At 40.2% G+C, this 144,179-nt stretch overlaps 2 protein-coding genes and 1 long non-coding RNA gene across 6 annotated transcripts in view; 2 read left to right on the top strand and 1 right to left on the bottom strand.

Annotated features, from left to right (window-relative positions):
• rmdn3 (regulator of microtubule dynamics 3) overlaps nt 1–52,011 on the top strand; it is a 132,710-nt gene extending 80,699 nt beyond the window's left edge. The window contains exons 9-13 of one of the 3 annotated variants that reach the window (XM_039741331.1): nt 9,908–10,006; nt 14,891–14,944; nt 38,114–38,194; nt 47,942–47,962; nt 49,845–52,011. In XM_039741331.1, coding sequence (XP_039597265.1) covers nt 9,908–10,006; nt 14,891–14,944; nt 38,114–38,194; nt 47,942–47,962; nt 49,845–49,889 — 300 coding nt within the window. In that variant the 3' untranslated portion in view covers nt 49,890–52,011. Of the gene's footprint in view, nt 1–9,907; nt 10,007–14,890; nt 14,945–38,113; nt 38,195–44,452; nt 45,113–47,941; nt 47,963–49,844 lie in introns of those variants that run through there. The other 2 variants (XM_039741332.1, XM_039741333.1) reach the window with 2 other exon arrangements.
• A 27,889-nt stretch (nt 52,012–79,900) lies between these two features.
• LOC120518594 (cytochrome P450 1B1) lies at nt 79,901–82,432 on the bottom strand. The gene has a single exon (XM_039741467.1). The coding sequence runs from the start codon at nt 82,170–82,172 to the stop codon at nt 80,583–80,585; it is 1,590 nt and encodes a 529-aa protein (XP_039597401.1). The 5' UTR covers nt 82,173–82,432; the 3' UTR covers nt 79,901–80,582.
• A 209-nt stretch (nt 82,433–82,641) lies between these two features.
• LOC120518835 lies at nt 82,642–123,622 on the top strand. 2 transcript variants are annotated; one of them, XR_005631309.1, is made up of 3 exons: nt 82,642–82,722; nt 112,445–112,557; nt 123,502–123,622. It is a non-coding gene; the product is annotated as an uncharacterized LOC120518835 (long non-coding RNA). The 2 variants fall into 2 exon arrangements; XR_005631308.1 differs by having other exon boundaries at nt 112,442–112,557.
• Nucleotides 123,623–144,179: the final 20,557 nt, after the last annotated feature.

Here is a 144,179-nt window from a genome sequence, read left to right as displayed (position 1 = left end):
GACACCCCCAGGCTACAGTTGATGTGGAGGGAGTTCAGGTACCCCTTTTAGTAGCAGGAGACCCAGCCTATCCGCTACTGCATTGGCTCATCACAAGAAATAACGAGTCTCTTCATCAGACCATGCGAACCGCTCCGCTATTCTCGTTTTGATTGCACGTGATAAAAATGTATCATGTGACACATTTATTTGCGTTAAAGCCCTTTTTTTCCGACAAAAAATGTTTCCAATGTAGTTTTTGCGACATCTGAAGTATCGATATGGAATTTATGCGCTAAAGTTAAACGGAAAAATATTATGTCGACATGTACAACATTTTATCGATAATTAGCATTTCCATCAGCTAAATTTTGAAGTGCTAAATGTTTTTTCGCAAAAACTCCTTGGATGGAAACCTGGCTTGTGACTCTAGTGTAGTTTGGATGAGTGTTTTGCAGCTATAATAGAAATCCCTGTTACTCACATCTTTTTTGCAAATAAGGTTTCTAACTTCTGATCTGTCTGAAAGTACAATGGGATTTGTCTGAGTTGCATGTGTATGTGGGTGGCCTTGTTGGGGTGGCAAAAACTGAAAGACAGCCATCATTTTTCACTTGTATGTACAAAAAATTTAATAGAAGCTGAATACCCCAAATAAAGAAAGACAGGGCTTTTGGTGAAAGATAACACCTAGTTATTAAGAGGCCTTTCCTCCCAAAATAGATTTGAACAACATGTCTACAGCATAGCGGTTTTTATGATAATCACTGGGCTTTGTTCTTTTGGCTTTATACATCTGTTAGAAGTTGTACTCTAAATGCAGATAATCAGAGCCATCACAAAGTCTGCCACACAATCAGATTGTATTTCATATTATTCTAGACATTAAAAAGAGAAATACAGGAAGAGCAAGTTGTCTCTATTGTTGTTTTTGTTTTTTCAACTTTTTTCAGTTTGTTTCTAAAAATATCTGGTGGTTGGGTTTCTGAAAAACATTCACGCAAACCTAAATTGTTTATGAATGCCTTCTGTATGGTTTCTGAGCTGTCATGTCAATGGAAATCATTACAGAGTGGCTCATAATGACTGTTTGCTACTGATAAATCAGAATTGCACGCAGCATATCGGTGCAAGGTGGGAAAGGGGACTGACTGTTTTGACTGTGGAGATTCAAAATAATGAGATGTAAGCATTGTTTTGATTCTTGATTAGTGTGTGTCCTCATTTTCATGAAAAAAGTATTGGTTTACTTTTAGGTGTTCTTGGCATATTTTTGAGATTGAATGCTATCAGATCCTTCTTTAAATCTCAGTAATATGTCTAGGGAACTTGAGTGATTTAATTGTACTTAAAATGACTTCATACCAGCAGCTAGTGACCTCTGTTGAAAAAAAAAAAAACAAGTCTGAAGTGTGTCATTGTGATCTGTGGGGTTAATTCCGTAATACATGATTTCACTCAAAACTAAGGCCATAACTTGACATAGTTGAAAATATCCGAACTATGCAAAGCAAGCTGACAGAAAATATTACTGCCAGGTAAGCAACCAGATAGTGAGCTGGGAAGAGATAAGTGGTACGAACTTAGCTGTACCCCATGGTCTGATGGTCTGTTTATGGTTAACAGTTACTGTGTGCTATTTCCATTTATCTTGTCCAAGCAAAAGATTATTTCCCATGTTTGGCAAGTGCATGTTCTTATTTTGGGAACAAAGACTATTAGAAAAGTATAAAGCTTGGGCAACTGCACTGAACGTTACAGTTCACCTGCTGACAGATAGAAGACATCGCTTCTGTCTGTACCTTGGAACTGTGCCTCCCACACTCTCAAAGTGGCCAGAGCCGACTGCAGGAACCCCACGACTGCATCCCGCTTTCACCAGTTGCTGTTCTTCAAAAAAATCTATTATTGTGAGTTCCAGCCTATATTAAAAGTGCATCCTGTCTTTAGTGTTATTTTTTCTTTTTTTTTATCTTAGAATCACCACTGCATGGAAGGGTTTAAAGTTTTATTATACTTAGGGATGTACTCACTTTTGTTGCCAGTGTTTTAGACATTAATGGCTATGTATTTAGTTATTTTAAGGGTACTGCAAATTTACACTGTTATACAAGCTGTACCCTGACTGCTTTACATTGTACCAAAGTGTCATATCTTCAGTGTTGTCCCATGAAAAATATAATAAAATATTTACAAAAATGTGAGGGGTGTACTCACTTTTGTGAGATACTGTATGTGTGTGTGTATGTATATATATATATATATTGTGAACTGGAGGGCTGATCGCACCCCAAGAAGATACAGACGCCCCTGGGAAAATCACAACCCCTGAAACACAGACTACCCTCACATTACTCCTTATCCTTGCGCTATAACACGTAATACAAATCTCGCGCGGTACTCTGCCAACTTAAAAGCCTTGTGCAGCACCTGTCAGTTTTGGAATTGATTGTTTTGCTTTTATCTTTCTTTCTCTCTCTCTGACATACTCTGCTCCTAGCGGAACTGTCATCTCTGACTTGTCATGGAGCACGTTTAAGCTTTTGAAAAAAAGAAACAAATGTTTGTTTGCAGTGTTTGAATAAAATTCCTGTTTTCTACAACCACCTGTGTCTGTGCAAATCTGTGACCCAAGCCTGACTATATATATATATATATATATATATATATATATATATATATATATATATATATATATATATATATATGCTCTTTAATAAAACCCTTGTGTGCGTCCAGTGTCCGTGTGTGTGTGTCTTATGGTGAAGTGCGCATGCGCGGGGCCACACAGCACGTGTTCAGTCTCTTCCTGTGCAGAGAGAGAGACAGATACACACAGCACGAGTCACACACACAGGCGACAGACACACACACACAGACACAGAGGCGCGCGCTTAAGAGACACACACACACACACGCGTGCATTGTTGCAATGTTACTTTTCTTGGTTGTTTATTAAATTACAGATTTTTCAAATGTTCATTTTTTTCCCTGTGCTTAAAACTCATTCAAAAAAGAGTTTTTAGCGAGCGGGTCATAAGGCTATAGCGCAAATTCTTGCAGTGTTAGTTTTCTCTGTTGTTCAAGGTTTTCCCAGTGTTATTCAATGTTTTTACATTTAGTTTACTATTACGCTGTGCTTAATATGGAATAATTAACTATATTTGTGCTTAAAAACTTAAAAAAATATATATTTACATACAGTTCATACAGTATGAAACGGATTAATTGTATTTACATACAATCCTATGGGGGAAATTACTTCGGTTCACAACCAAATCGGGTTACAACCAGAGTTTTGGAACGAATTATGGTTGTGAACCGAGGTTCCACTGTATTACTGTCAGACAAAATTACAGGCATTTCACGGAAATACAAACCAGTATTACTGAGAGAGAAAATTAAAGGCACACAATACAGTAACATATATTACAGCCAAATACAAGGTCCCTTGCCATTTAATATAGACTGTTCATACAAATGTTTATGCACTACTGTTCTAGCCCCCATTATTTTAACGGGCTCAATGTCTAGTGTGTGTGTATATATATATATATATATATATATATACACGCACACTTTGTTTTGTTTAGTAAAAGCTGCAATCTCTAATGAACATATTTCCAGGGATTGTGTGCCCCCTACCAGATATTAACATTTTGCAATTGTATAGCCCAATTTTGGCTGATCTGGTGATTCCAGGTACTGTTTTAATATTTTTTAATGTTTAATGCTGGATGTAAACTTTTCCCTTCCAAATTTTGGAGTTCTTCTTCTTCATTGTTATGTACAAGATTGGAAATAATGGATTTAGTTGTCTGAAGCAGTTGTAGTTTGGTTTTATCCAAAAGAGTACATGGTTTGACATTCTCAAGTACGGTTCTCTTATACAATCTACAATTTTTTATATCCTGCAAGAATGGCAGGCTGTACAGGATATGAGCTAGCAAAATACTCCCAACTCACAGGAAAGTTAACTGGGACAAAACATGCAAAATTTTCCCCAGGGTACCAGAGGCCATGTAGTGCCACCAGGTGCCGGAATTCTCTACATGCAGAGCGAGAATGAGTAATGGGATTGAAGCCACAGAAAGTGGACAGAAGCTCATAGTTCCAGGTTGAGTAAAATGGGACCAGGCAGGAGGCCACTTGTTACTCTCCAGTCTTTAGATGTCATCACATTGCCCAAGACTGTGTCCATGTTGGTTTGTTAAGGCAGGCAGCTGAGGAACAGTTATGGTGAATTAGCAGTCTTATGGCAACAAGCAGCCACTAGATAGTTCTGGTATGGTGTCCTTATATTTCTAGTGGCACAGATTTCTGGGTTAGCCAATCCAAGAAGTAACCCAAAGCAGATTAAAAGCCAAGGGCATTTGTCTTGAGATATTAGTTGGAGCCATCCCTCCTTGACAGATAGAAGAGAGTCCAGGACTGGAGACACTGAGAGAAGGAAACTGGGGAGTAGAAGGCAAGTGCACAGACCACCCCACTTCTAGACACGAAATTCAAAGAAATTCAAAAAAGCACAGAAAGTTACATTGTTGTATGTCCTCTCTTGGATTCCTGCCCCTGTGTGTCACTAAAAAACATACTTTTATTGAGTTGTATGTCTGTAAAAATCCAATATTATGCAAAGTGAGCTTTATATTGAACTGAAAATACTGCAATTTCAGTCTACAAATTATTGGTCATGTTTGTGTGTGTGTGTGTATGTTTATTTACTTATTTATTTATGTAAAAGAAAATCTGTGATTAATTTGTGTTAACAAATAATGCTTAAAGGGAAACAGAATCCTCCAGTTCTTTTTTCCTGATTTCACTGACCAAAAAGCATATATTTATTTCATTGTTGGCAGTGAAATGTTGTAAAGGTCCAGCCTATATAGTCTGTCGACTTAATCACAACTTATTAAATTGTTACTTTAATTCTGACAGATTCTAAAAGTAACAGTAGATGTAGTTATCCCATTTCACCTACACACATTAGGAACATTTTAACTAGAGGATTGTGGAGTTTATCATTTATGTACATCCACCTTAATAAAAGGATAAGTGTCTGTGTGGTTGCTTTGTCTCTTGTCATTCCAACAGATGGTGCTTCACTTAACATTGCTTTTATGAATCCCATTCCAAATACCATATAACAGAGACATATGCATTTATGTATCATTCCAACAGATGGCACATCACTAACTTTTGCAGTAATAATGCAATAGTACATATGTTTGGTGGGCGCCATCTGTTTGAATGACAAATGCAGTCCATTTTATTACTACATGCACTACAAAATACATTCCAAAAGATGGTGCACTGCAAATGTTAACACTGACGTCTAAGTTGATTAGATTTCAATCCATCAACTAGTCAACTAGTAATATAATAAATCAATAAAATCAATGTGAAACAAAAAGTAAGTGAAATATCTACCAAACACATCAGTCTTTCCAATGATAAGAGCATTACTACAACTATGAGCACATTTTTCATGAAGCTAAAGCATCCACTCTGTGGAGTTCTAAGTGTTTGCCAGTTGCTTTGTTTTGTTGCATGTTGCTGTTTTGGAGTTAATACATAAAGTAAACTTAAACTTGAGGATGGAATTATTTGTTCAACTTGGAAAATAGCAGACTGTTAGTGTACTATCACTGCCTTAATTCAACAGTAATGTAAATCATCCACTCCACAGTCTGTATTCTTTCCTTTTGTCTGAATAACATGTAAATGGTCGCTAATTCTATAATTAAGTCCCTTTTGTGTTCTGATTATTAATGTTCTAGTGAATGGAGAGTGCCCACAGGGAGACCATCAGGGGAAGGGAAAAGTGTTGGGCTGGAGCCTGCCATGTAAAAGCAATAACAAGAAAAAACAACAACTGTGTTTTGGCTCTGAACCTCAGACAAAGGCAGCAAAGACCCTTGTGCATCTTCATGTCCAGAGAATGTCTGACCCAAAAGAAGCTGAGAATGAATAAAGCGTGTTGCAGTGTTAGGATTTGGTTTCTATTTTTCATATTTCCCTGGATTTATTTTGCATCTGTTTTAGAAATTCTTTTTTTCCCTTTAAGGTTTTCACTTTTGCTGATTTAGCTTTTTGCCCAGTATAACTTTATTCAAAACATATTTGAACATATTCATTTATTTTCACTTCTTTTTTTTTATCACAGTACCACCATTTTGTTGCTATAGCTTTGTTATGGTAATCGTGTCGGTCAGCAGCACAGCAGTATAAAGGATTACCACAAAATGGCTCATCCGAAGTTTGGACCACAGCACATTTCACGTGTTGAGCTTTGCTTTTGCTTTTTCTAGACTTCTTATTTTTCCTTTTCAACTACACTTCTTTTGTTTCTGAATTAGGCTTTGACAAAAGGTAGGACTGACTGACCTTTTGGTTATAGACTTAATCTTGATTTCTGTCTCATGTTTCATCTCTTGATCCTTATTGAAAAATAAATTCCTTGCCTTTCCCAGAAGGCAGATAATAACACAGAGGTTCATTGCACTTCTGAAAAGATGTCCATTCATCTAAACTGTACATTATTTTTTTCAGTCTAGTTTATAAATTCAGAACATTAAATAGATTCACAAACAAAATTAAAAGATCAAACACAAAATTCCTATATTACTACATTTAAGACTTCCAGTTCTGCTAATAACTAAAGTCTACACTGAAATACATTAGATAACACTACTTGGAGATAGAGTAGCAGAAAACATAACTCCAGTTTATGCAGATCGCATTGACAGCGAATTTCTGCCATAAATTCTGCAGGAAATGGCAAGTGAACCCGTCCCTTGACGTAATTCAGTGGTAGTGTCTTTAATTTTGGAGGAATTCAGTGTAGTTCACATCTCACATGGTGTTTGACAGTGATGATATTGATTATGCTGGCATAACCCTTTTTCTATACTGATCATTTCTCCAACATTTGTCATGTCTAGTGTTTTGAGGCTTTCCTGTGTTCAAAGTTTTAACTTAAAAGAGTTGGCTCACTTTAAGTTCAGATTTATCAGTTTGCTAAATGTTTGAAGTAATTATTTGTTACCTTGCTTGTAAAGCGAACTGCAGTAACCTCATCTATATATATAATTCACTAAGGCAAGACACCCATGGAAAGCAGCCGCCGACAAGTAAGACACCTATGGCGCGCACAGGGAGGAGCCACGCCCACCAACTCCAAGACCATTGGATACAACGACAACTCGCAGAGCCACGCCCACCAACTAGGGTGCGACAATACAGAAAGAACGGCGTCATTTATATCCATCTGTCGTAGAGGCCTCATGTACCTCCGAGCCACCTTGACTGTTCATAGAGGCATGTTTCTCGCGGAGGTGAATCGCCATATGCAGCGTGTAAAACGGTTTGCGAGGGGTATCCCATGGAATCCTTAAAACAATCCTTTACAACTGAGGTTAAAACACAATGAAGTAAGCAGTCTTTAAAAACCGAGTTTTCGGTTACGACGCACGACCGCGTGCACCATAGCAAACTGTTTTACACGTTACATACAGCAATTCGCATCCACGACAAACATGCGTCTTCTTCACTCATGGACAATTATATGTTGCTCTCTCCAGAGTTCCATCTTTTCATTCACTTTCTGTTGTATCCTCAAACCCTCCCTTTTTAGACAACTGTGTCTTTCCTGAAGTGTTCAACCATCAATAAATAATTATGCGGCGTTTGTTATGCCGCAGGTTCACTATTGTGTTGTATTTTGCTCTCTCCAGAGTTCCATCTTTTCATTCACTTACTGTTGTATTCTCACACCAACCCATTTTAGACATCCGTGTCTTTCCAGAAGTGTTTAGCATTCAATAAATAATTATGCATGAGATTGAGCGCGTGTCTACACGGCGCGGAGAGACGTGGGTAAGCCGTTGAACCCCATTCGGGCTGCAAACCGTGGAATTCCCACTAAGTGCGACTCATACGCTCCCACTGGTTGCGTCCCTACCCTTTGTGCACACTCCCCTCCCACCTTGCTACTACCGTGGTCGGGTGTTTTGGTGGATTATATTCAGAAAAGCAGCCAACGACTCAAGTGACGAGTTGGAGGTGGGCACATGAGTGGGCAGTACATACTGAACGAGAATTCAGGAGACTAGCATGACGGAGGGAGCTGAAAGGACATCCTTCTCCTCTCCTCCCGTTCCACACTCCGCGCTGTGCACCCCCATCCCTCCGTCTGGCAAGAGAAGGCGATTGCGTCCGCCAGTTTTCAGTCACGGACGATTGTGTGTTGGTTCGTTTCGTGCATTGTTACAATGTTGCTTTTCTTGCTGATTTATTACATTACCGATTTTTCAAATGTTAATTTTCTCCCTGTGCTTAAAAATCATTAAAAAACTGCCCTGATTATGCGGCGTATGGTACGCCGCGGGTTGGCTAGTTTGTAATATTTCATTTACATGTTTTCCAGCCTTTTTTTTTTTTGGAATGATTTTGAGTTGCTGAGAAAATCAGCAGTCCTAGTAGAGGTCTAGAGAGTAGTTGTTGTGATTTTTGAATGAATTAATCTTTCAGTCAAGGAGGAGTTGAAGTGAATCAGGAATAGTAAAGGGGAATTATAAAATACAGACAGTGAAATAGCAGATGCTCTAAACTTGCATTTTTCTGAGGTCTTCCCAAGTGAGGAAGTGGATAACCGCCCAGAGATAAATCGGACTACTAAGGAGTTTCTGAGTGATTTAGAAATTATAGAGGGAGAAGTGTAGCTCAGATTAAATAGGCTGAAATCAAACAAATCACCAGGAACAGATAATATTTACCCTCGAGTTCTTTAGGAGGTAAGTGAATACATATATATATCCTTGACACATATTTTAGGAAGTTACTGCACACTAGAAAATGGCAAATATCATCCCATTATATAAGCAGGGTGACAGGGCAGATCCAAGCAGCTATAGACCAGTAAGCTTAGCATGAATCACAGGAAAATTAATGGAAGGAATTATTAAGGATAAGAATGAGCAGCACATAGCAAGTACAGGAATTTTACTGAACAGTCAGCATGGGGTCAGAAGAGGGAGTTCCTGTTTTAATAACATGCTGGAATTCTCTGAGGAGACAACAAAAGGATATGATCAAAGTGGAGCTTATGATATTATGTATGTGGACTTTCAGAAAGCATTTGATAAGGTGCCACATGAGAGTTTGGGAATCAAACTCCTTGATATGTGGAGTACAAGTCACAGGAGATTCTGCTCAATCTTTATAACACACTGGTGAGGCCTCATCTTGAGTACTGTGTGCAGTTTTGGTCTCCAGACTACAAAACGGACCTAGCAGCGCTAGAAAAGGTCCAGAGAAGAGCAACTAGGCTGGTTCCAGGGCTACAGGGGTTGAATTATGAGGAAAGATTAAAAGAGCTGAGCCTTTACAGTTTAAGCAAAAGAAGTTTAAGAGGTGACATGATTGAAGTGTTTAAAATTATGAAGGGAATTAGTCCAGTGGATCGAGACTATTATTTTAAAATGAATTCATCAAGAACATGGGCGCACTTAAGAGTAAATTTCACACAAACATTAGAAAGTTTTTCTTTACAAAGAGAAGCACAGACACATGGAATAAGTGACCAAGTAGCATGATAGACAGTAAGACTTTAGGGAACTCAAAACTCCACTTGATGTTGTTTCAGGAGAATTAAGTGGATAGGACTGGCCAGCTTTGTTGGGCCGAATGACCAGTTCTTGTCTAGATTGTTCTAATGTTCTTTGCAGAGAAATAAGAGTGGCCAAAATCGTCAGGTACAAACCATAAAACAGAATTTAAGAATGTTCCTTGTGAATGACAAAACTGCAACATAAAACCAGAGATAAATGAAAATATTTTTGATTAGCAGTTTTATTCTGGATATTATAATGTCTTTTATGAGAGTGTTTTATGTAAAATTATTATTTTGATGCTGTGTCTACCTGCACAGGTGTCCAACTTGGGCTGGCTGGAGAGAAAGGCGGCAGCTGCCTTATATGAGAATCCTCCCAGTGCCACTGTCAGTGATGCATTGCAGGACTTCCTCAAGGTATTTTAACATAAAAGAAAAGATGCAAATTGAGAAATGTAAATGTGAGTGTATGAGAAAATGATTTAATTGTTATATGTGTTTTGTTTTGCTTTAATAACTCTTTCATTATGAGTCCAAAGTGCGATCCAGCAGTCATGAGAAGCCTATTTAATTAATTATTAATAAATGCTTCAAATTAAAAATGATGTTCTTTGCTCAATTTAGACATTGCTTATCATGGTTAGGTCATAGGATCAACTTTATGACTGACTAGTTGAAGTACCCGGAAAGGCCCAGATGTATTTGTATAATGAGTTCTGGTAAGAAACAAACAAAGTGGTTTTTTAAATGTTGACCCATTTGTCATTGCTATCTGTCCTATCCGTTATCTCCTCTACCTCTCCCTCACTCTCTGTGCTCTAATAAGTCTAGAATTTGTTGCTTTTGTGTATGATTGGATCCTGTGATTGCGGTAATTCCTTGTTGCAATGGAACCATGAACACTACTTCTTTTTACTGCCTTGTGTACTGTGGTTTATGAATTGATGTTGAATTCTTCATTAATTAACTGGTTAACTGAATCCATAACATGGCATGTAAGCTCAGCAAAACTACTGCTTTTTAGGGGGTTCCACTTATTGAACCCTTATTCAGGAGGAAATTTAATAAACTTAATAATTTCTTTATGTTCAGTTGGATTAATTATAACATAAATGCCAATTTAATTGAACATCCACTCAGCTGTTTTAGAGTAATGCATGGTTTTTGTGTTGTTAACCCTCCCAAAACAACTCCCTAATAAAAATCTTCAAAATTCCATGAAGCTTGTGTTTTAAATTGCCTGAACAATAATGAAAATAGGGCGGCTGCCTCAAAGTTAGTAAACCTGGGTTCACTTCCCGGGTCTTCCCTGCGTGGAGTTTGCATGTTCTCCCCGTGTCTGTGTGGGTTTCCTCCGGGTGCTCTGGGTTCCTCCCACAGTCCAAAGACATGCAGGTTAGGTGCATTGGCGACCCTAAAAATTGTTCCTAGAGTGTGCTTGATGTGTAGGTGTGTGTGCCCTGCGGTGGGCTGGCGCCCTGCCCTGGGTTTGTTTCCTGCCTTGAATCCTGTGTTGGCTGGGATTGGCTCCAGCAAATCCCCATGACCCTGTCTTAGTATATAGCGGGTTGAGTAATTGATGGATCGAATAATGTAAATACAGAATTTTCTGAAAGTAGTTATAGCTGTTTTGGCCCTCCATCCCCCTGCTGTCATTTCTATTGAGTCACTGATATAGAATGTAGTTTACATTGTAAGTAGAGCTAAACCTAAACTATATACCTAATTCATCACCATTGACTGAACTGTTTTGGTGTGATAACATGATTTTTCTTTTAATCATTTTATTGAATTTATTAAAATCAAATAACATCCCACACAAGCAAGTCAAATTTTACAAAACTAGGCTCGAATCAAATCACCCCCCACCCATGAAAGAAAGAACTAGGCCAACAGAGTGAAACTTTAATAGTAGGAAGCATGATTTTTGTTTTGCACTTTTCCATCCTTTTCCTCATTACAACTGCATTTCTCGATGGAACTTTTGAGAGGCTTTAACATCTCAGTTTTTAATTGTATCAACCGTAATAAGCATTCAAAATTTCAAGAACTTCAACTCAGCCTTGTTGGAGTGATACATTTTTTACCCACAGCCACCTTGTCCCCTTCCATTTCAGCCACCCTTCTCAGTAAAAATGTTGAAACTAGGGCTGGTCAAGTTAACACGTTATTATCGTGTTAATGCATTAATTAATTAATGACGACAATTATTTTATCGCGCATTAATGCAGTTTTTGTTATTATTATTTTGAAGGCCTCAGTCTCGCTAGCGATGAACTGAGATCAGTGATCTTGTTGTTACAGCGCTTTTCGATACACTTTTCCTAGAAGGAAAGTTAGCTTTGTTGATTTGACCTCGATTCCCTGCACGTGCATGAGTAGCGAAGAGCAAACAGCTTCTAAAATGGCATGTGGAGAGACACCAAAGTGAATGCTCAAAGCAAAACTTTTTCGTATTATCTCTGAATCGGACTCTGATTTTTCAGACTCCAATTTTGATGCAAGTGATCTGGAGATACAGGTCGAAAACGTAAGTGAGGTACTGACATCAGCTGATTGGTCCCCAGCTGATTGTGGTCCTGAACACGTTTGTGTAGCTAATGCACTGATGGCAGCGTTTGCCTGGGAGGACAGACACTTATGATGACAGGAAGTACAAACCATATTGTGTCTCACTGCAACTGCCACCCCGGCGCACCTGTCTCACAAAGACAGCCAGGCAGCCAGCACACTGTGCATTCCTGCTGGCCGTCGAGCCGCTGCTGCTGCAAACAGGCGCCAACAGACGTTTTATGTTGATTTATGTGTGAAACTATTGCATTGTGCACTTTTCAGAAAACTGAGTTTTTTGGAAAAAATATTAACCCTCAAAGAGTTGCTACTGTATATAGACTGTTTATGCTGCTCCCCGATAAAATGTTTCTGCTGTTATCTGTTCAGATGAAAAAGAAAACAGGTTTAGAACTTGCTATTACTCAGACGGTACCTGTTATAATATTGTGATTGTAGCTCTGGACTCTGAGGGTAACGTGTTTTTCTATAACAAACTAGATAAAACATTAATGCCCTGACAGTGGCAAATATTTTTGGTTTTATATTTGATTTGGTTACATGAGAAATTTACAATAAATATTTTAACTGCTACTATGTAAAGGGAATACTGTTCTTAAAAAGCACCTTATTTGTTTAAAGTGTTTGCAAACCAAATACACGCAAGTTAAACTGATGGCAACCAACACACAAAGTTTTGTGAAAATTAGTTCAGCTGGCAAGCAAACATGCAAGATGCAGTATTTGGGTTGAAATCTGGTCCTTTATGTGCAAAAAGATGACATTAACATTTATATGTTTTTGCTTAGCAGATAGTTTTATCCAAAGTGACTTACAAAACTGGACAACATAATCAAATAAACTTCAGTCTGGGGACTGTTTTTGAACAAGTTTTTACAGGACAAGGGTGCAGAATTGATAATCACAAGTGGAGATTTCAGAACAAAATATAAGCAAGTTACATTTCCTGGGTTATAAAACCTAACAGCTAATACCAGTTAGACAGAAATGCACCTAACAAGATGGTTTTCAAATGCATCTTAAGCACATTTAGGGAATCGGCATTCCGAGTGTAGGTGGGCAGCTTGTTCCACCATCTAAGAGCTACACATGAAAAGAGTCTGGACTGAGATTTAATACCGTACAGAAGTGAACTCACCACAGGGCATTCATCAGCAGACCTAAGTGATGAAGGGGGAGCATGGGACCTCACATGTGTCTTTCTATATTTAGGTGCTAACCACCTGCCCTGTACACAAGCATTAAGGATTTTAACTTGAATGAGAACCAGTTGTTGTGATCTGAAAAGTGGAGTGGCATGTGCCTGCCTCAGCTAGGTGAACAACAGATGTGCTGCTGCATTTTGAACAATCTGCAGTGGCTTGGTGACAATGCCCATACTCCTGCCAGCTAAGAGTTACAGCAGTCCTGACTTAACAGTACCAAAAGTAAGGCTGCATACTCTGTCAGATATGGCCTGATCTTGTGGATATTGTACAGAGTGAATGTGCAAGACCAAGGGACCATAGCAACATGGTCTCTGAACTGACAGCTGGTCAACTATTACCACCCAAAGGTTGTTTACTGACTCTGGGGGTGTTAGCAATAGTGAGTGAGACAGGTGCTGAATAGACAGAGAAGCTGGGATACCAAGAAGGTCTGTTTTTGCCAGGTTCAGCTGGAGCTGGCGTTCCTTCATCCAGGTTGCAATATCAGTGAGACACACAGAGATCCTAGCTGATACTGTGTGGTCATCTGCAGGGAACAAGAGGTGCCAAGAGATAAGAATAACCATGGGACTCGATGATAGAGGACATAAGAGGAGAGTGCAGAGCACCGATCCCAGGTGTATACCTTGATTACATTGAAAGCATGTTTCACCCTTAAATTCAGTCCAAACCAAGACACGTGGTAGGATCTGCCCAAGAGGTAGGAGTCAAGCTACCTTATTGCAGTCCCAGTGATGCCAAGGTCAGAGAGTGTGAAAATTAAGAATCTGGTGGTTGACCATGTTGAAGGCAAGGGCGAGATCTAGCAGGATGAGGGTAGAAGACATGTTAGTAGGTGTAACCTGCCATAATGCGTCGACATCAAGCCATCTCTGTTGAATGGCCCTTTTTGAAGTCTGACTGATTTATATCAAGCCATCTGTTCTATAGAAGAAAGGGAGAGACTTCATCATGCGGCCCGCAGCAGGGACCTTTGGTGCGAATAGGCGAGATTTAACTACAGGTGTCACTTAACGGGTAACACTTTTGCAATGGTAGATAAGCGAATCCCTGCATAGCGAAGATTTACTTTGTTGATTTTAGTTCTTATTGCCCCATTTTTTTGCCACACCTAAAGTAAAAAATGGAGTAAACAGTTTTGCCTAAATATAATCTGAAAATAACACTCAGTGCATCTAATAGCTTTCAGTTTTGCAGGGATTCTTATTTCTTTTTAAAGTGTATTTCCAGATTTGTGTACACATTTATCATTCATTATCTTTACATAAGAAGAAATATAATTCAAGGAAAGATTAAATTAATTTCAGTTAGGCTTTGCTGGATTTTGTTCAATTTGAAGTATGTTGAAACACTGAAGAGGTAACATTGGCATGAAATTTTGTTTATCCTTTGTCAAAAGTTCTTGATGCTGACCTGACGTAAACTGTTGTATTGCATTATAAATCCAGTTTCAGTAGTTAATTGAATATCAAAACATAATTGCAGTTGTTTATCTATAATATGCATGCATTTCCTGTTACAGGCAGAAGAGCTCAGTCCTGGTTTTTCAAAGTCTGCAAGGCTCTACATAGTAAAGGTAGGACTACAGTCTTTTCAGTATTTAAGTTCTTAAAACAGCTATCTTCTCTAGTGAATGGCAGTCAGCCATTTAGAGTCTCCTGTTTTTCACTCAGTACTTCGAACTATTAAATGATTACCAAATCATATTGCTCATTTTATGTCAAGTTCGCTTTAATTGTGTGACTCAATTTCTCTAATAAAAAAGGTATATACAGATATACATATATATACATATATATATATATATACATATATATACATATATATATACATATATACATATATATATATATATATATATATATATATATATATATACACACATACACTGTGTGCACAATTATTAGGCAAGTGAGTATTTTGACCATATCATCATTTTTAATGCGTATATTCCAACTCCAAGCTGTATTAACTTGAATGCTTATTGGATTTAAGCACGTCAGGTGATGTGTATTTGTGTAATGAGGGAGGGTGTGGCCTAAGGAGATCAACACCCTATATCAAGGTGTGCAGAATTATTAGGCAGCTAGTTTTCCTCAGGCAAAATGGGCCAAAAAAGAGATTTAACTGACTCTGAAAAGTCAAAAATTGTAAAAAGTCTTTCAGAGGGATGCAGCACTTTTGGAATTGCTAAGATATTGGTGTGTGATCACAGAACTATCAAACATTTTGTTGCAAATAGTCAACAGGGTCGCAAGAAACGTGTTGAGAACAAAAGACGCAAATTAGCTGCCAAAGATTTGAGAAGAATCAAACGTGAAGCTACCAGGAACCCATTATCCTCCAGTACTTTCATATTCCAGAGCTGCAACCTACCTGGAGTGCCCAGAAGTACAAGGTGTTCAGTGCTCAAAGACATGGCCAAGGTAAGGAGGGCTGAAACCCAACCACCACTGAACAAGAAACATAAGTTGAAACGTCAAAACTGGGCCAAGAAATATCTGAAGACAGATTTTTTTCAAAGGTTTTATGGACCGATGAGATGAGAGTGACTCTTGATGGACCAGATGGATGGACCTGTGGATCAGTAATGGCACAGAGCTCCACTCCAACGTGGAGGTGGGGTACTGGTATGAGCTGGTATTTTTAAAGATGAGCTAGTTGGACCTTTTGCATTGAAGATGAACTCAAAATCAACTCCCAAACCTACTGCCAGTTTTTCGAAGACACTTTCTTCAAACAGTGATACAGGAAAAAGACCATGATTTTTATGCAGGCCAATGCTCCATCACTTGCATCGAAGTTCTCCACTGCGTGGCCAGCCAGTAAAGGCCTTAAAGATGAAGGAATAATGACATGGCCCCCCTTCCTCATCTGACCTAAACCCTATCGAGAACTTGTGGGCACTTCTTAAACGCTATATTTACGGGGGAGAAAAACAATACACCTCTCTGAAGAGTGTCTGGGAGGCTGTAGTCACTGCTCCACAAAAGCTGATCATCAACAGATCAAGAAACTGACAGACTCCATGAATGGAAAGGCTTATGACTGTTATTGGAAAGAAGGGTGGCTATATTGGTCATTGATTGATTGATTTATTTTTTGAAATGTCAGAGATGTTTATTTGTAAATTTTGAGGTGTTTGTTTATTATTCTCACTATAACAGATGAAAATAAACAAGTGAGATGGGAAAATTTTCATTTTTCCTTTAGTTGCATAATAAATCTGCACACTAATAGTTGCCTAATAATTGTGCGCAGGTTTCAGGTTTATTAACATTTTGGATTGACTGATAGCACTGTGTTTGTTCCATATTAAAATTAATTCTCAAAAATACAACTTGCCTAATAATTCTGCACTCCCTGTATATATATATATATATATATATATATATATATATATATATATATATATATATATATATATATATACATATATATATATATATATATATATATACATATATATATATATATATACATATATATATACATATATATACATATATATATATATATATATATATATATATATATATATATATATATATATATATATACATATATATATATATATATATATATATATATATACACACACATATACTATGGGGTAGTATAGGCAAATAAATTGATTTTGTGAATATATAAAGTCGTCGTCAGAATATATAAAGTCAGTGCTGGAATATATAAAGTCAAAACCTGAATATATAAAGTCAGTGTCGGAATTTATAAAGTTATTCCTGATTATATAAAGTCAACATCGGAGTATATAAACTCACTCCTGAATATATAAAGTGAAAGTCAAAATCTATTGATTGAAACGACTCTGAACTGAACTAAGTTAACAAAAACGTATTCAGAAAAATAAATTAAAAAAACACTGTTCGGTTAATGTTTTGAAAATGATGCATGTGCCCTGCCCAGGATTGGTTCCTGCCTTGTGCCCAGTGTTGGCTGGGATTGTCTCCAGCAGACCCCGTGACCCTGTAGTCGGATTCAACGTGTTGGGAAATGGATGGATATTCCAGCGCTGACTTTGTATATTCCGATGCTGACTTTATATATAGAAGTTTTGACTTTATATATTGCAGCGCTTACTTTATATATTCAAGTTTTCACTTTATATATTCAGAAACAAGTATTGACTTTATATATACCGACGCTGACTTTATATATTAAAGTTTTGACTTTATTTATTCCGACAGTGACTTTATATAATCAAGTTTTGAATTTATATATTCGCGAATGATTTTTATATATACAAGTTTTGACTTTATATAGTTAAATGTAGTCATCATTACATAACTTTTTCTTTACCATAGAAATTTAAAGACTAAATTCAACTTCCATTCCTAACAAAGATATTTCTGGCGACTAAATAGAAGCTACTTATATCCAAATTCGAGCTATTGAGCTGTCGCCTGCCTGCTTGAATAAATCACCCTCGCTTCGCTCTAACTTTTTTACCGTTCATTTAATCATGGCTAGTGGCGGAAAAATTATAAAATGGAAGGAGGATTACACTGAGTATGGCTTTACCAAAACAATTATTGATGGTGAATCGATTATTTATGCAGCTTCAATTGGTGATCTGTTTTTCTGTGTTAACCTCATATTTTTTCATACTTCTCAAACCAAGGAGGTGCGAGAGTAAAATGAATCGGGAAGCGCTGATCAATGTAATCGGTTGTACCAGGAAATCATGCATTGACAGAAGTTCCCCTTTGCTTGTGATTAAATGCGTGATTTTTTAACGCGTTATGGAGCACATGCATCGAAGCTTCTCAGCTGTGCTTGTGCTAAGAAAAGGAAAGATTTTAAAAATAACGTAACACGATTTTCAATGTAACATTTTGTAAGTAGTGCCTGGAGGATTCAGTGTGGAGAAACTCTAGCCACAGCGTGTGTATTAACTTGTGGATTTTTCTGTGAGTATTTGGTGGCAGCGTCACAAAGTCGTAACACTGCGTTAGCTGCGGAGCGCAGCTCAGAGCGAAATGAGGTGAATGGGAGGGGAGATGATGACATCAATCCCCCACAAACACAGTCTCTCAGAATTTGCATAAGCACAGCCCCTCACCTGCAATTTTAACTTAGTTACAAAGTGATCAAAACTCTCGTTTATATCCTGTGTCCTCTTATTAAACTTGTTTCCTGCATTACCCGTGGGCATGACAAACGCCAGCGTTTTAAACTTTAGGTTTACACTGTGCTTTGTTTCCGAAGTAGCAGCACTCATGAAAATGGTTGTATATGTCACTCGCTCGCTTCTTATTGTTTCGCTGCCTTCTGAATTATATAATGCATGTTTTCTTTATCGCTTTTTGGAGCTCTTCCTGGTTTTCTACGCACTGCGTTGACAGTCAGTTCACGTGATTACATGGGAGGCGTGATGATGTCACACGAAACTCCGCCCCCACGGCTTTCGAGCTCAACTCCATTACAGTATATGTAGAAAAATAGCTTCCAGTTATGACCATTACGTACATAAATATATATGTACAGTGATCCCTCGCTATATTGCGCTTCGACTTTCGCGGCTTCACTCCATCGCGGATTTTAAATGTAAGCATATCTAAATAAACAGAGGCTGTTTGCCTAGAGGATACGGACGTTCCTCTAAAAAATGCCGCTTTATCGCGGTGCTTCGGCATACTTAAAAGCCCAAAAGCACGTATTGATTTTTTTATTGTTTGCTTTTCTCTCGCTCTCTCTCTCTGACATTCTCTGCTCCTGACACGCATTCCTTTGAAGAGAAGATATATTTGCATTCTTTTAATTGTGAGAAAGAACTGTCATCTCTGTCTTGTCATGGAGCACAGTTTAAACTTTTTACTAAAGGGTGTTATTTCATGTCTAGAAGGCTCTAATAATGTTAACAGTGTGGGAGAGTTTATGAGGGCTTAAAATATATAAAAATAACCATACAAACATATGGTTTCTACTTCGCAGATTTTCATCTATCGTGATCGCGATCGAGGAGGGATTACTGTGTGTGTGTATATATATATATATATATATATATATATATATATATGCAGTGCATCCGGAAAGTATTCACAGCGCATCACTTTTTCCACATTTTGTTATGCTACAGCCTTATTCCAAAATAGGTTAAATTCAATTTTTTCCTCAGAATTCTACACATAACACACCATAATGACAACATGAAAAAAGTTTAGTTGAGGGTTTTTGCAAATTTATTAAAAATTAAAAAATGGAGAAATCACATGTACATAAATATTCACAGCCTTTGCTCAATACTTTGTCGATGCACCTTTGTCAGCAATTACAGTCTCAAGTCTTTTTGAATATGATGCCACAAGCTTGGCACACCTATCCTTGGCCAGTTTCGCCCATTCCTCTTTGGAGCACCTCTCAAGCTCCATCTGGTTGGATGGGAAGAGTCAGTGCACAGCCATTTTAAGATCTCTCCAGAGATGTGCAATCAGATTCAAGTCTGGGCTCTGGCTGGGCCACTCAAGGACATTCACAGAGTTGTCCTGAAGCCACTCCTTTGATATCTTGGCTGTGTGCTTAGAGTCCTTGTCCTGCTGAAAGATGAACTGTTGCCTCAGTCTAAGGTCTGTAGCGCTCTGGAGCAGGTTTTCATCCAACAACAACATTTATTTATTTATATAGCACATTTTCATACAAAAAAATGTAGCTCAAAGTGCTTTACAAAATGGAGAATAGAAAAATAGAAGACACAGTAAAAAATAAAAATAAGTCAACATTAATTAACATAGAATAAGTAAGGTCCGATGGCCAGGGTGGACAGAAAAAACAAAACAAAAAAAAAATCCAGATGGCTGGAGAAAAAAAAAATAAAATCTGTAGGGATTCCAGACCATGAGACAGCCCAGTTTGTCTGGGCAATCTACCTAACATAAGTGAAACAGTCCTCTTTGTATTTAGGGTTCTCATGGAAGGACTTGATGATGATGGTCACGTAGACTTCTGGCTTTCAGTCCATCAATGTTGGAGCATCATGATGCTTTGAGTAGGTGGTGGTGACACAGGCTGCCACCACAAAGAAACCGGAAAAATAAACAGAAGAGAGAGTTGGGGTCAGTACGGATCCAGGATGTCTCTGTACATTGCTGTAGTCATCTTTCCCCTATACTGACTAGTCTCCCAGTTTCTGCTGCTGAAAAACATCCCCACAGCATGATGCTGCCACCACCATGCTTCACTGTAGGGATGGTATTGGCCCAGTGATGAGCAGTGCCTGGTTTCCTCCAAACGTGATGCCTGGCATTCACACCAAAGAGTTTAATCCTTGTCTCATCAGACCAGAGAATTTTGTTTCTCATGGTCTGAGAGTCCTTCAGGTGCCTTTTGGCAAACTCCAGGCGGGCAGCCATGTGCCTTTTACTAAGGAGTGGCTTCCGTCTGGCCACTCTACCTTACAGGCCTGATTGTTGGATTGCTGCAGAGATGGTTGTCATTCTGGAAGGTTCTTCTCTCTGCACAGAGGACCTCTGGAGCTCTGACAGAGTGACCATTGGGTTCTTGGTCACCTCCCTAACTAAGGCCCTTCTCCCCCGATTGCTCAGTTTAGATGGCCGGCCAGCTCTAGAAAGAGTCCTGGTGGTTTCGAACTTCTTCCACTTACGGATGATGGAGGCCACTGTGCTCATTGGGACCTTCAAAGCTGCAGAAATTTTTCTGTAACCTTCCCCAGATTTGTGCCTCGAGACAATCCTGTCTCGGAGGTCTACAGACAATTCCTTTGACTTCATGCTTGGTTTGTGCTCTGACATGAACTGTCAACTGTGGGACCTTATATAGACAGGTGTGTGCCTTTCCAAATCATGTCCAATCAACTGAATTTACCACAGGTGGACTCCAGTTAAGCTGCAGAAACATCTCAAGGATGATCAGGGGAAACAGGATGCACCTGAACTCAATTTTGAGCTTCACGACAAAGGCTGTGAATACATATGTACATGTGCTTTCTCAATTTTTTTATTTTTAATAAATTTGCAAAAATCTCAAGTAAACTTTTTTCACGTTGTCATTATGGGGTGTTGTGTGTAGAATTCTGAGGAAAAAATTAATTTAATCCATTTTGGAATTAGGCTGTAACATAACAAAATGTGGTGGAAAAAGTGATGTGCTGTGAATACTTTCCGGATGCACTGTGTGTGTGTATATATATATATATATATATATATATATATATATATATATATATATATATATACTAATAAAAGGCAAAGCCCTCACTCACTCACTGACTCATCACTAATTCTCCAACTTCCCGTGTAGGTAGAAGGCTGAAATTTGGCAGGCTTATTCCTTACAGCTTACTTACAAAAGTTGGGCAGGTTTCATTTTGAAATTCTATGCGTAAGGGTCATAACTGGAAGCTTTTTTTCTCCATATAATGTAAGTACGTAGAGAACAAGGAAGAACTCCAAACAGCTGATGAGCACAAAACGCCATTTCACAATTGAGAAGGCAGAAAACATTATGAAGCAAATGATGCATACAAGCATATTCATAAGTACAGCTACTGCAAGTGAAACAAAGCACGGCGTGAACCGTAAGTTTATATTAAATAGCAAAATACCCGCGCTTCGCAGCGGAGAAGTAGTGTGTTAAAGAAGCAATGAAAAGAAAAGGAAACATTTTGAAAGTAACGTAACCTGATTGTCAATGTAATTGTTTTGTCACTGTTGTGAATGATGAGTGTTGTTGTCATATATATATATGTATATATATATATATATATATATATATATATATATTTACACACACACACATAAACATATATATATATACATATCTATACATATACACATATATACATACATATATATCTACATATAAACACACACATATACATACATACACACACATATATACACACAAATACATATATATATATATATATATATACATACACACACACATATATAAACATATATATACATATACATACATATCTACATATATACACACACAGCTATTTCAGTATCAGTGCAATACGCTGTTTGTTAAAACGGTTGACTCCGCTCTTACGTGCAATAACAAATCAAATCATTCAGTTGTCTTTGCTCATATGTCATTTTAGAGCTGGACGCCTGGCATCTTTTTGGCCACAGGTTCGTTTCTGTTTGCTGTGAGGTTCTGTGTTGTGGAGATTCTCAGGATAGATTGCAGTTGCTCATCAGTGAGGCGACTCCTGTGTGCTGTTTTGTTAGTCTTTATCACTGAGAAGAGCTTCTCACACAGATATGTGCTACCAAACATGCACAAGGTTCGAGCCGCATGTAGACGGACTTTTTTTGTTCTTCAAAGTCACCAAAGCGCCGTGCAAACTCAGTGCGCAATAACTCTAGCCTTGCTGCGCTGCATTATGGGATCTGTAGTTTATTGTGTTACCAGCGCTTCATATACCGGGCTTTAATAACAATAATACAGTATATAAAATGATCTCGGGCGGATATAATTACGCCGGGCGGATGTGGCCCATGCCCTTGAGTTTGACACATATGGACTAAATAGAACTTGAAAAGATATATTTTTCAAATGTGATCGCGCAATTCAGATAGAGTTGACGCAAGACTACAGCCTGCATGCCTCAATGAGTCATCCTCCCTCGCTCTTACTTTTTACCGTTCATCTAATGAATACACTGAGTATGGCTTTACCAAAACAATCATTGATGGCGAATAAAGTATCCATTATTCGAGTATGTAGGCGGGATATATATATATATACATATATATATACCCGCGTATCGCAGGAGAAGTAGTGTGTTAAAAAGGTAGAAAAGAAAAGGGAACATTTTAAAAATATAACATAACATGACTGTCAATATACAGTATTTGTTTTGTGAGTGTTACTGAGTGTTGCTGTCATCAAGGATTTGATTATCATTATTTCTTTCAATCAGGTTCGTATTTGTAGGATGTGTTGTGTTCAAGTTACATTCCGTGTTTGTCAATCGTTGTAAAGATGACAGGTTTCATTCATCGATTCGTTTCTTACTGCATCAATAAACAGCTCGTCTTCTTCTTTATCTGAGACCTGACACACTGCATGCACGGGTTTTTACACTGTCTTCCTTTAGCGGGACATTGACTTTTTCCAACGTGTGCTTTGTTTCCGCAGTAGCTGGATTTATGAATATGCTTATATGTATCAGACGCTTCATATTTTTGCTGCCTTTTCAATTGTGTAATTCGGTTTTGTTCAGCTCTTTGGAACTGTTGCTTTTATCTGTGCACTGCGTCAGTTCACGTGAGCCGCTCGGTGTACATGCATCGAAGGTTCCCAGCTGTGCTGGTGCCATCTCGTGCTATGTCCATGGCTGTATTTAATGTTACCTTAGTCCTGGCACTTAAAACTTTCTCTCGCAGTTTAAGCTGAGTTTGTGTCAAACACCACCCTGACCATCTCATCTTCCTCTCCATAAGCACAGTCCTTCACCCGTGAATATTTACCCGTGGCAGTTTGCTATTGGATTGCCGCTGACGGACGGCCTTATATGGGCAGGCACTAAATTACAAACGCCAGCGCAGCCTGTCTATGAACTTAATTTAAAGTGTAGGTTTACATCGTGCTTTGTTTCCGAAGTAGCAGAACTCATGAATATGGTTGTATATGTCACTCGCTCGCTTCTTATTGTTTCGCTGCCTTCTCAATTATATAATGCATGTTTTCTTGAGCGCTTTTTTGAGGTCTTCCTGGTTTTCTATGTACTGCGTGATTACGTGGGAGGCGTGATGATGTCACACTAAACTCCACGGCGTTGAAGCTCATCTCCATTACAGTAAATGGAGAAAAACTGCTTCCAGTTATGACCATTACGCATAGAATTTCGATATAAAACCTGCCCAACTTTTGTAAGGAAGCTGTAAGGAATGAACCTGCCAAATTTCAGCCTTCCACCCACACGGGAAGTTGGAGAATTAGTGATGAGTCAGTGAGTGAGTGAGTGAGTGAGTGAGTGAGGGCTTTGCCTTTTATTAGTATAGATTAAGTTCATAGACAGACTGCCGCTGGTGTTTGTAATTTAGTGCCTGCCCATATAAGGCCGTCCATCAGCGGCAATCCAATACAAACACTGCCGGTAAATATTCACGGGTGAAGGACTGTGCTTATGCAGAGGAAGATGAGATGGTCAGGGTGGTGTTTGGCACAAACTCATTGAAACTGAGAGAGAAACTTTTAAGTGCCAGGTCTTAGCTGACATTACACGAGATGGCACCAGCACAGCTGGGAACCTTCGATGCAAGAACACCAAGCGGCTCACGTGAACTGACGCAGTGCACAGACAAAAAGCAACAGTTCCAAAAAATGCTGAACAAAAACCGAATTACACAATTGAGAAGGCAGCAAAAAAATATGAAGCGTCTGATACATACAATCATATTCATAAGTGCAGCTACTGCAGAAACAAAGCACACGGTGGAAAAACTGAATGTCCTGCTAAAGGAAGACAGTGTAAAAAAAAAAAAACCCGTGCATGCAGTTTGTCAGATAAAGAGGAAGACGAGCTGTTTATTGATGCAGTAAGAAACTAATCGATGAATGAAACCTTTTATCTTTACAACGATTGACAAACACGGAATGTAACTTGAACACAACACATCGTACAAATACGACCCTGATTGAAACAAATAATGATAATCAAATCCTTGATGACAGCAACATTCAATAACACTCACAAAACGATTACTGTATATTATGACAATCATGTTACGTTATTTTTAAAATGTTCCCTTTTCTTTTTCATAACTTCTACTTCTCCACTGCGATACGCGGGAATATATATAAATGTATATATATACCCCGATCTACATACTCGAATAATGGATACTTTATTCGCCATCAATGATTGTTTTGGTAAAGCCATACTCAGTGTATTCATTAGATGAACGGTAAAAAGTAAGAGTGAGGGGAGGATGACTCATTGAGGCATGCAGGCTGTAGTGCTGGCGTCAACTCTATCTGAATTGCGCGATCACATTTGAAAAAATATATCTTTTCAAGTTCTATTTAGTCCATATGTGTCAAACTCAAGGGCCGTGGGCCACATCCGGCCCGGCGTGTAATTATATCCGGCCCGCGAGATCATTTTATATACTGTATTATTGTTATTAATGGCCCGGGTATATGAAGCGCTGGTAACACAGTAAACTACAGATCCCATAATGCAGCGCTTCAGCTGCCTTGCCGAACACTTACCGCGTTAATCAAGTCTACCTTATGATGCTGCAAGTTATTGCGGCTAGAGTTATTGGCGCACTGAGTTTGCACGGCGCTTTGGTGACTTTGAAGAACAAAAAGTCCGTCTACATGCGGCTCAACCTTGTGCATGTTTGGTAGCACATATCTGTGTGAGAAGCTCTTCTCAGTGATAAAGACTAACAAAACAGCACACAGGAGTCGCCTCACTGATGAGCACCTGCAATCCATCCTGAGAATCTCCACAACACAGAACCTCACACCAAACAAACAAACTTGTGGCCAAAAAAAGATGCCAGGCGTCCAGCTCTAAAATGACATATGAGCAAAGACAACTGAATGATTTGATTTGTTATTGCACGTAAGAGCTGGAGTCAACCGTTTTAACAAACAGCGTATTGCACTGATAATGAAATAGCTGTGTGTGTATATATGTAGATATGTATGTATATGTATATATATGTTTATATATGTGTGTGTGTATGTATGTATGTGTGTGTATATATGTGTGTGTATATATGTAGATATATATATGTATGTATATATGTGTATATGTATAGATATGTATATATATATATGTTTATGTGTGTGTGTGTAAATATATATATATATATATATATATGACAACAACACTCATCACTCACAACAGTGACAAAACAATTACATTGACAATCAGGTTACGCTTATTTTCAAAATGTTTCCTTTTCTTTTCATTGCTTCTTTAACACTACTTCTCCCATGCTGGTATTTTGCTAGTGTATATATATATATATATATATATATATATGTATTTGTGTGTATATATGTGTGTGTATGTATGTATGTGTGTATGTATATGTATGTGTATATATGTAGATATATATATCTATGTATATATGTGTATATGTATAGATATGTATATATATATATGTTTATCTGTGTGCGTGTATATATATATATATATATATATATATATATATATATATATATATATATATATATATATGACAGCAACACTCATCACTCACAACAGTGACAAAACAATTACATTGACAATCATCTTACGTTATTTTCAAAATGTTTCCTTTTCTTTTTCATTGCTTCTTTAACACACTACTTCTCCGCTACGAAGTAAGCGGGTATTTTGCTAGTATACTAATAAAAGGCAAAGCCCTCACTGACTGACTCATCACTAATTCTCCAACTTCCCGTGTAGGTAAAAGGCTGAAATTTGGCCATCTCATTCCTTACAGCTTACTTACAAAAGGCAGGTTTCATTTCGAAATTCTACACATAATGGTCATAACGGTCGATAATGGTCGACAACGTCCGCCATATTGAACTTTCTTATTTATGGCTCCATCTTCACGAAATTTGGTAGGCGGCTTCCCTGCGCTAACCGAAACGATGTACGTACTTATTTTGATGGTATGACGCCACTGTCGGCCGCCATATTGAACTTTCCAACGTCACTAATTTTCCAACTTCCCATGTAGGTAGAAGGCTGACCCCATCTTCACGAAATTTGGTAGGTGGCTTCCCTGCGCTAACCAAAACTGATGTACGTACTTATTTCTGTGGTATGACGCCACTGTCGGCCGCCATATTGAATTTTCCAAACGTCTTTAATTCTCCAACTTCCCGTGTAGGTAGAAGGCTGAAATTTTGCAGGCTCATTCCTTACAGCTTACTTACAAAAGTTAAGCAGGCTTCATTTCGAAATTCTACGCGTAACGGTCAACAACGTCCGCCATGTTGAACTTTTTTATTTATGGCCCCATCTTCACGAAATTTGGTATGTGGCTTCCCTGCGCTAACCAAAACCAATGTATGTACTTATTTCAGTGGTATGATGCCACTGTCGGCCGTCATATTGAACTTTCCAACGTCACTAATTCTCCAACCTCCCGTGTATGTAGAAGGCTGAAATTTGGTACTTATTTCGGTAGTATGATGCCACTGTCGGCCGCTATATTGAAGTTTTCAATGGTCTTTGTTACTTATGGGCCCATCTTCAAGAAATTTGGTATGCGGGTTCCCACCGCTAACTGAATCCTACTTACGTACATATATACGTCCGTAGCCTGCAGCTCGGTCACCGTGTGAGGCGGCGTTGGGTCCCCATCACAACGCCTTCACGTTGTTGGCTGCCTGCCTATATAAGGCTGTCTGTCGCTCCAGTCTCTACATTCCCTTCCTTGCTTCGCCACGGGATTCACGTCTCCCTACTGATAACTACAGCCTTTTTATTTAATCCACGGCTTCTCCGCTGTTTTATTGTTCATTTATTATGATTATAGTTATTGTGTAGGTATTTTAGACTTACTTTACATTGTTCAGGTACCCATTTCCTTTATCATTCCAACCGTCCCGCATTAACATGTCTATCGAGGTGATCACCATCGATCAAAGAACTGTCATTTACCAAGTGGTTTCCATTCCCAGAGATGGCACCTACCTTTTCCATTCTCTTTGTTACATATTGCACGACCATATCAGGCTCACTCTTGATATCCGGAGGAACATTGTGTCTTATGTATTGAATGACTGGGACAGGTTCAAGGTGTGGACTGATGACGGTACAGGAGATAATTATACTACACAGGAGCACTATAAGAGTGAAATGCTTAAGCCCTTCACCTATGCATCTGCATGTGAGTTGATGGCTGCCGCTGAATTGTTCGGTTGTTGCTTTCAAGTGTACCGAAATGGCCAAATATTTTACACCTTTCAACAACCACCAATGCCTCTTAAACATCTTAGATTGACAGGTGACGATTTCAGTAGTGGAAACTTTGATGTTTATGAATGTTTAAACTCTCAAAAGCTGGATGTGAAGTTATTGATGAAACCGGTTGTATGCTTACAACGCTTGACAGATGCCGAATGTCACTTCAACACAAGTCCTGCAAATACTGTCGTAATTGGAACAAACCATGAAACTCAAAACGATTATGACAGCAGCAATCCAAGCTGTGAGATTTGAGACAAGATTGCTTTTCACAACTGTACGTTGCATGCTCAAGAGTAAGCTCGGCGCACAGCTTGGTCATATTACAACCGGAGGGCTGAACTGACAATGTGGTTTACAAGGAGATCCTTAACAACTAATTATTGGTATATTTTCCCTCAGTTTAAAAAGGTTTAATTTTCTTCTTAATAAATATTTTAAGGCAGTACTACGCCGCTGCAGAAGTATAGGTATTTTGCTAGTGTATATATATATATATATATATATATATATATATATATATATATATATATATATATATATATATATACACACACACACACACACAGTGGATTCTCGGTTCATGAACGTCTCGGAACACGTACAAATCGGTTTACGACCAAAACGTTCGGCAAACTTTTGCATCTGTTCACGACCACAGACTCAGTATACGAACAAGCCAGCGTTCCTTTCGGTTTGTGTGCGCCAATGATTTCCGCACGTGTTCAGTCTCTCCCTGTGCATTCCCCGTGCAGCGAAAGAGAGACAGACAGACAGACGCACGCGAGAGAGAGAGAGAGAGAGACACACACACACACACACACGCGAGAGAGAGAGGGAAACACACACACACACACGCACGAGAGAGAGAGACACACACACACACGAGAGAGAGAGACCACACTTATTTGACCACTAGTAAAAGATTAAAACTACAAAATGTCCAGTAATTGAGGATATGCCACATAAAAGGGAACTCTAATTATTAAGTTTGTTAAGTCTGGTCTGGTACTATAATGATTTTCATACAGATGTTTGTGGTCTCATTCATTGTTTAAAAAAAAATTGTGGGATCATTCATGGCGTGTCGATTCTTTGAAACTCTCTGATGAATGAGGGGGCTCGACTTATCTGTAGATAAGTGACAGCACAGACCCCCCTTGGCATGTCCGGAACACTGAAGAATTGCAAAATAACAACTTTACATGCAGTTAGTTTAAGTCATATGTTGCAAAGTTAACTTGCCGCAGTAAATGCCTGCAAGTGAATCACTATAAAATGTATTCATCCAAAGCTATATTAGTGACACTAGAAAATGTTATTGAAGCTTCCCAAACATCAGTGGTGCAATAGACTGCACCTATAAGCAGATAACAGCAGCTCCAAGCTGATTAGAGACTGAATATGTAAAATACACATCATTCATAGCATCAATGCTCAGGTGAAGTCCTTTTAAATGACAATGACATGAATAACCAAGCGTATTGCCTCATCCGATGAAGGCAAATCGATCAGCAGGAGTGACATAGGAACATCACACCCATAGCAGAAGCTGCAGTTTTCCTTTTGTTTGCTAAATGCACAATATGCACAATATACACTCACCTAAAGGATTATTAGGAACACCATACTAATACGGTGTTTGACCCCCTTTCGTCTTCAGAACTGCCTTAATTCTACGTGGCATTGATTCAACAAGGTGCTGAAAGCATTCTTTAGAAATGTTGGCCCATATTGATAGGATAGCATCTTGCAGTTGATGGAGATTTGTGGGATGCACATCCAGGGTACGAAGCTCCCATTCCACCACATCCCAAATATGCTCTATTGGGTTGAGATCTGGTGACTGTGGGGGCCATTTTAGTACAGTGAACTCATTGTCATGTTCAAGAAACCAATTTGAAATGATTCGGGCTTTGTGACATGGTGCATTATCCTGCTGGAAGTAGCCATCAGAGGATGGGTACATGGTGATCATGAAGGGATGGACATGGTCAGAAACAATGCTCAGGTAGCCCGTGGCATTTAAACAATGCCCAATTGGCACTAAGGGGCCTAAAGTGTGCCAAGAAAACATCCCCCACACCATTACACCACCACCACCACCAGCCTGCACAGTGGTAACAAGGCATAATGGATCCATGTTCTCATTCTGTTTACGCCAAATTCTGACTCTACCATTTGAATGTCTCAACAGAAATCGAGACTCATCAGACCAGGCAACATTTTTCCAGTCTTCAACTGTCCAATTTGGTGAGCTCGTGCAAATTGTAGCCTCTTTTTCCTATTTGTAGTGGAGATGAATGGTACCCGGTGGGGTCTTCTGCTGTTGTAGCCCATCCGCCTCAAGGTTGTGCGTGTTGTGGCTTCACAAATGCTTTGCTGCATACCTCGGTTGTAACGAGTGGTTATTTCAGTCAAAGTTGCTCTTCAATCAGCTTGAATCAGCCGGCCCATTCTCCTCTGACCTCTAGCATCAACAAGGCATTTTCGCCCACAGGACTGCCGCATACTGGATGTTTTTCCCTTTTCACACCATTCTTTGTAAACCCTAGAAATGGTTGTGCGTGAAAATCCCAGTAACTGAGCAGATTGTGAAATACTCAGACCGGCCCGTCTGGCACCAACAACCATGCCACGCTCAGAATTACTTAAATCACCTTTCTTTCCCATTCTGACATTCAGTTTGGAGTTCAGGAGATTGTCTTGACCAGGACCACACCCCTAAATGCATTGAAGCAACTGCCATGTGATTGGTTTATTAGATAATTGCATTAATGAGAAATTGAACAGGTGTTCCTAATAATCCTTTAGGTGAGTGTATATGCTTATAAATGTACTGTATATTCTAGTAATTTGTAACCATGTTCTTGTATTTAATTTTTAATTGCTGCCAAATGTGAGCATATCGCTGTTTCAAGTGTTTGAAGTATGTTATTCGCACAATACTTTTACATTTTTAATGTGAATAATGACATTAGCAAGAACTCTAAGAACTGAGGCCTTGGTCTGCTGTAGATTGCCTTGCAGCCTCTTTAGCTTTCTTAATAGCAGACACATTTCCTTTCTTTATAATTATTGAACAACTATTATTTCTTGATGAACTGCTGAAAAGACCACTATAGTGTTTTATAGAGCTTAAATAAAACTCTTAACTTTTCAAAGTTGTCCAATAATACACCAGTTTTACACTTAAAGTCGCATGTACTTAATGGCGACACTGCACCCTCCTCTGTGCTTTTTTTTGAGCCTTGTAGGTTTTATTAATAATTGGTTCTCGGGACTGCTTAAATCTTGCAAGTGCGTGCTTATCCATGGATTGTCCAAGCCCGTCTTGAATTGACGAGAAGCACCTTACGCTCACGGAACTGACTGAGCCTCAAAGTGAAAACAAGGCTTACTCAGACAAGCCTTGAATCCGTCAGTATGCTCCGTGGAATGCCCCCCTGGTGTTTTTGCCCTTATATTTACAACAGCAACATTTATTTATATACACACGTGGACAAAATTGTTGGTACCCTTCAGTCAATGAAAGAAAAACTCAAAATGGTCACAGAAATAACTTTAATCTGACAAAAGTAATAATAAATAAAAATTCTATGAAATTTATCCAATGAAAGTCAGATATTGATTTTCAACCATGCTTCAACAGAATTATTTAAAAAAATAAACAGGGGTTCAGAGGCCACAAGACCACCCTCTAGGCATTCTACCTAACATAAATGACCTCAATCAGTCCTGATTGTATTCAGGGTTCTCATGGAAGAATTTGATGATGATGATGATGGTCATGTGGACTTCAGGCCTTTAATCCATCAATGTAGGAATATCACGGTGCTTTGATTAGGTGGTGGTGGTGCAGATCGCCAGCACAGAAAACTGGAAAACGAACAGAAGAGAAAGTAGGGGTTAGTACGGATTTTGGAGCCAGCATGAATAATAATGATAATTAATTGAATATATAGAGCATCAGGATTAAACTAAGATGAAGCTATGAGAAAGCCAAGTTAAAGTAATGTGTTTTCAGCAGTGTTTTAAAGTGCTCCACTGAATTAGCCTGGCGAATTCCTATTGGCAAGCTATTCCAGATTTTAGGTGCATAACAGCAGATGCCTCACCACTTCTTTTAAGTTTAGCTCTTGGAATTCTAAGTAGACAAGCATTTGAAGATCTAAGGCTATGATCTGGAGTGTAAGGTGTGAGACATTCCGAAATATAAGATGGAGCGAGATTATTTAAGGCTTTGTAAACCATAAGCAGTATTTTCAAGTAATTTCTTAATGACACAGGTAACCAGTGTAGTGACATCAAAACTGGGGTGATGTGCTTGGATTTTCGTTTTTGTGTTAAGATTCTAGCAGCTGCATTCTGCACTAGTTGCAATCAATTGATGTCTTTTTTGGGTGGACCTGGGAGGAGTGCATTACAGTGATCTAGCCGACTGAAAACAAAAGCGTGAACTAATTTTTCAGCATCTTGCAATGTTATAAGAGGTCTAGCTTTTGGTGTATTTCTTAAGTGAAAAAATGATGTCCTAGTAATCTGATTAATATGTGATTTAAAATTAAGGTCAGAGTCAATAGTTACTCCTAAATTCTTTACCTCTGTCTTCACTTTTAATCCTAATGCATCAAGTTTATTTCCAATAACCTCATTATATCCATTATTGCCAAACACTAAAATTTCTGTTTTCTCTTTATTTAGTTTGAGAAAATTACTACTCATCCATTTGGAAACGCAAGTGAGACATTGTGTTAGTGAATCAAGAGTGCCTGAGTTGTCAGGTACTATTGATAAATACAGCTGTGTGTCATCGGCATAGCCGTGGTAGCTCACGTTATGCCCAAGATAATCTGACCTAATGGAAGCATATAAATCAAAAAGAGCAGTAGACCCAGGATAGAGCCTTGTGGAACACCATATAGAATATCATGTGTCTTTGAATTATAATTATCACAACTAACAAAGAATTTTCCACCCGCCAGGTAGGATTCAAACCAATTTAAGACACTGCCAGAGAGGCCCACCCACTGACTAATGCTATTGTGATCAGTGGTATCAAATGCAGCACACAGATCTAAGAGGATGAGAACAGATAAATGGCCTCTGTCTGCATTTACCCACAATTCATTTACTACTTTAACAAGTGCAGTTTCTATACTGTGATTTGTTGTGAAACCCGACTAAAACTTATCAAAAATAGCAGGTTTATTGAGGTGGTCATTTAGCTGCATAATGACTGCCTTCTCTAGAATTTTACTTAAGAAAGGCAGGTTAGAAATGGGTCTAAAATTTTCAAAAGCAGAGGAGTCAAGATTATTTTTCTTAAGCCAGGGGTTTAACTACAGCAGTCTTAAGACAGTCTGGGAAGACCCCCATATCTAATGACGAATTTACCATGTCAAGAATATTATCAATTAGCACACCGGATACTTCTTTGAAAAAATTTGTTGTTATTGGGTCAAGGACACAGGTGGATGGTCTCAGTTGAGAAATTATTTTATATAAATCAGGTAAATCTATCCTGGTGAAAAAATTTAATTTGTTTAGAATAGAATACTGGGGTTTAAGAAGATCAGTATTGGAGACATGTACTATATTATTTCTAATATCATTAATCTTTTGATTAAAGAATACAACAAAAGCCTCACAAGTTTCACTGGAGGTATTTTGGAGACATTTGTTTGAGTGACCTGGATTTAGCAGACGATCAATTGCAGAGAACAAGACTCTGGGATTACTAGCATTGGTATTTATAACTCTAGAGAAATAACACTGCCTCTCAAGACGGACTAGGGGAGGTTTGATGGTAAATCCACCCCCAGTGTGCAGTTTTGGAGCGCCTCCTGCAGGTCATAAGAAATACAACAAAGATTTGAACCCCAGCCAGGCTGAACAATAGGCTGACATCTAACACATAGTCTAAAGTCTACATGCTGGTGCAATGTACATTATGGTTCGTAAAGAGTACTCTGATTCATTGATAAAATAAAACTTGCTACGGAGCTTTCTTTACCATAAAAAAAGCACAGTGAAGCAGTTATAACTAATGTCCAGTACATTTTATGATTCTTTTAAATGATAAGTCTCTTAATGAATAAATAAACACATATGTTGTTTTCATTTTTTAAAATATCTGTAAATTATTCTTGGTAAAAAAAATATTAGTGGAAATTGTTGCAAAAAGACAATGATGTGCGAGTGCCATGGGGACAATATCAGGGAGTTAAATCACTGCATCACAGACAGCATTAACTTCTGTGTTGACACTACTGTACCCTCGGAAACTGTGTGCCCCTTTCCAAACAACAAACCCTAGATATCTAAGGAGCTGAAAAGTCTCCTGATTACGAAGAAGGGAGCTTTCAAATCTGGTGACAAAGAGGCTTTGAAGGGTACACGGACTACTGAAGAAACAGATGAATGAAGAGAAGGTTGCCTACAGACCTAAAACAGAAGACAAACTCACTCACTAACCTGAAAAATGTATGGCATGGACAACAATCCAGGGCTCAGGGGCTGAATGGGAATGTGGGCAATGATAATGCTCTGGTATAGACAAATCCTCCTCTGACCATCAGTATGGGCTGTCTATAGCTGATGACCTAATGAGAAGACAACTGAAGGGGCTGTACAAAGAAAAAGGCACAAAACCAGATGGAGTTAGTCCTTGAGTACTTAAGGCCAAGTTTTGGGGTATTCTGTGTTGCTTGTTCAGTATGGAGTAAGGGTCCAGACAGTGATTATGCTTTGAAAACATCCTGTACTGTTACACTTCCAAAGAAGGCATGCAGATGACTGAATGACTACAGACAGAATTTTGCAAGGCTGGTGCTGGACAATATGACAGATGGTTAGGGGACCTCATTAATGACAGGCTCATTGTTGTGTAACACAAAGGATTAATAGAAAAAATGGCAGAGCAGACTACTTTTTCTTAGTTGACTGCATTCCTTTAATGTGGGTAGTAACATCCTTTACATCTTCTGCAAATCTCTGATAGCTGGTGCCATTTTCTACACTGCAACATCACTTCAGGAGGGGCCCTTCATATAAATAAGTTATGGGATGCATTCTTAACCTGCTGTAGGTAGTGGAGGAGGAGCAAGTAAAGACAAAACTCATGAACAAGGGTGAACCTTGATTCTGTAACAAACTAGCATTGAGGACTTTTAGCTGCCAAATTATTCAACAGAAGTTTGTCAAGAAACATCTCTGGGACTCCTTCATACTGACAGCAATATGCCTTTATACTGCTTCACTGGGACTGCTTTATTATCAGTAGCAAAGTCAGAAACTTTTTCTTCTTTTTTTGTAATTCTTGAGTGTGTTTAAGTACCACTGAACACCAAAGGAGGATTATAGCGCTTGGACATCAGAAAAATAAATCCAATAGCAGTGTTGGGTGGGGGTGCCTATGTGGAGTACATCACTGAAGGAAAGCTGGTAGTGCAAAGGCAGAGGAACTGTGCATAAAGTAAAACATTCATCATGAACATGTGAAGCAATTGGTTAACTGATCATCAGGCCTTGGCTGAAGTATTGCCTGCTAGCTAGAGAGCGTTATCTTCAGAGACCTCAGAACATAAATTGCACTACAGGTGACTGCTGCAGTGAGTAACTGAACACAATGCTTTCTCCATAAACCATGAACTTTAGGGCAAAGCAATGCCTCCAAATCTAGAGATGACAGAACCCACAAAATATCTTTCTTTGTACTTGCAATCCCAGGCAATTAATGCATGTAAATGTAGAATTTAGTCAGAGGCCAGCAAATTATTTGATGTGTTATTTCAGGTGATTACTTTTACTTAATTTGAAGTTGGAGTTTGATTGCAATATTATAGGTACTATAAGAATTGGGGGCGATTTCCTTATTGGTGTATCAAGCACACTGCTAGAGCAGCAGAGAGGGTTTTAAAAATGGCCCATAATATGGAATTGTTTTGAAAAGAATCCCAGAACACTGCAACCGGCAAGAGCCTATTTTTCCCTGCTGAAAACTAATCAAACTGCAAACCTAGCAACATTCAAGATACTTGTGTGATGTTGGACAAAGGCTTTGAGGAGGAGAGAATTCCTTTAACGGTCAGAAATCTTGGAAGTTAAAACCCTTATTAGAACAGTATTGCCTCGGATGTTTTAAATCCATGTCAAAAATTGAAAGAAAAATTTCTTCTTGTATGAGGAGACATACCATATATACTCACGCACAAGTCAGGTCCTGAAACCCGAAAAATCGATCATAAAATCAGACCCCGATTTATATGCCCGTTCAAAAATGCGACACTTAATTTTTAAATTTTTTTTAACATCCTCTTTTCTCCTTCAATCTCACATCAGTTTCTCATTTGCATCGAATTTTGTTGCAGCAGCGCAGTTACCAATTTCTTTTGCTACTTCAACGACTTTTAATTTAAAACCATCTTCATATTTTCTTCTGATCAAACACTCCATTGTAGGTAAAGGATGCTGTTACAATAAAGGTGTATGAGGGTGTGAGATACAAAAAACACAAATCAATGCAAACACCGCTTCGGAATAGTTCGGGTATTACCGTGTGGTCACGTAGACACAATAGTGAGAGAGAGAGAGGTTAGGAGCACACACTGTTGCCGCTACCACATAGGAAAAAAAGGCCATGTGCTCCATGGTTACTGTCTCAGGTAGACATTAGCATATTGTAATCTTTTGGACCAATAGCGTGAGTTTTCCGCTTTCGACTTATATGACCGACTTTATAAAATACCAGAAATTGTACGGTAAAATCAAGTCCCAACTTATCCACGGGAGAACTTATCCACAAGTATATACGGTAATAATGCCCTTTTCTTTATTGTCTTTACTGTTCCCATCTTTACATGAATTTGTACATCTTCCATAATGCTGGAGGTATCAAAAAATTATATTTATATTCTTTTTTTACCCAAATGAGAAAAAAAGTTCATAAATTCAAAGTTACTGTATCTCTCCCTGCAGTGAGGAAATGTGCATGCCTGTTATTTAAAAGAGCAACAGATGAGATGACTCACAGGCAAATGTTTTACCAAGCTGCACACCGGACCTGATGTCTATTTGCTGCTTGCGATACATTCTCTCACTGAATGTTCTTTAAAATGAACTTATGCATCTTATTTACATTAGTGTAATAGTTTATGTTTTGTATTCACCTGATTAAGCTTTACTTACTAAACTGACTGATCTCCCAACCTTAGAAAATGAGATGGGCATTTCTGTAAGCTGATGCCAGAAAAGGTTAAGCACAATATATACCATAATGCAATTCATTTTTAAGACAAAAAGGTTTTGTTTAAATATTGTAGATTTTAGGCTATGCACACAAAGTTGTCTCATTTAAAATGTATAATAATTTGATTCAAATAACTGTTTTTGTGTCCACTGTACGGCATGTTTTCAGACATTACACTTTTCCTAAAAATGAATCAGATGTTCAGCCCACTATGCTAAAATTCAGCACAGTATAATTTTATTGTGGTAAGAGCACAGCTGGTATGATATATAAAAACTCCAATTTTCCAACATTCATGAAAGAATCTACCATCTGTGGAGATTAAAAAGTATGTAAAATTAGCAAGAAAGGAATGTGACCAGAAAGTTAAACTAATTACTAGGCTCCTGCCACATGTAATACATAGAAAATGTTAAGCATGATGGTCTGAAGGGTTGACACTCTGGACGGTGACTCAATGTCATTATCAAGCAATAGAAATTCTTCAAGCATCTGTTAAAGTACCATGTAAATAAAAATGTTGATGGAACTGAATGTACCCTCACCCCAACCCAACCGTTTATCTTATGTTCCTACAGTGTTACAGGGATTTGGAAAACGACACAGCTGCTTCACACTGGTTATGTTTAGCATCACAGATGACAACTGTTTCAAAAGAGGTGAGTAATGAAAACCGACCTTTTAATTGCCATCCATAACACACTATGAATGTTGGGTAAAGATGTCTTGATGGGATATGGCAGGTAGCATTTTCTTTAGTCAGAATTATTTGTTGAGTTTTTGAAGGGTGAATGCCAAAGGAAGGAAATAGCCATTGACAAAAGTGCCAGTCTGTTTTACGATACTGACACATACAAAGCCACACTCTTTGATGACTAATCAGTTCACTTGACATTTCACCCCACTACAGATACAGTTGTGCTTGAAAGTTTGTGTACCCTTTAGAATTTTCTATATTTCTGCATAAATATGACCTAAAACATCATCAGATTTTCACTCATGTCCTAAAAGTAGATAAAGAGAAACCAGTTAAACAAACGAGACAAAAATATTATACTTGGTCATTTATTTATTAAGGAAAATGATCGAATATTACATATTTGTGAGTGGAAAAAGTATGTGAACCTTTGCTTTCCGTATCTGGTGTGACCCCCTTTGCAGCAATTATTGCAACTAAACGTTTCCGGCAACTTTTGATCATTCCTGCACACCGGCTTGGAGGAATTTTAGCCCATTCCTCCATACAGAACAGCTTCAACTCTGGGATGTTGGTGGGTTTCCTCACATTAACTGCTTGCTTCAGGTCCTTCCACAACATTTCGATTGGATTAAGGTCAGGACTTTGACTTGGCCATTCCAAAACATTAACTTTATTCTTCTTTAACCATTCTTTGGTAGAACGACTTGTGAGCTTAGGGTCGTTGTCTTGCTGCATGACCCACCTTCTCTTGAGATTCAGTTCATGGACAGATGTCCTGACATTTTCCCTTAGAATTCTCTGATATAATTCAGAATTCATTGTTCCATCAATGAAGGCAAGCCGTCCTGGCCCAGATGCAGCAAAACAGGCCCAAACCATGATACTACCACCACCATGTTTCACAGATGGGATAAGGTTCTTATGCTGGAATGCAGTGTTTTCCTTTCTCCAAACATAACTTTTCATTTAAACCAAAAAGTTCTATTTTGGACTCACCCATCCACAAAACATTCTTCCAATAGCCTTCTGGTTTGTCCACGTGATCTTTAGCAAACTGCAGACGAGCAGCAATGTTTTTTGGAGAGCAGTGGCTTTCTCCTTGCAACCCTGCCATGCACACCATTGTTGTTCAGTGTTCTCCTGATGGTGGACTCATGAACATGAACATTAGCCAATGTGAGAGAGGCCTTCAGTTGCTTAGAAGTTACCCTGGGGTCCTTTGTGACCTCGCCGACTATTACACGCCTTGCTCTTGGAGTGATCTTTGTTGGTGACCACTCCTGGGGAGGGTAACAATAGTCTTGAATTTCCTCCATTTGTACACAATCTGTCTGACTGTGGATTGGTGGAGTCCAAACTCTTTAGAGATGGTTTTGTAACCTTTTCCAGCCTGATGAGCATCAACAACTCTTTTCTGAGGTCCTCAGAAATCTCCTTTGTTCGTGCCATGATACACTTCCACAAACGTGTTGTGAAGAGCAGACTTTGATAGATCCCTGTTCTTTAAATAACACAGGGTGCCCACTCACACCTGATTGCCATCCCATTGATTGAAAACACCTGACTCTAATTTCACCTTCAAACTAACTGCTAATCCTAGAGGTTCATATACTTTTGCCACTCAAAAATATGTAATATTTGATCATTTTCCTCAATAAATAAATGATCAAGTATAATGTTTTTGTCCCATTTGTTTAACTGGTTTCTCTTTATCTACTTTTAGGACTTGAGTGAAAATCTGATGATGTTTTAGGTCATATTTATGCAGAAATATAGAAAATTCTAAAGGGTTCACAAACTTTCAAGCACAACTGTAACTTGTGACAAAATTGCTACTACTAACTACAACACCTAGTGCTACTACTGCCCCTGGTGCCAGTCCTTCACAGGGTCTCTAGTCTGAGACACACTCACACAGGGTGACTTGGAATCGGCCTTCCAACTATCCTACATATTCATTGGGGATATTGGAGGAAAACTGAAAACTGCACAGAAGAACATCAACTAGATGCTACATCCTTCTGGGGACAGTGGCATTGTGTTTAATCATGCACAGTTATTTAAATGTAGTTTAGTGATGGGGCAGAGTGGTGACTCTGAGGCTAGGGATTTGCACCGGCAATCTTTGAATCCTGTGAAACGCCTGAAGTGATTCTACTCCATTAGGCCCTTGAGCAATTGCTCCGTCCTGGGTAAGACATTAATCTGCATTCAGCCCTGCAAGCAGGTCCTCCAACTTACCAGGAATACCTGGGGGTTGGTGGCAGGATTGACATTCCAGCCATTGATTGTAAAAAACCTCACACTCTTTAGTGTGGTGCTGCGTTGCATGGCTGCACTTGGATCTCAATCCAGATGGTCCATCGTGTGGTGGGTGCAGCAATGCCCTGTATTCAGCGCGTGCTTCCCACCTTAGTGATGGGGTAACTGTATATTAACCAGTATCACTTTTCTGTTGTCAAAGTTCAAATTAGTACAGTAGATTTCTGTTCTCACTTTTAACACACTTGACACATTGTATACCAATAAAACACAAAAAGTTTATTTTGGATCTTCTCTTTTTATTTTGATTCCTAGTACATAAATCGGGAAGAAAAATGACTAGAAAAACCCTTTGCTTCTGTTAGTTATTAATATTTTATATGTTAACCCACATTCAGTACAACACAATGTCTAAATTAAAATAACTATCATCTTCTTGTAGCTTAAAAAGTAGTGAGCTAGCTTTAGCCCACTTAGTGTATCATGCAGAAGTGTGTTTGTTAATTGTCTCCCTTACATTAAACAGGGCAAAATGGCTCATCATTGTGAATTTGAGTACAGAATTTAATGTTAAGACATGGACAATTTATAGATGTTGAGAACACCTATTTAGTTCTGAGCTTTCAGTAGTGCTGAATGGCTGGGAGCCTTTCTTATTATCAGTCACAGCTGTAAAGGAGTGATAAAATGCATAAAAAGAAAAAAAAAAAAACATTAGTAAACCCCAAGATGACCCATTAGCCTTTGGACACAGAACATTTGGGTTGGTTTCAAATGAAAACATGAATGTGCTTATTGTCTTTTCACATTAAGCTGAAGTCCTTTTCTCTAGGGTGAGAAAGATGTTCCGATGTCTATGGAAATATCACAATCTTAGCAGTTCATGTCCTTTAAGAGCTGACCACAAGATTGCTGAAATCACTGTTTCACATTAAACATTGGCTCGGGTTCTTTTGTAGGTTATTTAGAAAGCTCATGCTGAAGTCTTAAATACAGTACAGCAAGAATGTTGTAAAGGGACTGCAAATCAGAGAAAATTTCACCAACGTTTAATTGGGCTTTACTCTTGTACAAGAAGTAATGGGGACTACTTTATGATATTAAATATTCTGCACTCTGGTCTTGGTCTTAGAAGCGGTCTCTCCTGCTTCACTGTTTCAAGGCATTCTCCTTTTCTACATTTCCTTTGTAAGTGCAGTATTCTTTATGTGCCACCTTGGAATTTTTAATGGCAGTGTGAATTGCTGCCTCCCAGTTTCTGGGCTTGAAATCCCCCACCCTCTTTTGGAGTCTGTGTGATGGCTCAAAATCAAAATTTTACTACAGAAGCTCTAGTTCTCCTGATGCATCTCAAAGAAGTGTGGAATGAGTGAATGTGTGTGGGTGTGTTATAGGGCTTTATGAAGTACTGGTGTCTTCATCCAGGGTTGGTAGCTCGCTGCCTTGCAGCTGAAGGTGCCAGAACAGCCTCTTGTTGTCAAACCATGACTGGGACCGTGCTTGTTGAATAATTGGTGGGTGAATGTAGACTGACTAGCTTGAAATGCAAGTTTAGGACAACAGCATGACAGCCTTATGTAACCTTTACTAAATATTGGTACTCAATGGGTGCCATATTGGATTGGCCCTGTACTGGTAGATGATGATGATGGTGATCATCATAATCATCCCTGTCCATGTGCCTTAGGTTTGTAAAATTTCTGGTTGTATGTTTGTTGTGCTTCTTTTTTATAAGCAGTTACAAACTGCAGTCCTTTACTTGTTAGTGTTTTGGTATTTATGGGCTGCTCTTTGCAGGGAAGTATTTATTTAGATAACAATTTACTAAAGTACTTTACATTTCTGCGTTATTAAACACATGTAGGGAGAGGGAAGACTGGGTATCCAGGCCCGTTGCGACAAGGCAGGCAAACCAAGCAATTGCTTGGGGCCCCGAGCTGGCCTGGGGCCCCAAGACAACGACTGGTTAAGAATAAAATGCAGCGACAAACTGTGTGAGCGCCCCATTGATAGTGAATGCAGTAAAGTGCAATGACACTGTTATCGGGATCCCCCTCAAGGGGGCCCCCCTCGCTGACAGCAGCCAGCCAACCACGTGATCTCTGCTGCCGGCAAAATACAAAACTTCCTCGGCAGTCATGAAGCGGAATTATGCTTCAGGAAGCCAAAAAAGAAAGAAGAGAAAGGAAGAGGAGGATAAGAAAAAACAAGACAGTGGTAAGTGATAAATTACACACATAAAATAGCTCTACTTGTCTTGTACAAATGGTGCAATTTTGCAGCAGGTAGGCTAGCAGAAATATGTACAGTAATCCCTCGCTATATCGCGCTTTGACTTTCGCGGTTTCACTCTATCGCGGATTTTAAATGTAAGCACATCTAAATATATATCACAGATTTTTCGCTGGTTCAGATTTCTGCAGACAATGGGTCTTTTAATTTATGCTACGCTTCCTCAGTTTGTTTGCCCTGTTGATTTCATACAAGGGACGCTATTGGCGGATGGCTTAGAAGCTACCCAATCAGAGCATGTATTACATATTAACTAAAACTCCTCAATGCTATAAGATATACATCCCGCTTGGAGCTTGATTGTTTGCTTGTCTCTGCCTCTCTCTCACCCTCTCTGACATTCTCTGCGCCTGATGGGTGGGGCTGTTTGCACAGAGGCTGTTTGCTTAAAAGATACTGACGCTCCTCTAAAAAAAATGCCGCTTTATTGCGTTGCTCGGCATATTTAAAAGCACAAAAGCACACGTATTGATTTTTTGATTGTTGCTTTAATCTCGCTCTCTCTCTCTGACGTTCTCTGCGCCTGACGGAGGAGATGTGAGCAGAGGGGCTGTTTGCACAGAGGCTGTTTGCTTAGAAGATACTAACGCTCCTCTAAAAATGCCGCGGCAAACTTAAAAGCACAAGTATTGATTTTTTGATTGTTTGCTTTTCTTTGCGAGCGCTCTCTGTCTCTCTCCCTCTGAAATTCTCTGCTCCAGAAGAGAAGATCATCTATTTGCATTCTTTTAATTGTGAGAAAGAACTGTCATCTCTGTCTTGTCATGGAGGACAGTTTAAACTTTTGACTAAAGGGTGTTATTTCATGTCTAGAGGGCTCTAATAATGTTAACAGTGTGGGAGAGTTTATAAGGGCTTAAAATATATAAAAATAACTACACAAACATATGTTTTCTACTTCGCGGATTTTCGTCTATCGCGGGGGGTTCTGGAACGCAACCCCCGCGATCGAGGAGGGATTACTGTATGGCTATGCTGTGGTTCCTTTGCGTGCGTGCGGGGGGCCTCCATGTCCATTTTGCTTGGGGCCCCCAAATTCCTTCAAACGGCCCTGTGGGTATCTCTGCTCAAGCTGCTGTCCCCGCGACTCGATCTCAGATAAGCGGAAGAGGATGGATGGATGGATAAACACATGTACTATTTGTTTAGATTAAAAAAATGCAATATTGGGAAACAGAAAAACACACTGTCTATGTGATCTCAATAACTGCCAAATAATATAAAAAATACATGACACGTGTTTCGCCCTAATTGTGGCTCCTCAGCTGTATGCATCTTTGCTTCCCCTTACAGGGATCGAACCTCAGACATCAGTGCCTTAGGCGAAGCCTCAAATGTCGTGCCACAGTGTTGGTTCGATTGCTTGACAAAGTGAAGATTGGAGTATTGTTTGTTGGTCTGAATCGTAATGTGATTATTTGGATGGTTACCTATCAATTCACTCTTGTGGTTGTTCGGCCAGCTGGCAAATATCTGTCACATCCTCTCAATTTGCGAGAAGCAGATCATAGATATGTGACGCAGTAACTGCAAAATAACACAGATTGTTCTTAACATGTGTTTGACCCTTTTGGGACTCATCAGGTGTATACATCTATCTATCCATCCATCCATCCATCCATCCATTCATTCTGTGTGTTTTTTTTCCTCCCACATTCCCAAGACATGCAGAACTGGGTGACTGCTGTGGTGGACTGGCACCCTGTACAGAGGTGATTCTTACCTTGCGCCCCATACTGCCCAGATAAGTACTGTGCTACATTAAACAGATTTTAATCACACATATTATTTAAGGCTACATCCAAAAAAAAAAAAGAAACTAAACAACAAAAATAATACCAAAACCTCTTGGATAGACTGTTGAACATTCAAAATACAGCCTTAAGTATGAGAAGAGAAGTCTATTAGTGCAGATAGTGCTAAACCTAAATATTTAATTAGCAAAATATTAGGAACAGCACAGTGGGTTTGATATGATTAGGTTAGAAAAAGCTATTAGTTAGATGGGAGTGGTTTAAACTGTAGATGTCGTAGTTTTTAGTAGCTCCTTTTACAAATCAAAAGACGATAATGGAGATGTGTGAAGGAATTTAAGGTGGCCCAGGATTATGAGTTTTTTCGTGGGCTTTAGAGATTCTAGTGTTAAATGTTTATTTCGAATTTTCACATAGACAGTATGGCTTCTTTCCTTATCTTTTGCTTTTTTTTTTTGGGTTGTTATTTACTTAAACTGTTTAAATGACAGAAGAAAATGCAGTGTCTTGGTATATGATGGAGCTTTTTTTAGTTAACACTAGAATTACCAGAGCCTACGAAAAACTCTTAAATCCGTCCCACCTTAAATCACTTCTTAAAACCGTTCTCACCTCTCCACCAGCGTCTTTTGTCATCTAAATGTACTGATAAAAATCAGGCTGCAAAGCAGCCGGCTATTCCATCCCCCCACCGACTTAGAACGTGCACAAACTTCTCCCAGCTCATGCCTTGATTGATTTTCAGGGAGTGAAGTGGAGTTTTAGAGTAGAAATAATAGATTGTTGTTTGGAACACATGCATTTCATGTCTGTTCCGTTTCGAAAGTAATCTGTGTAAACACATTGTTAAAACAGAAACGTTTTTTATATTCTAGTAGTAGATGACAAAATGTAGGCATAAACTATATAATGTATGAAGCCTGAAGTCCAAATATCGAAAGAAATATTTTCACAGAAGGTACAAATCTAACACAACAATTGCGCTTTTATTCAAAAACATAACTGCAGAAACAAAAAGCCGCCTTATCATGCGACTTTAAAAAATTGTTTATTATGACTTCCTCCGTGGCGCAATAGACTCATCTGCCAACTGGGAATCAAAAGGTCGCGAGTTCGATCCTGCACTTCTCCATTTTGAGAAGTAAACTTCTCTTAGTCTTACTATTTTAGAATAAAAACATACATTTGATTTCAGTCTGTAACGGCCAGTGTAATTTATGATACTTGTAAATGTTAGCTTTGTGTGTTTTTTTTTTTTAGTCAGTTTTATTATCTCGGCCGCGTTCACGAGCCCAAATACACCCCACCCCCGCATCTGATACTGCTGTTTTCACATAGACACGCTGTAACAGAGGTAAACTCAGCTCCCTTCTACATCGGACCAAGAATGCACATACTGTACCATTGCTTGCATACTAAAGTGTCAGCAGGCACTTTTCGTGGCATTACACACAGTTTTGCGCATGCCCTCTGCACACTACTTGTGACTTTAGGCTTTAGGAAGTAAGTAAATAAATAAAGGTAAATCGTGTCATAAAATGAATTCTTCAAAACGTCACATATATTTGTCTCTTTCTTTTTTTAAAATGTGCGTTGATCACCGCCAGCATGTTGTAGCATACAGCATCTGGCTACCTGCATGTTCTTGCGTGCACTGAATAAGAGACAAATATACAGTCTGACTGAGAGAATCAGACTGAAAAAAAGCAAACATTTCGAAATGCCATACTTTTACAGCTGATCGGACACTGTTTTCAAATAATATTGCATTTGTGCGATGATGTTTTCACATATATTGTCTCTTTCTTTCAGGTGTGTAATAGAAACCACAGCATAGAGAGAAATGCAATATTATTTGAAAATGAACAGCGTTATTTATTTGGCGCGAACATGCTCAAAAAATGCATGTGTAATGCCACAAAAAGTGCATGCAGACATGTCCATGCCAAAAAATAACATTTAACGTTTTGAAGAAATCATTTTATGACACGATTTACCTTTATTTATTTACTTACTTCCTAAAGTCACAAGTAGTGTGCAGAGGGTATGCGCAAAACTGTGTGTAATGCCACGAAAGTGCCTGCTGACACTTTAGTATGCAAGCAATGGTACAGTATGTGCATTCTTGCTCCGATGTAGAAGGGAGCTGAGTTTACGTCTGTTACAGTGTGTCTATGTGAAAACAGCAGTATCAGATGCGGGGGTGGTGTGTATTTGGGCTCGTGAACGCGGCCGAGATAATAAAACTGACTAAAAAAAAAAAACAAAGCTAACCTTTACAAGTATCATAAATTACACTGGCTGTTACAGACTGAAATCAAATGTATGTTTTTATTCTAAAATAGTAAGACTAAGAGCAGTTTACTTCTCAAAACGGAGAAGTGCAGGATCGAACTCGCGACCTTTTGATTTCCAGTCAGCAGCTGAGTCTATTGCGCCACAGAGGAAGTCATAATAAACAATTGTCAAAGATGCATGTTAAGGCGGCTTTTTGTTTCTGCAGTTATATTTTTGAATAAAACCGCAATTGTTGTGATAGATTTGTACCTTCTGTGAAAATATTTCTTTTGATATTTGGACTTCAGGCTTCATACATTATTTAGTTTATGCCTACATTTTGTCATCTACTACTAGAATATAAAAAACGTTTCTGTTTTAACAATGTGTTTACACAGATTACTGTCGAAATGGAACAGACATGAAATGCGTGTGTTCCAAACAACGATCTATTATTTCTACTCTAAAACTCCACTTCACTCCCAGAAAATCAATCAAGGCATGAGCTGGGAGAAGTTTGTGCACGTTCTAAGTCGGTGGGGGGATGGAATAGCCAGGTGCTTTGCAGCCTGATTTTTATCAGTACATTTAGATGACAAAAGACGCTGGTGGAGAGCTGTGAACGATTTTAAGAAGCGATTTAAGGTGGGACGGATTTAAGAGTTTTTTCGTAGGCTCTGGTAATTCTAGTGTTAAAGTACTAGTCTTTGTGAATTTTCTAACAGAGAGCTACTTTCATGACCGTGCTAGCTGCATGGAATTTGATTTGCTGAAGCTTGTAAAATAAAACAGTACAGACATCTACAGCAATTGACAGAGAGAACATGTTCTAGGCCTTTTTGCACAACTCTGTTCATTCTGTTATAGATAGACATCTTCTTCATTTGAATATCATTTGAATTACAAGTACATGGTGATGTTTATTTGCACGTCCTCACCTTAGTATTCATAAAATGTGAACTTTAAGTAATGCTGTACACAGTATAATATGTAACATTCAGTAAAGAAGACCAAAGTAAGATAAAACAGTGAGACAATGCTAAAGTACGAAGTGCAGAAATAAGTTATTGAAAGGTTAGTGTTAAATTATTTTAAATCTAATCTGAATTCTCTTTTTGTAGTATTGTTTTCCAAATCTACTGGTGAGTATACTTTTTGTAAGCAGTACTTGTAATAATAAAATAAAAATGATTCTTGTGTTTTTATAGTGGCATAGACCTTTACAATTAAAGTCAAGTTCAATGCTGTGGTTTCTGTTGGATTTAGCGCAGATGTTACATTGCCACACCACCCAGTGATAACACAAATCAGAATGCTTTAATGTAGTGTTACAAATTCAGAAATTCCCCTTACGCAGACTATATTTCGTAAGGAGACCTACAGTGCATCCGGAAAGTATTTACAATGCATCACTTTTTCTACATTTTGTTATGTTACAGCCTTATTCCAAAATAGATTAAATTCATTTTTTCCTCAGAATTCCACACACAACACCCCATAATGACAATGTGAAAAAAGTTTACTTGAGAGTTTTGCAAATTTATTAAAAATAAAAAAATTGAGAAAGCACATGTACATAAGTATTCACAGCCTTTGCCATGAAGCTCAAAACTGACCTCAGGTGCATCCTGTTTCCACTGATCATCCTTGAGATGTTTCTGCAGCTTAATTGGAGTCCACCTGTGGTAAATTCAGTTGCATGGACATGATTTGGAAAGGCACACACCTGTCTATATAATATCCCATAGTTGACAGTTCATGTCAGAGCACAAACCAAGCATGAAGTCAAAGGAATTGTCTGTAGACCTCTGAGACAGGATTGTCTCGAGGCACAAATCTGGGGAAGGTTACAGAAAAATTTCTGCAGCTTTGAAAGTCCCAATGAGCACAGTGGCTTCCATCATCCGTAAGTGGAAGAAGTTCAAAACTACCAGGACTCTTCCTAGAGCTGGCCGGCCATCTAAACTGAGCGATCGGGGGAGAAGGGCCTTAGTAATGGAGGTGACCTAGAACCCAATGGTCATTCTGTCAGAGCTCCAGAGGTTCTCTGTGGAGAGAGGAGAACCTTCCAGAAGGACAATCATCTCAGCAGCAATCCACCAATCAAGTCTGTATGGTAGAGTGGCCAGACGGAAGCCACTCCTTAGTAAAAGGCACATGGCAGCCCACCTGGAGTTTGCCAAAAGGCACCTGAAGGACTCTCAGACCATGAGAAACAAAATTCTCTGGTCTGATGAGACAAAGATTGAACTCTTTGGTGTGAATGCCAGGCATCACGTGTGGAGGAAACCAGGCACCGCTCATCACCAGGCCAATACCATCCCTACAGTGAAACATGTTGGTGGCAGCATCATGCTGTGGGGATGTTTTTCAGAGACGGGAACTGGGAGACTAGTCAGGATAAATGGAAAGATGACTGCAGCAATGTACAGAGACATCCTGGATGAAAACCTGCTCCAGAGCGTTCTTGACCTCAGATTGGGGGGATGGTTCATCTTTCAGCAGGACAACGACCCTAAGCACACAGCCAAGATATCAAAGGAGTGGCTTCAGGACAACTCTGTGAATGTCCTTGAGTGGCCCAGGCAGAGCCCAGACTTGAATCCGATTGGAAAAAAATGAATTTAATCCATTTTGGAATAAGGCTGTAACATAACAAAATGTGGAAAAAGTGATGCACTGTGAATACTTTCTGGATGCACTGTATTTAGAAGATGGAAGCACTCTGGTGACTGTTTCTATATGGCCGCAGTGGTGTTTGCCTCATCCAGGTAATCAGAATAATGTTGTCTAAAGTGTCTGCGGCAGGTAACGCATTGTACTGATGCTCTTTTGATTCTGGTGCAGTAGTCCATGTTTTAATATGGTGTGTTAAGTAGACATACCCCACAATTCACTAGGAAACAGGAGTTTGTAAATACATTGTTCATTACTTACTTTTGTGCAGTTAATGTTTCAAAAATGAGTATTACAGTGTTTTGCTATGTTGTTTAATGTATCTTGCATTTGTGATTTTATTTCTAGGATCGAAAACTGGAAGAAATGCTGCAAGGAGCTTGTGATAAGTGAATGTGCAATAACACAGGCACGTCAATATTGTGAGCAACTAGAATTCAGCCCGAGTCAAGAAGTTAGACTGTAACAATTAAGTGAGTTATGTGGAACACAAGAAGGAAGGAAGGAAGGAAACATTCCAATTACAAGCCCAGTGTTTTGAATAAAAATGTTGTCTCCTGAGGTTAATTCAATGACTTCACCTGTGAACTCTGTCAAGAATATTGTACATCAAACGCATGTACAAGCATTCTTACTGTCACTTTTAGTTTAATTGATTTTACAGTGTCTAGTATTTAAGTAAATTTGTTCTCCTGTATAACTGAATCATTTTATCTACAGTACCTATAAGAAATATTCAACCCTTGTAAGTTTTTACATTTTATTGAATCATGGTAGATTTAATTTGTTTTGTTTTGTGTTGTTGACACTGATCAGCAGGAAAAAGTCTCTTTAATGTTGGTGAAAACAAAGACCTCAGAAAAGAGGTCTAAACAAATTAAAACTCAAAATAAATGATCCCATAATTATTCAAGTCAGATGGCATTTGTGACAGCCTTTGCACATCTCCACACTGCCATTTGAGCCCCAGCTCTGTCAGGTTGTAAGAGGTCCAGCCACCGAGGACTGCGATCTGGACTCGGGCTTGACCTCTCCAGGTCATCATAATTCTTGTTTTTAAGCCATTCTTGTGCATCTTTGGCTTTATGCTTGGGGTCATTGTCTTACTTGTAAACAAATCTCCCATGGTGCAGGTTTCTTGTAAACCATGTCATGTTTTCCTCCAGGATTTCATTCATTTAGCCCATTACAAGCCTTCCAGGGCCTGTTGCAGGGAAGCCTCCCCACAGCACGATGCTGTCACCACAGTGTGGGTTTACCCACGTGCTATTTCATCTAATTGCCTGAAAGCTCATCTTTGGTCAAATTAGAAAATTGAATCTTCTTCCGGCCTTTGAGCAAACTCCAGACAGGATATCATGGACATTTTCAACAGCGGCTTTCTCTTTATGACTCTTTTATCACTAAAGGGGCGACTCTTGAAGCAGCTTTACAGTCTCGGCCACTATAGTTCTCATAGGTTTCTTGGTGGCCTCCATCACTACCCACCTTCTTCTTGCACAGTTACACAGTTTTCTGTCGATGACCTGTGTAGGATGAGAATGGGCATCCCAGCTGGGAAAGAGCATGGTTTTATTACCCAGATGGGAAGCCAGAGCAGAATAACAGATGGATTGGCTGGCTGGACAGAAAGATAACTTTGTATCCAGCCAGTATAAAACTATGGATGGGCCAGAAGAAGCCAGAACTTGGGAGCACTTCCATCCCCTGTTCCATCCTGGTTTGGCAGCCCAGTTGCGACACCCGCTGGGATGCTTGGCAGTTGGTGTCCAGAAGTGCAGCCCTGTCAGGGTCCCTGGGTGCTGATAGAGAGCGCTGTTGGAGGAGGACCTCCCTACTTACTTTATGGCGTGGAAGTGTTTCCAGAGAGACATGGCATTGCACCGGACACCTTCCTGGTTCCAGTTTAAAACAGAGACCACAGCCCCATGACTGACTCATTGACACTCAACAGGAGGAAGAATTTATTTTCTCTTGTGTATTGTGGCTAGTCTTTGGAATGATGATTATTGTAGAGGTGCTGTGATTAAATAAATAGATTTTATTTATCCTAAAAATGTGTTGGCATTACAATGCCTTGGGTTTGGGGCTTAGTGGTGCCCCCTGGTGGTTACAACTGCTATAGTCAAACTTACGGCTGTCCCACACTCTTTCTGTTTCTTCATGATTGATTTAATTGTATCATTAAATTGTATAATTTGATATTTTCTTGTCTCCATCCCCTGACTTGTGCTTTTCATGGAGTTGCTTGTTGTCTTCATTTTGTCTTCACCTTGTTGGTTAGGACACCATACTGACTTGGCTGGCCCTTCCACGTAAAATCAATAGAAACCCCAGACATGTGACCTTCATTGAACTGATGATGAGACTTCTAAAACAAATTGACTGCCCCAGTGATAATTTAGGTGTGTCACATTGAAGGGAGTGAATACTCACAAGATCATTTATTTTGTGTTTTATTTTTGGAATTCATTTAGACCACTTTACAGAGATTTGTTTTCACTTTGACATTAAATTGTCTTTTTCATTTGATCGCTGTTAAAAAAAAAAAAAGCTTTGTTAAATCTACTGTGATTTAATGTTGAATAGAATATGGGTAAAACATCCCAGGGGGTGAAGACCTTATATAGGCACTGTAGGCCAATGTCTCACCATCTGTCTTTGTGTGCAGTTCATCTTTGTGACTTAACATGCAACACTAGCAATGGGGTGAAGAACTTTTGGTAATATGTCTGTTGTAGACCTCTGAGAGGCTTTTGTTTATTTATTTATAGACATCGTAAGTACCGTATGTACTCACGTACAAGTCGGATCTTGAAACCCAAAAATCGATCATAAAATCAGACCTCGACTTATGCGCCTGTTCAAAAATGCGACACATTTTTATTTATTTTTTTTTTATATATCTTCTTGCCTCCTCCAATCTCACATCAGTTTCTCAGACACATCAAATTTTAATGCAGCAGTGCAGTTACCAATTTTTTTCGCCACTTTGAAGACATTTAATTTTAAACCAGCTTCCTATTTTCATACATAAGGGATGCTCTTATGATAAAGGTGTATGAGGGTGCAAGATACAAAAAAACACAAAACAGTGCAAACATCGCTTTGGAATAGTTCGGGTATTACCATGTGGTCACGTAGGCACAATACATAGAAAAAAAAGGTTGTGTGCTCCGTGGTTACTCTCTCAGGTGGGTGTTAGCATATCAGAATCTCTTGGACCAATAGCGGGAGTGTTCCACTTTCGACTTATATGACCAACATTATAAAATACTAGAAATTATACAGTAAAATCAAGCCCCGACTTATCTACGGGAAAACTTAAACGCGAGTACATACGGTAAATAATTTGTGAACAACATGTTTGAGCATCCTAGTACTGGATTATGTCTATCAAAATTGCTTGACAAGATTCATCTTTTAGTGCACTGCTTTTATTTCAATATTAAGTTTGTAAAAAAAAAAAAAAGTTGTATCCACAGGAAAAATGTACTTCCTATGTTTAATATTTAAAAAAAAACTGTTTTATGAAATATTTAATTGTAAAAAATGCAAAGTTTAAATTAAATACTGTTAATTTGTAAAGCTTGTTACTTATTGCTTGTTAAAGTTGCCCAAAGCTGAGAAGAAATTAACAGTGGTGACGCTTGTTTGACTGCATTTCCCACTGTGTAAGTAGTTAGGATATTTTGAAATAACATTGAATTTGCCCCAGTTGATTGACTAGTAAATTGTAGTACCGCCTGCCTCCGTGGCGCAATAGAATCAGCTGCCGACTGGGAATCAAAAGTTTGCGAGTTCGATCCTGCACCACTCTGTTTTGAGAAGTAAACTGCTCTTAGTCTGGGCGGCATGTTGGCGCAGTGGTAGCGCTGCTGCCTCGCAGTTAGGAGACCCGGGTTTGCTTCCCGGGTCCTCCCTGTGTGGAGTTTTCATGTTCTCCCCGTGTCTGCGTGGGTTTCCTCTGGGCGCTCCGGTTTCTTCCCACAGTCCAAAGACATGCAGGTTAGGTGGATTGGCGATTCTAAATTGGCCAAGTGTGTGCTTGGTGTGTGGGTGTGTTTGTGTGTGTCCTGCGGTGAATTGGCACCCTGCCCAGGATTGGTTCCTGCCTTGTGCCCTGTGTTGGCTGGGATTGGCTCCAGCAGACCTCCGGGACCCTGTGTTCGGATTCAGCGGGTTGGATAATGGATGGATGGATGGTGTTTACACAAATGATTTGTTATCTCTGTTTTTAAGCCATGGACACCAAGCATGTGAGGAAGCCTATGACAAACATGAGTTGTTTATTTCGAAAATCATCACAAAGCCCATGTGACGTGAAGTAAACGGCTGGGAGTCTGTGCCGTGAGACGGGTGTAAGCTAAGAACCAGAGGAGGTGGGCGCTTCCTAGTTTGTAGCTTTCTTCTCTTTATCTTTTGACTGTCTGTCCTTGAGACTTCTGAGTTCCTTCTAACTGTGTACAGTGCTTTTGCCTTATGCTTGTTTTTTTTAATATATTAAACCTGTTGTCTTTTATATTTTGAACTTCTTATTATGTATCCTTATCACATCATCTGATTCACGGCATGCTTTAACATTAATTGCTTTGCTCTAATGGCCACTGTGAAAGTCTTCATACAAAATAAGGATGGAATGACTGACAGCTCCATTCACTATTAACCTCTTAATATGTCGCTCTGAATAACCGTTCACTGATGTTATGTCAAGGTGTTTTCATACTCTTAGTCCATTTACTTTATTCAGAATTGGGGATGATTTGTTACTTTGCTTTAATTTCTGGCTAGTTTGGTTGTGTTTCTGTGTGAATCTGCACATTTACTCTCCAGTAGCCGCATTTCAATGTAATCTCAGTTCACTTTATCTCAAATCCCTTGCGTAAATATTTGTTAGCAATGTTCATTTTGGAATGTTTGGTTAACATGTACTGCAGAAAGTATGCCAAAGTTATAGTGCCTCTCTGATCAGATTGAGAGGACGTCACACTTGTGCATATCCTTTTCATGGTGTAAGATTTTTGATGGTCAGGTTTGATCGTCAGTTAGGCACATAGGGATGTGGGAGTACGCTGGCAATGCGAACAATTGTAGCATTTAAAAACAGAGGCTAAAGGCTAAACGAACTTGCTTCTTGCCTTATTTACACCAGCAATGAAATAACCTGGTCCATTTGGTACTATTGAAAAAAAATTATTTAATTTTTCACTGCTTTGAAGTTCAAAGCATGTCTCCCTATTAATATGACATGGCTTTTGTTAACAGAGATGCACAATCCCTAAGATGGCTAAACAGCATTGCTCGTTGCTGAATATGAATATGCAAACATTAAATTTGTGTTTTTTGAAAGGAAAGCTAATGTTCTTAAGCAAAATGTGGCAAACATTGTTAAAGTGCATCTATATATATATATATATATATATAATTCACTAAGGGCACGCAAGACACTGAGCACAAGCAAGACAAAAAGCCTGCCAACTCACAGAGCCCCGCCCGCCAACTGTAACCCTCCTCCTGCGTCCTCCCTCGTTCTCGAGGCATGCGCACTACTTGCTCATGTGCCCGCCCCCAACACGTCACCAAACACATCCTCACTCGCTTTGGTCTATGCTACAGTCCACATGCATCTGTGAGCCACGTTGACTGTTCACGTTGATAATCATGCGTATGCTACGCCGCGGGTTGGCTAGTATGTCATATTTTTGAATTGTTGTGATTAATTGATAGCAATTAACGTCATTCCAGATTATTTTTTATTTTGTTGAAGACTTTTTTTGCTGTAGTATTGGTTCAGGTCATGTCAGGTTGCTGAACATGCACTAGTACAGCATGGGATCCCAGTTGGTAACCCCCCAGGCAGGCACATGGTCCTGTCTCTCCTCTGGAAATGACAATCTATCTGTCATAGTTACGAGGGCATCCCCTTGGCCTGGTCCAGCCTCTCAGGTCCTGAACAGTGAGGGTCCTGCGAGCTGGATCACCCTCAGATAATCGAACCACTTAGTCGTAGTGCCGTAACTGACGCTCCCTAACAGTGTAGGTAAAGTGCCTCATCTGGGACTCAGTGAGCAACACAAAGTCAAACCAGCAGGACCCAAGGATTCTCAGAAGAGACACAGGAGGAGTCCAGTCTTCGTCTCACGTCACTGGATAGCGTCCATGTCTCACAAACATGAAGCACCAGGACTCTAAAAACTTGGACCTTCGTCCTTTTACAGAGATATCAGGAGCACCACACACCCCTTTCCAGCGACCTCATGACCCCCCATGCTCTCCCAATCTGTCTACTGACTTCATAGGAAGAGTCACCAGAGTCATGAATGTCACTGCCAAGGTAAGTAAACCTCTCGACGAGGTCGACACTCTCTCCGTAGACAGACACACTGCTGATGGCTGTGCTCAGGGGTTCATTAAAGGCCTGACTCTTGGTTTTTATCAGGACACTTGCAAGCCCAGACACTCAGAGTCCTCACTCAGTCTCTTGAGAGCCCCGATCAGAGCCTCCATTGACTCTACGAAGATCACAGCATCATCAGTAAAGTCAAGATCACTCAATCTTTCTTCACCAACAGATCTATGTCCCACAGTCGCTGGAGCCCATGATCTTGACAAACACCCAGTCCATGTAAGCATCGAACAGAGCAGGAGTAGAACACACTCCTGACAAACCCCAGAATCAAATGGGAAAAACACAGAGGCTTCACTCTGCAGAGTACTCGCAGTACCAGTGTACAGGCCAGCCATGAAATCCCACAACCTTGAGGGGAGCCTACAAAGTTGGAAGTTCCACAAGGCAGCTTGATCAACTGAGTTGAACGCTTTATGAAAATTGACAAAAGCTGCATAGAAATTCTGCCGATATTTGCGTTTGCACTCCATGAGAATCCTCGGTGCCAGGATGTTGTCGATGGTAGACTTCTTAGATGCAAAACCAGACTGCTCCAGTCTCTGGTAGGTGAGCAAGTGATCACAAGTCCTATTGAGGACGACCCTAGCAAAGACCTTAATAGGCACTGAGAGCAGTGTTAACACCCTGACGTTGCTGCAATCCAGGCGATCACCCTTCCCTTTCCAGAGAAAACAAATCAGTTTTTCCAGTCAGTTGGAATAACACCTGTTTCCCAAATGGAAGCAAAGATTGCTTGTAATGCCAGGAGGGCAGCTTTACCACCATCCTTGAGAAGTTCACCCCTGATACCACAGATCCCTGTGTTATTGAGTATCCTGAAATTTCAATGATATTGGTATTGAATTAAAACGCTCTGGTATAGTGGCGGCTCTTGTACAGGGTAAGACTGCAGACTGTGTTTTATTCCAAGTTTCTGTTGGTGCCCCTGCCCTGGGCAGTGCTGAGTTCCCCTACTTGTGTTTGTCCAGCACCGTTGAGCCCATCTCCACCAGTTTATACCCCGATTGTACAGTACAGGGGAGCACTGTAGGTTATGTTTCATTTAAAAATTGGGTTGGTGCCCCCACTGCAGGCAATGCTGGCTTACCCCCATTAGTAGAAATACATCAGATTGTTTTTATTTCAGGTGTCATCACTAAAGTGCTGCTTCGAAACAAAGAGACTTAAAAATGTAATTTGTGTTACAAGGATACCTTATATGCAAGTCTCTTCGTCTTTTCATTTTATCTCTTCAGACAGTCAGTTTGTGTAAAAGACAAAAAAGGCAACCACTTTGTAAATATGTGTCCACAGTGTAATGGATTGCAGATGATAAGTGCTCTGGAATTCCCTTGGTAAATTTTCTGTGGGAGAAAAGGAATCCGGGCATCCTGAACAACCCCATACCTCAAAGAGAGTAAAAAGCTTGTCTGTCAGACTTGATGTGTTAGTTGTTGGCTTCAATTGGCATAGAGGGCACTTGGAAATGAGAGAACTCTACCTTAATGGCAGGTCCACTGGGAGCATTTCCTGGTTTAGAAAAATACAAAAACATCTTTGTTTAGCCGAAAGAAGGCAATGTCCTCTGGGGCTTTGATATTGAAAAGCAGGTTCACCTGTGAGGTCACATTCTCACACCCTACGTGACCCCGGTCTTCAAGAGCACACATGCAAAGTCACGCAATCCGGCTGTGGGCCCAGTGTACTGCAGCTGGCTCTTCTCGCCTTTCGTAGTTTGCCTTGTCTATATATATATATATATATATCTGTATATATCTGTGTATATATGTATATATCTGTATATATATATATATATATATATACAGATATATATATATACAGATATATACATATATATACAGATATACAGATATATATATATATATATATACCTTTAGAATTTCTATATTTCTGCTTTAATATGACCTAAAACATCATCAGATTTTCACTCAAGTCCTAAAAGTAGATAAAGAGAAACCAGTTAAACAAATGAGACAAAAATATTATACTTGGTCATTTATTTATTATATTTATTATATTTACATATATATATATATATATATATATATATATATATATATATATATATATATAGTACAAGCCAAAAGTTTGGACACACCTCCTCATTCAATGTGTTTTCTTTATTTTCATGACCATTTATATTGATAGATTCTCACTGAAGGCATCAAAACTATGAATGAACACATGTGGAGTTATGTACTTAACAAAAAAAGGTGAAATAACTGAAAACATGTTTTATATTCTAGTTTCTTCAAAATAGTGAAAGACCGCAGAGTGAAGGCAAAGGGGCCAACAAGTGCTAAACACCTGTGGGAACTCCTTCAAGACTGTTGGAAAACCATTTCAGGTGACTACCTGTTGAAGCTTATCGAGAGAATGCCAAGAGTGTGCAAAGCAGTAATCGGAGCAAAGGGGGGCAATTTTGAAGGAACTAGAATATAAAACATGTTTTCAGTTATTTCACCTTTTTTTGTTAAGTACATAACTCCACATGTGTTCATTCATAGTTTTGATGCCTTCAATGAGAATCTACCAATGTAAATGGTCATGAAAATAAAGAAAACACATTGAATGAGGTGTGTCCAAACTTTTGGCCTGTACTGTATATATGTGTATATGTATATATATATATATACACACTCACCTAAAGGCTTATTTGGAACACCATACTAATACGGTGTTTGTCCCCCTTTCACCTTCAGAACTGCCTTAATTCTACGTGGCGTTGATTCAACAAGGTGCTGAAAGCATTCTTTAGAAATGTTGGCCCATATTGATAGGATAGCATCTTGCAGTTGATGGAGATTTGTGAGATGCACATCCAGGGCACGAAGCTCCCGTTCCACCACATCCCAAAGATGCTCTATTGGGTTGAGATCTGGTGACTGTGGGGGCCATTTTAGTACAGTGAACTCCATTGTCATGTTCAAGAAACCAATTTGAAATGATTCGAGCTTTGTGACATGGTGCATTATCCTGCTGGAAGTAGCCATCAGAGGATGGGTACATGGTGGTCATGAAGGGATGGACATGGTCAGAAACAATGCTCAGGTAGCCCGTGGCATTTAAACAATGCCCAATTGGCACTAAGGGGCCTAAAGTGTGCCAAGAAAACATCCCCCACACCATTACACCACCACCACCAGCCTGCACAGTGGTCACAAGGCATGATGGATCCATGTTCTTATTCTGTTTACGCCAAATTCTGACTCTACCATTTGAATGTCTCAACAGAAATCGAGACTCATCAGACCAGGCAACATTTTTCCAGTCTTCAACTGTCCAATTTTGGTGAGTTTGTGCAAATTGTAGCCTCTTTTTCCTATTTGTAGTGGAGATGAGTGGTACCCGGTGGGGTCTTCTGCTGTTGTAGCCCATCTGCCTCAAGGCTGTGTGTGTTGTGGCTTCACAAATGCTTTGCTGCATACCACGGTTGTAACGAGTGGTTATTTTAGTCAAAGTTGCTCTTCTATCAGCTTGAATCAGTCGGCCCATTCTCCTCTGACCTCTAGCATCAACAAGGCATTTTCGCCCACAGGACTGCCACATACTGGATGTTTTTCCCTTTTCACACCATTCGTTGTAAACCCTAGAAATGGTTGTGCGTGAAAATCCCTGTAACTGAGCAGATTGTGAAATACTCAGACCGGCCCGTCTGGCACCAACAACCATGCCACGCTCAGAATTACTTAAATCACCTTTCTTTCCCATTCTGACATTCAGTTTGGAGTTCAGGAGATTGTCTTGACCAGGACCACACCCCTAAATGCATTGAAGCAACTGCCTTGTGATTGGTTGAGTAGATAATTGCTTTTAATGAGAAATTGAACAGGTGTTCCTAATAATCCTTTAGGTGAGTGTATATATGTATGTGTGTGTGTGTATATATATATATGTGTATAATGTATGTGTATAATTCAATTTGCCAGGCCTTTTCTGTATGTCTGGGTGTTGGTTTTAAAAGCTGATTTATTTTTAATAAACATTTCTTAGAGAAACTGCATTTTGATAGTTTTTCTCTTGTTTTTTCACTGCGTAAGGTGTGAGTTTTTTTTATTTTTTATTTTTTAATAATGTAATTTGGGGTTTTGTTTTAAATTTGTAATAGCGAATATCATGCTGGGCTTATGAATGTAAGTGTGCTTCATAAAGAATAATTTGTATTGACATTGATATTTTTCTTTTTATGAACAAAGTGTGGCCAAGCAGCACACAATAGCACATTTCAGACAGTGGCTCCCCCGGGGGCTCCTTTTTCCTGCAAGTTTTCTTTTCCAGCCTGTTTCACTTTTAATTGCTGTCATCATTTCATTTGTTGGCTTTTCTCCCTTTGTTATTCTGTATTTGGAAACTTTTTGTGAAGATTTATAGTCTTTAAATAATCCTTAAATATTTGTATTTTTGTCACGTACTTCTTCTTCTTAGTTCACTTCTTTCCTCGTGGAGTCTGCATGCGTGGTTTTATCCCGATGCCGTCAGTTTGAAGAGGAGAGCAGACATGGGGGCAAAGCACATTAACCAGAGTGTGATAGCCACCCCTGTGCTCCTTCATAACCAGCATTCAGAGCATTCAAACAACAAATCAGAGCAAGATCTTCAAACAAGAGGTAAAGAAAACATATGCTGTTAAATCTATATACATATATATATGCACATATCTGCACACACACTGATCATCCACGATATCCACCTGCCTAATATTGTGTGCCTTCCCCTCGTGCCATCAAATCATCTCTGATCCAGCAAGGCATGGCCTCCACAAGACCTCTTAAGGTGTCCTGTGTTATCTGGCACCAAGACTACAGTAAGTCCTACAAGTTGCAAGGTGGGACCTCCATGGATCAGATGTGTTTTTCCAGCACATCCCACAGATACTCGATCAGATTGAGATCTGGAGAATTTGGAGGCCTAGTTGACACCTTGAATTCTTTGTCATGTAACATCTTTTACAGAGTGCAGAGCGCATTATCCTGCTAAAAGAGGCCACTGCCATCAGTGCATACCATTGCCATGATGGGATGAATGTGGTCTGTAACAATCTTTAGGTAGGTGGTACGTGTCAAAGTAAACTCCACATAAATGCCAGGACCCAAGGTTTACCAGCAGAACATTGCCCAGAGCATCACACTGCCTCAGCTGGCTTGCCTTCTTCTCATACATCCAGCTGCTATCGCTTTTCCAGATAAATGACAGATATGCATTTGAATATTCACATGATCTAAAAGAAAATGTGATTCATCAGACCAGCCCACTTTCTTCCATTGCTTCATTGTCCAATTCTGAGGTTCATATGCCCATTGTTGTTTTTTTTAGCGATGGACATTAGTCAGCCTGGCAACCCTGACCTTTGTGACTGTGCAGCAAACTGCGTGTTTTTGTCACATTTCTCTCATGACCAGCATTGCATTTTTTAGCAATATGTACTACAGTAGCTCTTCTGTGGGATCGGGCCAGACGGGCTCACCGTCACTCCCAATATGTATCAATGAGCCTTGGGCGCCAATGACCCTATCACCACTTCACTGGTTGTCCATCCTTAGATCACTTTTGGTTAGTACTAACCACAGCATACCAGCAACACACCACAAGACCTGCTGTTTTGGGGTCATCTAGTCACCGCAACTTGTTCCTGGTGAAACTCATTCAGATTCTTACACTTGCATATTTTTCCTGCTACCAACACGTCACCTACAAGAACTGACCGTTGAATTGCTGTCTTATATATCCCACCCCTTGGCAGTTGCCACTGGAACAAGACCATCAATGTTACTCACTTCACCTGTCATTGGTTTTAATGTTGTGTCTGATCAGTGTGTGTGTGTGCATGTATACTGTAATATATAGATTTATATTAAATCCAACATGTCTGTCCATATGTGTGTTTGCTTTTCATGAGAAAACTACTTGACGGTTTTAAATCTGTTTTTTGTCTATAATTTGCTTGAACATTCCAGTTGATTTTGTGACTCTCATTGCACTATGTATCATAGTTCGCTTGCTGTACGATTTATTTGCACGAATCTGAGAGACATGCAGTGGGTCGAGAGGAGAGGGGAGCGGGGACCTCCTCACTCGCACACCATCCTTGGGGTGTGTACCTTACCTCCACTTAGCTAGCACACGAAAGAACTTCTTAACGGATTTAGATCAGGTTTTATTCTACAATTTGCTTGATCTTGCGACTTCTCTCATCGCGCTAAGAATCATAGTTTGCTTGCAGGAGCAATATACTTACGCTAATCCGAGACAGAGGCTGTGGACCGAGGTGAGGGGGAGATGGGACTTCTGGAGTGGGGAGCCTAGCGGGGCCCTCCTCATTGTCCTGTTTCACTTCTACATGGGTGGTGCTGCGGGGCACGGCTAGTCTCTCTGTTATAAAAGATAATCTTGAGACGAGACGAGATTACTGGCAAGAGATTTTTTCAAGTCTTGCCCTCCTCTCAACCATTTCCGGTTAACGGCCCACATCCCTCTCACCTCTCATTCGTGTGAATGCTTTTGTCAGAAATGGAGTCCTTCTTCTGCAACAGGGTTATTTCAAAGGGGCTTTGGCCACCATGGTCGCCGGATCTGACACCACCAGACTTCTTCCTTTTGGGTCTGTTCAAAGGAAAAGTCTATCAGAACAACTGTGGCATCCAACATGAAATCGCTGCTATTCGCCCCCCGAAACGTATTGTTTTGGTTCAGATTGCATCATCCTAACGAGAGTTAAAACAGAATATTAAGGGCCTCTTTCGAGTGAATCTCCCTGTATTTTCATAAAATTGTTATTATGGTCAACTAATGTCCCTCAAACGAAAATACTGCATATTTATTTATTTTTTTAAAATGCATGCATGGTACAAATTTGAATAGGTAGTGACATCATGCATGCGTGTATATGCCATAAATGATTCACGTATGCGCAAAGTAGATTGGATAGTGCAATAAAGTGTGAGGTGGATTACCCTTGCAGCACTCATGAGCAGCACAGTTGGACAGGCAGTGAGTAGTGACATACCCATCCAATACTGCACAACTCTGTGATATCAGGATGGCCTTGCAAAGCATCATGGGGCTTTGCAAGAAAAAAAATAAAACAGAATGGTCTAAACTAACCACACAGTGAATTTTCAGGGAAAAATTTGTTGAACATGGTTACCGGTGAGCCCAGCAAATTCACTTGACAAAACACTTTGGTGAATTTCAACAATCAACACTACGTCTGACACGGGACCTGACTGACTGGTATGTGTGTACTTAGCATGTTAACCTCATTTAAAAGTGTCAAATCCATAGATGTGCATGTTTTTGAAATAACATTCATTGGTGCTTCCTGATTTACGTTTTCGATTGAGTGGGTCATTATTAATGAAACTGCTGCCTTAGCTTGTAGAATATGTGTTTTTAATGTCCCAATGCTTTTTCTTATCAGAGGTGGTGTTAGCAAGTGAAGATGCTAAAATTGTGGGACACCTTCTTGACGTCTTGATATTCTGTCCCAATCAGGCCCTGGTGAGTACCACAGAGTTGTACTGCAAAGGTGCTCTTGAAGTTCATTCTTTAGCCTTTGAGGAGGAGCTGAGTTGTGACGTATAGAAGTGCCTTAGTCAGTTTTGAAAAAGTCCAAATTAGCTTTAGCCACCCTAATATATAGCGTTAATAAGAAATGTAATGAATTACTCCATGAGGTAGAAGTACATAATAAAGGAGTCTATCTCTGTCAAAAATTTGAAATATTAACAATATCTGCTTCAATTTAAATATTTAAAGTGTAAAGATTCTGGATTGTAATAGAAATGTGTAATAGAGGTCCACAGAGGCCTTGATCCCTAGTAAAGGATCAAAAATAACGTTGAAATAGTCTAGCACAATACTCCACATGCTGATATTTGAAATTTGTTACTTTTAATCTTCTAAGAGTGGCTTTTAGAGGGCTAGGACCACTGGCAAAGAATCACATATCAGAAATATGATCACTCCATGATCAGCAACCTTGACGTTTTGTGAAAACGATTAACTTTGACCCTTTTGTATCTCATTAGAGGGTTTAGTTGATGTGGCATGCACAACAACAAGTCCTTGCGCTCATTTTTGCTGAAGATCGCTATTGATTTACTCTTCAGCATAAGGGTGTCATTTCTTGCACAAAATATGGTGGATTGAAACTGGTGGCTTTTGGGTCTAGAGGGCAAATTTGGGCAGGGGGGATCCCAAGAAAATTCAACATCTTGAATAAACAGACATCAAGATGAGTCGAACGAAATATCATATGTGGCAGATTTTTTGTGCTGGTAAATCAGGAGGCATCAGACCAAAAAAAACACTAAAGTGGTTTTAAGGCCTTCATAAGTAACACTTTTGAACAGAGAATGGGGTTGAAATAATGAAAATAAAAATTGAACTTTTAACTGAAGATATCTATCTATCTATCTATGAAATTGAAAAGACTTCAAAAATACATCTTACAGTGTAAATGATCCTGAAAAAAATATAAATGACAGCTCTAAAGATTTCATGAATGGAATATTAAATCTGAAATGGTGCCCAGGTGCGTAGCTTGACGAGAGTAGTTGTAAACATGAAATGCAAGGTTACATGCGGCAGTTTATAAGGATAGCAAAGTTGCTTTTAGCTACACAGTGATATTGATAGATAGATAGATAGATAGATAGATACTTTATTAATCCCAAGGGGAAATTCACATAATCCAGCAGCAGTATACTGATACAAAGAAACAATATTAAATTAAATAGTAATAAAAATGAAAAGAATTAAAATAAAATTAATGTTCGCATTTACTCCCCCGGGTGGAATTGAAGAGTCGCATAGTGTGGGTGTGGAATGATCTCCTCAGTCTGTCAGTGGAACAAGACAGTGACAAAAGTCTGTCACTGAAGCTACTCCTCTGCCTGGAGATGATCCTGTTAAGTGGATGCAGTGGATTCTTCATGATTGACAGGAGTTTGCTTAGTGCCCGTCTCTCTGCCACAGATGTTAAACTGTCCAACTTTAATCCATTCATGAAAAAGAAAAAAAATCAGAAGCAATAAAAGCAACATTTGTAATTCAACATTTTAACAAGACCAAATCTGGACACTGCAAACTGAGTGATAACTATTTATCCTAAAAATAAACTACAGTGAAAGTACAGTCGTGGCCAGAATGTTTGAGAATGACCCAAGTATTGGTTTTCACAAAGTTTGCTTCTTCTGTATTTTTAGATCTTTTTGTCAGATGTTTCTGTCGTATACTGAAGTAGAATTACAAAACATCCTCTGAGAGCAACTTCTCCCAACCATCCAAGAACAGTTTGGTGCAATGATGGGGCACCGGGCCATAAAGCAAAAGTGATAACTAAGTGGCTCAGGGAACAAAACATCGAAATTTGGGGTCCATGGCCAAGAAACTCCCCAGACCTTTAATCCCATTGAGAACTTGTGTTCAATCCTCAAGAGGCGGGGGGACAAAAAAAACCCACCAATTCTGAGAAACTCCAAGCATTGATTATACAAGAATGGGCTGCCATCAGTCAGGATTTGGCTCACAAGTTGTTTGCCAGCATGCCAGGGTGAATTGCAGAGGTCATGAAAAAGAAAGAAGGGCCAACACTGTAAATATTGACTCTTTCCATAAATGTAATGTCATTGTCAATAAAAGCCTTTGAAACTTATGAAATTCTTGGAATTCTACTTCAGTACACCATTGAAACATCTGACAAAAAGATCTAAAAACAGTGAAGAAGCACACTTTGTGAAAATTAATTCTTGCGTCATTCTGACAACTTTTGGCCACGACTGTAGATAGAAAAACGCTGAACACAGCCACCCCAGACCTGTACTAGCGGCATCCTATAAATCCCGGTCAATTTCCTTACATTTAACACTTTTTTAATTTTTTTCCATGTTGGTCTTTAGAAAAACGCTACCTGGGTGGTGTTCTGTATTTCAAACTCATTTGGTTCTCATTTTAAACTAACGTTAAGAGTGTAAATTAAGCCAGTGCTTAGCCTGGCCAATTTGTTGCATTTTGGAGGAAAACTGTTGTGGCAATAGTATATAATAAGAAAACATTTTGAGACCCCAATTTTGTTACTGACGTATTTCTATTCAAATCCTGCATATTCGGCCTGTTTGGTTGCCCGGCACATCATTATAACTGAGCTCATAGACATCTACAATAGGAAGAGGTGGGCAAGGAGGTTAAGCAGAAGATGCCTTTTCTGTCCGATTTGCCTGACATACGGTAATCTTCTCCCTTTATGACACGGCCAGTATTTCGGTAATCCCTTCTTCCACTGATGCTTTTAACACAGTCATTATCTTTGGTAGCCTGGCAATGGTCCATTGAACCAGTTGCTTGATTTGGGCAGTGCTTAGCTATTTTTTTTGTGTCATCATGATGGATCTTGTCTGTGTCTACTACCAAACTTAAGCTGGTTTTCTCGTGTTCTCTTATGTGTTGCTCATATTGTTACACAATGCAACACACCATTTCATTTGGCCTAAATTGCACAAAATATTTTTTTTCTTTTTGCAAAAATTCAATAAACTGTAGCAGACTTTTTGGATGCCTGTTGTGGTGGACCTTTGGATCTAGAGGTATCCTCAACTTGGAGGGGCCATCCACTATACCTTGGCACCTTTAATATAGAGGTAAGAGACTGGGGTCGCACATTGAGCCGACTGCATGGGCTACGCTCTTCACAGAATCTTCACCAGCCTCAGTGGAATTCTGGAAAGACCTGAGTGGGTCCATTTTGGGAAATGGAGTTACGTGTCTGGTATGACTCTGACAATCGAAATGAAATCTGTTTGAGTGTTCAAGAGTGAAACTCTGCAAGATGCTTTGTTAGTAACTATTGACTATCGCTCTGGGAAATCTTGCCTAATGCTTTCCAAAAAAAAAAAAGAGAGAGTTGTGTTTTTTTTTGTAAATGTGGCACATGGGATTAGAGAAGCAGCGTGCTAAACCAGGGGCATCTGCAACGACATCTGGAATGTTTAAACTCTGGGCTTTTCCTATCTAAGGGGATCTGGGAAGGGGCTACTAAAACAAAACATTTTCATGTGTAGTGTGATTCACAAAAGGCACGGAATGGCAGCCACGCCGGGAGATGAGCTGTGACCAGGCGCTGAGGTCATTTGGAACCACTTCCCAAATGACTTCCTTATTTTCTAACTGTGCGGTCCCATGCAAGGAGTTGTGTCTTCAAGCAAAGAAGAGTGTATGTGTGTATATATATATATATATATATATATATATATATATATATATATATATATATATATACACAAACACACAAATGTTCACTTACATACACACACACACATACATATATATACACACACGCATATAAAAAGCAAGAAAATCCATGTCAGTATCAAACTGGATTAAATGATAAGAGTGAATAAATAAATAAATATATCCTGCTCCCCATTGAAGGTTAGCTCCCAACTTGCACCCAATGCTGTGCCGCTGTTCCTGTGATCCTGAACTGTGCAGCTATTTTTTGTGCCAGGTGGTGAGGACTAGCAGAACCTGTTTTAGTGTGTTTTACCATCGATGATATAATAGTGCCCACTAGCTGTATTATTATTATTATCATCATTCATTTGTATTATTATTTATCTGTGTGAGTGGTGTAGATTATATCTGCCAGTTTTTGATTTAATATAATGGCCTCTTCTTTTGAGCATCAGATGTGATTAAAGTGAGCATTGTAGGCTCTGGTTGCACACATTTCAGTCACATCATGTAGAAGTGACAACACTTTATCTTCAAGTCCCCCCATTTCAGGGCGCCCTAATGTTTGGACACAGCAATGGCAGATCTATTAAAGCCATTGTCATATTTAGGACTGTCACATATCCCTCGCATGCAGTGACTGCTTGAAGTCGGCAGCTAAGGTCCGTGGCCAGGCTTACCCACACCTGCATTAACACACATGCACTAAAACAAAACCCATGCTCTCCTTTATAAAAACAGAAAGGTAAAAGAATGAGAACTTGATAATGCAATTAAAACCAGCAATCAAGAAATAGTCTGTTGAAAGTTTAATATTCTAAATTGTCCATTCCTGTTTGGGTACGTGGGTTCCTGCTTGGCACACTCTTCTTCCTGCAGCTGTCTCCCATCTTCATCTCTCACCGCCACTGGCCCATCCTACTGTTGTTAAAGCCGAAGTCATGTTACACTCTACGACTAGAAGCCAAGTATCACATTTGCCAATGGCAGTTGCTGATCCTTTCGCCGGATTGTGTCAGTTTACATAACTAAAAGTCACTGGGAATGCCAGGTTTAGCACCCGTGTGGCAGCTTTACAGTGCAGTCTTGCTCGACCCTTTTTTTCACAGCGTGCTGCCTGGGAGAACTGGTGCTGTGTAAAGGATTATCAGTGTCAGGGGTCAATATACGGGTGGCATACCCGCCACTAATCTGTCCACATGACCACCTAGTAGAGCACAGTGACAAGTGAAAGACAACAACCAGGTTCCATTAGCCAAAGCACAAAATGCATGTTTATTTAAAAAAAAAAAAAAGTCCAAATAATAAAGTGCAGTGAACATTATAAATAAAATAATTCAATATATAATCAGTAATAAAAGCCTGTGCATTTGTGTAAGTTAAAAAAACAAGCAATAAATAGTTGAAAATCCCATTAGGAAACGCTCAACGACTTGAGCTCTGGCTCCTCGGCAAGTCTTATCATGGCTGTCACTCCCCAGCTCACCCAAGCGGGTCTTCCCAGTTGGCGGTGACTCCAATAGCTGAGATTGTCCCTCCTATTGGCCATGATGCCCCTTGCCAGCCCACCATGTGCTCTATGCACACTCCTTGGGTCCATGGGAAGGTTCATCTACACCGTTGCTTCTAAATTCAGGTTCAACAGGAACGTCATCGGGGCTCCATTTCCTACAGGTGCCGATCACACTGCCTCCCCTCTTCTTCCACGGGTTCCAGTGGTTTGCACTCGTGAATTTTGCCTTAGTGTTTCTGTTCAAACTCTGCCTCTAAACGTTCTCCACTTGTTCTCCATTTCTTTCTTCCTTGTACCGCTTGGACTTTCCTTTTATCTTCTCTTAGCAGGTGCAGGTGATAACGAGGCAATCAGCCAGACCTTGCCAGTCTGCACGTGAATGCACAATCTGCTGACCACCCCATTAACACCGCACTGCCCCCCACTCCGAGTTTACCGCACTGTTGTTATTTTTATTTTATTTTATTCTTATTTTTCTTTTTCACCTCGTAACAATCAGGTATGGCACATTCGACCACAATCTTTGCCCATTTTCTTCTTGTTTCTATTCTATTGTGGTACATAAACCATCAAACATACAAGCTTCTCCCATTTGCAAGCTTGAAAATTCCCAAGTTTCCTCACTTCTATATTCTGTGTACTATTCTTCCAGATGGGCATTTATTGGTTGTCAGCCCTCCTGCACACACAGCCTGCCCCTCCAACTAAAAACAAAAATCCAGCCAGGCTGATTTGAGGGGGCGAGTTGTGAACTAGTTGCATTGACTCAGTGACTATGTCTTCATGGGTACGTTATGAAAATCGATGGAAAGTCATCCTCTGTGACATGCCCTTAAATACTTGTGCCTTTTCGATAAAATCCGGGCCACAGGTTTTAGACTTCTGGGGCAAATCCGAAGTGATCGCACAAGCGTGTCCTGGGGATTGTCCTCTGGTCTGCAGGTGAGGGAGAAGAAGGCGTAAGCAACCGCATCCCCCTCATGCCGTCGCGTTGACGGGGTTACCTTATTTTAGGCGCACATGCAACTGTACAACATTTGATATTTGCGTTAATGTAATTTATGCACATTTGTGAAAACATGCTGCAAAGATATTGTAAATATGGAACAGAAGAAACCAAAGGAGTGTTGGGGTCCCAGACGGTTCCCTCATTTAATGGCTGAGTGAAACAAAGTCAAAATGAACAGAACTCGAAGGTGCTGAAAAGTCAAGGATCCTCAAAAGATCTGAGATGCCTCAGTTGCGGTGGAGTCACTGGTCGGGGTGTCAGAAGTGGGTCAGAAGTCCTCCGCTGAGCGAGCCATGGAGCTGCGTGCGACAAAGGAGAAGAGGTTAGTGACAGCGCTCCCTCTCAATTCAGGGTGGTTGTGCAGCCTCTCTGGAAGCCTTTAAGATGTCCTCAAAACACACGTGTGCCACAATGTATAAATAATTTAGATTTCATTAAATCAGTAATTCAACAGGTGGGGTGTTGGCGGGCAAAGTGACATTGTTAAGAGCTGTGCAGTAAGTCAGAGGGGCAGTTGAACTTGCAGTCTTGTCATTTTACGTAGTGTCTTTACGTTCCCCAAGGCAAGAGGTTGATTTTTCATAATTTGTTTGAGGAGGGCACTGACAGATTCAGTATGCTACGAGTCACACGGGGTATCAGCGGTCATCTATTTATATAGTGCTTTTCCTAATTATTATTGTGCATGTACATTTTAAACAGTTTGATTATAAGCAGGTTAAGTGCCATAAGGGATGGTATGTTGATTATGGGCAGAACATGAAGATTCTGCACTGGCACACAGTTCCAAGAGCAGTGAGCCCCCCAGAATCAAGCCCCTTGATAAGAATTTGACAAACAAATCAGAGCACTAAAAGTTGGAATTCATCTGTGCGAGCCACAGAGAGTTCTTGTTTCATCGTGTCCTGTGGCGCTCAAGTTGCTTTTTCTTCAATAATGAAAATATTGTTCAAAACCAGGGGGACGTTTCCAGTTGTTTTTATTGGAATCTGAAAGTTCAGTTTGGAGCAGCTGCCAGATTTTTGTTTATTTTCTAATCTCCACACAGCAGCGCTCTAATGCTTTGTCGTTAATGCACACGATCCTGGTAGATTATTATTTAAAAAGCCAAGCCAATATGTCTGTTTAATGATCAGGGGCTACAGATTGATAGTGAGGGGTCACTAAACCTGCACTGTCGCTTATGCACTTGAGTAATTATGGAAATTTCATTATAATTTTTGCCACCGTCTCAGCCCCGCCATGCATCATGCAGAATAGTAGAAAAGTTGATGGTGAATGTGGAAGCTGACCGCCAAAGGGGCCATGACGCCGGTCTGCTAACCCCCTCAAAGTCTTGTCTTGATTACCCCCTGGACCTGATCAGAGCACGCTGAACTTCTAAGATGAATTGAATATCCAAAGTGTTTGGCCACCATTAGTAACTCAGACCCTAATTACGGGGTCTCTTAAAGAGACACAGGTTAGTGAAGAAACTTCAGGTCAAAGTGTTGAGCCTGGTGAAGCCCCATGATATTAGACAGAGTGGACAGAAACAGCAAGACATGTAAGGACCTCTTGTGGGATATCAGCAGAATGAAAAGTGGCCTTTCATTCCACAAACTAATGTGCTATGCTTGTTGTTACGTGTGCCAGTGTTGTCTCTGTGGTCTCCCCACCACTATACCCTTGAATCTCATGGATTTAACAAGCTCCCTAGCATCTTTACACTGCTTTCACTAACGGGCGTCGTATTGTTTTATTCCAGTTTCATGTTTGTTTAGATTAGATTTAATCAGATCAACTTTATCAATAGCAAGGGCAAATTTAGATGAAGACAGACACGGACAGTCAATAAAAAATGTATACTGTGAAGAAACTGCAAAATTAAGTTAAAGAGTATACGTTTGGGATGGTGAGAGGAAGCACTGAATTGCATGACAGCACCCGGCACAAAAGACCCCCAGAGATGTGTTTGAGCACACCTGTTATGACTAGGATTCCCAAAGCACACTCCCAGAAATGCCTACTACGGGGGTGAATCCTCTCAAAAAAGTCCTGGCTGGATAGAAAAAGGGCCACATAGAGTCTTTAAAAAAACAATAATAATAGATTTATTAGCACAAAAAATTCTCTGTATGTACATGAAGTTCTGTTTAGCACACGTGGCAAAAAAGATGAACAAGCCTCAATACACAATCCAAAGGCGAAGTAAAAAAAAAAACAGAGCAGAATGGTAAAAAATAAGGATAAGCACAGCAAAATACACAAAAAAAAAAAAGACTTGCTGCCTCACTAGCACATTCGAAACTTCTGAACTTCTAAGATGGATTGAATATCTGAAGCGTGTCAGTTTTGGGCCAATGTTAGTAAGACCCTCCATCGGGAACTGTGAGAGACTCTCCAGATTTATAGGGTAGAGGGCACTTCCTGGCAGTGAGATTGGCTGACTTTTACTGCACTGCTTGATAAGTAAAGCGTATCTGATCCTCGTTCTGCTCTTTCATGTCCAGTAGCTGAGCAGAAGGAACAGCTGCAGAGAAGAAGTCCTGTCAGAATGATTTTGCCATGGGTGAACTTTAGTATCTGCTTCCTTTATCTCGAGATGATGAGTGGCTTCGTTGGTCTTTGGAGAAGCCCAACAGAAAGAAAATTTGCGATGTTTGAAAATGCCAAACAAAACACATTTTTGTGTCACTCTACCTTAACTCCTAGCTGTTTAGCCTCTAAATGTGATAAATAAAGAAAGAGCATGGCTTTGCCTTGGAGCACTCCTAGGAGTCTGGGAGGGATCCTTTCGTGTCTGTACCCTATGGGTTGACAGTTCTTTACTATTAAGCAAAAAGTTCTGGCAACTATTGTGATGTTTTAATATGGTAAAGCAATGGAAGAAAAATGACAGAGGTGTGCTCATTTAAATTGTCAGGGAGTGTGAGCGCTTTGTATGCTCTCAAGAATTAGAAATAAAAATACTGGCTTCTCCATTTTCAGATGGTGTTGAAAAAACAATACTTTATTTATATATACAGAATGTTTTATATTCTCAAAGTAAAGGAGACCAAAACTGTACACAGGACTCCAGACGAGACTTCACCAGTGTGTTGTAAAGCTTGAGCAGAACCTCCTTGGACTTCCAGATAGATTGATAGACATGAAAGGCACTACTGTATATGATAAATAGCCACTAAATAATTAATTCATTCAATAATTTATTGGAACATAGGCAGACAGATAAGAAGGAAAGCCACCCTCAATAGAAGATTGGTGGAAAATGCTATATAAGTGAGATAGGGTGAAAGATGGGGGTCATCAATGAGTCCCAAACCCGGGACACAACTAACACAGGCACAGTCACATATTCAAACACAGTGATTTTATTCTTTCCAGTACCTTCATGGGCCCATCTAAAATCTTCTTTATAACACAGTATGGCACACAATAAAGATTTTTCTTCCTTCTTCGTCCTACTCCTCTTCTTTCAAGGAAGTGTTGTCCTCTGCCTCCCAACTCAGACTCCCTTGGATGAGGTTAAGTGGCTTCTTTTATCTGCGACTTGGGACCCCTTCCGGTGTTCGGGCGTAGACCACTGCAAGCATTGCTGGGTGAAACAGATGTCCCTGAAAGTAGGGATGATTAATCCCGGCTGTCCCCATTGAACTCGCTAGGGTTGGCCCACGGGACTACAGGTCCCAGCATGCCCTCCTTGTGTTTGTGTGAGGATCCTAACCCAGGGATGCTGCCATCTAGTGTATTGGGGGATAAAGAATCCAAACCTTGTTTTTTCACTAAGGGTTCCTGTTCACTCCTGTCTGGAAAATCCATTTGTCCATTTTTCTTTGTTATGGCCTCCTGGCCAGGCAAGGAATTATCCTCTATCTCCTTCAGGACACTTGTCCATACATTTATGGCACTTATAATAGATAGATATGAAAGATATTTAGACAGATGAACAGAAGTATGGGAAGGAAATGCACTTTATAATGATAGATAGAGAGATGTGAAAGGTGCTATATAACACAGACAAACATGGAAGCATAATGTAATTTTATATATTTAGAAATATTTGACCTGGCCAGGGTAGGAAAAAAAAAAAGACAAAGGTCTAGATCAGGGGTGGGCAAAGTTATTCCTGGAGGGCCGCAGTGGCAATTATTTCTCAAGTAACTCTTCTGCTTCATTTTAGTTGCCTCGCTCATTAGGATTTTGAACCCTTATTGCTTATTTTAGTCTTAAACAGCTGATTTCTTGGTTTCTAGTGGCTTTTTATTAGCTAAGATTCAAATGACAAAAGAAAGCAGCATTTCTCCATTTTGCTTGTTTCAATTTACACCTGTGTGTATTGTGCACTATTTGGTTTAATTAAATACTTGGGAGGAAAGTGAAGAGAAAAAAGTGAAAGAGAGAATATTATTCATACATTTTAGACTTCATCTCATTTAGATGATATCATTAGAAAGAAATAAAAATCTAGGATATGAGAATGGCCTGACATGGCAGAGTTAAAACACTAACAAGCCATGAAATTGAATTATTGGCAAGGATTGATTTCTAATTAAGAAACTGGGTTGTTGCAAAAACCTGCAGCCACTGCGGCCCTCCAGGAATGACTTTGCCCACCCCTGGTCTAGATGGACAACTTCATAAGAAGAGAAGAACATCAGAGTGTGAGAAACAAACACCTTCCAGGTCCTCAGTTGGCTTCTTCCTTAAGTACACACCAAATCCCAGTGTCACCTGCAACCGAGAAAAGACAACTCTAGGATGCTGAGCATAAGATGCTTTTCCAGTCACCTTCCATCCAATGTCAGTGTTTTTTTTTTTACTTTTTCCCAGTTTAAGTTATGGCTTTTTCTTTGAAACTAAGGCTAGCATCCTGGAGTCACCTTTCTAAATATGAAAGGGTCAATGAACTAAAACAGAGCAAGCCCTGATTTTTTTCTATAGGTCATGGAGAAGCTGTTTTTTAAGAATGTGATACAAAGGCAGTTAACTGTCATGACTCGGGAGTCACTAATTATCCACTAGAGGGGAAAATGCAGTGAAAACCCCAACTTGAAACCCGAAGAGCTGAGAAAAATCTTTATAAAAGAAAAGCTTTATAAAAGGCTCTTCAATATGAGAAGCTCCAAAGAGCTTACTGGGATTGCCTGAAAAAGCAGGGCAATCGCAGAAAACAAAGTCCCAATACAAATCCAGAGGCGTAGTCAAACAACAGAGCAGACGTTGAAGAATCATAAAACACAGTCTCAAAACTGAATCCAAAGACGTAGTTGAGAAACGGAGCACAGGGTATATATAAATAAAATGTATTATTATTATTATTACAGCATAAAGCGCAGTAATCACAAGAACTCTCCACTATCTAGCGCATTTGAAATGAACCGCCAGGAACTACGGAAGGTCCTCCCTTAAACAGGATGGAGGGCTGGTCCTGCTGGTGATTGGCAGGTGTGCCCCGCCCCTTGGGAACCACCCACAAAACACAAGGGCCTAATCTACTTACACCTAAACACGAAAAACAATATACTTAATAAACACAACAAACATAAATACAAATAAGTGGTACAAAACAGACCAGAAACACAATTTTGAACCGCAGCCAGGGGAGAAATGCTGGCTAAAACATGACTGTAACAAGTTTCAGTGAGTACAAGTGATGAGTAACTTTTGTTTTTGCAGTTGGCAGACATTTATTCAAACTAATTTTAAGCGTCGGTGCTATTGCCTTTATAACACTATCATATATTGCTTTTGCTGATGTCCTGTGTGTAGACATTTTTTCCTTGTTATGAGTGTTTCATGAGTCAGATGTTATGTTTCAGCAGTTGTTCTAACAAACAAACAGGAGTGAAGACAATTACTCTGACTCCAGGATTATTGCTTCTGGTCTGAGACAGTTTTATCTTTATGATATCAATTAGCTATAAGTTTGCTGTAAAAATCGAGTTAGCGTGACTCAATATCGTTTACAGAGCGTTGGTTGATATATGCCTAGAAGCCATACAAGATAATCACTTTTCATCAGTAACCTCAGAGGTTAAGCGGCATTTAACTAACGTGTGCTTTATAATAAAACATCAGGGGCCACACTTCTTTGTATGTGTTACGTTAATAATATTTCACATGCCACCTCAGAAGCTAAGTATCATACCTAACATGTTACACGGTAAAACCTTAGAGACTAGGAAGCTTAACTGAATGTGTGTTACATTTTAATTCAAAGTCTAACTATTAAAGAATACTCGCCAAACATGAATATTCAGAATGTGTTTTGAGGCCGCCACTCCCGCCTGTGTCCACAGTAAAAGGGGCCAGAACATCTCGGCATTAATTGCAACGATGGCAGGCAGAAAAATCAGTTCAATAATTGGCAATTTATTAATAGTAGCAAACTCTAAATTATATCTCTCTATTATAATAAAAAAAATCCTGGGACAACACGTGACTTTTTAGCCTGGGAGGAGATGTGACTTTCTCAGGGAGATGCTTTCACGCCCCGCAAGACGAGACTTTGTGCCAAAAGATTTAATGATGCACAGGGCCAGAAATAAAAGACAAAGAGTAGATGACAAAGTAGAACGTCGTAAAGAATTCAAAAACGTTGCCACAATACACATGCCGAGCAGGTTAGAGATAATGAAAGTACTAAAATTCAAAAGTCTCAAAAAAAGGATAGTAAAGATCGCATTGGTGCAAACAAATGGCAGTTATTACTCAGTGAAATAACGGAATGGAAAAAGAGATTGAGTATATTGTTCAGCTTTAAACTTTAAATCGGAGACTTGTAGATCGTCTAAGGTGTATCTGCGAGAATTAAAAGATTTGTTGTTTGGTGAAAGTGAAATCCACATACGCGAGCGGCAGAGATGCGGAGTGTCTGGTGTGTACCCCAGGCCTGGGTTTGGCAAGCGAAGTGAACTGGGGGCTAAGCCCCTAGAACAATTACAAAATACAGTTATTAAAACAATGGCTAAATTAACAATGTAAACTCCGGAAGAAAGAAATGCTCATCCGTTTAGCTTATTTTTTGATCAATTCTGAGAGCCTGAAAGAAGTCAGCAATCAAAGCTGATCGAATGGAACTCTAAAGTTTTCAAAAGAGTTAACGCCAGTTCCAGTTGCTCCCAAGAAATACAAACCGGGGACGAAGAGCCTGACGCTTCAAATGTCATAAAACTCACAGTTTTACCCTAGGAAAGCAGCCCTGCTGGATCACCTAAATTAATATACATCAGCGATTTTCAACCTTTTTCATCTCATTTTACACAAGCTAATTATTAAAATTCTGTGGAACACCAAAAAATACGAAGGGGAGTCAAGCTAAATTTAGAAAGTGGGATTTTTTAGAAAATGGAATGAACCTTAAAAACTGATGCTGTCATTTCTAAATGGAGTCTCCACCCTTCTCAATATACTTGTGCCACCTGCCTGGAAGTGCCTGGTTTCCAGCAGTCTTGTCCTCTCAACCACTCGTAGACCTGAGTTATTGTCGCGCACTACATGCCGAGGGGTCCTACAGTCACTAGTGCAAGTTTACTGTGACTTGCTGGAGACCAACGTGAAGCCTGCTATTCGATCCAAGTGGTGGGGACTGCTGTCTCAAGGAGTCCTTTTGCTTTAAAACAATGACACACACATTGCTAAGAACACCAAGACTTATCTGAAGAAACTGAAGTTTGAAGTATTACTGCATCCTCCTTATTCCCCAGATTTGGCACCGTGTGATGTACACCTTGTTGGACCACTAAAAAAACATCTGGGTGGTCGTTGATTCAAGACAGATGAGAATGTGAAGAAAGTGGCACACGAGTGGTTGCGAGGACAAGAGAAAACCTTTTATCCTGCTGGAATCCCGGCACTGCCAGGCAGGGGGCGCAAGTGCATTGAGAAGGGTGGAGACGACATTGAGAAATGACAGCATCAGGTTTGTTAAGGTTCGTTCCATTTTCTAACTTTAGCTTGACTCCCCCTCATATATCATTTTTTGCCAATCTGACAAAAAATATCTATAATTTTGATTGATTTACAAAATAATAATAATAGTAATTACTTAACCCTTTTTGCTCCAAAGTGGCTTTTTTAAAAATATTTTTGAAACTATTTATTTATGATACTTTGTACTAAAAAATAATACTCAAACATATCAGGTGCCTTTACTTGTATTATGTGCAGGGGGTACAGTAGTAGTGCTGCCGCCAAGCAGTAAGGTGATCACAGGTTCATGACCCGGGCCCTCGCCGCTTGCTTGATGCAAAGCACTTTGAGTAGCGAGAAAAGCACTACATAAATGTAAAGAGAGTGTGTATGTGTGATCAAATTCAGCCATTGTGCAGTAGGGGATGTGCAAGACAGACAGACAGATAGATAGATAGGTGGACGTGAAAGGCACTGTATAATAGATAGATAGATATGAAAGGCACTATATAGTAGATATATAGATAGATATGAAAGGCACTATATAGTAGATAGATATATAGATAGATATGAAAGGCACTATATAACAGATGGATATGAAAGGCACTATATAATAGACAGATATGAAAGGCACTATATAATAGATATATAGATAAATATGAAAGGCACTATATAACAGATAGATATGAAAGGCACTATATAATAGATAGATATGAAAGGCACTATATAATAGATATATAGATAGATATGAAAGGCACTATATAATAGATAGATGCGAAAGGCACGATATAACAGACATAGCTATATGTGCTTTACAAGAAGACCCGTTCTTTGAAATAATTACACAGCATGGTGAATATGCATCATAAACATAATGTGCATAATTATTTTAGTAAGTGTTTATAAAAATTGATTATACAAAGTAATTTTTAGTATAGAAATTTTTAACAATTTGATACAGGTAAACTGATTATAAATGCATGCAATTATACATTTATTGCTTTAGATTTCACATATGGTGTATATTATTAAAATGATAAATCATATAAAATGGTATAAAATTTGCACCGTAGACTTCTTTTGCAGCATATTTCTTTAAAGAAGCCTTAAATAATTTGTTTTAAAAAGCCTTGCTTCACACCTGTGGACCCCTCATGGCACACTGGTTGAAAATCGCCAATATACGTAATTATTGGTTTTGCACAGATAAAATAGCAGAAACACACCCTTCTGAAAACAGCCCAGAAAATTTTACCAGAACATAACATCTCTGTGCCAGTCCAGTTGCTATGTCTCTGTCATTCCAACACATGGCACAGCACAGCTATTTGTAGTAGTAAAATGCATTGGCTATGAAGATATTACATATTCCATAGAAATTCTCAAATTAATTCTAATCATCTACAAAGATATAAACTGACTGACTGTCCATTTGGTGAAGAGGTGGAAGTCTTTAACAGCTGTGCTCCTCCTGAAGTCGGACAGTTGTCACAAGATTAACATGAGCTCAGTCTTTACCGTAGACAAACAGCAGTTTATTGCTATTTCCTTATACCACCTGCTCCAATTTCATACATGTGCTACCAAGTCCTGCACCAACCTCTGGCACACCATACACCCCTGGGCCCCTCCTACTGCAGGTTCTCTCTTCAGTCCATGCCCCCCATTTTTTTACAAATAGAAGACAAGTTACAGAAGGACACAAACTGCAACTGCTGACAAACGTCATGCGCTGTCCACAGCTTCAGCAAGTCCTTCCTGCCCTCTTTTACAGAAGACCAGTGCCATTACAACACTGAGGACATCAGACTTTTGGTTTGATGTTTCATCACATTCTTCCACTGGTTCATCTTTGTGCTTTCCGGGCTCTTTTCTTTTTCTCAATAACTTTTTAACTTGGACATTCCATCATCTCTGACTACGTTGTCCATTCCATTTCATTTGAGGACCAGACGAACACATACGCAGTATTAGCAGCTCCTTATCTGTGGTGTCTGTGGGGGGTCCCACAACAGGGTGCCTGTGTATTCAGAATTCATATTCAACTTTATCATTATATAATTAGACTCCCCCAATCCCCCCGACCCCACTACCACCTTCACTTGCCTTTTTATTTGAGGACGGGTGGTCCACATGTTGAACTTGTCACAATTAACCGAGATCAAATCATTGCAATCTGTCAAAACTTATCATCCAAAAGTTTGTTTAGAAATCCACAAGGTGACAACAGCTAGAAAGCTAAAGGGGATTGCACTTGTTAAGGTGCCATTACTGAGAGACCCCCTAATGGAGCCACTGCCCACTGAGGTCAAACCTTTATCATTCATTTCAAAAGATGACAGGAAAGATAGTGATTCTCATAGATAAAAATATTTTATTTTGCCATGAAATTGAGTAACAGAAATGACACATACCTTAAGAAATGTAAAATAGCATACTTTCTCTGTCTCGTTTACATCCCCCTTAATAAAAGGAGAAGAGTCTTGTCTGTCCGTGAGACTGTCTGGTTGTTATGTCTCTGTCATCCCAGCAGATGCCTTTCAAAATGCATTGCATGTGTCATATTAGTACATACAGTACACAGGCTTGTGCGCCATCTGTTGGAATGAAAACTGCAATGCATGTTATTACAACATGCATCACAAAACACATTCCAGTAGATGGTGCATTGCAGACATTAATGCTGAGGTCGACGTTGATTATTTCGATTTCAGCCCATGTTAAGATGGTGAGCACAGCTAGTCTTCAATTAAAAGGAACTGGTTAATTGTAATGGTGCATTTAAGAGTTAAACAGTATGACAGGATACAAAAATCTATATAGTTTTCTATTGAAGGACTTCCTTTCCTCAAAACGCTTATAATTTATATCACATAAGCATTTCCACTAACCTATCACATTGGGTTGCAGTGCAGAGCAGCTTCCCCACGGTCGACACAAAATGGCCATTTTTGGCTGAATTTGTCTTGTGTGCCCGTGATTCCGGATTGGTTGCTCTAACCCGTCAAAGTGCCCGATTGGGTCCCTTTGGTTTTAGGACAGGGTACTCACTTTATCTTTACAGTCCTCCCGTGGCTTGACAGACATGGTGAAGTGAAGGGGCCTCAGGGTCAGGGAGTAGGTGCAGTCCAGAGTGAGCTTATCTGCTGGGTTGGCTTCAAAAGTGCACTGGTGCAGGAGGATGGCAGTGAAGAGGAAGACCTGCAACTTAGCAATCTGGTCCCCGATGCATCTCCGCTTTCCTATGGAAAAGATCATCACGCTGTTGGTGAGGTCCCGATCGATGGCCCCTTCGTCATCCAAGAATCTACTGGGGTCAAAGACTTCAGGGTTCTTCCATTTGCTCTCGTCGTGATTCACCGACCATTGGTTTATAAACACGACTGTGTCCTTGGGGATGTGCAGGCCGTCTATCATGACGTCACAGGTGGTGCAGTGAGGGATGGTCACGGGCACAAAGCTGGTGAAGCGCATGGTCTCAAATATGAACGCTTCCAGGTAGGCCAGTTTGCTCTTGTCCTCGAAGGTGGGCAGCCTGTCCCTGCCCACCTCTGCGTCGATCAGACGTTGCAGCTTCACTTGAATGTGGGGGTACTTGATCAAAAGCAGAAGGATCCAATGCAGAGAAGCAGAAATGGTGTCCTGTCCGGCCCCGAGAAGATCGTTGACGGTGCCTTCGACGTGTTCCTTCGTAAGGCCGTCCTCCGCTCTCGTGCCATGCTCTATCACGCTGATAATTGCATCGCTCATGTCTCGTGTGACCTCGGGGTTGAAAGTTTGCCGATGCTGAATGATCTTATCTTTGACAAATTCAAAGAACTCGCGGTTTAAATCCTTGAAGTCTTTGTAAATTCTGCGGATGGGGTTGGGGAAGGCCTGCAGCCAAGGCATGGTGTCCACTAGGCTTCCGGCGCTGACCGTCTCACCAAACCTGTTGACTTTGCCCAAGAGGGCTTTGAACTCCATGTCTTCGTGACAGTAGCGCTTTCCAAAGCATAATGCGCAGATGACATTGGCAGCGGCCACAGTTAGCTCGTGGGTTGGCTCAAAGTAGCCATGTTTTCTGGTCTGGTGGATGAAGGTTTGGATCAGCTCCAAAGCCTCTTCCATGACGTGCGCCTCAAAACGTTTCTTGGTCTGGCTGTTTGCAGTAGAGAACGTTCTGATGGACGACAGGGCGATGCGCCGATGTTTCTTCCATACCGTATTGTAACTCCCAAAGACCATGCTCTTACCACCCGAGACCAACTGGAAAGAGGTGAAGTTGGGTCTTCCGGCAAACTCTGCCCCATACCTAATGAGAGCTTGCCTGATGATGGCATCTCCGTTAAGGACCACCACTTCACTGCTGCCCAGCCTCAACTGGAACACGTTGCCATATTTTTTAGCCAGCCTGGAGAAAGTTAAGTGGGGCAGGCTCCCCAGCTGCATGGCATTGCCCACCACAGGCCAGGCGAAGGGGCCTGGGAGACGTCTGTTCTGCCTGAGGTTCCGTACCCACAAGCAAGCTTCCAGAAAGATGAGGAATAAAAAGGAGGCAAGGAGTGCGGGCTGCACATGCACACCCCACTCTCTGGGACCACCGCCACGGTTGGCTCCCAAGTCTGATCCATACAGTGCCATGCTCAAGAGTCCTTGCTTTCTTTAAGGGAGAAGAAGAAAAATGATGTAGCCTGGTCACCAGTTCTCTAGTGTTTTGTTTTCGGAATGTGGCAGTGTGTCGTCCACCTTAAGAGGAGAACTGAATGAAAGCTGACTTGAAGTTCGATCTGCTCGTCACACCCTCGGTGTCCTGCTGTCAAGTGCAAATCGCCTCAAGCCCATACCTCACATGAACGAGGTCGGCCGGACCCTCACTGGACTCGATAGCCTCTGAGAGCTTCCCCGAGCGCCACTCTCGTTTATATATGTGGACTCTGGCGAGGCTGCCCACCCCCTCCCCCCATGTGCTACCCCGCGTGCTCGCGCCGTCCTCCTCGCCACCCCCCAACCTTGCGGTAGCCTGGCGCCCCCCACCTCCCTCCCCTCCCCCGAGCGAACTTGGGCTTCTTGGCTCCAGTCGGCTCCTCTGGGACCGGCAGTCTGGTGCAGGAGCCGCCACGCAGAGCACGAGAGCAGAGAGGCGCCCGTTAAAAGCCGCTGATCGGGAAAGGAGCGGACGACTGGCTTTACGGTGAGTGCGGAGACGAGCGGGGCTGCACGGGCGGCTGACCTGCTGCTCTCGTCGGAAATCGAGGGCTGATTTACAGTTTGGGGGCAGGCGGAATAGCGCGTTAATATTGTTAGGGAAAAGATCTGAGCGGCGGGACGCGGTGTAAGGCGCTACATGGCGCGTCTCCATCTGTTATGCTTCTCGTTGTCGCCCCCCACCCCCAAGACTCCAGCAGCTTCTGTACTCAGCCAACCACCGGTTAACCCGAAATATCTGATAACCGGCCACCTGCGCACTTTGCGCAGCGCATTTCAGAACGGGGTTCGGCCCCTGGGGGGAGAAGTGGAGACGAAGGTGAGCATTAATTACCATCACCATCATAAGAGTGTGTGGCGTGGTAGTGGCTTTGGACCTCAAACCCTGAGGCTGTGGGATCAAATCACTCTAGTGAGCCTCTGTGCTCCAAACTATAGAAACTGAACCCGTTTAAATGGTGTAAGTTGCCTTGGATAAAGGCGCTAGCCAAATAATAATAATAGTAACAGTAGTAACATTGTATGTATATAGCGCGTTTACGTTACGCTATAGGGATAAGGTGTCGTTCAGTTTACTCGCTGCTTACCTTAAAGCAGAAAGATAAAGTGAACCTTGACGACACGCTGAACAAATTGAAATGTTACTAAAGATGGGAAGTAACCCGTCTAAATAAACGTGAACTGGTCACCTAACTTGCAAGGCGCTATATCGAATTTAAAAATGATGACCCCCATAGATAAAATAGTTTATTTTGGCATGAAATCGATTAAGAAAAATGACACATACCTTAAGAAATATAAAATGTAAAATTACTTTGTAGTGCAGTTCGGTTGTCGATTTTCTGTATAAAGTGCGTCTTTTCGTTCTCAAAGTTTGATATTCTGGTTAGCTTTGTATAAGAACCCTTTAGATCCCTCTCCCCGTGAAAGGCGCTACAATATTCATCCAGTGCTTGTTATTAAACGTTGCTGCTTTTTAAAATGCCCCTTATAGTTCCAGCCCTTAAACTTGCATGATATTTTTATGGAGATCATAGCCGAAGACTTATGCTTGAAATCATGCTGGCAGGGAAATTCGATAAATAATATATTAGGTGTTTCAGTTCAATTCAGTTTATTTTTATATAGCGCTACTCGTATAGTGCAGGCAAAGAGGGCTGAATCAAGTCCACTGGGAAAGTGCCAAAGCAGTGTTACAGCGAACTAAATATATAGCGAATTGGCATAAAGGTGTGTATAAACAGAGTGTGATAAGTAACTTAATTTCTATAGGGAGCGAAGAATGACGTGCAAGCCTTATAATTAACCGTGTCTTAAAAGCCGTTAGTTGTATAACGCGTTTCTTATATTGGGCGTAGTCACAAGAACGACGTGTAATACTTATACTTATATATATAAACTAACAGTTATTTATGAAATGTTTATATATATATATATATATATATATATATATATTATATATATATATATATAATATATATATATATATATCGCTTTTCTACAGAGAGCATTCACAACAACGGCGAATTAACCTTAAAATTAAACGCGTGTTAAACAAACTTAGTTTATATAGCGTATTTATATAATCTGCCTAGTGACAAGAAAGGCTTGGAAGCTTTTTAATTAAACGTATTAAATAAACGTTAATTTATATTGCGCCTTTCAGTAGGGAGAGTAGTCAGAACAATAACGTTCAATCCACTCTTTTAAACGTGTGTAAAAAACAAACGGTTACTCCATATAGCGCCTACTTTAGTGAGTGCAGTCACAGCCATCTCTGTAGGTGTGTGTTGTTCAGTCGGTGCACGAGCACGTTTGGTGACTTTTTAAAGTTTCTCAGGAGGTGCGGATTAAATTGGCAACCTCGTGTTACATTTAAGCTTATTTAGCAGAGGTAATCGTGAAAGGCAATGTATAAATAAGCTAGTAAATAAAGGCCAGTCCTCCTGCGCTTGTTTTTATACCTAGTCGCGTAGTCGCAAGTGTTGTTTGATGGCACCCACCGCCAAACCCTTTACATAAAATTGAGAGCATCCCTCCCCACGCTCTCGTTCTTGTGTCCACTTATAATGGATTTCGGTTACGGTGCTTTATAAAGCGCCTTGCTGTGGGGCTCGCTCTGAAAGGATCTCAATAAAAGAGCTATCAGCCATTTCACGTTGTGAGTTAAGCTTTTTCTTAATAGATTGCCTTAAAGCTTCCAAAGTTATTCAGAAGCGCATAACTCTCGCATGGGTAAATAACTCGATGAACGAATCGAAGTAGTATAGTATGAACGATATAAAGGCATCAAAAACTAATTAGAGCATTGTGAATGTGCCATTTGAAAGACTGTTTTGAGCGCAGTGAGTAAATAAGGAGAAAGTGAACACCTGAAGTCTTACGGTGTAACTGTGACGTCCGGTTTATCGCACGTTTACACCATAAGTGTTCAAATGGGACAATCGATGAGTAAATGCGGTACAGTATTTGATTTTCAAGAAAGTCTCCTGTGCAAGCAGCTCAGACCCAAATCCTTATCGATTCTTGTGCGATCCGCGTGTTTCACCGTTGGAGCGTTGCAAGCTGACGAGCCCGTGCCAGATGCTCTTGTTAATAGCAAACCCTGAGGAATGCCGACAGAAAGCCCCCCTTAGCCGCCAAGTTCATTGTTACCAACCCTGTTGTCAGCACCTTTTGGTTTACGCGAAAATTGACTCCGCGTGCACGAAACACTCGTAACGGGACAAACGCCAGTGCTCCGGGATTTAAAGAGCGGCGATGAGCCCGGGGGTGTGCGGCACGAAATGGATTTAAGGCGGCGGAGAAATTCCAGTCAACTTGTGCGTGCCGAGGCGCAGTCCAAATTACACCAAATGACTTCACTTGACTCATTTGGAGCAGTTAACGAGAAGAGGTAAGCCGAATGAAGGGGGACACGTGCACAGGGTGCAATAAAATCGGACAGAACACCGTGCATCTATCTATCTATGCATTACACATGTATTTTATTTAGTACATTTGGGAAATATATAAACTCATTACATACTGCATTTCATATATGTCAGTCTGAAACACCTCACATATCTGTCACTGAAAACACCTTTCCAGCTCACCATAGTTCACTTCACAGTGTCTTTTCTATGTAAGATGTAGTGCCTTTCATATCTGTTCTGTTTAGTTTGATATATACCATTATATAGCGCCTTTCATATTTATGATCCATTGTTATGTATTGCCTTTGATATAAATATATTATGCCTTTCCATCTATCCATATTTACTGGTGTATTTCATATTTATCACATAGCACCTTTTGTATCTATTTTGTTTAGTGCGTTTGATAAATACAATTATGTAGGACTGTTCATATTTATCATTATTTTTTAATGTATTTATCACACACTATATTATGTCTTTCCATCTATGTTTCATTTTATAGCGCCTTTCCTATTTATCAAATAGTACACTTCATGTCGGTTTTATTTAGTGCGCTTGATGAATATCACAGTGTAGGACCTTTCATAATTATCGATCTATCAATATGTAGTGAATCTTATATCTATGTTGTTCGTTTCCATATACAGTATCTATATTTCACAATGCCTTGCCTATCTTTCAAAATGTAAATAAAGGGTTTAGAATGTACGAACGAACTTGGCTAAGGGACTGCTTAGCCATTTTCATATTCATATCCTGCCAGTTTGGTAATAAACTCCTATAGTTGTTCCAAGAAATTGTGACGGTACCAACGAGCGAAAGTCGGTTTGGCGTCTGTAAGTGTAGGCGGGTATGCTGAACACACCAAAGCGCGCAGGAATGACAGGCACTGCATAGGGCACCATATCAGAGACAGCACGAGCTCGGCCACGTTTAGGCTGTTCTGTTCAATGACAGGCACTATATAAGGCACTAGACAAGAGACAACTGTTCTCTTTGATCTAAAGCACACTTTCTGTCTGACATTACATTGTACCCATCCCGGTCTGTGGACTGCTTTCTGAGCGACCCTGATCCTGAAAGGTCGGGTTAGAAATGTCCGGAGCATCTCAGTCTGAAATGATCTGATTTAAGAATGGAGAACTGAGCAGTTGGGTGCAGCGTTCCGAAAGGTTTGGGTCGATGTTTCAGTTTATTTTTAACTAACGTCATTTTCACTGTTATGCCGGTTCATCTACATTAAACTCATCCTCCACGTTGTGATGTACTCGCTGGAGTTACATTTGAAGACAGGGTCGGGATGGAGACACCAAACAGATGAGGCCTTAGCACAGACAAGTAATAAGTAGTGTGGGGACTTTGGAAGCCAGAAGATTGAAATCGTCTTTCCATGCAGTCCTTGTCACTGAGCGCAAGCAGCCTTGTCTTTAACCGCAGACCCCCCAGTCGGGCAGAGGTGACGGCGCACGAAAGTAATGAAGAGCGGCAGAGTGCGTGCAAATCCTGTTTATGGCGGCTTCCGATCGGACAAAAAGCCCCCAAGAATCACGATGTCTTAACAGCGCGCATTCGCGCATCTTTTCGCGTCACATTAATGAATGACATTCAGCATAAAAGGCGTATAAATCCGTTAGTGTTAATGGTCTGGGGGCCCTTATGTGCTGCTCATTCTGTGTGGCGCTCGCTGCTTCTCCCTGTATGGATGCCGGGAGCGATGTGTCATCTCTTCTGAGCAAAACCTGCGTGCGCATTACACAGGATATTAAAGACAGCGACCCCTCTAGGAAGTGAGTGTCATCGCAGTCGTGTTCACCAACAGGAAGTGCGTCACGTCATTTAATGGACTTCTTCTGCTGATGCGTGTCTGTATTCCGTGCTCTCTTTGGTGGTTCTTCTTTTCAAAATTGAATTTTCAACTGCTAACGCAGTCTTCTATTGTAATTTCTGGGAAGGAAAATTTGTGATGTGAATTGTAATTTGATCAGATGAGTTAACCCTCTTGTCTCGTTTCCTTTAAGCGGCATCGCCCCAGCTTCTTTCCAGCTCTGCTTTCATTCTTTTAGGTTACCAGAGATATACGAGGACCCAACCCAGAAAATCCCGTAGGGGTGACACTGAGTGGCTTCGTACCGTGTAGTGCCTTTCCATAAAATCTATAAAAACAGATAAGATACTACAAAAATATATAAAATACAGTATGTCATTTATTCATTTTCCAATCCCAGGTATCAGGAGCAGGTTCTCTGTTTTTTCTTTATAACATTTATAAAACAGATGTACGATGCATCCAATTTGTTTTCTATGTAACATTTAGAAAAATGGCAATAATGCTAAATAAAATGTATAAACGCATTATGCCTAATTTTAGGTTAAACGTTATAAATTAGACAGCTAAAATGCTCAATGAAGTCAAGTAAAATGCATCATCTCATTCATTTATTGATTCATTCATTTTTCCAAACCTGTTCATCCCAGTTAGGCTCACATTCCTTTATATTATCTATGTAAAATAGATCCATCCATCCATCCATTATCCAACCTGCTATACCCTAACTACAGGGTCACGGGGGTCTGCCGGAGCCAATCCCAGCCAACACAGGGCGCAAGGCAGGAACACATCCCGGGCAGGGCACCAGCCCACAGCAGGGTACACACACACCCACACACCAAGCACACACCAGGGACAATTTTAGGATCTTTTGTTGCACCCTGTATTTCAAGACGTTAGCCACTGGAGGGCGCACTGCTGTATCTTCTCTAGGTCGTAGCTTCCACGCATACTGGGAATGGGGTGTTTAAAGGATGGAAGTCTTCCACGAGTCTTTGGTCCTCATCATTTTTTATTTCATTTTTTCCCTTTGTAGCATTTTAAGGACACAAGAAGAGGACGTCAACTGGTGGGGTTTATATTGACTTAGAACTGTTATGGTCTCAGCAAGAAGGGTGTTTTTGAGATTGACTTTTATGATCCTGTGATTTCATGTATTTATTTTTTTTCCCTGCAGCTTGAACACCCACAGTGTGCAGTTTGCTTCAGAAAAGATTTATTTGGGTGTCTTTGGTCATCAGTAGCCCAACATCAGAATGAGAATCCGTTTTATTTGCCAGTCCTTATTGTACAATAATTTAACTTGGTAGCTTTGGAGCTGCTTATAAACCGAGCACATCACTTACAATTAACGTAAATTAAGCAACTTAAACTATAAACATTTGCAGAATATACAATGTATAAAGGGGAATATGTGTGTCGGTCTGGAGGCTTGCTGTGTGAGCTGTGCCTGTTCTCCCCTTGGACTCGGATGTGAGTGTGGATTGGCACCTTGTATTGTCTACATAGGCTCTGCACCCCTGCAATCTTAAATTGGATTAAGATGCCCTATCCAAGATGGATAGATGGACTTCTTTCTCTTTGTGTCTCTTTGCTAAAAATCTGCACTCTCTTGCTCTTCTAAAGGTAAACTGATTGATCTCAAAAAGAGTCCTGTCATCTCTTTTTAGGCAAAATACTGTAAGTATCCCGTTGTGTTTGTGGTGGCAGAGATCAGGGTTCAGCCTTTCTCTGGCCTTTGCATGTTCTCTTGGTGCTTGTGTGGGATTTTGCCAGTCACTGCAGTTTTAGTTTCCTGTTAATTTTTGTAGAATAATATTACTTCTTAATGTAGTAGATCACACATTTCCAAAATTGGCAGTCGAAAAGTGCTTTAGCCTGGACATTGGAGCATCTGGAGCACTGAGAAGGGTCTGGCTTTAGACCACTAGAGGCAGACCCCTCTGTGTCTACCCCACAGTAAGTATTTTTAAAATGTATAATGCACACTTCACTTTAGAACACAATTTCATGTAGCAAATTAATAGATGCCACGACTGTGAAGAAATGATTTGAATAACACAGAACATATCCTTGGAGTGTATTATTGGTTTCTTTGTTGTTTCAGGAGGGTGACGTGCAAAAACAGATAACTCTGGTGAGCTGACGAGATTACACACATAGCTGTTCTTATTGAGCAGTAAAGAGTAGCTGGAGAGGAGGTTTGCTATTACTTATTATTCCTGTTCTTTCCATTACTGGCTGAAGTGGCTCCTCACTCACAAGAGGAAAGCGCTTTGAGTAGTGAGAGTAACGCTATAGAAATGTAAAGAATTATTATTATTATTAATGTGCACCACACCCAAAGGGCTTGAACAGGACAAAGTATAGTTAGATGTATTTGCCAAAGTTCAAAGTTACAGAAGAACCTTCTTAACCCAACTGTATGAAGTTCTCAAATAAGGGACTTGTGAAATTCCATGAAGTACCGGGCCAGAGTGACATCAGAAATGGTGAACATTCTGAAGCATCAGACACTGAGGGTGTACCATAATGTTGTGTACACTCTGCATTTACGTTAAGAACCACACAGTACAGAGTGAAAGGGTTTATGCATAACATGTACGTTCTAGTGATGTGAACTCTTCCATTGTTAAGGTCCATTTGGGAATTCATGTAACTAGAGGGGCATTCCTACATTTGTTCTTTGATTAGGAAGTGAGGTAAAGGGGGTGTAATATAATTTCTGGTAATTACAGGACAGAATAACAACTGTAAGTATCCATATATTAACTCTTTAAACTCGGCCTAATGTGTATCCACTTGCTGCTACTTGGATCTAACTGGCTATAACTTCATCATCCTTCAATAATTACTCCTGTTCTACCTCTCAAAATAAACGTCAGACACTTCACTTTCACAATTTTTACAGTTGAAGGGTTACTTATGTTGTACAAATACAGTGGTGTGAAAAACTATTTGCCCCCTTCCTGATTTCTTATTCTTTTGCATGTTTGTCACACAAAATGTTCCTGATCATCAAACACATTTAACCATTAGTCAAATATAACACAAGTAAACACAAAATGCAGTTTTTAAATGATGGTTTTTATTATTTAGGGAGAAAAAAAAATCCAAACCTACATGGCCCTGTGTGAAAAGTAATTGCCCCCTGAACCTAATAACTGGTTGGGCCACCCTTAGCAGCAATAACTGCAATCAAGCGTTTGCGATAACTTGCAATGAGTCTTTTACTGCGCTCTGGAGGAATTTTGGCCCACTCATCTTTGCAGAATTGTCGTAATTCAGCTTTATTTGAAGGTTTTCTAGCATGAACCGCCTTTTTAAGGTCATGCCATAGCATCTCAATTGGATTCAGGTCAGGACTTTGACTAGGCCACTCCAAAGTCTTCATTTTGTTTTCTTCAGCCATTCAGAGGTGGATTTGCTGGTGTGTTTTGGGTCATTGTCCTGTTGCAGCACCCAAGATCGCTTCAGCTTGAGTTGTCGAACAGATGGCCGGACATTCTCCTTCAGGATTTTTTGGTAGACAGTAGAATTCATGGTTCCATCTATCACAGCAAGCCTTCCAGGTCCTAAAGCAGCAAAACAACCCCAGACCATCACACTACCACCATCATATTTTACTGTTGGTATGATGTTCTTTTTCTGAAATGCTGTGTTCCTTTTACGCCAGATGTAACGGACATTTGCCTTCCAAAAGTTCAACTTTTGTCTCATCAGTCCACAAGGTATTTTCCCAAAAGTCTTGGCAATCATTGAGATGTTTCTTAGCAAAATTGAGACGAGCCCTAATGTTCTTTTTGCTTAACAGTGGTTTGCGTCTTGGAAATCTGCCATGCAGGCCGTTTTGCCCAGTCTCTTTCTTATGGTGGAGTCGTGAACACTGACCTTAATTGAGGCAAGTGAGGCCTGCAGTTCTTTAGACGTTGTCCTGGGGTCTTTTGTGACCTCTCGGATGAGTCATCTCTGCGCTCTTGGGGTAATTTTGGTCGGCCGGCCACTCCTGGGAAGGTTCACCACTGTTCCATGTTTTGCCATTTGTGGATAATGGCTCTCACTGTGGTTCGCTGGAGTCCCAAAGCTTTAGAAATGGTTTTATAACCTTTACCAGACTGATAGATCTCAATTACTTCTGTTCTCATTTGTTCCTGAATTTCTTTGGACCTTGGCATGATGTCTAGCTTTTGAGGTGCTTTTGGTCCACTTCTCTGTGTCAGGCAGCTCCTATTTAAGTGATTTCTTGATTGAAACAGGTGTGGCAGTAATCAGGCCTGGGGGTGGCTACGGAAATTGAACTCAGGTGTGATACACCACAGTTAGGTGATTTTTTAACAAGGGGGCAATTACTTTTTCACACAGGGCCATGTAGGTTTGGATTTTTTTCTCCTAAATAATAAAACCATCATTTAAAAACTGCATTTTGTGTTTACTTGTGTTATATTTGACTAATGGTTAAATGTGTTTGATGATCAGAAACATTTTGTGTGACAAACATGCAAAAGAATAAGAAATCAGGAAGGGGGCAAATAGTTTTTCACACCACTGTATGTTACTGCAGAATAAGCTGCAAAATGCAGTAACGTTTTTACGAAGAAAATGCACTTTCAACATTCTTCTTATTTTTATTTTATTTTTATTATTTTTATTTTTGGAATAATCCTACTAACGCTATAAAAATGTAAATGAATGTGTCAGGAACAACCAGTAAAAAAATGTTCTGTAATATGTCTAGTACAGTTTACTGTTTAGAAGCAGTACAAACAACATGTCTTCAAGTAATTACCCATATCCATTATTGTAAGCCCTGGCCCATGTATCATTTAGAAGGGCAGATCGTACTGTGTACACGGATGTTTATATTGTGTTATGTTTTTTATAAGAATTAAGTTGACTGGCAAGCCTTGTGGGGCTGAGTGGCTTGTTCTCTTCTGGGCTGTTCTAATGTTCTACAAATTACAATATACGAAGAGATGCAAGATTCAAAAACATCTCTCTATTATAAAAGAAAATCTTGAGATGAGACAAGACTATTCCCAAGGGATTTCTTTAAGTCCTGCCCTCCTCTCAACCATTTCAGGTTAACGGCCCACGCCCTCGGTCCTCTCACCTCTCATTCGTGTGAATGCTTTTGTCAGACACAGTTCCTGCGCTCTCAGCTCTTATAAATTGTTACAATCAAATTATTTAAATGCGTATCAATAGACTCTGCTGAAACAGTTGGTGGTGATTGTGCAGAAGATGAAAACATCAACTTACAATATCTTGAAGAATATCTACAACTGTTAACACCGTCTGGTCTTCCACCGGCCGAATTACTGTTGAAAGAAGGATGTATCGAGTGATGGGCTGTGCCATAAAACAAGATTAGTTGTATTTAAAATTGGTTGAACAATTCTGACATGTAAAATTTTAACAGGCGACAACAAAGGTAATGTAGTACATCTTCTGTGGATAACATTAGACACCAAAGAGATCTTGATATGCCATTTGTATTAAAACATTTACAGTTTCCCGTTAGAATAGCTTTTGCTATGACAATTAACAAATCACAGACACAAACATTCGAAAAAGTCGGTTTATTTATTAGAGAGAAAGAAATGAAATTCACTCACAGGCAGTTATAGGTTTCATTGTCACGATGAAAGTCCAAACACAGAATCAAAATTCAATGCGATATTGATGAAAAGTTAATTCCAAGTATTATTTTTACTGAAGTTTTACAGTAAAAGTGTAAGTGCAAAAAGTATTTGCATGTTAATTTCAAAGCAAAACAGAACGAAAATGTATAACACAATGAATACCTCTAATGCAACATGAAACATAATTTTATTTCACTTTTTTGTGTTTTACTATTTTTTACTATGGTTAATTACTCGCTGTGATGTAAAATAGTTAGTTCTATTATGCATATGTAACAATTCCCGTGAAAATGACAACCTGTTTAAATTGTACATCTGCATCCCTATACGCGAGCGGCAGAACCACAAAGAGTCTAGCACAGGGGTCCTCAATCACGGTCCTGGAGAGCCGCAGTGGCTGCAGGTTTTTGCTCCAACCCAGTTGCTTAATAAAAAGCACTTATTGCTAAAGTAACACTTCTGCTTCACTTTAGTGATTTTGAGCCCTTATTGCTTAATTTTGTCTTAAACAGCTATTTTAATTGCTCCTTATTATCAATAACATGCAAATGACAAGAGAGAGCAGCATTTCTCCATTTAGCTTATTTACATTTACACCTGTGTGTATTTATCTGCACTAGTGGGTTTAATTAAATACTTGGAAGAAAAATGAAGAGAAAAAAGTGAAGGACTGAGAATTACTCGTCCATTTTAGCCTTCAAATCATTTGCATGATAGAAAGGGAAAGAAAATCTAGGATATGAGAATGACCTGACATAGCAGAGTTAATTTAATTTCATAGCTTGTTAGTGCTTTATTGGCAAGAATTGCTTTCTAATTAAGCAACAAGGTCAGAACAAAAACCTGCAGCCACTGCGGCTCTCCAGGACTGGGATTGAGGACCCCTGGTCTAGCGTGTAGTGCAGGCTCGGAGGTTGGTGAGCAAAGTGAGCAGGGGGCAAAGCCCCCTAGTCTTTACAAAAAAAAATCTAGAAATAGAAAGTAGGAAACATACAACGTGAAAAGTGGTGTTGTGTTATTTAAAAGCTGATATACAAATCTCTTTGAGTAGATCAATACGTACTTTATTAGGACAGTGAGAGAAGCCATGGGGGCAGGTGTGGCTCTGGTGCAGCAATCTGGCCATCTTAGTGGAAGAAAGAAAACATTGCAGCATGATATGCAATGATGGCAATTTTCATGGCAAAATGCTGTACTTTAATTGTAATGGGGAGTAAATAAATGATTTTATGCTGGTTTTCTATTTGATTTTGCAATATTGTGTGGTCCAGCCAGCAGGTCCAAAACAAAGGGGTTAATATAACAGCAACAGTTAACCATCTGAGATAATCATAGACACATTTTTGCCAATGTCCCTGATGTTTTCATCCAAATTTCCAGTGATATTAAAGGAATGGAAGTACTAATGGACGCTAATCTGTATCCACGATTATGACACAGCAAATCCAGTTTTGTAAAGTGCCGTCTGTCCCCACCGTGAGCACATCATGGCAGATATAAATGCAAAGGGGTGGCCAGCCTCCCAGATGGGGTCGTTCATTTCTCTAAACAGCTTTAGCTTTCCATTGTGTTCCTTTTCACAATATGTTATTACACTTCTCTGGTTTAATGGTTTCTTGTGGAAAGGAGATCAGAGATGCATGATTGGCCTCTTGAGAGAGTAACATTTATTATTCAGTGCATAGCTGTGTCTGTCTTTCTAATTCTGAAGACAGAATCAAATTGGAGTCAATTTCGAGGCACAGTGCTACTTGTGTCTTTACTCAAAGCTGAACTACATAAATACATAAACCTTGTAAAAAAAATATACATTTTTAAAATTAAAACGATTGTATTTACTTTAGTTATAAATACACTTAAAAGCAAAACACTTTTTCTTTAACCACAATTTTCGTGGTTGTATGTGACTAAATAAAATCGTGGGGTGCACATACAGTAATTGATTCAAACAATTTTTGAAACTTGTTTAGCACGGTGGGGAATTACAATTTTTATTTAAATATTTTATGATGAAAGCAGCTATTCTATTAATTGATTGAATTGGCCAATAATGCCGCCCCCGAAAATGTGCCGCCCCTACCTACTACACTGACTGCGACTTTTACAGACAGCACATTTCAAAAGATCTTATTATTTCAAAGTTGTCATTTCATGTTGGTATTGTCGTCTATCAATCTTTTGTATACATTCGTTGCAGTTTTTCAAAATCGAACTACTTTTTTGAACATATCATTACGCTTTTTGCTTTTTCATTCTTCTTCGTCTTCTTTCGGCAGCTCCATGTGATTATTTATTTCATAATTACCTTTTTTTAATGTATTTCATTGCAGCACAAATAGTGTTCCATGAGCTCCTCCAATCGAGATTTTCAGTCTCATTTAATTCATTTGATTTAATCCGAGGGACAAGGCGCAAGGCAGGAACAAATCCCGGGCAGGGTGCCAGCTGGGACCATTTAGGATCGCCAATGTACCAAATCTTTGGACTGTGGGAGGAAACCCACGCTGACACGGGGAGAACATGCAAACTCCACGCAGGTCTCCAAGTCTCCTTGGTAAGAGGCAGCAGCGCTACCACTGCGCCAGCCTGCCACCCTAATTTAATCCCATTGAGTCTAATACAGTAGTTCGATGTGCTTTCCTAATCGCGACAGACGCACAACCAGCAGACGATAAATCTCACGGGATTACGAGCATCACGTGATCTGGGGATAAAAACCACGGTCGGCGAAGGTCCCGTTCTGCTCAATTCGGGTGGCGGCAGTGTTCGGAGTGGGGCACCTGAAATGTGAACCGTGGAGCGAGCGGAACGAGCATCTCCGGCGAGAGAACCGCTTGCCGTACATGACGATGGCTCTCTTATCGCATCTGGAGAAACCCCGTCGGGTCCACTAGGCCCGGGCACAGTTGTTCTCAGATTTAAGGCAAATTTTGCGGTGTCATTTCTTCAAGTTACCTGTGTAGTGTAATGAATAGCTGGCAGTGGAGTCTTTAGTGTTAACGATGCAGTAAACGGTACGATTGTATTTGAGTGCTAACTTTGTAGATTTTCGCTCCGTTCCACAGTATTGCATTTTTTGTTAGCCATCCTTCTTTTAAATGATATTACATTGTCTCAAAAGTTCTTTTGTTCTCTTCTTTTGCTATTTAGTGTTTAAACTCATTCGTATCTCCTGTGTTGTATCTACACGTTGCCTGTGAATGTATACTTGTGTTTATTTATTGCTGTTTGTGCCAAATCTTCAGAGAAGACACGTAAGTATGAATTACATTGCACTCAATAAAGAAACTAACAGGATTGTTTGCTTTGTTTTATTTAAGTTAATTTAACTTCAAATTATATTTGATATTAAGCAGCATTTTCTAGTTATGTTGACGCAAATCTGTCAGATGTCACATTAACACAACTTAATGACATTGAAACAAAACCATTAAGTTATTTTGTTTTCAACAGGGGCTTAATCAGCCTCAGGGATTGTTTTTTTTTTCTCACCTATTTTAAGTTAATCTTTTTTAAAATTAATACATAAAAGTGGTACACATTTTAATTATGCACAGTCTGTTTAACTTAAAATAAACATGTTTTATGTACATAAAGATCAATTCCTTTTGTTGCATTGTGGTTCAAGTTCATCTGGAAAGAAAGTTAAAGGCTTCTGGTAAATACATTTTATTTCTGAATTGCTTGGCTTTTGAGAGGTTGTGGAGACTCATTTTTGATAAGTTTTTATCGCACTGGCAAATTTATTGACCCCCAAACATCAGGAAAGGCTGACTACAGAATTATTAATGTTGAGATACACAGAAAGTGAAGTTAGGTAAAGGGGAATTTTAGATGCATACCACAAGCAGGAATATATACAAAAATCGAGACACTGGGAGATAATAATACATCAATTAATAGATAGATAAATTAATAAATAATAAATGTATTTTTTGCAGAAATAGCAAATTGGACTTAGAGTATAAAAGCATTTAGCTTGGGACGTCAGGAGTAAGCATTAAGTTACCTGACAGCCAAGCTGCTTCTCGGCACACAGTCGAGAAATGAGCCTGCTGCTGAAAATGCTCCAAGAGAGCGCCCTCTGGAGGGGAGTTTTCATGAAGGCATCCAGTTTTGCCACCATTCTGTTTTCCACAACAGCTTCCAGTTTGTCCAGGGTTAGCCATGTGATGGAGTAGCCATTCCTGAAACATTTGTTCTGGCATTTTGTGTTGCCTCCCCAGGAGACTGCAGTGCAGAACACCACACTGGTCACTACCGACTGATGAAACATTTCCAGCAGCTTGCTGCATACTTCAAATGACCGGAGTCTCCTCAGAAGGTACTGTCTGCTCTGGCCTGTTTTTTAAAGCACTGCTGTGTTCTTATGGATCCCCTAGAACCTGTAGCTCTGCACCACTTTCACATCCACCCTTGAATGGTGACTGGTCTCAGGGGCTCTTTGACACACCAGAAGTCCAGCACCTTGGCTTTGTCATACTGATCTTAAGTGCTGGTATTATACTAAAAGTCTGTTGTGTAGACCGTAAACAGGAGGGGCAACAGGACAGTTCCCTGAGGTCCTCCAGAATAACACACCACCATTTCTGATACACAATCCCTCTTCCTCACCAAGTACTGTCTTCTGGTCAGGTAGTCGATGCCCCCACAATCTCCTGGATCATAAAGATGGACATTCTTGAGCTTTTTTTTTCCAGCTGATGAGGTAGACTGATACTAAATACACTGGAGACATCAAAGAACATTATCCTGATTGTGGTGCTGGCTTTATCCAAGTGGGAGTAGGGTCCTTGGAGCATGTAGATACAGTGAGAGCATCATCCACACCTACATCTACCTAACGGACAAAGTGCAGAGGATCAGATGTTCTGAAACCAGGGGTTCAGATCTGTTTCAGGACCAGCCTCTCAAAGGTCTTCATGATGTATTTCGTAAGAGCAACTGGTTCAAAGTTCTTGGGATCATTGGAAGCCACTTTTTGTTAGCACTGCGACTACACAGGATATTTTCCATAGCTGGAGAACATTCTGTAAACCAGTGGTCCTGGAGGGCTGCAGGTTTGCATTCTAACCCTTTTCTTAATTGTTGATCTGGTTTTGCTGCTAATTAACTCCTTTTCCTTTCATTTTACTTGTTTTTTTAAGATTTGTTCCCCTGAATTTCTTCATCATTCCTCTGAATTGCTTCATTTCTTTCCTTAAACATGAAATGTGAAGTGAGTGAGCCAACAGGAGATCAACTGTCAGGACCTCCAACCAATTTCACTCAACCAGCTGCTTAATGAGGCACCGATTCTTGTTGTTAATTAAACCCGTTCTTTAATTCTGTGGCTTGTTGCTGCTCTCATTGTGCAATAGCAGACATTTCCAAAATTGTTGATTTTCTCTTTTCTAAGAGCAATGGTCAAATGTTTTGTGGACCTGAGCAGATCAACACTCCTGAGACCTTCATCTTTCTTTATTTTCAGATATTGTGTGATGGACACAGTTTGCTGGTCATGTTTTGGCTCATTTTATATCTCATTATTGTTTGGCAGCTAAATAAGGAAAAAGAAACAATTGAGGGGCTTGAGTCTTGAAGAGCAAGTCAATTAAAATTAATTTAAATGAAGTTAATTAGCAGCAAAAACAGGTCACTAATTAAGAGAAGGGATAGAATGAAAACCTGCAGCCACTGCGGCCCTCCAGTCCTGGGGCCTCATGTATAACGCCGTGCGTAGAACTCGCACTATAACATGGCGTAAGCACAAAAGCCGAAATGTGCTTGCACAGAAAAATCCAGATGCAGGAATCTGTGCGTACTCCAACTTCCACGTTCTTCCGCTACATAAATCCCGATCAGCGTGAAAACTAACGCTCGTGCCCGCGCATTTTGTAACGCCCCAAATCCTCCCAGAATTACGCCTATTTGAATATGCAAATCAATATAAACCGCCCTTAAGCGCAGCCTTCTGTGAAAAGACAATGGGAAAAGCACGGGGAAAATATAAGAATTTCAGCGAATACCAAGTGGAGGCAAAGGAAAAACATACTATTTGTTCAAATAAACCGTGGTATAATCAGCAAAATGAAGTTGATCGAGTGACATAGCGTGTTGGAGAAACTTGAAAGCTCACATTCACAAAATCGCACAGTGCCGGAAATAAAAAAGAAGTTGTCAGATATCAAAGTCGCCGTGGAAAGGTGAGTCGTAGCCCACCGTCTAAGTGTCATATGAAAGCTTATTAGGGTACAGAGAAAAAAAAGCACACAGTGGGGAAAAAGCACGAAATGCCAACTTCAATCTCGACATTTCCACTTTAATCACGTAGTTTATTTTGTCATTAAAGTAGAACATCATAAAATTCATCTTAAAATCGTTTAATTGACCAGTTTCTCAAATCACATCGTAATTAAAGTAGCACGTTAAATGCTTTGTTTTGTATTTGATCTTCTACTCGTATGCTCTATGTGTGGAATCACTACTTGCTTCTTAAACTGGCTCTCTTCCTCCGACTGGACACAGAGTCCATTACATTCGTGATATTACAGCTCTCTGAATAACTAAAATACTGAGATGTATACGTGATGTCATTTTCATGATGATAGGAGTTAAAGCACGTTATTAAACATGTGTTTCATGGCGCAGTGATTGTGCGCGACCTTCGATGAAATAATTTATTGCAGCAGTACTCAGGGGCGGCTCCAGGCTTGTGGTGGCACTGGGCAGAGGAAGAATCGGTGGCTCCTTCGCCCGCCCGTCAGTAAGGTAGCTTATGCACAGTGGATGGCTACGTCTGTTGCAGACACTGTATAGCCGCCTCGTGCTCATGACACAAGCATTTAACTTTTGCCGAAATTTGTTGCTGTGTTTTTAGCTGTGTTGTTATTTTCTCTCTGTTTTATATTCAATATATATTGGCGTAGCTGTCACTGCAGTCCTTCCTTTTCTTTCCCCAAGTAACCGATCGCCATACAATCAGCTCTGTAATAGACGTTAAGCCATCTGTAAGCTTAGCGCCGATTCTTCAAAACGTTTAAAGAACATTGAAATATCTTCGTAGTACATGTTTAATTATTCTATCCTTCACGACACTCCCAGTGAAGAATATAGATTATTTAAATGAAGTTAAAGTTTTATCTGTATAATATAATAAACATATTTTGCTGCATTTCACCTTAAAAATGATATCGTCATCATATGTAAATATGCGCTTTATAAAGTGGCTCAGGTTGTGAGATATTATAACTATAGTGCAAGTTTACAGTGGGGTGATTGTACTTATAAGTACAAACAGTTCTACAAGGAGCAATTGATTGAGTGCATTTAAAGTTCTTGAGATGAAACTGTTTCTGAACCGCGAGGTCCGTACAGGAAAGGCTTTGAAACGTTTTGCAGTGGCTGAGACAGCGTGTCCTTAAAGCTGTATACCGATAATTCTCTTTCCGATCAGCTGCTGCTGTGATTCACACTCAGATACAGTGATATAAATACTCCGAGTCGTGCAGTGAGAGTAATATGGAAAAAGATGATCCGCTGTGGCAACTCCTAACGGGAGGAGCTGAAAGAAGAAGAAGGTGCAGTGAGAGTAACAACACTAAAGCAGTTATGGTATTTGGAATACTATGGCTGTTCCCTGGACCATTATATTGTTACAAGTTAATTACAATCAGATGCGTTACACTAGTAAAACATATGCAGTTAGTTTCAGTATATTTATAAAGCCGCGTAAGGAAAATAAGGTGTAACCACACAAGAACAGTAGCATTGCTTTGACGCTGGGTGCCGCCAGTCTGCAAAACCGAGCGGAGAACTTGCGTACGACAAGCTATGAGGTACCGTGGAAAAGTGCGTGGCTTTATGCCACGTGTAGGTTTTATACATCGCGATTTGAACGTGGAAACATTCTTACACAACATTTCTGTGCGTACGCACCGTTTATACATGAGGGCCCTGGAGTTTGAGATCCCTGCTGTAAACTCAGAGATTGGGAGAAGAGGTGACAAAGGATCCAACAGAGATGGCTGGCTCGTTTTCAGCACCCTAGGGCTGATTCTGGAACCGCAGCCTTGTTCATGCAGCATTTGCCAGGTCTCTCCTGATTTGATTGTTAGAGATGGACAGAAATCACCCGAAATAAACAAATAAATAAGTTAGCTGTCCAGAAGTTGATTTAATAACTGCGTAATTCAAGTTACCGTATATATTCGCATATAAGTTAGGTCTTGAAACCCAAAAAATCAATCATAAAATCAGACCCCGACTCATACGCCCGTTCAAAAATGTAACACTTAATTTTTTTATTTTTTGACATCATCTTGCCTCCTATAGTCTCACATCAGTTTCTCAGACGCATCGAATTTTGTTGCAGCAGTGCAGTTACCAACTTATTTTGCCGCTTCAATGATGTTTAATTTAAAATCAGCTTCATATTTTCCCCTGTTCTAACGCTCCATCATAGATAACGGATGCTCTTACGATAAAGGTGTATGAGGCTATGAGATACAAAAAACACAAATCAGTGCAACCGTTGCTTCAGAATAGTTCAGGTATCACTGTGTGGTCACATAGGCACAATAAATAAAAAAAAGACAGTGTGCTCCGTGGTTTCTCTTTCAGGTGGGTGTTAGCAAATCATAATCACTTGTACGGGAGTTTTCCTGCATTTGACTTATATGACGGGCAGCACTGTGGCGCAGTGGGTAGCACTGCTGCCTCGCAGTAAGGAGACCTGGGTTCACTTTCCGGGTCCTCCCTGCGTGGAGTTTGCATGTTCTCCTCATGTGTGCTCCGGTTTCCTCCCACAGTCAAAGACGTGCAGGTTAGGTGCATTGGCGATTCTAAATTGTCCCTAGTTTGTGCTTGGTGTGTGTGTGCCCTGCGGTGGGCTGGCGCCCTGCCCGGGGTTTGTTCCTGCCTTGCACCGGGTGTTGGCTGGGATTGGCTCCAGCAGGACTCAATGACCTTGTAGTTAGGATATAGCAGGTTGGATAATGCATGGATGGACTTATATGACCGACATTATAAAATACTGGAAATTATACAGTAAAATCAAGCCTCGACTTATCTACGGGAGGACTTTATCTGCAAGTATATACAGTAAGTAATGTTAATTATATATACATTGATACAATAAGATCTAATGTTGTTATGATAAGCTAGCTAATATTATTAGAAATAACATTGGATTGCTTGGGTTAAGAAAGATAAGTCCATTTTAATTAATAAAAGTGAAAAAATTGAGTGAAATAGTGGATATGTCTGAATGTAGTTCTACCAACATCTGAACTTTATTTTGATTTAAAGCCACCTTCCATCCATCCATTATCCAACCCGCTATATCCTAACTACAGGGTCACGGGGGTCTGCTGGAGCCAATCCCAGCCAACACAGGGCACAAGGCAGGAAGCAAACCCCGGGCAGGGAGCCAGCCCACCGCAGACTTAAAGCCAGCTGTATATGTTAAATACATACTGTTTGACTGAGTGGGGAAGTGTGCCATTACTGATAGAAGTTCATTGAATGTTTTGAGTGTGAGTACACATAATAATGAACCCTGTTCGATGTCCTTGTTTTGACAGTGCTCACTTACTAAACTGTCACGCTCAGTTCGATGGCAAGTCTCATGATGTTACGTGCTTGAGGTTTCCCAAATCACGCATTTCCCAAACTATTCCAAAAATGCCCAATAGTGGGGGAAAATACAAAGGAGTTCCATGGAGTACAAGGAATTTCCTGAAAAGGCAACACCAAAACAAAGCCAACAAAGTCGCAATATAAAATCCAAGGCAAAGAAAAAAAAAAAAAAAAACAGAGCACATGTTAAAAATCTAGAGAATCACAAAAGCACAAATCAAAAATCACAACATTTCAGAAATCGCCACACCACAAACGCATTCAGATGAACCCGTAAGGCACTGTGGGATACCTTCTGCCGTTATAGCACGGTGGGCAGTACCTTGTGATGATGGGCAAGTGACCTCGCCACTTGGGGACCACCCACACAGCACAAGGAACGTAACACAATCCACACTGACATAAAGTAACTAAATAATCAACACTGGTAAAAAGGACTAAGGACAAAATAAACATAAAAACAGCATTTACAGTAGGCCCTACTGTACTGGGAGAACCCTGGCTGAAAAATAGCACGTTGTTTTCATATCCTTAGATGCTGCTGTTGTGTACCAGCCAGGTAACCCCGTATAACTGAACAGCAAGCAAAATGAGAAAACATGCAGTCATTGCAGAGAGATCTTTCCAGATGTGAGTTCGGGACAGACCTGTAAAAGATGGTGGAACGTTCGGTTTTCAGTCCATCTGGCAGGAAGACATTTGAAGTGGCATCAGAGGTGTCATAGCCGTCAATCATCTGGTCTGCAGAGGGAGGAAGAGAGAATGGCACTAGGACACATTGTCAACGCCTGATGCAGCAGTAGAGTTACAGTCACTAGAGCCCTTCACCTGTCACCTGTCCCCTCTCCACGCGCCTGCGTGACACTATATTATACTTTTAATTGTGTGCGTTTAACCAAGAGATTAGCAACAAAATGTCTGAGGAACAGCTGACAGGAAGGTGTTGTATGATGATGTGGAGAAGCTGAATGAAGACCAGTATCTGAAGTGCTAACAAGGAAGGTGAAAGTTTTAGAAGACACTTTAGGAAAGGGGTCCATTATATGTACTCTTATTTAGTATCTTCATCCGAACAGACTGACAGATATAAGCAATGTATTTTAACAGAACATTGAAGTTGAGACTCAGAATTGATATATAGACTCGATACTAATTTTGTCAAACATGCAAATGTTAACCAAAACTTTAGAAGACTCTGGGCTCTGCTCGTTTTGCTAGCCAACTTCACGTCTCTGCCGCTCACATTTGTGGATTTCACTTTCACCAAACAACAAATCTTTTAATTCTCACAGATACGCCTCTTCATTGGGAAGAAACACTATTTTCCCTGAGGGCAACACGAATTAGACGATCTTCAAGTCTCCAACTTAAAGTTTAAATCCAAATAATATATTCGATCTCTTTTCGCTGTTCCGTTATTTCACCGAGTAATAATTTCTGTTTGTTAGCGCTAATGCGATCTTTACTATCAGTTTTTTGAGACTTTCGAATTTTAGTACTTTCATTATCTTTAACCTGCTCTGCTTGTGCATCACTCCAACGTTTTTGAACCTCTTGACGACATTCTACTTTGTCTTCTACTCTTTGTCTTTTATTTCCGCCCCCGCTGAGAGCACAGGAACTGTGTCTGACAATAGCATTCACACAAATGAGAAGTGATTGGACTGTAGACGTGGTTGTAAATGTTTGGGAGGAGGGCAGGACTTGGCAAAATCTCTTGGCAAAAAGTCTTGTCTCGCGGGAGTTGAAATTATCTCCGAGAAAGTCTTGTCTCAGGATTTTCTTTTAGATTTATTTTTAACCTCCAGTAAGCAAACCATTGTGTATTTTGTAATGAGCGCCAAGATGGAAAGACGGTGAATGAGGGTTAAGGCTGATAACGGGCATGTTAATTTAACAGTTTCACATTTGTACTTTTAGCAGAATCCTGTTCCTGCTGTTAAAGCTGAAAATGCCTTGTAAAAGCCAGGGCTATTCCACTCTCTCGGTGTCTTTGATCCTCATCCATCATTGTCCATCATGTCCCTTTCTGTGGTCACCACATTATTTTTTGCAAGGCGGTATTTATACAATGCCCCAGGAGTCTCCACTTGCCTTCTCAAGCCTTGCCAGGCTTATAGGGTACAACAAGAATGTTCCAGGGGTGCCAGGAATGCAGGGCTCAGTGCAGCCATGGACATTTTGCTGTTAGTCACCAGTCCTCCTAAGACTCTCTTTGGTGAGATGTGCTGCTTACTACAATATTTTTGTAAGAAGCAGTGAAATGGGCACTTTGTTATTTTACTTGTACCTCCGAATTAGCTTAAATAACTTCAGGTTGACAGAAGAGCAAGGGTAAATTCACAGTCGTCCAATTTGTACTCATCTCACTTGCTAATGCCGTGTCTTGGGTGCTATTAAGGGAGATCCAGAAGCAACGGCTTTAGATGACAAGGCGGTGTTGATCTCCACGAGACAGAGATATGAGAGGGAATGCACTTAGGAAGCCGCACCAAGCCATCATGCTGTCCGAGAACAAAAGCGCAGCACCACTTACAGTGTGTCCCAAAGAAGAAGCAGAACACGGCTGTGCCATGAGGGAACATTCATTTTTAGGAAGGCCTTAGTTGTATTAGGAAGTATGGACTCTTTTTAAACTACAGACATCTTTTTCCTGGTTTTTCTAATACTAAGCTTGTTGTATTGATGTTGATTTGAATTGTTCAAGTTTTAACTTCTACTTTTGACTTCTAGCATTTAATGCCAGCTCTCTCTGCAAATAGACATAAGTAACGATTAAAGCCTGAATATTTTCTCACTACAATGCACCTTGTTTCTTGATGTCTGCCCCAGTGTGCTTGATCGGAGTGACTTGTTGTTTGTTGGGCTCTTTCAAGGGTGGTGGCCTGGCTTTGTAAGGTGCAAGCTGTGCTAATTCTGTTAGAATTGGGAAGGCCTTTTCACTTGTAACGGCCAGCCTCGAACCCCTGGTAAGGTTTTGCCACTGAGGTTTCCAACCCTGGCCATATTGCTCTGTTTGATTTGTGTGCTTGAGATATTAGTGATGAGTGAATGCCACGTGGTTAAGTATTGCAGGGTGTACATGTCAATCAAGGCTAAACATGTATGTATTTTTAGCAGTAACTTTCCACCAATATATAAAGAACCTTAGAAGTTAAAGTCGTTTTCATTGACACTTTTTTGTGACAGAACAGGTGTTGTGTGCTGAACAGAAATTGATCAAGCTTTGTACAAGTAGAACGAAAGGAATAGGATTGTTGGGAGAAGAGTTGCATAAATGTGGTGGAGGGAAAGAGGACTATAGAAAGGCTAAAGAATACATGCATGGAGGTCGTATCAGATAATGTGAAAAGAATGAGTTCACTTAAAAGAAGGCCCAGGACCATGGAGAGTGATGGGAAAAGATTTGGGGGGCACCTGGGTGAAACCTGAAAATGGCCTTTAAGCCAGTGATGACTAACGCAGTACTGTTGGTGAAGGTGACTCTTTGTCTTATTCTACCTTATTCTACATTTCCCTTTATTTGCTTAGCAGAGTGACATATAGAAGAGGTCAACATGTTCATGTAAACTGTTTCAGAACACATGTTGTAGGACATGGTCACAAAAGTGATTGTAACTAGATTTGTAAACTTCTTCAGCTTGAGCTTACTTTATGGAATGACTCAGGCAAGACATGTGACACAAAAAATAAGTAAGTAAAAGTTCTTGTAGAAGATGTATGTTTAAGGCTTACATATCTTTGTATAACTATGCCATATATATGGTAAAGAAGTCAGAAAACAGTTATATTAGTAAGCTAATCTAACAGTCCATGCTTCTAGCAGACAGGCTGTAATCCCAACTGACTAAATAACATTTCACTATTAAAGAAATAACTGAGTAAAGGTTGTCTTCTTCTTTTGACTACTCCCATTAGAGGTTGCCATAGCGGATCATCTTCTTCCATATCTTTCTGTCCTCCTCATCTTCTTCTGTTACACCCATCACCTGCATGTCCCCTGCCACCACATCCATAACCCTTTGCTTAGGCCTTCCTCTTTTCCTCTTCCCTGGCAGCTCTATCCTTAGCATCCTTCTCCTAATATACTGAACATCTCTCCTCTGCACATGTCCAAACCAACACAATCTCAGCTCTCTGACTTTGTCTCCCAACCGTCCAACTTGAGCTGACCCTCTAATGTACTAATTTCTAATCCTGTTCATCCTTGTCACACCCAATGCAAATCTTAGCATCTTTAACTCTGCTACCTCCAGCTCTGTCTCCTGCTTTCTGGTTTAGTGCCACCGTCTCCAACCCATATAACATAGCTGGTCTCACTACCATCCTGTAGACCTTCCCTTTCACTCTTGCTGTTACCCGTCTGTCACAAATCACTCCTGACACTCTTCACCACCCATTCCACCCTGCCTGCACTCTCTTTTTCACCTCTCTTCCACAATCACTGTTACTCTGTACTGTTGATCCCAAGTATTTAAACTCATCCACCTTCGCCAGTTCTACTCCTTGTATCTTCACCGTTCCACTGACCTCCCTCTCATTTACACACATGTATTCTGTCTTGTTCCTACTGACCTTCATTCCTCTCTTCTCCAGAGCACATCTCCACCTCTCCAGGGTCTCCTCAACCTGCTCCCTACTCTCACTACAGATCACACTGTCATCAGCATTCTGTAAATGTATTCAATTATCCTGTTTTTATGACTCTACTAACCCTTACTTTCTCTGCTCATCTTTTTCTGTTTTTTGTGGTGGCGATTTCATTCAAAGTACAGTGCAACTCTGGGACTAGGAACTTGACCTGGGTGGGATGCCAGTATACTGCAGGGTACACTCTGGCACAAACACATACACTTGTTTACTCTCCCAGTGTTTAATATGTGGTAGTAAAGCTGGAGGAACCAGATAAGCATTGGGAGAACTCCACAGACAATGGCGAAGTTGGCATTCAGACCCCGTCTTGTGGAGCTGAGCCAGACATGATAATCCGTGCGCTACTAAGGATCATACAGTCGCATTTGTACTATGTTGTTAAATGTTGTTCAACTTGATTGTTGCCTTGAGTGTAATGGACATAAGAATGGCATTTGTGTAATTGTTTGTTTTAAATAAAAGACTTATTTTGTCTGGTGTCTCTTACTTTTTTATGATTTATTTCACAGTGCTATGATGATGTCGTTCTCTCAAACGTCATTGTATTATTTTGAATGACTTTTTAGCATGTCCTCATTTTAAATAAGGCTGACTATTATAAAAGTGAAGGACACTTGGTTCTTGACACTGAATGAGCATTAAACTGGAGTGCTCCATTCTGTTTTTTTATTTCCAAGCGTTCTCCAGGCTTCATAACAAGGAGGTTCCACAGCCAATGAGTAGATAGGCCAGCACTTCATCATTTTAAACTGTGCTGGGAGTCGATGGACAACACACCACAAAGCTTTAGTCAATCTGGCGAATTCTCAAACCACACGTTAGTGGAAGAAGAAGTCCGTAGTACCAGTGGGCCAAGTGCTGTGGTCTGTAATCCCCTAACAGGTGTATCTGCACTCGGTGTCCAGCAGGATGTCCGGGTTGGGTACCGTTCACTGAGAATATGACCTGCAATGCAGACAAGCAGACATTTGTAATATTTAAACACCCACAACTCTTTTAAAACTTTGCTTTTAAATGGTGGTCACTGACTTGATACTTTGCAGTGGGGAACACCTGTTTAGTGATGCAGCCAGAAGTATTTGGGACAAAATTAAACCGATTCTCTCTTTCTTTTTTTTTCCTCCTAAAATATAAAACCGCTGACCTGAATATTTGTTTTTCTTATATGGCTCATCGTTTTAGGCATTATGTGTCATGCAAGCGGCCAACTAAGCTGCAGAGTGGGTGAGGTAATTACAGTGGCTATTGCTGACACTGACAGGCACATTAGGGCTGTTTAAAGAAAGGATTTGTTAAAATAACAAAAAGTAAATCGGGCATATGGCTGTTATTTTCCATGAGAAACGGAAGCCAACTTTTGCTGTCTGCGAGGGATGCCTAACAGTTCTATCTTAAAGCAGCAGTAAAGTATGATAGCTTTATTGTCATGATAGTGCATTTGACAGGCCAAGTAGTCCTGATGCTTGTCAGTCTCACCTTGGCATCACGGACGACTTGCGTGTTCATGAAATATCTCTGCTCACGGTTAGCAAAAGCAGCTTCACTCCTGCTAGGCGCCTTTACTGCAATAAGAGTGATGTCAATTGCTCTGATTAGGTTAGGAAACCTTTTCATGTTGGCAGATGTTTTATGGTTGTACATCCACACCATGCGAGAGCTGGATGTGGCGCCTTGCCAGTCGGTTAGTGGCGTCCAGTGCAGTGGTCATGATGGAGTGAAGCTTACCTGAGATGTGCCTGAATTTCCCTGAAGCTGAAATAAAAAAAGAAAACCAAGGCATTCGCCTTCTTAAAGGAAATAAAATCCAGTCTGTAGATCATATTCATCACTTTTGAGGTTTAATAAGTTTGTCACACCATTGCAAATTAAAATAACAACTCAGTATGTGAATTATTATACATTATTAGTATTATTAGTCATCATGTAGCTGGTTTGAGTTTATTTCCTGACTCGATCAGGGTGTCCTCATTTCCCAGTTTCTCTGTACAGGTCAGGGTTGTCATAAATAAACAGAAGTTCTCTCGTCCATTTTTCTTTTAGAAGTTTTGACATTTGTGTGGAAGGCTGCACGTGAACCCTTTAAGCCTTTCTTTGAGCGTACGCACTGCACACACAATACTTAATCACATTCTCATGAACACCAATGGACATTTAGTGGAACTTGCTCTCAGCCTGGAATTCCGGAAGCACTTGTTCACACTGGAAGGAGTGTAGTTTGATGAGGGGACACCAGAAGTGCCAACATTCATCCTCCAGTCTGCATCCCTCCGAATTGTGAATTGAAAGACAAGCTTGTGTTAGGAAGGAGGCCTCCCTGTCATCCTGGTCAGAGTCCTGAAGATGTCTCCTAGTCGCATGTGTGTGACATGAGTCAGGCTAAGTCGGAATCACTCCTTTTATCCTTGATCTGATGCATCTTCACCTCTTCCAAGTCACAAGCTTAAACTTCTCCCTTTTGCCCTTACCATCTCTTTTGAAGGGCAGCTCCTCTGATAGGGCGTAGCAGAGGTCTTTAGGCGGTTGTGATCACAGTGCTATATTTAATATATTCCATTTTATGGTCCTCAGAGTCTTTTACAGTCTCAGATGTTATAGATGTAGGTAGCCATCAGATTCTTTTAAGCCACCCTGTGACATTTCACAAGTTTGCTGCTTGTCCAAAAGCTATTTGAGATGACCTGACATTTGGGTTTGCGATGACAGCAGCACTTTTTCAGTTTAATTTAACAGTTCATTAAAAAATCTATAGTAATAATCTGGAGGCCAAAATTTAACATTTAAAAGTTGTAAAAAATAACTAAAAAAGAGAGCTGTTGTATGGCCAGAAGTACACCACATTTCACACCAAAAAGATCATGGCTCCCCCAGTCCCAGTATACTTGTTCTGGGCCCAAATAAATAGCACAGCTTCAAACTTGCCGTCTGTGGGAACAGCTGCTTGGCTCTAAAATGGAAGGTGCGGGGAAGGATCAGAGCGTTACCCCATCCTTAACTAAACCCCTATTGTTTCCCTTAAACCAGAGGGTGACTTCCAGCCCCACGTTTCCAACCTTGGGACCCGCAGAAGAAGAGACGTGACTGGAAGTCAACTGTCATTGTGGATGTCTCTCAGCGATGACTACGTTCAGTAGATGAGCAGCCATTTAAGAAGCCTAAAGGACAGATTGTTAGCCTTATCCTTTGTTCCCTCAAATGCCCGTGGGGTCAACTTCATAGTTTATTAAACGGGGTACCGCCAAACACCCCAAACTACTGGCGGGCTTTTTTCTTTGTCTTTCACACAGTAATAAAAGCAATTTATTATTTATTTATATATATTATTTATTATAAACTTACATGGACTCGGTATATCTACATAAAAATAACACTGTCAGGAAACACTCAGATGAAGGTGCCGTTCCATCTTTACTTTTCTCTACCTTATTTGGAGAGCACTTCTCATAGGTTTATACTCTTTTAATGTCACATAAGAGCATTTCAAATTTGACAAATGAGAAGTAAGCCATTCAGTCCATTTGTTGCCCATTTGTTTAGCTCATGGCTAAGCTGTCCCACTACGTCATGCAGACCTTTCTTAAATGTACTCTGGTCTTCTGCTTCATCTCCATGTCTTAGTAGTTTGTTTCAGATTTTCACAGCTCTTTTCATAAAGAAGTGCTTCCTGGCTTCAGTCCTAAATGCCCTTCCCTTTCATTTCCACTGATGTCCTCAAGTATGTGATTCACCCTTTATGTTAAAAGAATTGTGCTGGCTCTACTTTATCAATGCCTTTATGAATTTTGAAGACTTGAATTAGATCCCCACACAGTCTCTTCTGCTCAGGACTAAACAGGTATGATTCTCTGAGTCTGTCAGAGTAGGACATGTCTTTTAAGTCCCATGATGCACTTGGTTGCTCTCCTCTGCACAGCTTCAAGTGCTGCTAAGTCTTTCTTGTGCCATGGTGGCCTTAACTGCACACAGTACTCCAGATGTGGTCTCACTAGTGCTTTATATAGTCTGAGCATAACGTCCCTTGATTTATATTCAACAGATTATACAATAGCCTACCATTTTGTTTGCCAGCTGCGCATTGCTTAGATGATGAAAACTTTGTGTCAACGTAAACCTCTAAATCCTCTTCATAGGTAATTTCCTGTAGCTCGGTGTCTCCTTGTATTTATAACTGATGATTGTTTATGCCCACCTATATCACTTTGCACTTTTCTACGTTACATTTTCCAAGTGTTCACTTAGTTTTTAAGTCCTATTGAATTGTTTTGCTGCTTTCTCAGTGTCTGCCATTGCTTTAATTTTAGTATCATCTGCAGCATTCACATGTTTTCTAACTACACCCGAATCCCTGTCATTATTTTGTTTCACAGCTACAGCTACTCCCTACACCTTCTACTTTTAGAATCAATCTTCAGTGCAGGACAACCGAGTGAAATGATTTTTGAAAGTCTAAGTAAATTATGTTCAATGTTTTGTTTTTGTCAACTATTGCAGTGACCTGTTCAACTGCCAGAGTAGTTCAGTTCTAGTTCATAATAATTTATTAAGGAGATGTCACCCCAACAATCTCTAAGACATAACACAGACCCCCATTGTGGTGTAATAGTCTGCTCTTGTGATGTTGTCCACTTGGAATGTATTATTACTGTTGAGCACATTCATTTTCTACCAAATTGCTTTAATCCACTCATCCACCTGAGTTTTTCTCGGGAGAAGTGAGCACAAGACCAGCAGTCATTTTATACGGCATATTTTATTGCAATCACCACAGCAAGGAGCCTTACCTGAAAAGTACAAAGAAATCACTTTTATGGGGCCACAAATGCTGAAGATTTTGAGCCCAACATCTTCTCAGTATGCCCTGCTTTGTCCTGAGGTGGACTGCAGGAATTTCATGGCAGCAGTAGGTGTAAGCAGGAAACCATGCAAATGATGGTATTACAGCAATAAAAATAGGTTTAAACTTGAGATGCTTTAGATTTACTTGACAAAGTATTTGTAACTTGCAATAACACGTTGTTTCTTGAATAATCTTAATGCTTGTCTCCCCAGCAGTGCTGCGGTACGGTGAGTTTTGGTGCACAAGCTGATCAGAAGTAGGAAGCGACCTTCACTTTTACACCCAGAACTAATATGTCGTCAAGTGTGGACACGGCGCTTTTCAAGAGGTAAGCAGCATGGAGCCGCGTGTTTGCTTAGTGCTGACAGACCACCTAGCAGATTTATGTGCTGTTTTTGACCATAACGTGTTTATGAGGTGTTTCCACAAATACTATTTGGCTATTCTGAGTTCCTTTATTTCCCCATCATCACACAACAAATATAATCAGTAATTATTATATTATTGTGATTTATATTTGAAATGGTAATGAAGACATACTGGCTTTTTTGATTCATTTAAATATTTACACATAAAATATGTTGCATTTATACACATAAAGAAAAGTCTTATGCCATGTACTAGGAATATTACTTACCTACACATTTGTAGAGCAATGAGAGGCAACCATTCTGATATATGAACCTGTAGAGACACTACAAAACAAGACTAAGCTGAAGTTGAAGGGGAAATATTTTTTGTATTTTTAAAGGATCAGAATATTTTGTCATGTATTGGGGAAGAGGACATCTCATTCAGAAAGCATTCAGACCCCTTCACTTGTATCACATTTTGTTGTGTTGCTGCCTTATGTTAAAATCATCCATCCATCCATTATCCAACCCACCATATCCTAACTACAGGGTCACGGGGGGTCTGCTGGAGCCAACACAGGGTGCAAGGCAGGAAACAAACCCTGGGCAGGGCGCCAGCCCACCACAGGGCACACACACACCCCCACACACCAAGCACACACTAGGGACAATTTAGACTCACCAATGCACCTAACCTGCATGTCTTTGGACTGTGGGAGGAAACCCACGCAGACATGGAGAGAACATGCAAACTCCATGCAGGGAGAAACCGGGAAGTGAACCCGGGTTTCCTAACTGTGAGGCAGCAGCGCTACCCACTGCGCCACCGTGCCGCCCATTAAAATCATTATAATTCATTTTTTCCTCATCAAACGACACTCCATGCTCCAATTGAGAAACTGAAAACAGGATTTTAGGAATATTTGCACATTTTTTTAACAAAAAACTGAAATCCCACATTAACACAAGTATTCAGATACTTTGGTTTGGCTGAAGTGCATCTCGTTCTATTGATCATTGCTGAGATGTTCAGAGTCCGCCTGTGGTCAATTTATTTGACTCGGCTGATTAGAAAAACCACACACTAGCTATAGAAGCTGCCACAGTTGAACAAGAGCCAAGCCATGATGTTGAGTGAACTGCCTGCAGACCTCACAGACAGGATTGAATCTTGAATCTAGTCGTGGGAGAACGGCCATGGTAGGTGACCAAGAACCCAGTGGTCACTCTGGCTGAACTCCAGAGGACCTGTGTAGAGATGGGAAAAACTTCTGGAAGGGCAACCATCACTGTAACACTCCACCAATCAGGACTTTAATACAGAATAGCCAAACCGAAGTCTCTCCTTGTTAAAGACCCATAAAGTTCCACTCAAAGTCTGCTAATAGGCACTTAAAAACTCCTAGACTATGAAAAATAAGATTCTCTGTTTTGATGAACCCACTATTAGCATCGTGTTCATTGAAACCAGGCATCGCTTATCACCTGTGCAGTACCATTCCAACAGGGAAGCATGGAGATGGCAGCGTCGGAGACTAAGAGGGTAGACAGGGTTTAAGGAAAGCTGAACTGAGTTAAGTACAGAGAAATCCTTCATGAAAACCTGCTGAGAGAGCTCTGGACCACAGACTGGGCTGAAGGTTCACCCTATTAGAGGACAAAGCAAAAAACCGAGACAACACAGCAGTGGCATAGAGTCAACTCGGAATGTCCTTCATTTGCCCAGCCAGAGTCCAGACTTGGACCCAATCAAACATCTCTGGAGAGACTTGAAAACAGCTGTCCACAAATGGCCTCCATCCAGCCTGACTGAGCTTAAGAGGATCTGCAGGGAAGAAGGGCAGAAAATCTGCAAATCCAAGTGTGCAAAGCTTGTCGCATCAGGCCAAGAAGACTCCAGGCTACCAAAGAGGCTTCAACTGCGTAAAGGGCCTGAATAAAGGGGCTGTCCATGAGATATCTTAGGTTTTTATTTTTAATACATTTGAAAGAACCCTACTCCTAACCCTAACCCTAAAAGTTTACATTTGCTCTGTCATACTGGGGTATTGAGTGTTCCTTGACAAGGGGAAAAAATCAAAAGAGGCTTTTTGCCTATTTGTTAGTTGCCCGGTTTCTGAATTTGACTTGTCCTCTGATTTATTTCACCGTTCTCTCCTATTTTCCTCATTACTGAACCTTTACCAGTCCTGTCACCATGAGTTTGCCCTCTCCCTTTAACTACAGAATCTCTTTTCTTTCCTGATCCAAACCTTGCTTTGTTTCAGGCTTCCCATCAGTCTGTTTAGAACAATGAGGTACTCTGCCATCAAGTTCCTTTTTCTTCTTCTTTTGGCTGCTTCCGTTAGGGGTTGCTACAGCAGATCTGCCATCAAGTTCCTAATAAATAGTTTAAAGTGGTGTATTTGAGAGCTTTTGCTCACATGTCACATAAACAGTGGATATAAAAAGTCTACGCACCCCGGCCTAAATCATAGATTTTGTGTTAAAAAAAAAACAAAAAACAACACACAAAACTGAAAACCAAGATAAATCCTCTCAGAAATGATTCCACCTTTATTGCAAAATTACAATCTATACAAAGAAGAAGAAAACAAATTATAAACTGTTAAGAAAAAAGAGGGAAAAATCCTACAAAATGCTGGTTGCATTAGTGTGCACACCCCCTAAACTAATACTTATTTGAAGAACCTTTTGCTTTTATTACAGTACAGTCTTTTTCTGTAGTTTGGCACATCTGGACTTGGTGATTTTTGACAACTTCTGCTTCTAAAAAAATGTCAGATCTGTCAAATTACGAGGGCATCTCCTGTGCACAGCTCTCTTTTGGTCACACCACAGGCCTGGGCTCTTCCTGAGCCATTCCAGCACATTGATCCTGTTTTGATGAAGCCATTGCTTTGTTGATTTTGATATATGCTTTGGGTTGTTGCCATGCTAAAAGGTGAAGTTCTTCTTCATCTTCCTAACACATGCTTGAACATTTTGTGCCAAAATAGTCTAATACTTGGAAGTATTCCTGATTCCATCCAGCTGAAGAAAAGCAGCCCCAAAGCATGACACTGCCTCCACCAGGCTCCACTCTGGTGGTGTTCTTTTGATGTGCTGCCTTATTTTTGCACCAAATATATCTTTTGGAATTGCAGTATGACCAAATAATTCAACCTTGGTCTCATCAGACCATAATACATTTTTCCACATGGTTATGGGAGACTGGGTATGCCTGTACCTTGCTGTTCCATTGCTTCCTCTCATTCCCCAATCACGCAGCCAGTTGTGCCAGTACTTGGTTGTGTCGTCACCTGAACGTTTTGTCCAACAGTCTCTCACTTGACAAGATTAGTGAAAGTGTTCTAAGCTGGCAGGTCTTCCACATAGCATACACCACTGTTTTTGTTATTAATCTACTAAATAAAATAAAGACATGCTATTCTTACAAGTTTATATGCTCTTTTCGTGTGCCTACAACAGTAATTTGTTACTTTGGAAGGGAATGAGATATAACCAAGACTGCAAGATGAATTCTAAATGGGATGGTACCTTTATCTTTTGTACCGTTCTAGAAAACAACAACAATATTTATTTTTATAGCACATCTTCATACAAATGGTGTAGCTCAAGTGCTTTACATGATGAAGAAAGAGGAAAAAGACAAAATATATAAGATAATAGAATTAGGGAACACTACCTAACATACAGTAAATGACCTCAATCAGTCCTCATTGTATTCAGGGTTCACATGGAAGAACTTGATGATGACGGTCATCTGGACTTCTGGCCTTTAATTTATCAATGTAAGGACATCACGGCGCTTTGATCAGGTGGTTGTGGCGCAGATCACCACAAAAGAAAACCAGAAAAAGAACAGCAGAGAAAGTAGAGGTTAGTACAGATTACAGAGCCACCATGAATAATAACGATAATTAATTGAATGTACAGAGCATCAGGCTTAAAGTAAAATGAAGCTATGAGAAAGCCATATTAAAGAAATGTGTTTTCAGCAGTGTTTTAAAGTGCTACACTGTATTAGTCTGGCGAATTTCTATTGGTAAATTATTCCAGATTTTAGGTGCATAACAGCAGATGGAGCCTCACCACTTCTTTTAAGTTTAGCTCTTGGAATAATAAGCAGACACTCATTTGAATATCTAAGGTTACGATTTGGAGTGTATGGTGTGAGACATTCTGAAATATAAGATGGAGCAGATTACTGAAGGCTTTAGAAACAATAAGCAGTATTTTAAAGTCAATTCTAAATGACACAGGTAACCAGTGTAGTGACGTTAAGTCTGGGCTGATGTGCTCGGATTTTCTTTTTTTTGTTAAGATTCTAGCAGCTGCATTTTGTACACATTGCAATCGATTTATGTCTTTTTTGGGTGGTCCTGAGAGGAGTGCATTACAGTGATCTAGCCGACTGAAAACAAAAGCGTGAACTGATTTCTCAACATCTTTCAATGATATAAGAGGTCTAACTTTTGTTATATTTAAGTGAAAAAATGCTGTCCTGGTAATCTGATTAATATGTGATTTAAAATTCAGGTCAGAGTCAATAGTACCCCTAAATTGTTTACCTCCATCTTGACTTTTAAGCCTAATGCATCAAGTTTATTTCTAATACCCTCATTATATCAATTTTTGCCAATCACTAAAATTTCTGTTTTCTCCTTATTTAGTTTGAAAAAATGACTACTCATCCATTCAGAGACATAAGTAAGACATTGGGGTCAGTGAATCAAGAGAGTCGGGGTCATCGGGTGCTATTGATAAATACAGTTGGGTGTCATCGGCATAGCTGTGGTAGCTCATATTATGCCCCGAGATAATCTGACCTAATGGAAGCATGTAAATCGAAAAGAGCCAGGATAAAGCCATGTGGAAATCCATATAGAATATCCTGGGTCTTTGAAGTATAATTACCACAACTAACAAAGAGTTTTCTACCTGCCAGGTAAGACAAACCAATTTAAGACCCTGCCAGAGAGGACAAACCCACCGACCAAGGCAATTTCTAAGAATATTGTGTTCAATGGTATCAGAAAAAAGCAGATATGAGAAATAGATGAATGATTGTACCGCGCCACACTCCTCAGCCTCCCTGGGAAGGTCTGTGCTAGGGTTCTGGAAAGGAGGTTCTGGGTTTTAGTTGAACCTTGGAACCAGAAGGAAGCAATGCAGATGTTGTCCTGCTGCAGAACACTGGTCTAGCTCTTTACCCTCCAATTGATTCTGAAGTGTGCATGGGAGTATGACCAGTCTATATATGTTTCTTGTGGAGTTAAAAAGGCATGCAACTACATCCCTCAGGGTGTCCTTTGGTTACTTTGGTTCTATGGATTTCTGGGCCAGTTGTTGTAGGCTTTTCAGTCCTTGTACAGCCAGAGTGAAAGCTTGTTTTGTCATTGTGGCAGACTCGTTCCTGGTGAGTGTGGGAATCCACCTGGGCTACCTCTTGTCTTTGACTCTGTTTATAATTTTAATGGACAGAAATTCTAGATGCAGGAAAGGCGTGGATGGTGTCCAGTTTGGTGGCCTCTGGATCGCATCTCTGCTTGCTTCTTGTAGATGACGTGGTCCTACTGGCTTCATTAGGCTGTGACCTTAGAAAGGTACTTGGGCTGTTTTGTAGCTGAGTGTGGAGCAGCTGGAATGAGGATCAGTGCCTTCTAGTCTGAGGTCATGGTTCTCACCTGATAAAGGGTGGAGTGCCCTCTCCAGATTGTGGATGAGGTGCTGTCTCAAGTGGAGGAGTTTAATTATTCCGGGGTTTTGTGTATGAGTGGTAGAAGGAGGGAGCAAGAGATTGACGGACGGATTGGAGCAGTGAATGTTGTAAATTGGTCAGTTGTGGTGAAGACAGAGCTGAACTGAAAGGCAAAGATCTTGATTTACCGGTCTTCTGTGTTCCTGGCCTCGCTGATGGTCACAGGTTGTGGGTGGTGACCGAAAGAACTAGATCATGGATAAAAGCAGCAGAAATAATCATCCTTTGCATGGTGTCTGGGCTCGGCCTTAAACCTAGAGTGTTGAGAGCAGACATTCAGGAGAAGATCAAAACAGAGCCGCTGCTCCTTCGCATCGAAAGCAACCAGATGAATAAGATGCCTCCCTGCAGAGGTGTTTCAGACATGTTCAATCTGGAGGAGACCTTGGGCCAGACAAGGGATACGCTGGAGAGATTGTATCTCTCTCACCTGGCTTTGGAGCGTCTTGGTATCCCCTGAGAGGAGTTGGAGGATGTGGCAGGGGAAAGGGACATCTGGGAATTGTTGTTCACACTTCTGCCCCCATGGATGAAATGCATGGCATACACTTTTTTTATTTTTTGCATTTGCTTACTGCTGGTGCTGTGTGCTTGTGATAATTTCTGTACTAATTTAAACTGTAAAGCCCAAAATACCTCAATAACTATCATTACCTTTGCTGTAACAATTCCTTTAACCTTATGAGAACAGGGACTTTGAATAATGTCTAAAGCATCCAAGACAAGGAGTTTTCTTTGCTATTTAGGAGAATGCTGGCAATGCTAAGTGCTTCGCAGATTGGAGTGCTGCCTGTCTTTTGGACTATTGCGGATTGCTACCCAGTAGGCAATTCCTTGTAGCTTATAATTTAAACTTCCTTTTCAAAGGTCTTAACACAGAAACACACGCACACTCCACTGACAACCCAAATTAGTCCCAGCTTTGGTGCTGAGATCCCATGTGTTTCAGTGTGCGTGAGGATGCCGAGTTTGCCTGCGATTATCCCTTTTGACCTGGCTGTGAAAACGTGCCTGACCTCAGGCTGACATGGGGCCTGCGCTTCATGCGAAACTGCTCTCTGCGTGGAGACGGACCAAGGTGCTGTGGCTGCAAGCGGCTCTGGAGCTAATCACCATTTACTAGTCTCATTTCCACTTCTCAGTGAGCTTCTGTCACGCACGGCCGAGGGAAAGAAGTAAAGGGAACTGGGATGGGGGGTGTCAGTGGCTGCCTGCAGAGAGTTCATTAGGGGTTACGTCACCAGAAAGTGAAAGGCAATGAGAAGCACATCTTGTTTCCACTAAGCTCTTCGACCTTTTAGGGGAACACAACTAAGGGCGACATGATTCAATTTACCCACTGCAGTTTACGCAAAGGTACTTCAAAAGTAAAATATATTTTTTTTTCTTAAAGACTTTTAGTTTATTTCCGCAATTGAAATGCATCTGCTGTATGAGCCAACAAGACCTGTAAGGCACATCTGCTTACTGGAAATGTAAATTAGGTGGAAATAAAATAAAAATACAAATAAATGGAAGAAAACAACCGTAGCTGATCGAGCCTACTAGCACTCAATGAAATGTTTAGATGGATAATGAGAAATCATAAGCTTATAGTGAATGGTCGTGGCTGCCTTCTTTAGAGTGGTAAAGCTTGTCCATAGAGACGAAGCTTCCCTAATGGACCAGGAAATAAAGATTACTTGAAGTGGAAGGACACAGGAGAAACACTGGAAAAAAAAATACACTGATCAAAAAAGTTCAAAATGTTGATGTACTGATTCAGCTTCCTTATGCTTACACCTGGAAAAATAAGCCAAAAGTGTTGAGTTTTTTTCAACAACAAAAATGGTTATTTTACGTAACAGAAACTTGCAAATACCATAACAGCGTTTCGGACAACGGTAGGAAGTTTTCTTCACACAGAGAACCACAGACAAATGGAATACGTTATCAGCTAGTGTGGCAGACAGTGGGACTTTAGGGACCTTCAACACTCAACTTGATGTTATTTTGAACAATTAAAGACTGGCAAGCTTGTTGACATGAATGGCCTGTGTTCATCATAATTGTTCTAATGTTCTAAACACGCACGGATGAAAAGGGTGGTTAACGGTTTTCACACAGCATGGGTATAAATCATTTCTAAAGGCAGGTAGACCACCTTAAATGGAGCCCAGTGCACAGATCTCCAATCTCAGCCTCATGTGGGACTTTGTTAGAGTGAATTTTGGATACTACAGAAAGAAAGCTGTGTCCTGTGATATACATATGGTGACTTCAGAAAGTCTTTAGACCCCTTGACTTTTTCACATTTTGTTATACTTAAATCATTTAAATTTGTTTTTTTTTCCTTATAAAGCAGCACTCAATACTCTAGAAAAACAAAGTGAAAACAAGATTTTAGTAATTTCTACAAATTTGTTAAAAATTTAAAAACTGGGTAAGATCCAATCTGTGAACGTTGCAATCGAGTTCCAGCCTCACTATACCTTTCAGACAGCCTTGGTGTCACAATCCTTCCTAATCCACTAACAGCTGTGTTTGGTGGGCTCAAAGAGGGTCTTAAAATGGAGAAGGACAAACAAACTGTAATTACCTTTACTTCACTTTTGCCCATTTGGAAGAATCCCACCCCACCACTTTTAAGTCAGTGGGTAACTGATATTCTATATTATTTGAAATTGGAAAAAATCTAATTCTCCCTTAGATGACCTGCTCAAAACGTTTTTAAAACCTTTGCAGGATCTAATCAATAACATTTTAGAATAAGCATTTAAACTGAGGAAAACAATTTTCTTCCCTCTTTTCTAGTTTTACTCTGGCTGTTGGCCTTCCTCACTTTCTCTTGGATGTGGATTGAGTTGAATTAAGTTTTGCTGAGTTTGACTTTATTGTAAATAAAGTTACTTGCTTTAGTAATTTTAATTAAAAAATAAAAACCTGAACTCTCATATAGACACAAGTGTTCAGACCTCTTGCTTTGGCTCAGGTGCATTCTGTTCTATTAATCCTCGTTAAGATGTTTCTACACCTTGTTTGGAGTCCACCTGTGGTCAGTTCACTTGATTGAACTCATTAGTAAAAGGCACACACCTCTCCATAGAAGGTCTCACAACTGACAAAAATCAAGCCATGAGGTTGAAGGACTTGTCTGAAGAGTTAAGACAACAGGATTGTGTCGTGGTACAGATCTAGGGAAAGCTACAGAAAACTCCTGTACCATTGAAGGATCCCAAGAACACAGTGACCTCCAGAATTCTTAAATGGATGAAGTTTGGAACAATTACAACTCCTGCTAGAGATGGGCAAATGGAGCAACCAGCAGAGAAGGGCCTTGGTAAGAGAGGTGACATAAAGCCCAATGGTCACTCTGGTTGTGCTACAGAGAACATATGAGGAGACAGGAGAAACTTCTAGAAGGACAACCACCACTGCAACACTCCACCTTTCTGGGCGTTATGACAGAGTTAATAGACAGAAACCTGGCCTTAGTAAAAGATACATGGAAGCCCACTTGGAGTTTGTAAAAAGGCTCCTAAAGGACTCTCAGACTAGGAGAAACAAGATTCTATGGTCTGATGGAACAATTAACGTCATGTCTAGAGGAAATCAGGGACCACTTATCATTCCAATGCTGAAGCATGGTGGTGAAAGCATCTGGGAGTGGGAGACTACACCAGAGTGCTCTGGACATCAGACTGGACTGAAGTCTCACCTTCCAATGCAACAATGATCCTAAGCACAAAGCAAAGACAACACTGGAATGGCCGAGGGACAACTCTGTGAATGTTCCTGAGTGGCCTAGCTGGAGTATACAGACTTGAGCCCAATTAAACATCTCCGGAGAGACCTGAAAAGAGCTGTTTGGCCTGTCAGATCTTGATAGAATCTGAAGAGAAGAAGGGCAGAAAATCCCTGAATACAGGTGTGTGCAGGTTGTCTGCTTTGAGAGGATGTGTGTAAATGAATATGCAGATGACATGGAATGCTTCCAGTTAACGTGAACCAGTGATAGTGTTCCAGGATTCGTCTTGTCTTGCTTCCTAAGGTCACCCCACTAATTGCCACTTTTTTTTTTTTTAAGAAAAAACAAAAAACATCTACTCCCAAATTGTAAAGAGACAAAACCAAAGAGAGTAGATGAATTTAATATGAAAGCAAAATGCAAACAAATTAGCTGAACAGTGCAATAATTGTATTCATAACTGTGTACATCAACAATAACTAGCATATAGTTAATTGTCAAACAGTTCAGTGTTGTATTTCCAGGGAAAGAATTAGAGGTGGATAGAAGAAGTCCTTCGCAAAATGGTGTGTGTCAAGAGGTGTTCGATCCTGAGCACGCAGGGCATGGACACTGGAAAATTTAAGAGATGCCTCAGGGATTTCAAACTTTTTGAGGCTGATGAAGAAGGTAACCATAAAGTGAAACAGCCAGCACATTTCAGGTTCTAACCATCCCTTCTTCAGAGCCAAGCTGAGTGATCATTGAACTGTGTAAACGCCTTACAGATGATGCAGGACTCACCAAAGGCCAGGCAGGATATGAACTGACCAACAGCATCAGTATAAACTGATTTTTTTTTCCTTTAATAGTAAGTATTAACTCCATATCCTCCCTTTGGTTTCTTTTTCACTACACTGGTTACCTGTGTCATTCAGAATTGACTTTAAAATACTGCTTATCTGTGAGGTTTGTTTCCTGTGTTGGCTGGGATTGGCTCCAGCAGACCCCCCGTGACCCTGTAGTTAGGATATAGCGGGTTGGATGATGGATGGATACTGCTTATGGTGTACAAAGCCTTAAATAATCTGCTCCATCTGATATTTCAGAATGTCTTTCACCCTACACTCCAAATCGTAACCTTAGATCTTCAAATGAGTGTCTGCTTAGAATTCCAAGAGCTAAACTTAAAAGTAGTAGTGAGGCGCCTGACCGATAGAAATTCGCCAGGCTAATACAGTGGAGCACATGGCTTTCTCATAACTTCATTTTAGTTTAATCCTGAAGCTCTGTATATTCAATTAATTATCATTATTATTCATGATGGCTCCAAAATCCATACTAACCACTACTCTCTCTTCTGTTCTTTTTCCGGTTTTCTGTGGTGGCAACCTGCACCACCATCACCTGATTAAAACGCCGTGATGTCCTTACATTGATGGATTAAAGGCCAGAAGTCCACGTGACCGTCATCACCAAGTCCTTCCATGACAACCCTGGATACAATGAGGACTGATCATTTATGTTAGGTAGAATGCTTAGACGAGCTGGGTGGTCTCGTGGCCTCTGAACCCCTGCAGATTTTATTTTTCCTCCAGCCGTCTGGAGTTTTTTTTGTCTTTTCTGTCCTCCCTGGTCATCGGACCTTACATTTATTCTATGTTAATTAGTGTTCTCTTATTTTAATTCTTACTTTGTCTTTTTTTTCTCTTTTCTTCATCCTCTAAAGCACTTTGAGCTACATTATTTGTATGAAAATGTGCTATAGAAATAAATGCTGTTGTTGTTTTTCTTCTAGTATTTTAAATGGCCTGGAGAGACTCCTGGCCCACATGATGCAGCCCTAAAAAATGAAAACTAACTGGCAAATAAAAAGACATGGCTTTCACTGCAGGCGCTCAAGAGACTTTACACTCCTCTGTGTTGTTGAGAGGTTTTTCCCTCCTGTTTTCAGAAGTGAAGCAGAGATGTCTTAGAAAGGAAAGACCGAAAAATGGGGGCAGTGAACAACACTTCCAGAACTGTGACTCACAAGTACTAAAATTGTGGAGACGAATGATGCATAGCAAAGGAGTCATTTGAAACTTGTATGTGGGGTGTTGGAACTTGTAATTAGGCAAGTGATGCAATAAAAAAGTAGCGTTTACACCCTGGTCCACAAATGACTTGTGATGAAAAAGTGCAGACACACTCGGCCCCAGGACTGAGACTGGAAACTTGACTTCTAGTCTCTGAGTCACCATTTATAGAATTGAACTTGGCAACACTTTAGTCCCTGAACTGAGTGATAAAATGAAAACAAATTCTTGTTTTTACTGTTTCGTGCTGCATAGTCTGTTACTGAATATAACTTGTTTAATGTTATTCACATTTGATGGCATTCATTTGATTTTGAATGCTCTTTGCAATATCCCCAGAGCAGGTTTTTTTTAAATATTTTTGGTGTTGTCACCCACTTTTTCCTAATATAAGTACGTTCGCAACCAACCAAGGGGGTGGGTGTCTTCCCCCCGCAAATCAAGCATTGACTGTTAGATCTTGGAGAGATGTTCTCCCTTGGTAAATCAAGTGCAATCATCAGAGCTTTACCCCTATGGTGAATTGAGGGTGATCGTCTGAGAGGTGCCCCACCATGACCGACTACCAATATTAAACAACAGCAACTCAAACTCACCTCCAGCAGCCTGCGACCCGGACCCAGTGCTTGAGAAACACTGGCTCAGAGCAGGAATACCAATTCTCAGGGGTCAGCAGATTTCTTTTCCAGTCACTTTGTTAATTACAAGCAAATTATGTTCTTCCGATTGACCACTCAATATAAATTTCAGTTTATTTCACTTATTTTTTGAAGGTCATGATGGTTGTTGGATCATTTTACATAATATCATAGCAGCTACCTTTGTCTTAGGTGATCAGCTGTTGTAGGGATCACATGGGGTAGAATGGCAATTAGGAAAGAAAGTAACATCGTGGCACCGCACTGCTAGGGTGCTCACAAGCATAGAGTGACAGTGGAGGTCTTTACATCGCTCTTTTAGTAGGTCCTCTCGCTGCTGCCTCACTAGTTAGACTTCTGTTGCGACTTTGACAAGCTTGCCATTCTTCTAAGCTCCCTTGGAGCAGCTCATTTCCAAGATGGAACGTCAGCTCATACTGTTGCTGACTCATCGCCAGGCTGACACAACTTGTCAGCACCATTACATAGTCCACCCTTTGAAGTCGTTGTCTCCAGTGAAGACTTCCAGGTCCTTACAATGGCACACAAACTCTTTGAAACAGCGGGGTGTTTTCTGCTTCTGCTGTGTTGTGTGGCTGGTGAGAAAAACACATCAGCAGGAATCATGGAGCACTTTGTTGTCAGTTGAGTGCTGTGCTGAAATATAAAACAGCAGAGGTGTTCAACAACACACTGCACTTCTATGCAATAATCTGCCCGTTATATGTGGGTAGATTAATCTCTTTGTGTGGAGCTGGCGATATACCGGTCTGTTAAGTGTCTTCCTTCACTGAACTAATGCTACAAATGGAATTCCTGGTCCAGATTTCAGCTCTGAGACTCTCCCTCAGTGGCTCTGTAATGGCTCTATGCTCTGCCTCATCTTCTACCTGCACAGCCTCATCACCAGCTCTGCTTCTCTGGGGTCAGTGGCAACTCGATTTGCCTCACTTACCCTCAGCTCCATAAGCCCACGGTCTTCTGACCACCACACACCCAGGCCAATGGACTTGAGCAGGTGGAAAAGTGGTGGATGAGCTGCACAGGTAGTAGCCTCTCGCTGTCTTTCTTCTTATACTGATTCTGTAAATGGCATTCCAGGTCCCAGAAATCAGGTTCAAGACTCTCCAGCAAGTCCACATTAGGACTCCTCAGCACTCCCCTTTGTTCCCTCATCCCACTCCTAATACCAATGTAGTGCTGTCCTGCTGCAGCGCTTCTCAGCACTTTACATTGCTTTTTTAGGCAGCTCGATATTGTTTAGAGGGACCTTTGCTGTTGCCACAGTAGTTTGAACTCTTTTTGCGACTTTGTCAGACCTGCCATTTTACAAGGTTCTAAAGCCTGCTTGCTTTGAAGCTGCTTATGAACTGTAAATGGTGGCATGCCAGCTGATACTGTTGGTGATTTGTCCCCAGGCTGATGCAACTCTAAGCTCTGTTACAGTGTAATAGAAGTCCTCCTGTCCACTAGGGAGCAGCAAGGGCCCCTCTACAATATACTTGCTATACGTTGGGAAAGATGGCTGGCAGGAACACCAGGAGCTGCTTGTTCAAGAGAACAACTTTCAATCCATAGGCCTAAGAAGTAAACCAGGGATGAGGCTTAAAGCTCAAAGGATGGAGTCGGCAGGCAGGTTAGAGCAAACGTTTATGAAGCAGGAAGAAGAGAGGCCAGAACTGGGAGAGCAGTGCTAAGTGCTGGTGTGACAATGAGATAGCTAAGTAGATGGGGGGCTTTCATTTTAGACAAGCCTAGATAGGCTGCAGTAGTTTTTTTTCCTTCTGTTTACTCACACATTTTCAGTTTTTATTTCCTTCTAATAAACCCTTTGTTTTTGATATTTCCGTCCTTTTTTATTCTATTGTGTATTCTGGAGTGAATGTAGAGCAATTCCTTTCCCATAACAAAAATGCAAATAAAACCTCCAGGTTGTTTTATGTTTTCCATAAAACATTAATTAGTAACTCAATCTGACTTACTTTATTTAGGAATACCCTGAGGGAGATACCCCACTTTCAGCCTCCCTGAGGTGGCAGAAGTGGCAGAAATCAAACCTAAGCCACCAAATTACATAACCGGCTTTTCTGCTGCTGTGTTTATGGAGAGCTTTGACCCAGTGGGCAGATCTCTAACTGCGAGGGGGTCTCTTAAGTACATTGTATGGCCAAACGTTTGTGGACACCTGTCCATCACACTTATATGAGCTTGTTGGACACTCCATTCCAGAAGCATGGGAAATAATGTGGAGTTGCCCCCAATCCCTACACAGTTTCCACTCTTCTTTCCACAAAATTTTAGAGTGTCTGGGCGAGTTTGTGCCCATTCAGCCAAAAGAGCGTTTTCAGGCACTGATATTGGACAAGAAGCCCTGCCTCACAAATCCATCCAAAAAGAGATAAGTAGGGCTGAGGTCAGGGCTCTGTGCAGGCCACTCAAGTTCCTCCATGTCTTTATGGACCTGACTTTGTGCGCATGCTGAAACACAAATGGGCCTACCCAAACTTTTGGGGGTCACAGAGTCATCTTAAATATCTGTATGATGTTGTATTAAACAGGAACATACATTGGAACCAAGGGGGTCTATCCAAAACCCTGCCATTATCCCTCTATCAGGAAACTTGACAGATCAGAAGGTAGTACTGTCCTATCATCTGCCCGATCCAGATTGGTCCTTCAGACTTCCAGAGACTGGAGTGTGATCCGTCACTCCAGAGAAAAGTTTCCAACCATGTTTACCCGGTGGGAGCTGGGTGGTCTCATGGCCTCTGAACCCCTGCAGAGTTTTTTTTTTTTTTCCAGCCCTCTGGAGTTTTTTTGTCGATTTTGTCCTCCTGGCCATCGGCCCTTACTTTATTCTTTGTTACTTAGTATTGCCTAATCTTATTTTTTATAGTTTTCTTTTTTCTTTCTTCATCTTGTAAAGCACTTTGACCTACATCATTTGTATGAAAATGTGCTATAGAAATAAATGTTGTTGTTGTTTTGACCCCTGCCTCATTTTGACGCAGATTGGTCATTTAATTATATTTAATTTTTTCATGATTAATACATTGTCTTAAACTGAAATGCAGTACACTCTGAAGTGTCGCTAAATAAAATGCAGCACATCTGCTTTTTTTTTGTTATGGCGTGCAATCTATGAACAAAAATGAAAGTACAATGCGCCTTTGTATTGTATTTTAAACTGACAATGCAATCGCATGTCATAGTGAAAAACAATCGATTGTTTGGTTAATATGTTTTTAATTATGATACAATAAAACTGTACCAAAAATCAAATGACCACTTGCATGTGTATTGCATTTCAACTTAGTTGACACATTGGTTTGCATTTCATTTTGGTGCAAATAATCTTCCTCAGTTTGAGGTTTGGTGTTAAATTCAAGAAATGGTTGGATTTGACATCGAAAAGTCATTGCTATTTAAATATATTCAAAATATTTCAAAATATAACAATCACCCAAAATGGAAGTGATCACTACACTTCACCACCCGCAAGGGAAGTGGACGATGTTGAAGGATATATTAGCATTAAAAAAATATTCGATCCTCAACCCCTCTTCCCCCCTTTTGGTGCCCACCAATGCCTGCCGAAGCCCAGAGTGTAGTTCAGTTAGTTAAATAAGCCAGTGTATTGTAATTCAGGGTACAATATTTATGCATTTATGTGAAAGGTGACTGGATGCTCATTCGTGATCCCATTTTCCCTGGACGCCCTCCCTCACCTCCCTACCCTCAGTGGCCAAATCTTAATCCCCAGTACGAAACACACACAAAATAAAAGGTAATTCACAAGGAGAAAGAGTGTGAAAGAGTGATGAAACTGGTCGCACAGTTAGAGAGAGAAAAGGTGAATATTTAGAAATACGGGTCCAACTCGCCAATGGGAGCACCCAGAGAACCACAGGTCCAGATACTGCAACCCCTTGCCTCCTCTTGGGGATTTGCCTGATTGTTTCCAACTTCTGGGTGGCCACCCACAAATAGCGGATGTCCGTGGGTGAAGTCTGATTGTACCATATTCTTAGGTGTAGATAGCCAAGCCCCTTGCCTTCTGCTTCTCTCCCTTTTCACCTTCCTCAGTCTGCCTTTCCCTTTAAAAAGAAAAGTTACCAGCGGAAATGTTCATTTTTGTGGTGGTGGCGCAGAAGCTTCATGATGCTCCAACAATGATGGATGGATTAAAAGGCAGAAGTCTACATGACCATCATCATCAAGTCCTTCCGTGAGAACCCTAAATCCAAAGAGGACTGTTTCATTTATGTGAGGTAGAATGCCCAGAGGGGACTGGGCGGTCTCATGGTCTGGAATCCCTACAGATTTTATTTTTTTCTCCAGCCGTCTGGAGTTTTTTTGTTTTTTCTGTCCCTCCTGGCCATTGAACCTTACTCTTATTCTATGTTAATTAATGTTGATTTATTTCATTTTCTTACTGTGTCTTTCATTTTTCTATTCTTTATTATGTAAAGCACTTTGAGCTACTGTTTGTATGAAAATGTGCTATATAAATAAATGTTGTTGTTGTTGTTGTTATTTCCTGCTTAGCTGTCATAGCTACAAGACCCCTGCACTAGGCAGCTGGAATCCTTACCAGGCAGGGTCCTACCAGACTTGGTTGTCCATAATAACGCCTTAAAAGATATTTCTTTGTCAACCTCTAGGCCATATAATACAGTGAGAACCAGTCCAGAAAGCTAACCCCGTTTGTAGTGTTACGTAGGCTTGCTACATAAAAGTATATTTAAAATATATTCAAAATATTATTTAAAAATACCCAAAGCTGCATTTTATATGTAACACTACCAACACTTTGTTTTCGGGTGACAGCGCTTAGTTTCTCCACATAGATGGAGTGATCACATCATGTACAATTGTTCACGTATTGTAAAATAACACAGATATGAAGAATTGGGGCACCTGAAGGCAAACCCCATATATTGTAATCAAAACACGGGTTTATCAGTGAATTAAAAAGAATAGAAAAAGTCATACCGACACAAATCTCAGGAGTAGACAGTTTCAATGTGGCAGAGTTTCTGGAATTGAGGGCTTCTGGCCAAAGAGGCGGGTCCAAGCAGGCAGACACCGGAAGTGATGTCACAGGCGTTAAGGTCGTCAGTCTTCCAGTCTACAGAAAGATGAAGAGAAAAGGTATCAGCTAACGGTTGTTGTTCCGCGGCAAATTACTATTACCTGAGCCTTTAAGCTGCCTCCAATGCACACGTGTGTGACAGTGTTTTATTCCATTTCTGTCAAATTAACATCTTTTTATGAGCTCATTGTTACCCAGAATTTCCAAAACATTCTGCATTTCTGCCAGTTTCTTGCTCATAATAAGTTAGGACAGCTCACAAACTCCCCTAAATCCCGGTGAAGTTAAGAGTAGTTTCCTCATTTAGGAAAATTAATAAATTGCATTTACCCTTAATCCTAAGAGTAGGACCAAAATTGAATCACTATGAGATTTTTCAGTCATTTTGGAGAGTTTCCCTACTCTGAGACACTTGATAAGTTCCCAGAAGAGGATTTGTATCCAATATTAATTGAGATACAATTAGAGCCATTGTTTCTAGATACATTGTGTGGAAACAAGTTGCAGACAATGTGTAATTTGTTCAGCTTCTTTGATGAGGGTATGTGTCCTCTTGAGTAGCTGGATCCTGAATGAACCTGTGGCAAAGGCACTTCTTATGGAGTGACTAGGGTAGAAAAGGTGGGGCTCCAGGTGGCAGGAAGGGAGTTATGTCATTGATTGTCTGGGCTGTCCTCTTCCAGTCTAGGGGCAGAAGTGAGAAACCCATTATTGGCGGTGTGACACCAAAGCCGTTTTCCCCATAACTTACTTGACAGAGACATGTTAGACAAGTTGTAAGCCCTCTTTTGTGGCAAGAGTTAAACCTAGATATTCTGGAACCCTGAACCTAAAATGAAGCCAATGCTATCACAGAATAACAAAATATATTTCAAAGGAGCAACAGACTACAAAAGAAAACCTGCACAGGTGATTCTTTGTCGACCCATTAAAGTAGTTTACTGACTCAGAGTGAGAAGCTATATATGTAATGAACAGGACCGTGAAATAAACACAGTCAAAACAAGCCATGGTCAAAGCCAGAAATTAAATTGATCAGAATGACTACACTGAAATCGTAAATCAAAAAATCAAAGACCAAATTAAAGAAGAAAAGAATCTAAATACCAGGATGGCAGAGAAACAATTTTATATGCATGCATTTTACAGTTAATTCGTGTCAAGCTCCAATACAGAAAAAAACATCCATGCAGATCTAAAAATGGTCTCTCCAATGATGTGGAAGACAATTGCTGATGGCCAAGCTCTATAATTGTGGTTCCCGAAGCAAATTAAAAATGGGGGTAATAATTTGTATACAAAATTCATATGAGAAGCTAATCGAATCCTTGACCAGAAGAAACCACTAGAAAGACACATACTTCGTCCATCAATGTTCAAAGGAACCCACAAAAAACAAATAGAAAAACAGAAATCCTAACAGAAAGCTTGTCCACTTGCTCAACACAATAATAAAAAAGCTCTCCCAATAGTCCACCTGCTCGCTCTTAGTCTACCCTGATTTTTCTTCCACCACCAGTTAAGCATTTGACTCAACGTATGGTACCTCCTGACTCCACACCTAATTGTAACACCTATTCATGACTCCTCCTCATCCCAGAGTCACTTCCATGGTTGGCACAGTCTCACATTGGGTTCAAGTACAGCAGGATAGAATTCCTTTTAGTGATCTCTGCTGTTCCCATGCCTCTGGACCTACCATGTCCTTTAAAGAGCCATATATCCAAAGTATTTTCATTCCTTTTTGCCCAGTAAACAGGAAAGTGTGCCCTCTGATGCCGGAGGGTATTGCCCCATCTGGCATATCTTCCCTGATCTTACGCTCTCCCCCACCTCTTGGGGTTCTTCTACTTCTAGTTCTCCTGAAGCTCCTCAGGTGCCTGCAGTGCATATCATCCCCTGTGCCTTATTCCGCCCTTCCTACCTGTAGTACCGTCCATCACGTCACAGATGATGTACTGAGATCGTATTTCCAATAGAGAGTGAAGCAGCTGGGAGTTGCTAAAAGTTTATGTGTTTTCTGTGGTGTGAGAGTTAATTAAAGAATACATTATTCTCCTATAAAATTAGGTTTTGGATGTTGCTAAGGAACTTTGCAAGAATTTTTAAAGCTTATTTCCCTTTAGATGGGTTATTTGTTTTTTATTTTCTCCTGCACAGGAACTAAAGCAGCTGGTTGTTTTGCACTGGTAGCTTTACCAGCATCTGTAAGTAAATAAATAAGTATATTACTAGTATCATAGCAATAAATAGTTAATAAGTGTTTTGTCTTTGTAGAGTAATATATTGCTCTACTTTCCCCTTTTGTATTATTAATATGTAGCCTTTGTCAGAATGCCTCAAATCTCACAGACTTGCCACTCTTTATAAGGTATTGTACCATATAACTTCTCCCCATCTTCCCTTCTACATCTACAACCTCAGGCAATTAGGTATAGTAAAAGACAAGCAGGAATTAAGGTATACTTTAAATAATGTATTATTGATAATATTCGTAATTAATAACAATATGCCAAGTACATTTGAATATTGGCAACCATACAACCTGATAAATGGTGATGTGTAGTTTCAGGTGGCACACAGACTTGTTAGTTACTTAAAATGTCTCTAGTTAAGTCCTCTTTTTGTGGTCAGCTTTCTACAGAACAGGCCGCATGCCTGTCTCAATATGGCTGCTGAGCTGTGCTTTTCATTGTGTTGTCCTTTCAGTTCAAGAATCAGTTTGGTAAGAGAGAGAGTGAGGTTAAGCAAGCTCATCTATAGGCTTTACTGTCCAACCCCTAGAGCCAATGGGGCGTCATGGTACTTAAAGGCTTCTGATACAAGCCAATTCCAAACAGCCATACTTCAAACCAATGGAGGAATAGAACATCTTCACACTTGCACTCCAAACCTTATGTTGAGGTAAAGCTTGGCAGTTAGGCAGCCTGGCTTTCCTGCAGGGGGGTTGAGAGAGAGACTTCAGCAGAGAAACACTTGCCAAACTGGTTTGAGGCACTTCCCCCAAATCCTGTCGTAAAATTCAAAGAGACTCAGCCCTAAAGGGGGGAAGGGGTTCTTAAACCATCAAACCATTACTGTTATCTCTAATGTAACACTAATATTACATTGCTTTGTCTAAGTTAGAAATAAAGACATACAAAATATTTATCAACTTGTATGCAAAATCTCACATCCCAACAATAAGTAACAGAAACAGCAATTCCTTAATTTAAACACAGGACAGTGGCTAACTTCAGAGTAATAAAGCAGAAGGCTTAGCGGTGCCTAGCTAGGTGGCCAGCGTTAAGATGCCTGATCAGGCACTAATGGCTGTTGGAGCAAATAAGACTGTAGGAAATAAACTGATACTCATTAAACACATTTTTTTAATATTAGATTAAACAGTTCTTAGTTATCAGGAAATAGAGCAGTTAAGGAGGGTGACAGCATAAAGATTCATTAATATGGAGGAGTACAAACAGTGCGAGTGGAGAGCTTTTAAGTCAGGAATAAGAGGAGTAAAGTAACCTCACAGAAGAGGGCAAAGATTACAGGACCTTAGTAGGCCAGTAAACTAGCTGCAGAAGTTCTATAATGTAATTTCTTTGTTTTAATTTCTTTAGTTTTACCATTTAAGTTATTTAATTTTTAAACTAAAAAAAAGTTAAAGCAGTTGTAGCAATCCTAACTCAAATTTTAACAATGAGGCCGGAGTAATGCAAGTCCTGTTGGACGTTGGACTTTTTAGATGACCGTGTGGAGAGTCAGAATTCTCTGTGAAAGCTAAATCTGCAGGAGATGCCAGCTGATCAAGCACCTCGAGCTCTGGGTTGCTGAACTGGAGGAGGAGTTGGCTGACCTGTGTTGTAGTTGAGAATTGGAGGATTTGACCCAGGAATGCTTTAGAGAGATAGCATGCACCCTGAGGTGGCACAGGAGGAGAATCCAGACCAGACATGTAGAGATAGGTGGGTCATGGTCACAAGGCATAAGGTAAAAGGTTCACACTTTCTGGGGACCTCAACCCCAGAATCGAAAGTGTCAAACCATTTTCAGGTTCTTGCACAGTTAGACGGTATCTCTGAAGATTCTGAGATGGTAGGCAGGAATGAGGAGCCCCACCTCAAAAACAATTCCCAGAAAGAGAGAGGTAGTGATAGTTGTGGGACTCAATCATTAGGGGTACTGAAGTACAGGTTTGCTCCAGCGACAGAGAATCTCTCATGGTGTGTTGCTTTCTGGGTGCACAGGTGGGAGACCTCCCTGAAAGGATGGATAGGCTCTTGGCCTTAGGGGGAGGGTGGATCTAGTTGTTATTGTCCATGATGGAACAAATCACATACATAAGGGTAGTCTGTCAGTTCTGCAATCCAAATTCAAAGAGTTAGGTGCCAGGCTGAGGAGCAAAACTGACAAGGTGGTCTTCTCTGAAGTTCTGTGGCTCAACTCTTGATAGAAGGATATAGGTTTATGGGGCATTGGGGCTCCTTTGGGAACAGATAGGACCTATTCCACCTTGATGGATTACATTTTAATCAGAGGGGCGCCAATGTTTAGGGGAAGTATATGAGTAGGTTGATCGAGGATTATTTAAACTAGGGAATGGGGGGCAGGGAGTTTAGGACAGTACATGAAGGAACAAACAACGGTATAAAAATAAAAAATTAATAGTAATGTAAATTCCAACCCAGTGTTTAAATGTAAAAGTAAAAGGAGCAGCACATTAAAAATAGCTTTCCTTAATGCTAGAAGTATCAAAAATAAAACTAATGTGTTGGAGTCGTATGTAGAGGAGCATAATTATGATATTACAGCAAAAACAGAAACCTGGCTAAAATAACAAAAATGGAGACAAATATAACATATAGGAATACACATCGTTAGGAAGGAGAGACAGAACAGAAAAGGAGGTGGGGTTGCTGTTTATGTCAAACAGAATTTAAATGTTGGATGATGAGCTCCATCTTATTGAGGACATGCTCCATGAATAAGGAAGTCTGCTGTTTTAGTTGCCTCGTAAACTATGCATCTCTGTGACTATGCAGTTTTATTTACGCATTACATGTTATGTCATGAGACATTTATCAGACAACTGAAAAATGAGGTGATGAACAGTGGTGTTAAAAAATATGCATAGTAATGTAAATTCTAACCCAAAGTTTAAATGCAGAGGAAAAATGAGTAAAGCATTAAAAATAGCAGGCCTTAATGTCAAACGGAATTTAAACGCAACTCCTATTTGGCTGGATGATGAGTCCCATCTTAGTGAAGACATTTGGCTTCACCTGGAAAGCATTAGGGAAAGAGGTCTTATTTAGGAGTGTGTTATAAACCATCCAATGGAGGCAGTAATTTCAACACACATCTTTTTAGTAATATGAAAAAGGCAAGTTTACAGGGGGATATTAGAGTGCATACTGGGAGACTTTTAACTATCCAGTTGTTAACTAGGATAACCTTGAGTTTTTAAAAAGTAATCAGTGACAGTTTTTTAACATGGTATATTAAATCACCAACATGGGGGTGAAGCCTGTCTGGATTTAGTATTTTGTAGTAATCAGGGTAGAACTGAGGGTGTAGAGCTGATTGGACTACCAGGGCCACGTGACCAAAATATAATACAATTCTCAGTGTTTTATAAGAGTGTGGATGCAACGACTAAAACTCTTAAATTTAACTTTGGGGGGGCAAATTTTGAGCAGATGTGGCCAAGTCTAAGGAGGATAGACTGGGATAAGCTTATAAGTGTGGAGACAGTCGAGGAGCAGTGGAACAGGTTTAAAAATGTTTTACATGTAATGCAGGACAGGTACATACCTAAATTTGGAATTAATAGGAAATTTAAAAAAATTCCACGGTGGATTAATAAAGAGTTAAAAAAGAAGCAGCAAAAGAAAAAACAGACGAAAAAGGCGTCGAAGACTAATAACTCCAATGTGAATCGTTGGGTGTATGAAAACATGGGGGCAAACATTAAGAAGGATATCAGAGAGGCTAAAAGACAGTTGGAGAAGAATATCGCAGATAAGGCGAAAGACGACCCTAACAGATTCTTTCAGTATTTTAGTAGTAAAAGAACAGTCAAGGAGGAGGTGAAGTGCATCAGAAATAGTAAAAGGGAATTAAAAGATACAGACGGTGAAACAGCGGATGCTCTAAAATTGCATTTTTCTGAGGTCTTCACAGATGAGGAAGTGGATAACCTCCCAGAGGTAAACGCGAATAAACGTGAATGATTCAGAAATTATAGAGGGAGAAGTGCTGCTCAGATTAAATGACTTAAATCAAGTAAATCTCCAGAACCAGATAACATTTACCCTCAAGTTCTTGAGGAGGTTAGTGAGTAAATATATAAACCCTTGACACATAATTTTAGAAAGTCACAACACTCTGAGCAAATTCTGAAGAACTAGAAAATGGCAAATATCATCCCATTATATAAAAGGGTGACCGGGCAGATCCAAGAAACTATAGGCCAATAAGCTTAACATGCATCACTGGAAAATTAGTGGAAGGAATTATTAAGGATAAGATTGAGCAGCACATGGCAAGGAGCTTTACTGAAAAGTCAGCATGGGGTCAGAAGAAGGAGGCTGTGTTTTCCTGACATATTGGAATTCTATGAAGAAGCAATAAAAGGATATGATTAAAGTGGAGCTGATGATATTATTTATCTGGACTTTCAGAAAGCATTTGATAAGGTGCCACATGAGAGGTTGGGCATCAAACTAAAAGAAGTGGCAGTTCAGGGTGATGTTTTCAGATGGGTGCAGAATTGGCTCAGACACAGGAAGCAGAGGGTGATGGTGTGAGGAACCTTATTAGAGTTGGCTAATGTTAAGAGTGGCGTCCAGCAGGGGTCAGTGCTAGGGCCGCTGCTATTTTTAATAAATATAAGATAGGAATATAAGTAACAAGCTGGTTAAGATTGCAGATGATACCAAGATAGGTGGATTAGCAGATAATCTGGAATCCATTATATCATTACAGAAGGATTTGGATAGCATACAGGCTTGGGCAGATTTGTGGCAGATGAAATTTAATGTCAGTAAATGTAAAATATTATACATAGGAAGTAGTACTAGGGTGTTGTACCATGTTAGCCACTATGAATGTAGAGAAAAGCCAAGCAAAATGACACCTTTTATTGGCTTACTAAAAAGATTACAATATTCAAGCTTTCAAGGCAACTCAGGCCCCTTGGCTTTTCTCTACATAGGAAGTAAAAATTGTAGGTTTGAATACACAATGGGCGGTCAGAAAATCGAGAGTACACTTTATGAGAAGGATTTAGGAGTCATAGTGGACTCTTGCGGTGGGCTGGCTCCCTCCCCAGGGTTTGTTTCCTGCCTTGTGCCCTGTGTTGGCTGGGATTGGCTCCAGCAGACCCCCGTGACCCTGTAGTTAGGATATAGCGGGTTGGAGAATGGATGGATGGATAGTGGACTCTATGCTATCGACTTCCAGACAGTGTTCAGAAGCCATTAAGAAGTCAAACAGAATGTCAGGTTATATAGTGCCTAAGTCACAGGAGGTTCTGCTCAATCTTTATGATACATCCTCTGAAGTCCTGTGTGCAGTTTTGGTCTCCAGGCTACAAAAAGGACATAGCAGTGCTAGAAAAAGACCAGAGAAAAACAACTAGGCTGATTCATGGCTACAGGGTATGAATTATGAAGAAAGATTAAAAGAGCTAAGCCTTTACAGTTTAAGGAAAAGGAAATTAAGAGGTGACCTGACTGAGTTATCTATCCTTGGAACTGGCAGTAAAATCACTACAGTCCACTACACACCACCTGAGGCAGAGACAGATGTTGCATTTTCTTCAAGCCATTTCCTCCTGTTAAGGGTCGTGGCATACAAGAAATTTAGCTGCAACACTTCTCAGAAATTGTGCAGTTGCGCTCTCATGAAAATCTGTAGTGGTCTGCTCTGTAAATTGACACCCAAGGAAAAATGGTCAGCAGGTCAAATAAAGTACAGCAGTAGATATGACGAGCCAAAGGTCAAGTGACACACCACACAGTTTAGTGACAGGGGAAGAAATGAAGAGCTGAATGCCAAGAACTCCCAGAAGGCCCCCTCTCTGCTGCATGTCTGCCAGCACCCCATTGCAAAGTGTTGTCTCACAATACGTGTATTTATTTACAAATAAGGGATCTCTCAAGGGCGCTCTTAACTGACTTTGTGGAGTCTAATTGTTTAAGGCTTTTGTAACTAAACTCTTGGCTCACTGGTGTGTTTACAATAATTGCAACGTTTGGAACATTTAATGACATCCTGGGGTTTGTCGTCTGCAGATCCAGAAATTCGGCTTTGTCTCCTTCCTGGTGAAGACGGTGGTTCTGTCTTTGGGAGCACAAGATCTTCTTGCTTTCGAGAATTTTCTCACAGCACAGCCTTTAGCTAGGATGGTTTGCACAAGAAAGACTGGCTTTGACAAATTCTGCTTATTTTTTATGTCTTTGTATGTATTTATTTTCTAATGCATGGGAATGACTCCGCTTGTCCTTTTCCATCCAGCACACTAGTCGTCCTAATGAAGGTGACAGTGCATGTCATAGTTCCTCATATTTTAATGTTTTTTCATTCTCTATCATTTTTTAACATTTTCTTTTATTATTTATTTGTAGTGTTGTTGCCACCTGCTTGAATTGGGACGCTGCCTAGTTGTGCATGGCAGTGATGCCAGTTGTGACCCATTGTGATACATGACATCACTGGTCAGTTGGTGCAGAAGATGATGCTGTTGGAATGAGGTACCCACGTTTCAGGATACATTTAAATTGATAATTCTAGTGAACATTCATTTGTTAGGGGTCTGTTTTTTGTTTGTTCAGATTTTGATCCTGCTTTGGCTTTAATTTGTTACACTAGTAAATTTGAATGATGAATGGAAAGGCAAAGACCTGGGAGAAGCCTGGACAGTGACTCCCCGCATTAAAGAGGTGAATAAACAGGTGGGAATTCCTGCTAATGGTATCATTAGATTAGAGTTGATCTTCGTTGTCTCCTTCCTTCTCACCCTGTGAACCTTGGTCTATAAAAATAACAGGAAAGTACTTGCCAAGATTTTCTGAGGTTTCTTCACTAATGGGGTATATTGACAGAGAAGTGGACTCTTGTGGAGAACTTTTAAGAAGTGCCTTCAACTTAACATAAGCAAAACCAAGGAACTGGTCATTGAATTGTTCCACATTAAAGAGCTTGTATGTCTGATTATGATTCAGGGAGTAAATGTGGAAGAAGTGTGCTGCTACAAGTACTTTGGAGCCCACATGATTGACAAGCTGGACTGGTCTCATAACACAGAGGAACCAGAAAAGAAAGGGCAGGTTCTTTTTGTTTGGGAGATTTCCATTCCTTTAATATGGGAAATGACATCCTTCATATCTTCAACAACTCAGTGGTGGCCAGTGTGTTGTGCTGAGCTGGTAACATCACATCGAATCAGAAAGCTATTTAAAGGGGCAGGCTCAGTTATGGGACCCTCTGAGGGTCGTAGCAAAAGAGAGAATGAAAACAAAAACTGAGTGCCATTATGAACAATGCTACACATCCTCTCTTTGACATCCTAACATTAAGGACTTTCAGTCAATGAATTATTCAGCAGAAGTGTGTCAAGAAATGCAAGGTGCTCCTTTATGCCAACAGCAATACGCCTGCTTAATACCTCACTAGACTGTGACTTCGAAGTCAGAAGTTTCTTTCTGTTTAAATTTCTTCCATTTTAGTCATTTGATGTATGCTTAGACTAAAGTGTCTGTGAATATATATATTTATCTATCTGTTTTTTTAAAAATAAATTTTTCAAGTTATTTCCTTCACAAACATGGTATGTATGCATTTGACATGTAAAATTGTGTTCTAAAGTAAGTGTTTTTCTATAATTTTTTAAAAATGCATACCCAGTCTGGGCATTTTATAATTGAAGCTACAGGGCATGGGATACTTAAAGAACAAAAGCCTAAAAACTTACGAATACGTTCATTTTTCAATTCAAGAAAGCAATTGAACATTGATCTGTGCCTTGAGGTTACACAAACATTATAAAATAGTTTAAGCATTGTGAAATAACGAGTCTCAACAAACTAAAAAAGGTTTGGGGCAGCCACCTGTATATTGTTCCTAGCTGCAAAAGGATTTAAAGTGAACAACTGATGTTGCTTGTTTGAGTTCCCAGTATGAACTGCCCTTGGTTTGGCAATATGGAGGATTTATAGTCTGTAACCCAGAAGTGACATCAGTCTGGGTGCCAGAACCGGAAGTGACATCAATCTAGGACCCAGAACTGGACGTGATGTTGAATCAGGCAGGTTTTCCCACATTTGATCTGCAGAATTAACAGAAACAGGTTTAGAGCACCCCGCCACCCCTTGCCCGGCGGGTAATCACCTCCACTTGGTCCATTCAGCTTGCTCCTAGTCACACGTGTGTAACACGGCCCCCCCTCAGCCCAGACCCATCGGGTCGGGTGTACCTGTTTGTGAGGTCGTGGCACCGAGAAAGGGCATCAGCATTGGCCTGCAACAGACCTCGATGATAAATGACTGAAAACTTCTAAGGCTGTAGGTCTAGAAACCACCTCATGACTCATGGATTTGAATCCCTATGTAACGCCATCTACTGTAACGGTGCATGGTCAATCACCAGGGTGAAGTCCTGACCCAGGAGGTAGTACATCAGCTGCGTAATCGTCCATTTAATCGCCAAAGCTTCCCGCTCCACTGCCGCATACCTGGTCTCTCGGTCCAACAGTTTCCGACTCAGGTACATAACGGGGTGTTCCACTCCATCAATGCTTTGGCTCAGCACGGCACCAAGACCTGTGTCTGAAGCATCTGTCTGGAGAATGAAAGGCAATGTAAAATAAGGAGCTTTCAAAATAGGAGCTGACGTAAGGGCCACTAAATGCAGCGTCAGTATCATCATCCCAAACCATGTGATTAGGTTTCCCCTTCCTTGTCAGGTTTATCAAGGGCGTTGCTCTCTTGGAAAACCGGGGTACAAACCAGCGATAGTAACCAGCTAAGCCGAGAAATACTTGTACCTGCCGTTTGGTTATCGGACAGGGCCAATTCACTATGGCATCTATTTTGGAGCATTGTGGTTGTTTGACCATACCCCGGCCCACTAGGTAACCTAAATATTTGGCTTCGACCAACCCAAAATAGCATTTCTTAGGATTAATACAAAGTCCGGTATTCACTAGTGTCCGTAATACAGCATCAACCTGCAGTAGGTGTTCCTTCCAGGTGCTGGAATAGATGACAACATCATCCAAGTAGGCAACACTGTACGAATTATGGGGTCGGAGCACTTTGTCCACCAGACGCTGGAAGGTAGCAGGTGCCCCATGTAATCTGAATGAAAGTACACGATACTGCTAATGTCTGCTAGGAGTGCTAAACGCAGTCTTTTCCTTTGCGGAATCCGTTAAGGGAACCTGCCAGTACCCCTTGGTCATATCAAGAGTAGTCAAAAATTTGGCATGTCCTAGCCGCTCGAGAAGGTCATCCACTCGCAGCATCAGATAGGCATCAAATTGGGAGAATTGGTTAAGTCGACGGAAGTCATTGCAAAACATTCAACTTCCGTCTGGCTTTTTAATCAATATGATGGGACTGGACCAGGGACTAAAACTTTCCTCTATCACACCTAGGTCCAGCATTCGTTTGATCTCCAACTCCACTTCTGCCCTTTTTGCTTCGGGAATCTGATATGGGCGTTCTCTGACTATAACCCCTGGTTTCGTCACTATGTCATGCGCAACCAGGGAGGTTCGTCCAGGATTTTTGCTCACTACCTCTGGGACAGGCAGAATAACTGCTTCGAGCTCCTGTCATTGGTGGCGAGTCAAATTCTCACCGAAGTTAAGGTGTAATATATGAGCGATGACTGAGCAGGGCTGTCCACAGGAGGGATCGGGATCCCTTTCCTTCCATGGTTTCAGCAAATTGACATGATAAATCCACTGTTTAGGTCGACGATTAGGTTGGATAACTAAATAATCGACCAAACCCTTCCTCTCCTTAACTTCATATGGGCCTTGCCAATGAGCCAGTAATCTGGAATGTGAGGTAGGAACTAATACCATGACTCGATCCCCTGGGCGGAACTCCCAGAGAGATGTGCCACAGTTATAACACCGAGCCTGTGCTGCTTGCGCCTTCTCCATGCAAGAATGTAGGATAGGTCTAATCTATCGCGTAACTGAGTGATATATTCAAGTATATTTACAGAGGGAAGGACCTCCTCTTCCCAGCCTTCTTTTAATATATCCAACTAGCAGAATACCCGCACTTCGCAGCGGAGAAGTAGTGTGTTAAAGAAGTTATGAAAAAGAAAAGGAAAAATTTTAAAAATAACGTAACATGATTGTTAATGTAATTGTTTTGTCTTTGATATGAGTGTTGTTGTCATATCTATATATCTATATATATATGACAGTATCTATCTATCTATCTATCTATCTATCTATCTATCTATCTATCTATCTATCTATCTATCTATATCTATATATATATATATACTGTATATCTATCTATATCTATATATATATAGCAAAATACCCGCTTGGCAGCGGAGAAGTAAAAAGAAAAGGAAACATGTTAATAATAACGTAACATGATTGACAATGTAATTGTTTTGTCATTGTCATGAGTGTTGCTGGCATACATACATGTGTACATATATACACACACACATATACTATGGGGTGCCAAACAGGCAAATAAATTGATTTTGTGAATATATAAAGTCGTCGTCAGAATATATAAAGTCAAAACTTGAATATATAAAGTCACTGTTGGAATATATAAAGTCAAAACTTGAATATATAAAGTCAGCGTCAGAATATATAAAGTCAGTGCTGGAATATATAAAGTCAAAACCTGAATATATAAAGTCAGCGTCGGAATTTATAAAGTCATTCCTGATTATATAAAGTCAACATCGGAGTATATAAACTCACTCCTGAATATATAAAGTGAAAGTCAAAATCTATTGATTGAAACGAGACTGAACTGAACTAAGTTAACAAAAATGTATTCAGAAAAATAAATTAAAAAAACACTGTTCGGTTAATGTTTTGAAAATGATGCATATGCCCTGCCCAGGATTGGTTCCTGCCTTGCGCCCAGTGTTGGCTGGGATTGGCTCCAGCAGACCCCTGTGACCCCGGATTCAACGGTTTGGGAAATGGATGGATATTCCAGCACTTACTTTATATATTCCAACGCTGACTTTATATATTCAAGATTTGACTTTATATATTCCAGCCCTGACTTTATATATTCAAGATTTGACTTTACATATTCTAGCGCTGACTTTATATATTCCAAAATATTCCAACGCTGTCTTTATATACTTAGGTTTTGACTTTATATATTTGGGAATGACTTTAGGCTATATATTCAAGTTTTGACTTTATATATACCAACGCTGACTTTATATAATCAAGTTTTAACTTTATTTATTCACGAATGACTTTATATATACAAGTTTTGACTTTATATAGTTAAATGTAGTCATCATTGCATAACTTTTTCTTTACCAAAGAAATTTAAAGACTAAATTCAACTTCCATTCCTAACAAAGATATTTCTGGCGACTAAATAAAAGCTACTTATATCCAAATTCGAGCTATTGAGCTGTCGCCTGCCTGCTTGAATAAATCACCCTCGCTTCGCTCTAACTTTTTTACCGTTCATTTAAACATGGCTAGTGGAGGAAAAATTATAAAATGGAAGGAGGATTACACTGAGTATGGCTTTACCAAAACAATTATTGATGACGAATCGATTATTCATAAAGCTTGAATTGGTGATCTGTTTTTCTGTGGTAACCTCATATTTTTTCATACTTCTTCTCAAACTAAGGTGGTGCGAGGGTAAAATGAATCGGGAAGCGCTGATCAATGTAATCGGTGTACCATGAAATCATGCATTGACAGAAGTACCCCTTTGCTTGTGATTAAATGCGTGATTTTTTAACACGTTATGGAGCACATGCATCGAAGCTTCTCAGCTGTGCTTGTGCTAAGAAAAGGAAAGATTTTAAAAATAACACAATTGTCAATGTAACCTTTTGTAAGTAGTGTCTGTAAGATTCAGTGTGGAGAAACTGTAGAGACAGCGTGTGTATTAACTTGTGGATTTTTCTGTGAGTATTTGGTGGCAGTCTGACGAAGTTGCTCCGGAAGACGGAGTTAGCCGCGGAGCTCAGCTCAGAGCGAAATGAGGTGAATGGGAGGGAGATGATGGCGTGACTCCCCCACCCGCCTTAACTGTCAATCCCCCACAAACACAGTCTCTCGGAATTTGCATAAGCACA

Source organism: Polypterus senegalus, chromosome 18, assembly GCF_016835505.1.
Source record: "Polypterus senegalus isolate Bchr_013 chromosome 18, ASM1683550v1, whole genome shotgun sequence".
Classification (NCBI taxonomy): Eukaryota; Metazoa; Chordata; class Cladistia; order Polypteriformes; family Polypteridae; genus Polypterus; species Polypterus senegalus.
The sequence above is the reverse complement of the archived record's forward strand: the minus strand, read 5'-3'. Positions and strand labels throughout refer to the sequence as shown.

Excerpts from the sequence above, each read along its gene's own strand:
- LOC120518594 (XM_039741467.1), bottom strand. The coding sequence starts at position 82,172 with ATGGCACTGTATGGATCAGACTTGGGAGCCAACCGTGGCGGTGGTCCC.